Genomic DNA, 121,896 nt, shown 5'->3' on the forward strand with positions numbered 1-121,896 from the left:
CCCATCCAGCCTGGCTGCACAGAACCATTCCTGAGGAAAACACGGGGGTAACGCTCACTTCAAAAAGTACTGCACAAATCTGAAACTTCCATTAAGTAACCAACCATGATTAATGCACTTGGCTGTAGAAATCAATTATGTGTAAAAGCCAATCATGAAGGAGACTTCATCCTTGTTTTCTCTTACAACTGAAATGACAGATCAAAACGCTAACACTACAAATACTGCACTGACTGGGACCCAAGTATACTGAAATGCTGATTTATTTCACAAATGTAGGACATCCAAGTAGCAGACTATTGTTGTGTGGAGGCAATCCATGGCACTTGAGAACTTACAGCTCAGATCAACCCCAACCACTGCATAAACAGAATCAAGAGACATTTACTGTGCTGCAGAATAGAACTTGAAATGAAGTTGACCATAAAATGTGTGTAATCTAAACTGCAGAAATCCCTCCACTCTAATGATCTGTTCCCTAAAAGGAAAACGTAAAATGTTTAAAAGATTTAGCAAAATCTCTGCATAAATTGAATAAATCATTATGGTATCAGTTATATCTTTAAAATGGTGTTCAGCTCTTATAACATCAAGGGCTGGTTTTAATTATGGCTTCAGTGTAACTAATATTTTCTTAATTTAAATGACTGTTGTCCTATTATAGGATTAACTTGTGATGAAGCTGAAGAAGCCAGAATAATTTTCAGATAAAAGAATTGCAAAGACCTTTGACAGGTCCACCAACAACAGCAGATTGTTTTGAAGTACATTGGATTTTGGCCCAAATGCTGTTCCAGTTTCTGACTCAGAGGATCATCCCCTGGCAGTATGGCAGTGAGACTTGGCCTTTTTTCCAGGAGTGCAGAAAGCAAATATTGCAATGGGCCGCAAGGGCAAAGCTGTAGTAAATTCCTGCCTGTACGTGAGAGATCCGTGTAACTGAAATGATCCCAGTACACCACTGCAATTCTTACTGGGCAGGCACATCAGTGACTGCAGCCCTGCGGGTTCCTGAGCCCAGCTGTGGCTCCTGTTCAGTTTTATTTATATCCAGTGAATAAAACTTTGAGGGCACTGATGGAGCAGCAGAACTCCAGCAGCAAGGCAGGGTGTGCACTGGAATATTGTGTAAAGCCCAAAGAACCACCTGGGGGGCTCCTGAATCAAAAAGAAAACAAAAAACCTGACTTTGCACTTATCATAATTTCAAAGCATTTTAATGTTTTATTATTGAGGAGGGATGAACTTAGGGAGCTGCAGCCAGGGCAGAGAGCCAGGGGTGGAGCAGTGCCAAGAGCCCATTTGTGAGCACCCAGAGTGTCCCCTCGTTGCCTGGCACACCCAAGGGTGACCATGGCCTACCTGCTGTGCACGTCCAGGGTTGTTATGTGGGTCCCTCATTAGGCCACTGCCATGAATGAGCTCTAATGTGGGACATAAAGGAGCTGGAGTTTGTGATCCACACACGGCTTGTGGGCAGAGCTGGGGGTGTGCAAACACCTGAAGTGTCAGGGCAGAGATTAGCAGTCAGCACTGAGCCTGGAAAATGGGCTGGGAACACAGGGGAAGGAACTTCACCTTGCTTTTATACTGAGACTGCTACTGGGAAATTCAAGTAAGAATTCCAAACCGAAATATTCATGTTCCCAGAGAAATGAGCGCAGTTCTTGAGGCTACACTCACCTCAAGCCTCGTGATTTCTGCGTGCTACAGACAGAAACATTTGCATCTGGCATCTCATTTTTCTTCAGCAAATTCATTTCCTGTGACTCTTTCATTAGAGGAGCTGTAGTGTGTATCAAGAACATTATTTTGCTTATACAAAAGGAAAACTGGATAATAGGTGCTTTTTATGTCTCCTGCTGCTGGAGAGCCATAATATTTAAGTCATAAATGGGCAAATGTCAAAGCAGGTCTCCCTCTGGGCCTGACTCCCTCTAATAATTAGGTGCTGTTTTATTGTTGTGGGGCTGAGTTGTGAGTCCAGCTGTCAGCTGACACAACTGCTAATGGAAGGACCACATTCCTCACAACCAGACAACTCCCTCAAAATCCACGGCATATTTACAGCCCTCAGGTTTGCAGGGTCAGGATCCATGCCATAGCTGTGCACAGCAAAATAACATCTCAGCCTGTGTCACTGCACTCTTAAATGCATGAATCTGGCTGCAAGAATTTCTATTCACACAAAGTAAGGAGGAGCAGAGCTTCCACCCAGCTGTGAGGGGGCCTTGCCTTTTGCTCCCCCATCCATGGAATCAGAAGGAAGCCCCATGGGAAGAGGACCTCTGAGGTTCCCAGCCACCACAGTAGACATATGCAGCAGCAACCCACTAAAAAAATTCAGCAGCTTGCCAAAAAGCAAGAAAAATGGTAAAAGTCACCTGCAAAGGTTGTTGGGAGCATACCCAGGCTCTGATTTGTGTTTGCCAAAGGAAAACCCAGCAGGCATTTGTGCCTCACCTGTGTTGGAAAGGTGTTTCACCATCCTGCCCGTGTCAGGCACCTGGGAAGCTCCTGGGGTACCATAGGAATGAGGGGTTGGTGTCCCTGACATTGACACAGAAATTATATTAAAAATTTATCTGAAAAGAAAGGCAGTCACTAAATCAGTAAATTCTAGGGGTTTACTAACAGCCATGTATTGACCCTGGTGACGATGTTAATTCACTTTCATGTTGTACGAATAGGAAAAAAGCACAGTGAAAAAAAAGAGGGAAAAGAAAAGAGGAAACAACGTAAGATATTTTTCTGCTTTCTAAACACTAACTGATCAATCAGCCAAGTTTTTTCTAGATAAGAAAGTTCCAGTGGTGGTATTTGTAAGATACTTAATGCACAGAGACTTTTTTCTAAAATTATTTTTGCCCAGGAGACAAATGTGTAACCATATGATTTTTCCCCCTGCTATGTTAAAAATGCATTTATATTTTTTCAAGCACACCCCGATTAAAGAGGGCACATCTGTTTTAAGTCCTCCTTTATGAAAATTACTGAGCTTCCTCTGAAAGCTTATCTTTTAATTTCAAAATTCTTTGTAGCAATAACTTAGATAATAACCAACCATATTTCTGAGAGAGAGAAAGCAAGGAGCATTTTGAGCTTTGAGCTGCCCTGGCCGGGCTGGCCGGGTCTCCCTCGCAGCCCCCTCATTTGAGGCACCGAGGGTCGCCCCTGCCGCCCGCCCCTTCTCCTGCTCCCACCACGCCGCTTCTCTCTTTAGTTTGGTGTTTGTCCTCTCTCCCATGAAGGGGTTCCCAAGGCCGGGTCACTCCGCACAGCAGCGCTGCCCCTCCCGAGCACGGCCGGCCCTACTGACCATATGTCTGTCTGTCTGCCTGTCTGTCTGTCTGCTCCAGCCATTGTTCACGGCAAACATCATTGAAATACCTAAATCGGGACCTGGAGAGCTTTGTCATCATGGCCACACTATGGCACCTCCCGTGTTTCTGTTCCCTCCAGTCTGACTGAGGTGATGTTTACCCTTTATTCAGTCAGCAGAGCTGTAGAGGACGCTGGGCTGGGGCTGTATTAGCAGTATTTAATAACTTTTACCATGGTCAGCACTTGGAACACCAAGTCTGAGCCAGCTCTGAGCAGACTTTTACCAACCTGTTACCTGGCCTTAGCTACCTGTGCCTGTCTGTGGTATTTGGGTGCTGTTACTCATCATCCCTGCTGAGATGATGCCTCAGGACCAGTGAAAAGGGGTTGTCCTTCAGCAGAACAAAAATAAACAGCAGGCAATGTTGTGTGCCTGAGTTGTAGCCCAGTTTTGTGTCCTCTGAGCCCACCAAGGAGGAGTTCCTGCAAAGCTGGGCTCTCCCAGGCCCATTGTGGCACAGGAGCCCCAGTGCTCCATGAAGGGCTTTCCCAGACCTTGGTGAGTGACACATCTCCCTTTGCTCCTTTGCCTCCAGCTGCCAAGGGCAACCCTCCCTCCTGGAGCACGGGGACTCCACAGGAAATTATCACATCTACAGAAGGGCAGAACCACTGCCCAACTCTGCCCATCTAAAGCAGGCACGAGCTTGGATGATGGTTCTGGAGAATCTGTTGTGTATGGGAAGAACCCAGCACCTGCAGAACGTGGCCATCCACATCAGTGCTTACATTGAAAGGAATATCCTGTATTTGTGGGGTGTCCTACTCCCACTGACGGGCACACGGAGCTGAGCAAGGGAACCTCAGCACAGGAGGCACCAGGGAGAGCCCTCAGGGTCACTGAGCTGGGCCAGGCACGGGGCACTCCAGCCACTGGGGCCAGACTCCTCCAGGTGGGATCTGCCCATCCCAGTCCATGCCAGGGCAGCCAGGCACATCCTCTGCTTCAGGGCAGAAATGCATTCCAATAGCCAGTGTATCTGAAACACATTCCAATATATCTGAAATGCATTCCAATAGCCAGTGTATCTGAAACACATTCTAATATATCTGAAATGCATTCTAATATATCTGAAATACATTCTAATATTCGTGTATCTGAAATACGTTCTGATATATCTGAAATACATTCTAATATATCTGAAATACATTCCAATATTCAGTGTATCTGAAATACGTTCTGATATATCTGAAATACATTCCAATATTCAGTGCATCTGAAATGCATTCTAATATTCAGTGTATCTGGTATGTGCCAGGGTGGCAGCACGGCTCAGAATCCAGGCCAGAACAGGTTTTCAATAAAATGCAATTATTACACCCTAGATTGCTGTTCCTGACACCAGGATCTTCACCACCATAACCTCACCCTTTCCCAAAGGAGCCCATGTGCAAGCCCACTCAGCAGGACCGTTTGTAACGTGGGCCATCAGGCAACTGACATGTTAGAAGCTGAACAAAACAGAATTTTTAAAGTCAGTATCCACTGACAAATATTGCAAAGGAAGCAAGTGAAAAGGTGACAGATGTTCTGCATGTAAGCAAATACAAGCTTGAACACAACATAAAATGTGTGAGAATTATTTAAACCCTATTGCAAAGTTAATTATTGGAGGTTTAAAATTGTAAAGCACCATTTGGGCTTTAAAGAATGTTCAAAATAAAGAAAATAGCTCAGGTATTTATTGTTTTGCTTCAATTTACATTGATGCTATAAATAGCTGACAAGAAATGATGACAAATCAGCTATTGTAACCCTTTGGGAGTTTATTAGGTCATTTGTGAGAGGTCTGAATAGAGTCATTTGTTGCCCTCAGGTGTTTGAGAGTCTCTTTACCCTTGGGAAAGGAATTTAACAAAGGAGTGTATTTCAAAGCAGGCACTCTGTGTTTTCCACCCTTTTTCTGAAGTGTTTTCAAACACACTCCAAGCTCAAACTCCTCAGAAGTGAGAAAGGGAGGTGTGTATCAGATGACCCCTGAGGCAGCTGACAATCCCGGGAGCAGAGGTAGGCTCACATTTTAGATGCTTGAATCCCAAATGCATTTTCACTATAGGAGGCCCTGATTTATTTTTGCCCCACCCACTGGGTGCAAACTTTGAAATGCACAATCCAGGAGTGTTGGACTAATGCCCTGCTTGCATTTTTTTATTTGGCTGAAATGGGACATGTCTTATTCCTTGTGTGCTTCCAAAAACACAGGGCAGGCCCTTTGTGACAGACAGCCATTGCATCTGCCCTAATCTGTCCATCTCCTCAATCAGACACAGCATCAGCATTTGTCCAGGCTGGAGTGAAACAGGCAATGGCAACACAGCCATCAAGAGGAGCCTGGCAAAGAGCTCTGAGGAAACCAGGAGCTGCAGGCTGGATTGCCAGGGAAGCTCTGCCCCAAAGGCCACAGCACAGCCAGGCCCCTCACGGGACAAAGGAGAAAGGGAAAATGGAATTTCATCTGGCTCTGGGGTTTTTTTGGTCAGTGTGATTTTGTTCAGGGTCCCAGAGGTTCGGCAGGTTCAGCATCACCCATCCTCTGCAGCTCAGGGGGATTCCTGACCCACACTGGGAGCTGGGCACTGCCTCTGTGTGCACATAACTCATGGCAAAACTGTCCCTGCTCTCCCTCTCCCTGCTGGGGCAGGGATCTGTGCATTGCCAGCACCCTCCAGAGCTGCTTACAGAGCTTCCAATGGTCCCAGACATGGTCCTGGCTGCTGTGCAGCTCTTCTGTGCCCACTTCCAGCAGTTCAGAGCTGCTGAACCCACCGAGTGTCGCAAACTCTGCACCCAGTTCAGGGTCTGGGTGGAATGAAGATGGCTGGGTGCTGGGATGAGCTCCCCTGCACAGTGAATGAGACTCAGGAGGGGTCCCAGACTGGCCAGCCTCACACCTGGCAGGGCAGGAAGCCCTGGATGGACCCGGGCTGGCACCACCAGGGAGGCTCTGCAGAGCAGCACCTGGGGCTGCACGAGGCTCAGTGCGGTGCCACCACTCTCAGAAATGATTTCCTGCCCTTCTTCAGGCCTTCAAGAGCCGACTGTCATCCACTTGGACTCCACTTGAACCCCCTCTCAAGTGAATGCCCTGCAGCTCTTGTCTTCAAACAGTGCTGTCCATCCTTTTTGATCATCCCAGGCATGCAGATTTTTCAAAGGCAGAGCTGATGCTCACGGCCCCTCTCCTCTCCTGCTTGCTGATTTCTTGACTGGACTCACTGTGCATTCAGCTCACAAGCCATTCATGCAAATAAGGCACTGCATTCTCAAAAGATGTCCAGGATGAGCAATAGCTGAGATCAGACTGCCCCTATTGGAATAATTCTTGTAGCCCACATATCTTTAGCTTAGGCTAAATTTGAGAGCATACCAAACTTGCTTGTCAGTGGGCAAATATTTTAACTGTGACTACAGTTTATTCTGGCTGCCACTCATTCCTGGTTACTCTGAGTCTTTATGGGGCTTCCCACAGCTTGCCCATATTGTCCTGGATGTACCCACAACCCACATCCATCCAGCCTGGACAGACTTACTGACTCCTAAGCAACCTCTGATGCAAAGAACCTGAGGAGCTTTGTCAAGACAGTTTTTGTGCTGGAGAAGTGCAGAAGAGTAACTTGGAGTGCCTGAGGAAATCTATAACCAAAAAGTTCAGTGCATTTGAAGTGAGGCACCTTCAAGGATAGAGAGCACCTGAGCAGGAGATTCCAGCAGCAGCCTGGTTCTCACTTCAGATGACAAATGCTACTTCAAGTCTTGACAGACAAATACAGGAGGGAGAAATCAGGAACTTTGCAATGCCTTGGACACACTGCAGTGAAGTCTCTGAAGGCAATGAACCCTCAGAGGAAGTCAACAGCTGCTGGCCAGGATCTGAGAGCATCCATCAGTCTGGAATGGCACAGAACTGAGGGTGGGTCTGGAGGGAATGAAATGCTCACCCTGTGTGGGAATCTATAAAATCAGAGGGTTTTAGGAAAACTGCAGAAGACAGGCTTCAGATACAGCAGGATTGTGAACAGTGCTAAAGCAGCAGGGAATTCACAGGTGTCTGAGCTAAACCCAGCGCCCTCACAGGCGGCCCTGAGCACACAGGGGCCCTGCTTGTGCAGGCTGCAGGTGACAGCCCCTCTGCCTGCCCCTCTCTGCAGCTGCTCTGGGAGGTGTCACCTACACCTGCTGCAGGAGCAGTCCCCCAGAATGCCCCTTTTCAGGGGACAGCAGTGTATTTAGGCACCAAATTGTCTCTGCATCCCCTGGTGAGGGGAGCAGCAGGACAGGAGTCAGTTCAGCCACGGTGGAAGAGGAACAGACTGAAAGGCAAATTCCTCTGGAAAAGGTCAAGGAGCACCAAGTGCTGGGATCTTATTTTCCTCCTAAATACAAGAGCAGTTGCCTTGGTGCAATGAAACGCTCAGCTGAAATAATGGGAGCAGAGCAGAGGGAGTGTGGTTTGGCTGGAGCAGGAACCAGGTGCACAGGGCGTGCAGGAACGTGTCTGACTGAGCTGGGCTGAGCTGGGCTGAGCTCTCCCACCCTCCCCAGCCCCACAGCCCACACCTCAGCAGCCAAGGGCTTCTGCTCACACTTTACTGTCACCCTGAGGAGTCCCCTCAGCCTTTTGTAACTCAGGGTATCGCTCCTGACCCACGCCCTTGTCACGGGTGTGTGCCTGTCAGAACCCACCCACCTTCCAGAAGCTCTGGGAATACCAAAGCTGAGGATGCCCTGGCACAGGCAGTGCCCTGGCTGTGGCTCTGAGCACAGGCTGTGCCTGGCAGTGCCACCAGCCCGCCCTGTGCCATGCACAGCCTCAGTGCCACCAGCCTGCCCTGGCAGTGCCACCAGGCTGTGCCCTGGCAGTGCCACCAGGCTGTGCCCTGGCAGTGCCACCAGCCCGCCCTGTGCCATGCACAGCCTCAGTGCCACCAGCCTGCCCTGGCAGTGCCACCAGCCCGCCCTGTGCCATGCACAGCCTCAGTGCCACCAGGCTGTGCCTGGCAGTGCCACCAGGCTGTGCCTGGCAGTGCCACCAGCCTGCCCTGGCAGTGCCACCAGCCCGCCCTGTGCCATGCACAGCCTCACTGCCACCAGCCTGCCCTGGCAGTGCCACCAGCCTGCCCTGTGCCATGCACAGCCTCAGTGCCACCAGCCTGCCCTGGCAGTGCCACCAGGCTGTGCCTGGCAGTGCCACCAGCCCGCCCTGTGCCACGCACAGCCTCAGTGCCACCAGGCCACTCATTCTCATGCACGGCACTGGCAGAGTTTTCCATGAAAACATTTCAAAAATGATTTTGCAACTTAAGAAAACATACTTCAGCAATTACCATTTCCTTTACCATGAAACCAAACTCACTGTACATTACAGCTTTAAAGCTGAGATCTAAGGTTCAGATCAACTCTTTAATCCTGACTGTGGCTTCGGGTACTTCCTGATATTTATGAGAAATGCTCCAGGCCTGCAGCTGGGCTTTGAACAAAAAAATAATGAACTTCGTTGACTGTGAACAAAGTTCTGCACTATTTTAAAGGAAGTTAAGCTGTGACATTTTTTAATCCAACATTAAATCACATAACCCAAATTCTCTGCACAATTCAGGAATGTTCTCAGCAATAAAAAGACAATTAGATCAAACTGAGTTGCTAAATGAGCTGAAATCAATCTATCTAAACTTGAGAATTCTTGTTAGCCTCTCTCCTGGAACACTCCCATTTTGCTGTATAATATCTGAATCAAAACACTGCTCTATTCTAACACACTCCATACACTAACTCTCCATCTCCTCTTGCTAAAAATATAGGTAATAAAGGATATCTTACAGAATACACACCTTACAGAATTTAATATTATTTATTGAATACGGTTCACAAATCTAATTACAGCATTAACTTCTGGAGGCCTTGTTCCTGTCTGTGTAATGTGACCTCTCCATCTAATACAGTTGTTATTGAGAACATGCCAAATCACTTCTTGTTCACTTCATGCAGGATTTGCACACAAAATAAATGTCAGCTAGGCCTGATGTGAATTTTTAATATAGCAGGGAAATACAAAGTTGAAACCTTTATTTTCTCTCTTCTTGAGAGAGTGCTTCCATGATCTTTGCTATGCAGTGGTGCAATATCTCCTCAGTGGTAATTCTCCTTTCTGTCTCATGCCTTTTGCTCTCTGCTTTGGGATGCAAATGCTGCCAGTGCCCCACACCCCAGCCAGGGCAGGGCCATTGGCTCCTCTGTCCCAAGCTCCATTCCAGGAAAGGAAACGTGGCCCTCAAAACTTGCACTGGGAAGAAGCAAGGCTCTTGGCTCCTGATTCCTATTTCAATGCCACGCAGGCTTTAAACCTTGCCTCTCTCACTTCAGGAAAAACTAATGAAGAATGTAAAAGCACTGTGGTCCAGACTCACAACTAGTTAATACCTACCACAGGAACATGAATTCCAAGGCTTATTTTTGAGAAACTCCCCTTTGAAAATTTCTTAACAAATGCTTAATGAGATTCAGGTGCACCACGTTGGGCTCCTGAGAACCTGGCTATGCATGCAGGTTACTGAGTGCTGTTCTGAGGGGTTCCTCTGGCTCCAGCACAGCAAATAATGGGGTTTATTCTTCTGTCTGGAGATGGTGCCTTCTCTGGGGTTGGAACAGAAAGAGCTGGTGGTACCTGGTGCTGCAAGAAATGCAGGAAGGTAAGAGTGCAGCCTTCCTTGTGAGGCATTTTAATACACTTCAGCATTCCACTAAAGGCAGTGAAGTGTTTTCCTCCCTGTGTGCACTGGAGTTTCTCCTTCATTTGCCATTCAGGAGCCCAAAGTGCTGCTCACCACGCAGCTGTCTGCTGGTGCAGTTCCTGCCTCCTACCTCCTCAGGCATCTTTTTCCTGTTTATACTTGTACATCAAATGGGCCTCTGGAAAAATCCCTGATTTTCTTTTGTTCTGTGCTCTTTGTTGTGTTTCCATGCAGTCCTTTCCCCTTTGGAGATGACCTGGATGGGAAATGGCTCATTGTAGCAACAGGAGACAACAACAATTGCATCAGGGTAAAGCAAACATCAAAGCACAGTCCACGCCAAAGAGCTGGGGGAAAATTCATGTGTGATGCTCTGACGTGCTGAAGTCCAGCTTGGGAGGGTGTTGGCAAGGCAAAAATGACGTGCAAGCAGTTACCATTTTCCACACCTTGTTTGCCTTGGTGTTTCTGTGGAGCAGCCTGGGCTGAGGGCACCATGGACCTGCAGCCTCTCCTCATTCCCTCGGCCTGTGACAGTCCTCTGAGGCCACCTGCACAGCCAGGCTGAACTGGATGGAATTGTTCAAAAAAAGCAGGTCTGAAAGACTGAACCACACTGGAACCTGTCTTTCACTAAGCTCTAATTAACTGTCTGACAGCCCACGTATAAAAATTAGAGTGCTTATTGTTGATGTTTATTTTCACTTTAATAAGGAATTGCTGTAGGTAGCCAGCCTGATTAAGTATTTTAACAACTCCCTTCTGAAGGTAATTAAGTTCTGCAGAGAAATGCAAGGAATTTGGCATCAAAAAACCATTAAGCAGGCAGATATTTTAAATGAATAAACAAACATAACTCTTTCCAACACACACATTCTGCTTTCTCATGATTTACATAACGCAAATGACTTTGACAACATCTTCATATTCTGTTTATCTTAAAATACTGCTGAGCCAAAAAAATCTGCATATTGTGTTTCTGCAGCTCAACCTCTGCCCCACTGGAGAGTTCTGCAGGCTACAGAGCAATAAAAGTTACCACTGTGGGTGAAGAGCCCATGGCAAGGAGTAATCACTGCTCCTAAAGGCACTGAACATGCCACATCTAAGGGTATGCATTGAGTTTCTTAAATGTTTATCCAGATTTATATGTGAATAATGGAGATCACATGCTGAAAGTACTTAGGTTGTCTTTAAGCAGCAACATCCACGCTTCCATAGTTGGAAAGCTCTGCTTTTTAACTTCTGGAAGAGAACCGAGTGGGTTGCTGTGCTGACAGTAAGCACAAGAAAACTGGCTTTGAGGACAGACTGACAATACAAATGAAACAAAAAGAGATATTCCTGTTATTTAAGTATTGATGTCAACGGGGTCACCCACTTCTGCCTGCAATAGCAGAGAACAAGGAAAAGGAGCCTTGTTCACTGCAGGAACCTCAAAAACTGTAAATGACCTCACAAGGTCAGAGTGGTGTTTCACAAAGGTGAGTGTTTATTAGGGAATGTTCTCTCTGTCCCTGGAAGTCAGTGTCCCAAACACACCACGGCCATTTAATCTTTAAGCAAAGGCACACTGGCAAACAGAAATGGTGCACGTGAGCCCTGGTGCCATCTACACATCCTGCTGTTCATGGAAAGGCTTGCTGGGCAGTGAATTCCCACTTCAGACCGCTTCCCCCCAGCACTAAGGTCTTCTGGTTCTGTTGTGAAGCCCAAAATACAAGTTATGGTTCCCTGTCCCGGCAATTGGGTCAGCCCCAGTACTCAGCAAAAGGAGCTTTTCCCCTCTCTGTGATTGCCGAGTGTCCCTCGGGGCAGGAGGGTCACTCACAGTGAGCTGGGGTGCTGCAGCAGGCTGGGTCACATCCCTCCTGGTGGCAGCCTGCACCACGCTCAGCTCCACTGACACAGGCTCTGTACCTTCGTGGCAGCCAGGAACGGGTTACACTGATTTTTATTTAACATTTAATAAAGCCATTTAATATAGTCAAAGTAAAATCGTGTTTTAATAGTTCTTATGGTAAGGGTTGTGTTTTATTGTTTCATAGTTCCATGTCAGTTTTATTAGTCAGTTAAGAAGTCATAGTTTCTCAGGACTGATATTTATTTTATTGCTGTGGGATAGACAGCATTAAACACATGTGTGTTAAGTGCATTAATTGGAAGCACTTTAAGATACTTTAAATGTATCAACAGGTTTCCATGTATGGCATCTGATTGATTTGAAATTTCCCAAAAGATGTTAATTTGGTAAATGCAGATGCTACCAACATAAATAAAGTCAGGGCTGGTGGCAGGTCAGCGTGCGAGCCGCAGGCAGCGCAGCCCCGGCTCCCAGGGCGCCGAGCGAGCCTCCCTGCGCTGGGCAGCCAAGTTCCATTTCTTGTTGGACTGCTCCATCTCCTGGCGAGCTGAAATCCACCTTCCACCGCCGGGGCAGGGGGAAATCACTGCCAACGGGACCGTGCTCCGCCTGCCCGGGATTGCCCGGGACATCCGCGCCCGCCCGCAGCGGGGACAGCGCCCCGGGGCCGGGGGAGCCCCGCCGTGCCGAGGTGGATCCCCGCTATCCCGGGCTGGATATTTATTGGGATAAGGGTGGGAAGGAGAAGATAGAACACTAATGCTGCAGGTTTCTAGCGGATCCCCGCCATCCCGGGTCGGATCCCCGCCATTCCGGGTCGGATCCCCGCTATCCCGGGATGGATCCCCCGCCATCCCGGGTCAGATCCCCGCCATTCCGGGTCGGATCCCCGCTTTCCCGGTTATATCCCCGCCATCCCGGGTCGGATCCCCGCGGGCACGGCCGCAAGAGGCGGTGCCGTGAGGGCGGGGCAAGCGCCGTCCTTCGGCTCCCTTCGGCACTCTCCGGCCGCGCTCGGCAGCCAATCGGCGCCGCGGGCGCCTTCCCGCCTCACCCCGCTGTCGCGTGCCGTGCGGGCCCGGTGCTGAGGGCGCGGCGGGGCTGGCGCTGTCCCGGGCCTGTCCCGGGGCTGGCCTGCGGCGGCGGTTCCAGCGGGGACAGAACCGAGGGGGGGCTCGGGGAGGGCGGCTGGCTGGCTGCGGGCGGCTAGGAGCAGTGTCCCCGTGCGGCCCGAGGGCAGGCGGAGGTAAGGCCGCGGCCCGGTGCGGCTCTGGTGGGGTTTTGGCCCCACAGGCTGCGCGAGGCGGGCCGGGAAGGCGGGCCGGGCCCGGGCCGGGGCTGGGAGTGCAGGAGATGGGCCGGGCCGGGCCTGGCGGGACCGAGCAGGCCGCAGCGCCGGCACATGCTCTGGAGAAGGAGCTCTGCCCCTGGGGTAAGGGAACGAACCGGCCTGAGCCCAGCCTCCGGGGGAGCCTGGGGGGAACGTCCGAGGGCCGCGGGTTACCTCGGCTGAGGCCGCAGCTCTGACTGACTCACAGCTTCAGCCTTGAGGCGGCCTGTGCCCGTCCCTGCAAACCTGACTGAAGGAAGGGCCTTGCCCACGCTCCCCTGATGGCTCTGTCAGTGTGGAGATCCCCGAACAGAGAATTCGGCAGGGATGGGTGTGTGCTGCTGAGCCAGTTGAGATCAAAGCAGGGCAGATGGTCTAGTGCTGCTCATAGTATTTATTGGAATAAGGGTGGGAAGATAGAACACTAATGCTGTAGGTGGCTTGTTTTAGAAGATGACTGGAAGAGCTAGAGCCAGAGGAAGGCCTCCCAGACAGACACCTCCTCTTGCTGCGGTAGGAGATGCACCTGTGAGTTGGTTTTCTTTTTTCTTTCTTTACCAGGATTTGAGAGTCATACCTCACCTACTTCCTATTTCAATATCAGGCAGATGTGTTCTATGTTTTATGTGTGTATGCATATATTCTGCTGGGTGTACAGTTAATACAGCTCTGTTTTATTAAAGATATTTTATTAAGTTTCCAGTAACATGAAACTCGGAATTGTGGGATTGCTCGTGCTGTTCTTCCAGCCACGACACTTTTTAATGTAACTTATTCACTAGCCACTAAAATTACGTAAGACATTTTTATAGAATAACTAATCAGTTACTTGAGGTATCAGAGGGATTGTAGAAAATGAGAAGTCCATGAATTTTAGTTAGAGCTTGGAAAGAGGGGATTTGCATTAGCTATTAGTTAAATGAATAATAACTTTAAAGGTTTCCTCAGTCCAGTAATTTTGAGTTTCAGGTGTACAACAGTAACTGTGCTACTTAGTATAGGACAGAAAGGGTTTAAATGTACATAACATAAATGTACCTGGAAGGGTTAGAACGTGCATCCCTCGTGCCCTGGAGTGCGTGGGTTCTCTCCTCAGTGAGCGCCCTGTTTGTTCCCCAGAGGCAGGTCCAGCAGGGCATGCCCGGCCCGCTGCGCGGCCGGCGGCACCCACAGCAGCCCCAGCAGCAGCTGCAGCACCCACAGCAGCCCCAGCAGCAGCTCCATGTTCCTCCAGCACAGTCGGAAGAGCCCGGGGGCCACGGGCACCTGCGCGCCTGTGAGACCCCCCTGCAGGAGAGGAGGCCAGAAGGTGAGAAAGGCTGGGAAATCCAGTGTCTACAAGAGCACCTGTTCTGGAGAGAATGCAGGCATCCTTTAGAATGCCTGTATTTAGAAATGAGGCATCCTTTAGACTGTATTCATCTCTTTTATCTTTTCAAAATGAGTTTTGTTACTGAGATTTGGAAGATGTTTGCTACACAGCAAAAGCTGAAATTTAACATTTTGTGATTACTCTTAAATTTGTCTTAATGCCTTTCAAGATTTAATTGCATTATATATTTTTATTTGTTAATATGTGATAGTATGTGTGTTATTTATTACTTAGTTGTGATTCTTGAATTTTAAACAATAGGGTTACAGGTTTCCTCAGGACTCCAGGATTTGTCTTTAAGAGATAGGGGTGGACGTCGCAGAGATTTCCATGACCTTGGGGTAAACACTCGGCAAGCCATGGTGCACGTTCAAGAATCCAAAACTGGTATGTTTAAATTAGACTCTAGACATGTAAGCAGTTTGAAATGGAGGAGTTTCCTTTATTTCTGCTCTTAGTTTCCCCTAAAGAGCCAAGTAAAATAAATCTTCAGAGTGTATTAGAAAAAGAGAAGGAGTTGTTGCTGGTACCTGAAGAGGAGCACGGAGCGTTGTCCTGGCAGCTGAAGGCTGTACAGAAAGCTCCAGAGGGTGGATGAGTGTGTCTGATAACAGCGAGCCATAGCTCACGGGGTTAGAGCAGATGAGGAACTCCACTGGCCTCTAGTCTTTGTCTGCCTGCCACAGCTTAAAGAACTGTCTCAGGCTGTTGAATGGCTGTGAAATGGTAACATTCTGTAACTGTTACACGTTGGCTCTCATTTCAGGTTTTTCAGGAAAAATGATCAAGCTGACCACCAACCACTTCCGTCTGACGTCGCGCCCGCAGTGGGCGCTGTACCAGTACCACGTTGGCTACAGCCCCGAGATGGAGGCGCGGCGCCTGCGCTCCGCCCTGCTCTTCCAGCACGAGGAGACCATCGGCAAGACACACGCCTTCGATGGCTCCATACTGTTCCTGCCAAAGAAACTGGAGAACAAGGTACCGTACCAGAATGCCCTTTGGTTTTGTGTCATCGCTTGCAGTTTCTTCTTGGTTCTCACTAGCTAGGTGAGCTTAGGGAATTGATGTCCCACAAGCAGTGTATTGAATATATCAATATAAGCTAATTTCTTGTGTAGAGAAATTTGGTAATAAACTTCTGGTTCTAATGGTTAATTTCTAGAATCATTCTCTGCACAGAAGTGATAGTACAGACAGTATTTCTCCTTTTGTTTCCTTTGTACTTAGATCTTTTCATACCTTCTGTATTTTAACACCCCACGTAATTGAAAGGGTGGATGAGCTGGGTGTATGTGGCAAGGTTTTGGTAGCTGGAGGGGTCAGGGTGGCTCCTATGGGAAGGGGTCAAGGTCAGCCCTGTGTTGCACAGTCATTGCCAGCCAGATTCAGAATGGACCCATCACAGGCTAAAGCTGAGCCCATCTGCAAAGTTGTTGGCACCTCTGTGTATTTAAAAAGCAGGGAAAAATTGCAGAGCAAAGAAAGATCTGAGAAGAAAGGAGCACCAGAGGGAAAACACCTCTGTACTGATAGTAATCCCTGCCCTCTGTGCTGTGTGCCACTCCTTGCTTCACTGCAGGGACTGGGTGTAGCCAGTGCTGTTCACAGAGGGGCCAGAGGAGTCTGGAGTGAGGCTGAGTTTGGAAAAGGGAGAGGGGAAGAAGTTTTTTAGCACACTCTGTGTGCTAATCTTTGTCTTTTTGCTTCCCAGTATCTGAATCAGTAATTAAATATATATTAGTTGGCAATATGTTAGCTTATTTCCTCAAGCCGAGTCCTTTTCCTGTCTGGTGATGGGTAAGTGATGTCCCTGCCTTCATCTCGAGTTCAGCTGCTCTGGGAGAGCCCCATTCTACCCCCAGGTTGTTTTCACCCTCATGAGCAGAGTCTTGCAGGTTGTAGTTGACAGCCCTAGTGGGAGATGGAATCCACATTTCAGTTAGTCTTGAATTATTGCTTGGAATAAAAATGGCTGAGTCCAGTTTGATATTACTGGAGCAGAATGCAGAGACAGCGCTGTTCGCTCTGGTTTTGTTAACCTCATTTCCCTTTCTCAGGTTACTGAACTGTTCAGTAGGACTCGAAATGGGGAGGATGTGAAGATAACAGTCACACTCACTAATGAGTTGCCACCCACTTCACCTACTTGTCTGCAGTTTTACAACATCATTTTTAGAAGGTTTGCTGTACAAGTTACGTCTTTATAAGAAGTTACTCTAAAAATATCTGAAGTAAATTTTTCCACTCCGAGGAATAGGCTACAACAAATAAGTATTATAAATGTAAATTTTTAAGCCTTTCTGGCTATTGTTATTGTGGGGCCAGCCACATCTGGCAGTACTGTAAAATGCAGTTGTGTGTATTTCTGAGCCATGTTAGTGTGAAAGGAGTTCATGCTGTTGTAGGCAGTTACAACACCCCACCTTCCTTTTTGTGTGTGGGTTTGCCTCTTAAAGCAAATTACAGAGCAGGACATTGAACTGCAAATTTCCTCCTTTGTGGCTCTGGTCTTTCCTCTTAACCTTGGTATCTGGCCTGTGTGGTTCACCTGAGACGTAGCCTGTTGGGACTGCTGCTTTCAGCTGCTTGGTGAAGGGTGGAGTTGGACCTGAACTTCTCACCTGATTATTGTTAATAAGTGTCCATGACCTTTATAAATTGAGTGTAATGAGAAGTTCATATTTTACATAACCAGATGAGCATTGAGTTTGTGCATAGGGATTGGACCATGCATGATGTGATGATGATGATGATAATAATAGTAATAATGCTAAAGGACATCTATTTTTCTATTTTTAGGCTTTTGAAGATGCTGAATTTGCAGCAGATTGGACGTAATTATTACAACCCCAGTGATCCAGTCTGCATCCCTAACCACAGGTTAGGCAGACCCCCTTGGTTTTCAGAGGGCTGCAGGGGTTGCTGCTGTCAGGGCTGTCCTCATTCCTGCAGGATCCCTGCAGTGTGCCTGGTGCTCCTGCCTGCCCTGGGCCTGCTCTACGAGTTGGTGGGCCTGAGTTTGCCTGGGGGCCATCATGGGGCTGTGCTGCACTCCTTGCCTTTAATCTGACCTGTACAGCCTGGCTGCTGGGAGGAACTGGGCAGTGTCCAGCTGGATAAACTCCTGGTCTTTTTGTTCTGAAAGTCTCCTGAATACCTACACACTTCGTGAGGTACTTAACAGCATGAAATGGATTTCTTAGCTGACTAAAGATAGCTACCTGTAAAATATTTTTGATTTTGTTAACCTTCAAGAGCTTGTTATATTTGGATCATGGCTTCACTGTGCCATCACTGCTCTTGGGTGTCTGTGAAAGTGGGCAGGAATAAGGGGTCAGAATGAAGATGCTGTAAAGCACACTAAGATTCTGTGTGTTCTCCTTTGCCAGGCTGATGGTGTGGCTGGGCTTCACAAGCTCCATCCTGCAGTATGAGGAGAATATCATGCTGTGTGCTGACGTGAGCCACAAGGTTCTCCGTGGGGAGACAGTGCTGGATACTATGCACAGCCTTCACTCCCAGGTTGGAGAGGAGAGATTTAGAGATGCCTGTGCTAAAGAGCTGATTGGTTTAATTGTTCTCACAAAGTAAGTCTTCTTGGAGAGCTCTTGGTGCTCCATGTCCTGAAGTAGGCAATAAAGCGTCAGAAAGCCAGAAAATGCTGTCATTGTCAAACTAGCAAACTGATCAAGGTGACAGCATTTGCTAAAGCAGGAAGTACACACTGGTTTTCTCTGATTTTATTACAGTTTAGCTTGAGGTAGAATTGAGAGCCTATTACAGTTGAAAACTTGAAGTTATTACTTCTGAAAGGAGCAAAACTTCCAAGTTCCATGAGTACTGACAGTACCTTTGTCATCCCAGTGTATTTCTTTTCTATTTGAGTTAAGATTTAAACAAAGAGTGATGAAATGTTTATGTAGGTACAATAACAGAACATACAGAATTGATGACATCGACTGGGATAACAATCCAAAGAGTACCTTCAGAAAATCAGATGGTTCTGAGATGAGCTTTGTGGACTACTACAAAAAGGTAGGAAAATTTAACTGTGTGTTCTATGCTTTAACTTGGAATGCTCAGTCATTGTTACAGGTTTACTTAGGATGCATGGGTTTCTAATTCATAGTATTTTAATTTAACAGAATTTTGTTTAAAGGACACTGTGTAATCTGAGATCAGTAACTCACCTGCACAGCATGGTTTGCTGAGAGGAGTCCATCCCAGGGAGTAGTTGGTCAGGCAGGAGGGCTGCACGGATAAGCAAGGAGCTGTTGGGGAAACGCAGAAGGGAAGCTTTGGGAAGGTGGAAGCAGGGCCAGGTAATGTGGGAGGAACACAGGTACGTTGTCACAGCGTGCAGAACCGAGGTTGGAAAGCCAGAGCACCTCTGCATTGAGTGTCTGTCACAGCTGCACCCCTGGAATTGTCAGGTCTTCATGTGTACCAGCTTCAGCAGAAACAGGGCTATGGGAAGGCTCAATTTCAGAAACTTCACTTGGCAGTCTTGTTTGATTCTTGTGATTTCTTAAATCCAGTTGCTCTGTAGGTTGGGAACTTTGTCCATTGCTGAAGTGGAAGGAGCATCCCAGTGTTGAATTAGATACCCCAGATGATAATGCCTCAAGCAAAGCACAGGCTTTGTTTCTGTTGTCTCTTACACATCAGTAGTTTGATGGCATCAGTTGAGAGAACAGTGCTTCCCTGCTTTGCCTTTTCTGAGATGTGCTAATTGAAAAAGATTACTAGTGGATTTGGGGTTTGTTTTAGGAACAATACTTGTTTTCTAAAGTGAGCATTATTATTCAGAAATAATAATGTTTGTTATGAGTAACTTGTTTGTTGTGAGTAAATTAACATGCAGTCTATATTTCTGATACAGCAATATAACATAGAAATCAGTGATTGGATGCAGCCTGTCCTGATCAGTCAGATGAAGAGGAAGAGAGGGAACATACAAGGATCTGTGGCTCTGATTCCAGAGCTGTGCTCCTTAACAGGTACTATAGCATTTTTCCATATCAAAACATCTGTCAAACCATAATGCCTACTGAAAGAGGTATTCTGACAGGAGCTTTCTGCAGAGTTCAGGGAAACTGTTTTGTTTCTATAAATGTGAGTCTAGGAACACATTTTGTAGCTAAAAGATTGGGTATTTAAATGGGACCAGAAAGCTTGAGGGGGTTTGTTGTTGCATAGTGTTTAGCTATGGTGTTCAACATCAGCACTCTGAAAACTGGTAGAGTTTTGGTGGTGGAACTTCTGTTGAAAAAGAGCAATTCACTAGGAAGTGATGATAATTTTGTAAGATACATAAATACATGTTTTGCACTAGCAGTACCTGAGCATCTCAGCTATTTGTTTTGATTTGAAAACAGAGCTGAAGAGCTGCAATGCCTTGTGTGGTTTCCTCTCAAGTGCAAAAATCCAGGATTTCTTTTCATGCCTATGGGGATGTATGTACAGGAAGCAACTGAAAACGGGCTACTACTGCCACCACTTCCTCTGTCTGCAGGACATGTAGTACTAATCTGCACGAGCAGCAAGTTTAATTTTTACAGTCCTTCATCTTAACTCGGACTCAGAAAAGGCTTTGCTGTTGGCAGGACTGACTGACAAGATGCGCAACGATTTCAACATGATGAAGGACCTGGCCATCCACACACGGCTGCCGCCCGAGCAGAGGCAGCGCGAGCTTGGCAGGCTTCTGAACTACATCCAAAAGTATGGCACCTGCTGTCCTCTCTGCTTCTGTCTCATCAAAGATGCCTATAACAAACCTCTTGCAGTGAAACTTCTGAAATCTTACTAGATTTTAAAAAGCCAGCAGGAACAAATTTCTCACATTTTTCATTCATATCTTGTTTTTAAACAGAGATGACAATGTTCAGAAGGAGCTCCGAAACTGGGGTTTAAGCTTTGATAATAAATCAGTGTCCTTTACAGGAAGAATTGTTCAAGGAGAAAAGATCTTTCAATCAGGAGCCATGGTAAATAATAAATCAACTTCTAAAATCTTCTGGGTGTCTCACTGATGAAACAAGTTCTTAAGGAAGGAAATGGTACTTTTTGGTTTATAAGTGAAGGATAAAGAGTGAAAATGTTATACACAAGTCTTTGTCCAAGCAGGAGCTTTGCAGATTTCTTAAGCTGTTCCCAAGCTGTGGTCAGAAGCCCTTGAAGGCACTCCATCACAATGGGGCTGTCCTTGCAGAGCAGTCCTTCTGGCCAGGCACACAGTCCAGGAGAGCAGAGGTGTTTCCCATTAGTTTCCGTCTGTTAAAGAGGTGCCAAGGCTTTCTGCTGAAAAGCCACTAAGGATTTCAGCTGGCTGGCTAGAACACAGGCAGTGTGTGCTCAGCACAGGTAGGATGAGCCGTGTGAGCAGTGCAGATGTGCGTGCAGTCAGAGGCTGTTGTCAAACATGAGCTGTTTGCCCTGCAGTTCGATTACAACCCTCAGTTTGCCGACTGGACCAAGGAGACGCGCGGCGTGCCCCTGATCCGCTCCATGCCCATGGACAGCTGGCTGCTCATCTACACCCGCCGCAACTACGACGTGGCCAACACCCTGCTGCAGAGCCTCTTCAAGGTCACCCCCTCCATGGGCATCCACATGAACAGGCCAAGCATGTGAGTGTCCTCGCTGAGCTCAGGGAGAACCGTCACCGTGCTGGGCTGCTCTGTGAGGGGAGGGTGTAGTGTGTCCCACAGCCAGTGTCTGGGAGGTTTTTCATAAAGCACAGTGGCTTTCAGTATGCAGATTGTTCTGTTTTCTCTTGGGATTGACTTTCCTTACTCATACTTTCATTTCTGCGAGCTTTTTGTATGCCAAAACTAAGAAGTATCGGGCAGACAGTCATTGAACAAGCCCTTCTCTAAGGAGTATTTTCTGCTGACTTAGGATGTATTCTGATTCTGATCTGTTCTCCTTGCAAATATCCTCCCTTGAGTACCTGTACTTGCTTTTAATTTTGAATTTCATTGTGTTTGGAAACCTGAGTTTGGAGGTGATTCCTTTTAATCTTCAGATGTGTGAAAGTGGTTTGTTAATAGCTGTAAATGTGACATTTCATACACTATTGATGCGTAGTGAGCTTTTATGCTTTTGCTAAGTTTCAATAGCTGTTAGCTGTTCTTTTTCTGTAAGCATTTTCTCTCTTTCTTTTCAGGATTGAAGTAGATGATAGAACAGAAGCATATTTAAGGGTTTTACAGCAAAGGGTTACCTCTGACATAAACATAGTATGTATTTGAATCCATAATTTCAAATCCTGTTTATCTCTGTAACTGGTGTTTAGTGGGATTTGCTCTCAGAACCGCAGCTTTGGGCTCCTGAGAATCCACTATGTACCTGCCAATCCTCCTGTGCAAAGCTAACACTGACCATGGGTATCCTTCTGGGTAAGAGCCTTTGGTTCTGAAGTACAGACACTGACACTTTGCAGTTCTTTCTTTCACTGTGAACATTTGAATATTTCTCTTGTGCATAAGAACTTTTTCCTAAAGAACTGTTTAAGTGCTGTATAGCTCTGAGAATGCAGCTTCTTACAAAGATTCTTTTTCCTTCAAAGGTAGTTTGTATCTTGTCTAGCTCCCGAAAGGATAAATATGATGCCATCAAGAAATACCTGTGCACAGACTGCCCCATCCCCAGCCAGTGTGTGCTGGCTCGCACTTTGAGCAAACCGCAGACTATCATGACGGTAGCAACAAAAATTGCCTTGCAAATGAACTGTAAAATGGGTGGGGAGCTCTGGAGTGTGGAGATCCCCGTAAGTATTTTCTTAGGAATGGTAAGTGCTCTTTCTGAAGCTTTATTTCAGAAGCAAGGCCGGTATGCAGCAGGTGCTGTGTGTGATTGCCTTGCAGCTGAAGCAGGTGATGATTGTGGGCATTGATTGTTACCATGACACTGTCTCTGGCAAGCAGTCCATCGCGGGCTTCGTCGCCAGCCTCAACCAGTCTGTCACACGGTAAGAGCAGGCTGCCACAGGTAAAAAACCCTCAAAACAGTAAAAAAACCCTTTCCTTTGACTGGAAAACAGCTTCAATGGGATCGCCCATCAGGAAAATTCATAATTGGCTTGCTGTAATGGTTAATGTGAAATGTATTGTGAAGTTTACCCACTGCCTCCCTTGAAGGAGTGGCCTTGTCCCACATTGCTTGAGAGAGGGGTCAAGTGGTGGAGACAAGGCTGGGATGAATAGAGAGCATCAGGGTAACAGGGTCTTCCTCTTTTGTGTTGACTTGTGGGAAAGGCTCTTCTTGGTTGAGAAGAATTTTAAGTCACGCTATGGCACTTTTACCATGTTTTTATTTAGGGGGAATATTCTCATAGAACCCCAGCTCTTCCTTGGCTGCATTGACCCACGACACCCATAAAGACTAAGTGGTCATGGGCATTTTAAAAATAACTTCATTGCAGTAAGCCTGGGAAATGCTTTGAAGGTTTCTTTCATTTTGTTCTTCACAGGTGGTTCTCCCGCTGTGTTGTTCAAAGTCGTGGGCAAGAACTTGTGGATGGAATCAAAACCTGCTTGCAAAGTAAGGGAAGGAAAGGGAAGGAGTTCTGCTCTTGGAGTGCCAGATCTAAGAACTGACAATTCAGCTTCTCAAAATCCTCCTCTCCTGCTGGCCTGAGAGGAGGCTTTACCAGCCTGTACTTGGATAACCAGAGATTAAACATTCTATTATAAATACTGCTGAAAAAAATGAATAGCATCTTGTGTAAATCTTTCACTGATTCTCACATTCCTTTGCAATAATTAAAAACTACTGAGCAGTGCACTTCCAAGAATGCTTTAAGGGAGTCTGATTTCAAGGAGGGCAGCTCCTGCTGTGAGAGAGGCCAGCAGAGCAGGTGTGTCCTTGGGTCCTTTCTGTTTGTGGGTGCACAGGCAAACCAGAGCTCTTCCTTGCAGGTATGTTTGTGCAGCAGGACACTGAGGGATTGAGGACCTTACTTTTCCAACTTACTGCTGTTTTTCTAGGAATAAAAATCTATTTCTGTTTTGGAATGAATTGTCATCACAACTAATGGCTTTTACTCTTGTTTTTTTAAGCTGCTCTGAGGAACTGGTCTAAATGGAATAAGTCTTTGCCCTCTCGTATTTTTGTGTATCGTGATGGTGTTGGAGATGGACAACTCAATACTTTGGTTAATTATGAAGTGCCTCAATTTCTGGATTGCTTGAAGAGTATTGGTACTGACTACAGGTAAATCTTGTTTCTACCAACCCTCTTCTTTATACTGCCAGAGAAATAAACACTGGGCTACAAAACGAGCCTATGGATGAAGACTGTCTAAAGTTGTGAACAATGTCTTACTTACTCTGAGTCACTAAAGACTTACATGTGAAATTAATGCCCTGGAACTGCAGAGAATCTGCTCCTGAAATACTCCTTGTGCAGTTTTGTAGGAGAGTATTTTTTTTTTCCTTTTTCCTTTCTTTTAGCCCGAGACTCACTGTGATTGTGGTGAAGAAACGAGTGAATGCCAGGTTCTTTGCAGAGGTTGGGGGAGGACTCAAAAACCCACCCCCAGGGACTGTTGTTGATACAGTGGTGACCAGACCAGAGTGGTGAGTTCCTGCAGAGGTAACACACACACTGCTCCAGGCTGGGCAGAAAGGAGACAGATCCAACAGTAGGACTGTAGGATCAAGTGTAAAAACACTTCCCACACTTGTGTGGCTCAGGGGCTGGAGAAAATGAGCAGTGTAAGCTAAGGGCATGTGCAGGGTGGTTATCAGGAGGAAAAGGGGACAGAACAAAGAGTTGAGGTTGTTCTGGTCTCAAGACCTGGTCCATATAATAAGGTTATTCACGTTCCTCCAGGTCTCCTGGCCTTTCAGACACAGAGGAAGCTTTTGTGGCCACAGCCTTGGCATCCTTCTGGGGTGCACTCAATAAGCATGAAGTGACTCTTGAAAACCAGACAGATCCATGGGGACTGGCGTTTCCCAGGCACACAGCCCTCAGTAACAGGCTGGGGTGTTTCCCTGTGGCAGGTACGATTTCTTCGTGGTGAGCCAGACGGTGAAGAACGGCTGCGTGGCACCCACGCACTACAACGTGATCTACGACACCAGCCAGCTGAAACCCGACCACGTGCAGCGCCTCACCTACAAGCTGTGCCACATGTACTACAACTGGTCGGTGAGTGCTCCTGCCAGGGACAGCCTGCGGGCAGAACTGAAATCCTCCACCTGCAGAAGTGTCTGCTCCTTCATGGAGGTGGAGCTGTGCTGCTGCATTGCCTTGAGGCCTCTGCGGCACACACAGCTCAGCACGCGCTCAGCTCGGGCACTTCAGCAGCCACAGACAGCAGACACGTGTCCCACCTTCTGCAAGGCCCAGCACTGAATGTTAACCTGCCTAAGAGGTGGCAGGAGGGCACCACACTTGGGAAGTTTGGGGTTTTTTGCATCTGTTCTTTGTTAGGAGTATGTAAAGTTATTTTCACAAATCAGCATAAACAACAGGCAATACAAATTTTACAAGTATGCAGACTTCAGAGGTCCAGAGCTCTTTGTTGTAGCGACTGCATGCTTATTTAAAATTACCTGAAAATAATTGCCTTCCTTTTCTTTTTTCCCCTTTCTGCAGGGTATTATCAGAGTTCCTGCTCCTTGCCAGTACGCTCATAAATTGGCTTTCCTTGTGGGTCAGAGTATTCACAGAGAACCAAACCTGATGCTCTCAGACAGACTGTACTACCTTTGAAGCTGAGTTACCAGCCAAACAGAAGAGAGCAGTTCCTCTCTAGGGAAAGTAGAATTGTCTGGGCTTTTGGTTTCGTTTTGGTTTTTCATAAGAGATGTGCACAGGATATGTGCAGCTGTGGAAATTATTTTATTTTCATTGTACCAAGGAAAAGCTTGAGATTTGCATTTTGAACAGGTGTCTGCTTGCTAGAATAACTACAAAAATTTTTATGATATTTGATACTTACTTTCTAAAGTTTTTCTCAAATTCTTCCCAAAGTTTATTGGTTGTTCTTATTTACATTTTGATAAGTCTTACACAGAATTACTTCTTGCATGGGAGATAGTTATGCAGACCAGAATCCCAACTCTTCCAGCTGGTATTTACCCTTCTAATTTTCAAAATGCTTCAATATTGTTGACTCCTTGTTTTTCTTGGTTAAGATGAGGGCCAGCTTTGTCTCCTGAGCTGTTTCATACCTTAAGAGGAGGTGACCAGGTGCTCTTGGTTACCGAGGCTTTGTCTGCAGGCTGCACAGCGATGCAGAGCCGTGGCAGGATTTTGAGCAGTTGTTGTTGTTGTGAGGGATTTGCACACCAGCCCCAAACTCTGGTGCAGCCAAGGGCAGGGAGGGCAGCTCTGCCAGGCTGGGCAGGTGTGAGGGCAGTGCTGTGTGCTGCCAGGGGCAGTTCAACACAGGCTCCTTAACTGAGAAATACATTTCCATCAAGGAATATCAGTGCCCTGGCAGGCTTGGGGGTTTGGTTTTGTAGTTGCAAGCACTGGGAAGCAGCCCTGGTTTGTTCATGTCTGAGATTTTCATTGGTCACTGCTCTGCAGCCCATTTTGTGAAACTAACAGCAGCTGTGGCGATGGAGGTTGATTGCAGATTTTTGCAGTAGCAGAGTCAAACTACTGCACCTGGAGAAATTCAGATTAGTGCTGGTTTTCTTAACCACCTTGTTGTGAACCTTGTTGCTTTTCTTTGTGAGATTTAAATAAAGTTGTTGCTGTAATCCTTGCCCGTTTGAACCTGTTCTGGGTATTTTGTGCTTCAGCACTGGGCTTTGGGCACAGATGGGACAATTGCTGGAGTAACTTTGCAACCCTTTTTCACCTCTGGGAAGCTCTTGCAGATGGAGGAGCTTTTCTTTATTCTGCAGTGACAGTTCTGAAAAAAGGCTGACACAGGAAGGCAGCAGCTGACACAGGGGATTTATGAAACATACTGCACTCTACAAAATATCAAATTATTTATTTATATAAAATATAATACACAACAATTGTACACATGCACACACCCACACAGTACTTTACCACAAATGTAGGCCAGTTATTTTCTTTAATTAAATGTTATAATCTAGCACACAGTATTTTACAGTAATTTACATTGTTGTCTGAAGACACAATGGGGAAGCTTTGATCATTCATTTATAAACCTTCCATAAATTACAAAAAGAAAGGCAGTCTGAAAAGTATGTATAAACAGTAAAAACAATTTACAAATGGACAAGAATTACAAAATAGTAACAGCCAATGACTGCCATCAGGGTGGAGGGTTGGTTTTTGTGATATGCCAATGTTGCAGTTGGGTTTGATAGAGCCTGGTGTGGCTGTAACACTTTGTCCTTTCACTGCAGATGGACTTGCCTCAATCTGACAGCAGCAGAATGAAAATGCCTTTTAACCTAGCACTGAACCTCCACAGGAAAGAACTGGGGAGTAAAGGGGTTTTGGTGTGCAGTTGGTTTTTTCCCAGTAGCTTAGAAAGGGAACCAGGAACCCCAGAGCTGGAGGATGGAAAAAGGGGGTGAAGTTTGAGTAATTACACTGCCTGGTTCCCCTGCAGTGAGAATGGCAAACCAGTGCAGGGGTTTGGTTTTTACCGGGGCAGCAAAAACTGAAAAGGGTTTAGCACAGCACTTGCACACTGCCAGGAGTCCATCAGCCGGGGCTGGGGCAGTACCAGTGTTCATCTGGAGCTACTGGTGGAGGGAGGATGGACACAGCTGCATACACAGTACATACAAAGTATACGCTGCATATTTATTAGACAGTACAAATCATTGTGCATTAATAAGGCAAAACATCAAGGCTGATTCAACTAGGAGTTTCAAGACCATTTTTGTTAATGAGTGGATCCAATGGGGTGATCTCTCTGAACTAGCAATCAGTGAAGAGAGTTTCCTCCCCCCACTCATGGTTAAAGGAGAATAAAGGCTGAGATTTTTCCAATGGAGTTGTAGGTGTTGAGATGACTTCAAATAAAACCATGTTCTTCTGGTCTTAATCCCATAACTTTTTTTTTTTTTAACTTTTTAAAAAATATTTTTGCAACAACAAATCCATTTCCCTTTTTTCCTTGCTGTTTTGATTAAGCAATTGGCATGACTCTATTGATGTCAGGGTTAAAAATGCAACGGTCTGGTGAAGTACTGCATAGTCATGAAAGCCCTAGTTTTGACTTTAAAAACAAAGAAAAGTACACAGACTGGAAGCTTTACAAGTTGTCCAGGAGCACATGACTCATTTCACTGCACCAAGCCTTTTCAGCAGTTTCTTGCCTTTGGAAAGCAGCCCCTTTTTCTTTTTCGAGGCCATATCCCTGCCTCTCCCGGGGCTCCCCGAGCCCAGCACAGGTGACGGAGGAGACCCGGAATGGAGATGGACTGTGGGGGAAGGTGCTCTCCGGGAGGTACCTGTATTCTCAGGAGGAACCTAGTAGGTACATTGTTATCATTTATTCAATCTTTGAAAGCTTCAAAGCCATCAGCAGCAAGAAACTTGGTAACATCACTTGTCCCATTACCCACTTAAACAAAAGGGCTGGTTTCTTTCTTCTCTCTGGCTCAAAATACTGCGTGGGCTTATGGAAAATACATCAATTTAGAGGAAAAAAATATAGAAATTGAAAACCCACCAATAAAGCCCAGTTTTGGTTGTACCTTTGTAAAGGAAATGTTGGATACACTTGCTTTGCCAGAATTCTGGCCATAAAAGCCACAAAATTGGCTTTGGTTTTTCATTTCAGTACTTTGATAGTACTAAAATGGAGAGGGATACTTTCAGCTATAGATTTAAGAAAAAAAACATGTTAATTACTACAGATTAGCAATCTATAGAAGCCAAACTCTTTTCAGAAGAAAGTACTTAAAATGCTACATGATCACTTACTTTTTAATGTCCTTTAAATGCCTTTTCTTTAAAATTGGCTAGCAAACTTTATGTACAGATTAGAGAAGATGGCACACTGGCTTAAAAAAAAAAAAAAAGAAAAAGAAAAAGCTAAAATGAACCTTAATTGCAATCAAAGAAAGCTTAAAGGCCCTGAGTGCTTGATGTGTATGCTGCAGCTATGAGGTTGTTAGATGACAGCATTCCTAAATATTTTGAACAGCTTTTTTTTTTTTCAGTCATCAAAAGCACTTGGATGAAAATGCTAAAATTACATATACTCAGCCTATCCTAACTACAGTGCCCAGCTGGCAAAATGGTTGCTATCAATTAAGATGATATTTTCACAGTAGAATCCATGCTGTAGGGAGGCCTGCTAGCTTTAGTTCAAGTTAAAATGTCAGCAATTTACTGGCTCATTGTGCAACAGTGAGTTAAGCAAAGGGGCTTCAAGCCTACTTTGATTTTAAATCAAGGTTTAATTCTAATGAAAAAAAAACCAAAACAAACCAAAACAACTTGGTAAAGCACCCCAACGTACACCTGAAGATACCAGATATGGAGTCTAATGCATTCATTCAGTGAGCTGCATGTTTCAGGTCGAGACTTTATTGCATTGGTAAACCAAACAGTTGCTAATATTGCAAACGTACGCTGCTAGGAAAATCCGGTGAATTGTACCACAGGAGGGGATTCTTTTCAGAAGTGTTGAATAGTTGGTCTTAGGCAAACTGGGGTATAATAGATTGTGGAAAGCACATTTTAAGGCAGACAATTTAAGTGGCTGTGTTTGAGTGTAGTGAGTTTCAGAACCAACTATCCCCTTGTAAACTACCGTCCGTGCCAGCGGCACTGCTGCTTCTGCAGGGGCTGCAGCTTTGTGCTTTTCTCTTGACACATGAGCTTGGAATTTTTACATCCCAGCTTGGCTAGCAATGCAATATGCAGCTTTGTTTGTAGGGTAGTTAGACATCAAACTCTCCTCTCTATGTAAACATAAACATTGAGCTCGGGAAGAAATATGTTCCAAACGCTGACCTTCGTACAGGGAGGGCTGATGGATTTCAGAGGTTCCTGTTTTAAAGGATTTGTCTCCCAAGAAAGGAGTGGACTTGACTAGGTACAGCAAAGGCATGCAGCCTGGTCTTCTGTGGCCAAGGGGTTTGGAGACATATTTCTTTTCTTTTCCCCCACAATTAAGTTTCAAGACTTGCATTAGATAGCCAGGTAGCTTTAATTGAAATCTCTATTGGTATCTTCAGTTGCTCACTTACGTGAAGGCTACATTGCCTTATTAAGGTGTGAAATGAACACTCTTCTTCTGTTTCCAAGCAGATGAGCAAAGAAATAAAAATATATATAAAATATATAATATATAAAAGTATTGCAGTGATGAAACAAAACCAAAAATGAGATACTCTAAACATGATTAATTCTTTCATGAAAGAGAAGTCTCTGAGCAATTAATTATTGCCAGTTGGAACAGGAAGTTGTAAGGATTAAGAGAGGACCACTGTCAGTCCATCAGCTGCAGTTACAGTTTGTATTTAGAGGAACACTGGTACCAGGCTTTTGTGCATAAGAACCTTTTTGAAAAAGCAATTTAGAAGCTTTGGGAAATAGCTATCACCAGGAAAGAGCTGCTTAAATTCAGGTTATGAAGGGCGGTACTGCAATGACTGCCACCACACAGCCCACTCAGTTTCTCCATTTACAAACGTAACGAGCTGGCAAAGGCTAAAGCCACTTTCCCTCAGGTTTTATTTTATATATTTGAAAGGTAACTTTAAATGGGCAAATGAATTTAGATGTAATGTTAAAAGTAATGTCTAAATGGTACGAGAGACAGAGTGGAATGGCAGATGGGAGCTTAGGTGCTCCTGAGGGGGCTGCTTACCCTTTTGGCCTTGGCTCGCACGGGCGCGTCGTGGGCGTAGCGCGAGGGCGCCTCGGAGAGAAACACTTCCACATCGTCAGGCACTTCTTCGAGGAAGTTGGAAGGAACCAGCCCCTTCTGTCCATTGAGCTCCCCCTGCCAGCAAGGGAAGGAGCAGTGAGTGCTTTCATCCCACCACATCTGCTCCCAAGGAGGCAGGGACACATTTCTGCCTATTCCAAAGCTGGCGAGGAAGAGGAAATTCCCATCTACGGCCCCTGGGGAGGCTGAGAGCTCCCACAGTTCCACATCCCCTCCCCAGGCTGGGGTTTGCTGGAGCTGGGAGCAGTTTGGGCTGAGCCAGCAGACACAACTTACATAGTAAAATCCATCTTCATCGATCTCACCAAAGACAGTGATGATGTCCCCAGTGCAGAAGGTCAGCTCGGCCTGCAGGGGAGGAGCAGGGACAGGCAAAGATCAGCCTTTCTTTATTAATAGGGAATCCATTCAGATTTCCCCCCACTCCTTCATGTTAAGACACAGGTGAAACCGAATTGATCTTTGACAGCCAAACTTCTTGTTTTTTCCCTTGGGGTTTTTCCCTCAGCTTGCTAAGCCCAGCCCCTGTCCCAGTGTGTGTGGACACCCACAGGGCTCCCTGTGACCAACAGCCAAGACATTCAGGCCTTGAAGAACCTGCACAAGCTTTGAGGCTTTGAATTGCAGCTTCAAAGGGTCCCTAAATCCATCCTGGTGGAGGGGGAGCTGCTCAGGGCTGCGAGGGAGCTCAGGGCATCACCCAGCCCAGCCCCTGAGGCACAAGGCTCCTGCACTGCAGCTGTGCTGGATTCTCTTCAGCAAAACCTTCACAATGGGCAGCTCCTCTCTGATCAGCACCCAGTGCACTGGGCTCTTTTAATTGTCTGTGGCTTAAATGCAATTAGGGCGGGGCTTTTAAATTATGTTTAATTTCCTGTGACCATGGGAGAGAGAACAAACAAAATCTTTGCCATACATCAGCACAATTTATTTGATTTGTTGGCCAAACTACTTTGAAACACCATAATTTAGAAAAAGATTTGGTTCAATAAGAAACAGAAAACAACCCAGACTGTGTTTTAAAGCACCATGTCCCACATATTTCAAAATTCACTTTCTCCTTCTACAATTCCCCAATTAAAACCAAAACCAAAACAACATTTTAGAGGACGGCTGAGGAAGCTCACAGGCTCTGTGCCCCCAGCCCCACGGGCCCAGCTGTGTCCCTACCTCCACATCCACGTTGGGGGAGCTCTCCCTGGGGTCGTAGTCATAGAGGGCCACCATCCTCCTGGTGGTCAGCGGCTGCTGCCGGCCCCCGCGCCGGCCACGGGGCTCTGCTGGGAGGGCAGAGAGAGTCCCTGACACAGGTGCTGCAGGCACTGACACAGGTGCTGCAGGCGCTGCAAATGCACTCCAGTTACTGCCATGGCTACTGCAGGGGCTCATACAGGTGCTCAGGTACTGATAAAAGTACTGCAGGTACTGATACAGGTACTCAGGTATTGATACAGGTACTGCAGGTACTGATACAGGTACTCCAGGTGGTGATAAAGGTACTCAGTTATTGATAAAGGCACTGCAGTTACTGCCACAGGCACTGCAGGTACTGATACAGGTACTCAGATGGTGATAAAGGTACTCAGCTACTGATAAAAGTTCTGCAGTAGCTGCCTAAGGCACTGCAGGTGCTGATACAGGCACTGCAGGTATTGATACAGGTACTCAGGTATTGGTAGAGATACTCAATTATTGATAAAAGTACTGCAGCTACTGCCACAGGTACTCAGGTATTGATACAGGCACTGCAGGTATTGATACAGGTACTCGGGTATTGGTAGAGATACTCAATTATTGATAAAAGTACTGCAGTTACTGCCACAGGCACTGCAGGTGGTGATGCAGGCACTCAGGTATTGATACAGGCACTGCAGTTACTGCCACAGGTACTGCAGGTACTGATACAGGTGCTCAGGTATTGATACAGGTACTGCAGGTATTGATAAAGGCACTGCAGTAAATATTTCAGGACACAAAACCCACTCTTTTTTTTAAATCAGAAAAGAAAGCAACAAGTGGAGCCGTGAAGCTGCAGGTCCCCATTTGCAGCCAATGCTATCACCATTAAATATTAGTTATATAAAGTTGTCCAGACACTGACACAGAACGTATCCCCTGGGGCAGTAATGACTGCAAAATGTAGATGCATCTGCATAAAAACAAGAGGTAAATGCAGCCAAGCTAAGAGAGCCAAGAGTCTGGAGGGAAATGTCTGTATTTTCCCTTACCTATTTTCTCAATTGGAGTGTTCAAGGGAAGGAAACCTTGTTTAAGGAGCTGATCCATCATCTCTTCATCATCTGCCTGTATCTCAGAGACCATGTTACAGGGGATAAGGCCAACTCTTGCACAGGTTTCTCCACGGTAAAACCCATCAGCATCTTTGTCCCCATAAACCTGATATTCAAAGAAGGATAATATTGGTCAAAAAGGTTTTAGCATTTAGGAAGCACTTGGAAAATGCTGCAGCCCTGCTCTGGCACAACACCAGCACTTCTGGGGTTCCTCTGCCGCAAAGACCCTCTCTGCAGCAGCTCTTCCTGCAGGGTTTGTGCCAACGGAGCTTCAGAGCCACGGTCTTGGGCTTAACCTAAACTTTTAATAAAGACTGGCCCTCACTATCTACAGCAGCTTCGAGATTTTTGCCTGTTTTGTGATCATTTTTAAGCCCTTAGCACTAGATATTAATTGCCAGGTCCGGTGAGATTCACACCTGAGCCTCTGAAGGAAAAGCCCCAGGGCTGTGATCACACAGGCAAAGGAAACCTTCTCCTTCTCCTTCTCCCCCAAAGGAGAGCCTGTCTGTAAAAGTGCTGTGGTTTCTGTGGCCTCAGGTCTCACCTTAATGATCTGTCCCTCCTTGAAGGGCAGCTCCTCCTCTGCAGCATCGGGGTTCGGGGACATGGTCAGTGGGTCGTAGTCAAAAAGTGCAACAAATATTCGAGTGGAAAGGTCTTCTGTGCCAGGGTCTGTTTCAGACTCCTCATAAATGTCTGGGGAAAGGCGGTCATGGCCACCGTAGCCATCTGTGACAGCAAATTCAGGAAAGAACAATTCAGTAATACAAGCTGGCCTCATCATCCAACTCTCCCAGTTAATATTTGAAACATGTTTGGTATTTCAGTGAAAAAAACCCAAACCTCACTGCATGTCCTATAAAGCTTGGTGAGTTTTTTGAGGGGTTTTTTGTTGTTTTTTTTTTTTTTCATTAGCAAGTTGCTATTTTTTAAAAAAGCTCATAAAGCCTGCACTGGAAGCTGGGCTGATTTCCTGTACCAGACTGACATTTGCACAGCTCACGTAGGAAAGCCATTTTTGTTAGGTTTGCAAGAGTTTGCTGTGAATTAATGAAAAGTAGTCAAGAGAATGGCAGGTGAACACAAACGATGGCAGATGGATGGCAGGAAGCACGGCTGGGACAGGCCTGCATGGCCACGCTGATCTCACTGACCATGAGTAACCTGCAGCAGCTTTGCCCTGAGCTGAGATCCAGCTGTGCCTGAGCTGAAACCATCCCAGACCTCAGCAGGCACTGAGTGCAGTGCAGAGCTGCCAGCAGTGCCAGGGACTGCCCTCACAGCCGGGCAGCCCCAGCTCACCGGTCCAGCAGAGCTCAGTGTCTGCACCCATCTCACCCCCTCCACACCAGGAGCAGCCTGGCTCCACACTAGAGCCTGCTGCTGCCTTTGAAGGCTTGTGGTGCTTTCCTCCCCAAGCCTGAGGCTGCGAAGAACAGAAATGCACGGCTCTGTCCAACTAACCAATGGAGGGGACCAGCAGGGGCCGAGACCTTTGTGGCACTGCACTGCCATGGGAGGACCTTCGCCCTGCATGCTCCACCCTGTCAGGCCGTCCTGCAGAGGCTGGGTTACCTAAAAGCTAAAAAACAACAACAGAAAGAACAGGCTCGTCAGTTCCACGCATGGCAACATCGTGCTTACACAGCTGGACACGAATCAGGTCAGTCACAATTGGAAGCACAAGCTCTAAAGGCAACTAAACTTAGCTTTTAACTGAAAGGTTAGCTGAAAAGTGAGCACTGCTGCCTGGCAAACCTGCAAAAGAAAAAAAATGGTTCCCTGATTTATGGCAGAGCTTTGTAAACCAGCAGTCGCACGTCAGAACAAAAAGAAAAGAAAAGAATAATTTTTGAAATATTCTTTTGCCTTTGCTGTTGCGGCTAAGGTGGCGTTTGAGTGTCCTGAAGAGGGGCACGGGCAGGCTGAGGGCCGGGCAGCCTGTCACACCTGGAGTGCCAGCCCTGGAGCTGCAGCAGGGAGCCAGGATGGCTCCTGGTGGCCCTGGGCAAGGGCAGGAGGGCTGCAGACCCCCCTGGCACAGCTGCCCCGGCTGCCTGGGCACTGCAGGGGCTGTGGGAGCTCCCCAGAGCTCGTCCTGCTCTCACTGGCACCAGCACTGCCCGGTCACCCCTTCTGCTGGGAGCAACTGTGGGGTCACTCCAGCCTGGGCTGGGAGGCTCCAGGAGCAGCAGCTGGCCCTGCCCTGCTGTGGAACACGTCAGGATGGACTGTGCAGCCCAGGGCTGCAGGCACAGGGTGCAGAGCTGGCCCTGCCCTGCTGTGGAACACGTCAGGATGGACTGTGCAGCCCAGGGCTGCAGGCACAGGGTGCAGAGCTGGCCCTGCCCTGCTGTGGAACACGTCAGGATGCAGTGGGCACCCCAGGGCTGCAGGCACAGGGTGCAGAGCTGGCCCTGCCCTGCTGTGGAACACGTCAGGATGGACTGTGCACCCCAGGGCTGCAGGCACAGGGTGCAGAGCTGGCCCTGCCCTGCTGTGGAACACGTCAGGATGCAGTGGGCACCCCAGGGCTGCAGGCACAGGGTGCAGAGCTGGCTCTCCTCTCATGTGCAATGTGTCAGGATGCAGTGGGCACCCCAGGGCTGCAGGCAGAGCTGGCTCTGCTCTCGGGGATGTGTCCCTCCCTCACACCTGGAGGCTCCTCTGGACGTGACTGGGCAGAAATGCAAACAAGGTGGTGCAGAGCATCCCTGGCAGGTGTGCATGGCCCTGGGCTCCCCTTGGCAGCAGCTCTGTGCCTGCATTCTCTGCAGAGATGCAGTCTGCAACTTCAAAGGCAAGAAGAGATGGTCTGACAAGGACGGCAGCGTGGTGACAGCGCGGAGATAAGGCAGAAAATGAAAATGATGAAGCTGTGACTCCATAAATCTGGGTCACTGTCACACTGGGGGAGAGTCTTGGTTCTTGTCTTGAGATGTTCCATGATAAAGAGCATATCCTGAAAATTCTGGGAATGAGATGAATAAAAACAACATGATGAAATGAATTTCTTGACAATAATTAAAAAAAAATTAAAATATGGATGAAACATTTCTTCAGTTAAAAATGCAGCTTGTTTTTTGGTTTTGTTTTTTTTTTTTTAGAGCAACATTCAGATAGGCAAAATAAAGAAAAGCAATCTTTTGGAAAAATTATAGTTCAGCTAACCCTTAATTAAAATTTAGATTCAGTTGTCCTTTAATAAAAGCAGCCATTATTGTAATTTGTTTGGGGGGAAAATCATTGCAAAGCAAATTAATCTGATTTCAGCATGACTCAAAAGAGGACCATAAATGAAAATGCAGAGTAATAAACCAAAATGAATGGGGAAGAAAAAAAAAATGGGGAGAAAATGTAGCAGATGGGTCCAAAGGACGGACTGTAAAAATCAATTTGGGAAAAAAAAATGAAAAAAGAAAAAAAAAACAAACCAAGAAATAAAGAGAATAAAGAGACCAGACTGATTTGGCAAGCAGATGTTAGAAGGAAGATACTTCACACACCAGGGAGTCTTGTGCATCTCTGAGGGGTGGCTGTGCAAGGCCAGCAGCTGCCCTAGGCTCGGCTGCTCTGGGGAGGCTCCTCCAGCCCCGCTCCTGCTCGGCTCTGCGGGGAGCCCCGGGCTGCTCCAGCTCCCCGAAATCCTCCTCGATGCTGCTCTGCCGGGTCAGGGTCCTCCTGCGGGACAGCGGCGGCCGCGGGCCCCGGCGGCACGGACAGGGATCGGGGTGCTGGGGGGCTCGGGCAGAGGGCTGGGGCTGCTGCTCATCACCGCCCCTTTGGGCTCTGACACCGTGCCGGGGGTGCTCTTCCTCGCTGCCCCTTTGGGCTCTGACACCGAACCGGGGCTGCTCTTCCTCGCTGCCGCTCCTGTGTCTGACACCCAACCAGGGCCGCTCTTCATCTCTGCTCCTTTGGGCTCTGACACCACGCCGGGACTGCTCTTCCTCACTGCCACTCCTGTGTCTGACACCGTGCCGGGACCGCTCTTCATCACTGCCCCACTGGGGTCTGACACCGAACCGGGGCTCCTCTTCATCACTGCCCCTTTGGGCTCTGACAGTGCGCCGGGGCTCCTCTTCCTCACTGCCACTCCTGTGTCTGAAACTGGGCTGGGGCTCCTCTTCCTCACTGCCCCATTGGGGTCTGAAACTGTGCTGGGACCGCTCTTCATTGCTGCCCCTTTGGGCTCTGACACTGAACCGGGATCGCTCTTCATCGCTGCCCCATTGGGCTGTGCCACCAAACCGGGACCACTCTTCATCGCTGCTCCTTTGGCATCTGAAACTGTGCTGGGACCACTCTTCATCACTGCTCCTTTGGGCTCTGACACCGAACCGGGACCACTCTTCATCGCTGCCGCTCCTGCGTCTGCCACCACCCCAGGGCTGCTCTTCATCGCTGCCCCACTGTGCCCGGCCCAGCCGGGGCTCCTCCTCCTCGCTGCCGCAGTCCAGCCCGCTGTCGGGGCTGCGGGACAGGGCCTGGCTGCATTTCCCTCCTCTGTCCTCCAGCTCCTGCAGCCCCGGCACTGCCCTGGCCCTGCCCGGGTGCCTGGGGCTGTGCTGCTGCTCCTGACGGCAGGGCCTGCCAGCTCTGGGGCCTCTAGCTATTCTGGGGTTCTTTCTATAGGGCATACCTAAACCCTGCTTGTACAGCACTTCGGGGTATTCACCGTCCTCTTCAGCCACCTCTGGGATACTGAAAAGCCTTTTACTGTGGCGTGTCTGCTGGGGAAAGCCAGGCTGTTCCACAAAAGTGGCTTCAGTGGTCTTATTCTTATCGTACTCCTTAAGATTATGTAATGTCAAAAACCAGACAGGGAACAAAGAGTGTGTGACAAAAATAAAATGGGAGGGAAAAGGGAGAAAAGAAAAATAAAGACAGAATTAGTTTTAGAGCAATGGCAAACGTAAGACATGCAGCTTATATTATGAAAAGGATGTCATGCTTTGAATGAGGATCTGTGAAAAATAAAGATGTGGTTAAGAAGTTGCTGGGTGCCAGGTACAACATGAGAGATCAGTACAAACAACTGAGGGATGCTCTCAACAAGAATGAACTCATGCATTTGAAACGGGGTCATGGAAGCCACGCACAGGGTGCAGCATGGTGGATGAGAATGGCACTGAAACTCCTTCCTGCCCCGTGCCAAAATGCCATCTGACCTCCTCTGTAACCAGAACCCACAGCTGAGAATGACAGCTCTGCCCTGCAACCTTGCTTGCTTTGCATCTCCTAAAGCTTCTGTGTAAGGAGTAAATCTCTTCAGTCTCCTGTCAGAGGAGAGCTATTCCACAGCCATCATTAAAGGAGTTCTGGTTTCCTCTCTACAATTCTAAAAAACCCGCACCATTTTTAAAGCTTGGCTCCCAGGGAAAGCCCCAGGGACACAGGCTGACGTCTCTCTGATGTCACCTGCTCTGCACTGCCATCAAACCTCATCATGATCTGGTACCTGCCCCATAAAACCAGTGCTTGAACATCAGCTGTGAGCCCAAGTGTCTGTTTGTGCCAGAAGCAGATAAAAACGACCCCAGCTTGGGTAAAACCAGCATTCTGGACATGCAGATACATTCAGCAATTTTCCTGTTCCATTTCCACAAAGCACTGACCAAGAACCCTGGGAGAGGGAAGGGAGCACAGGGCAGGAGCTGCTGGCTCTGGCTGCCAGGATTACTGACCCTGCATCAGAGATCATCTCTCCTTGTGCCTAATGCCCGGATCAGGGGCACCTCTGGGCTCAGGAGCACCCAGAAATAACAACAGATCCTCCTGGAGATGTCACAGCATCTCCCTCTGAGCTCTCTGAACTTAGCTGCCGTTTGGACCTTGTCCCTTCCAGGCAGAGGGAACTTTCCAAGTCACTTTAGACTGTTTCACCTATTTTCCTTTGTTTTTAAAATGTGTGTAACACCTGTGAAACTTGAGATAAAGCACCACAGAAGTGAGAAAAAGATCAGTAAGCATGAACTACATCAAGAGAAGCCTGCAAACTTCAGCAGGTCAAAAACGATTTCCCACACCAGTTAAGGCTCTGGAACTTTCTCAGTATCAACACTGGCAATACTATTTTAAATCCAAGAAGTAAATACACCTTCTGATGCATAAAGAACAAGAACAGTCTGGGGATTATTCTTTTTGCCAGGGAAGGGGATACAATGGGCGTGCAGAAGGATTTTGGTTTCAGCCTTTCTGCTGGTGCAGCAATACAAACAATGGTAATTCCTTACTTTGAAAAGGTCCCTGTCTCACTGCAGACAGTGTCAGAATAAAAGGACTGAATTCACAGCACATGAAAGCAGTCATAGCAATGGTCAGAACTCTTGTATGCATGACAAAATAGTACTGATTTTAGTTAAATAATGATCTACTGAGGAAAAAGGTAACCTGTGGGTTTGTGCTTTCCAAGAAAACCCAGTTTGTGTAATTACTACACACATAAAGAAGCAAATACAATTCACATGTACAAATACAATATGGCAAATATATATTCAGTACTGGGTATGCTCAGTGCTCTGCATATGCTTTAGGTGCTGCACTGAAGTTTCCTTCATGATGAATATTCCTGTACTAAAGCAATATTTCTGGAACATATTTCCTGCTCTCTCTGGTGACTCCCTAAAATTCAGAGCACAAGGAGTTCTGATAAAGCATTGATCAAACAAAGCTGAAACAACTCCTTTCTCACAGGAAGGCTTTATGCCTGTGGAAGGGATAGGACCAGCACTGGGTACATGGACAAATCACTCACACAGGAAAAACAGAAGTTGCTTTGTAAGTCTTTACAAATCTCCTTGCTCAGAAACAACTCATTTTTCAGGGTGGCACATGCAGTATATCCTCACAGAGACAGGGGAAGGCCCCAGATGCAGAACAGAAATTGCAAGGGCAACAATCACAGACAGGAAGACACTCTGTTAAAGTTTATCTATCGAATAATGAAAAAACCATAAGTAATAAATACATTAAAGCAGCCCAGCTCTACCCTCTAGGCCAGAGTGAGCTTTAGTGTCTGCAGGCTCTGGGGTGGCTGCAGGGAGCACCCAGGGGTGCCCAGGCTCACTGGGGGTGCCTGCAGGAGCCCCAAGGCTGCACCCAGGGGTGCCCAGGCTCACCTTGAGCGCGCCGTGCGAGCCCAGGCTCAGGCGCCGCCGCCCTTCCTCCAGCTGCATCTCGGAGTAGAGCTCCTCCTCATCCTCCTCCAGGATGTCCGACAGGTCGGAGCCCCGGCTGCTCTCCGTGTGGTACTCGTCCCCCAGGCAGTAGTGAGCCTGAGAGGCACAGAGAGCTCTGCTGAAGCTGCCAATCCTGCTGAGCCCAGAGGAGCCGCCGCAGCCACAGCCGGGCGCGCTCTGCTCTGCTGCACACGTCCCGTGGAAATTCTGCTTGCCCTTTTATCACCCTAACTCCAGAAACACAGCCTCAATCCCATGGAAATTCTGTGGAAATTCTGCTTGCCCTTTTATCACCCTAACTCCAGAAACACAGCCTCAATCCCATGGAAATTCTGTGGAAATTCTGTTTGCCCTTTTATCACCCTAACTCCAGAAACACAGCCTCAATCCCATGGAAATTCTGTGGAAATTCTCTTTGCCCATTTATCATCCTAACTCCAGAAACACAGCCTCAATCCCATGGAAATTCTGTGGAAATTCTGCTTGCCCTTTTATCACCCTAACTCCAGAAACACAGCCTCAATCCCATGGAAATTCTGTGGAAATTCTGCTTGCCCTTTTATCACCCTAACTCCAGAAACACAGCCTCAATCCCATGGAAATTCTGTGGAAATTCTGCTTGCCCTTTTATCACCCTAACTCCAGAAACACAGCCTCAATCCCCTGGAAATTCTGTGGAAATTCTCTTTGCCCTTTTATCACCCTAACTCCAGAAACACAGCCTCAATCCCATGGAAATTCTGTGGAAATTCTGCTTGCCCTTTTATCACCCTAACTCCAGAAATCCAGCCTCAATCCCATGGAAATTCTGTGGAAATTCTGTTTTACCCATTTATCACCCTAATTCCAGAAATCCAGTCTCAATCCGAGGGGATACAATAAAGGACATCTTCATTCACAGCACCAAATCTAGTTTTAGTCTTGATTAAATTCCTCTTATTAAAGAGGTCCTTCATACATCAATGGCCTTGCTGACCAAACTGTGAGAGCCTGAGGATAATTCACATATCATCTGTTCTTTGCAGCTGTTTGTTACATCACATTATCATTTCAAAGTGGTCAGCATTTAATTCTTGCAGCATATTGCCACCATTGTGGACCCTCCACACAGGAGCTCAGGTCTTTGACTAAAGTTTTTTAAACTATGCCAAGACATAAAAAACCCATCTCTTTTCTAGACTTTATATCTCCCTTGAAATTAATGTAATAAGTTATTTAATAGTTGTTTTCAGTTGGATCAGACTAAAAGCTGTGCAGTTGTGCAAAACACAAGGAACAGGAGCATCCCTGCCCACGGCTCAGCCTCACCTGTGTCCCCGCCTGTGTCCCAGTGTCACCTGTGTCCCCGCCTGTGTCCCCGCCTGTGTCCCCACCTTTGTCACTGTGTCACCTGTGTCCCCACCTGTGTCCCCGCCTGTGTCCCCACCTGTGTCCCCGCCTGTGTCCCCGCCTGTGTCCCCACCTGTGTCCCCGCCTGTGTCCCCGCCTGTGTCCCCACCTGTGTCCCCGCCTGTGTCCCCAGCCCGGCCGCGGCCCTGGCAGTGCCCTGCCCGAGCTGCCCTCCAGGGATCCCTCTGCTCCTGCTGAGCCCTGGCACAGCCAGGCCAGCTCCTCACCTGCTTCCCCAGCTCGGACTCCTTCAGGAACTCGTCCACCGAGGCTCCCCTGCGCTTCACCCTGGGCGAGTCGTAGCCATCCTCCTCCTCCTCGTCCGAGTACGGGGCTGCGCTGCTCCTCTCGCTGAAAACGCTCCTCCTCTCCATCTGGGGGACAGCAAGGGACACTGGGGACACTGGGGACACTGCCCTGCACCCACAAACACAAACACAAACGCTCCTCCTCTCCATCTGGGGGACAGCACAGGGACATTGGGGACACTGGGGACACTGGGGACACTGCCCTGCACCCAGGGACAGAAATGCACACATAAGCACTCCTCCTCTCCATCTAACAGAGCAACAAAGCCAGGAGCAGTGAGGGACACTGCCCTGCACCCAGGACACAAAGACTCAAGCACCCAGTTTTTAAAAGCTCCCACAGTTTAAAGCACTTTAGTTCCCCCTGTCTGGAACCTTTGAGGAGTTTCCAAGACGTTTCTGTTTTATTACCCTCACTCTTAAACAATTACCTGACTGCATGTGCTTATCAGCTGAGCTGCCAGCTCTCCTCGCTGTTCCACTTCCCAAAATTCCCAGTGCTCTGCACTCAGAGGCTGCCAGCAGACACACTCCTTTCCCTGGCAGAGCAGTGCATGCTCAAACCACAACAGCATTTGCGGCCCCAGGACTAAAAAGCCCCAGATGAGGCTGTGGCTCCTGCTGTGCTCTGAGGAGGCTCCTGGGCTCAGCAGCTCCTGCTGGCTCTGGGACAGAGCCCATCAGCCCCCAGCAGGCAGGGCAGGCCCACAGCTCCTTCTGCAGCACTTACCACGAGTGAAGAGTTTGTACCACAGGGGACCAAACGTGACAAATATCCCTGGCAGGATTTGATTTAATTTAGAATCGATTTGTCTGTAAGCTTCTGTCCAGATTCCTGAATAAATCATTTCAGGCATCACTTAAACTAACGTAACCAAACGTGGTCCAGAGCACATGTTATGTCAGCAACTTTCCAAACCAGAAAAAGGATTTCTGTTCTCTTTCCCAGTGTGGTTCCTAAATCAACTTTCACCTCATAGGGCCAAAGAAACCAATTGCCCTTTTTCCCTCTATTCCATTCCAGTCTTATTTATAAACAAAAGGGAGATACATCCAGATGCATACACATATATTTATCAGACCTATTATCATTGATCCAGAATTATTCAGGTTCTCAAAAGCTTGCTCGATTTACCCACTGGATCAAATGCATCCCAAAACAGGAACAGTCAATTAGCTGGGGCTGTTAAGGCATGTGTGAACTGTCCAAATTAGTGGAGCTATTTTGGAGATACAACGGGAGACTAAAACCTGGACATAACTGATGACTGCCAGATGAAGCACCAAGAAAATCTGTGGAATATGTGACACTTGCAAGAAGTAACAGACAGTTTTGAGCAGCTTGTGATGAGAAAGTAACTGCCCAGGGCACTGGGAGTATTTAAATATTGCATATTTGTGTGGAACACACACAGCACGTTGTCAGGATGCATCCACATCAGCTGCACTGACCCCAGAGCCCCAAGTGTGGGATTGAAATCAACTGGCAAAGATCTGAGCCAGTGCACAGCCTTGGGTCAAGGTGGTCCCAAACCAGGGGTGTCCTTGGGCAGTGACACTGCTGGAGGGAGAAGCAGCTGCAAACCTGTGTGAAAGGGCAGCACTGAGAAGGGCAAAAGTGTAAAATTCCCTGTGGATCCACCACAGCAGACACAGGAGGGCTCCATCAGCCCAGAATTCCAGCACTCTGCTTCTCAAGCTGCGCAGCTTCAGAACTTAGGAACGATCACCCACCCCTTGAAGCACATGATGAGCAATCTTTGGTGGCAGGTGCCACAGTGGACAGACCAGCCAAGAAACGCCCCAATGGAGGCACAGAGCCCAGCCCAGCCCAGCCCAGCCCAGCAGGAGTTTGCCTTTACCCTGTTGCTCTCTGCCACCCTCTGTGCAGCTTCTCTCGCCATGGCTTTTGCGACGGTGTTGGGGACCGGAGTGCCTTGAGGCTGGGGCAGGATCCTGTTGGGGGATGGAGACCTCCTGCCCTGGAGGGGGCCGTGGAAGGTGGGTGGCTCCAGCATGTGTCCGTGCCCGGGGGACACCGAGCGAGTCTGCTCCCAGGACTCATCCCGTTTGAAATGCGGCCCGAAATGTTCTTCTTTGGTTTCTGGGGCTCCGGCACTTGCTAATGGCTTGGATTTGGGAGCAGTCCTGGGGTGGGGGGGTGGAGGCACCAGGAGGTCGGGGGGAATGGCAGCAGGGGCAGAGTCCAGGGACTCGCCCTGCGCGGAGAGCGTCCGCACGGTGAGCTCGCGGGCGTCCAGGGCGCGCAGCCGCGGCAGCTCCAGCGCCGTGCCCTCTGCGGCTGGGAGCGCCACCTCGCACACCTGCGGACAGACACACAGACAGACCGGGGTTACACACCAGTGCCGTGCCCTCTGCGGCTGGGAGCGCCACCTCGCACACCTGCGGACAGACACACAGACAGACCGGGGTTACACACCAGTGCTGTGCCCTCTGCGGCTGGGAGCGCCACCTCGCACACCTGCAGACAGACACACAGACAGACCGGGGTTACACACCAGTGCCGTGCCCTCTGCGGCTGGGAGCGCCACCTCGCACACCTGCGGACAGACACACAGACACCTGTGAGCACAGACACCTGTGGACAGACACACAGACACCTGTGAGCCAGACACACAGACACCTGTGAGCACAGACACACATCAGTGCCGTGCCCTCTGCGGCTGGGAGCGCCACCTCGGACATGTGGGGACAGACACACAGACAGACCGGGGTTACACATCAGAACTGTGCCCTCTGCAGCTGGGAGCGCCACCTCAGACACCTGCGGACAGACACACAGATCTCAGCACCCAGCTGGGACAGACAGACACCCGTGAGCCCCCAGAGTGGGGTTACATGTCAGTGCCGTCATTTTGCTTCTCCTGTGTTTTGCTGCTTTGGAATGTGGTTGGAGATTGTTTATCCAACAGGTGATTGTTCATTAGTTTCATGTGAATTGTTTTGACTTAATTATGATTAATTATTAATTATTGTTTTGATTAATCCTTAATTATTGTTTTGACTTAATTGACTTAAAAATGACCAATCACGGTCAGGCTGTGTCAGGACTCTGGAAGGAGTCATGAGTTTTTCATTAGTATCTTCCAGCCTCCTGTCTGTATCCTTTCTCTATTCCTTAGTATAGTTTAGAGTTTATGCTTTATAGTTTTATATAGTATAGTTTATAGTTTTTATAGCAATCTTTAATATAACATAGATCATAAAACAATAAATTAGCCTTCTAAGAACATGGAGTCAGACTCATCATTCCTCCCTACATGGGGGGACCCAGGAAACCCCACGTCCCTGGCAGCAGGATGCCAGCAGCGGTGACAGAGATGGCAGAGGTGACAGAGATGGCAGATGTGGCAGAGGTGGCAGAGGTGGCAGAGATGGCAGAGATGGCAGAGATGACAGAGGTGGCAGAGGTGGCAGAGGTGACAGAGGTGGCAGAGATGGCAGAGGTGACAGAGGTGGCAGAGGTGGCAGAGGTGGCAGAGGTGGCAGAGGTGACAGAGGTGGCAGAGGTGGCAGAGGTGACAGAGGTGGCAGAGGTGGCAGAGGTGGCAGAGATGACAAAGGTGGCAGAGGTGGCAGAGGTGGCAGAGGTGACAGAGGTGGCAGAGGTGACAGAGATGACAAAGGTGGCAGAGGTGGCAGAGGTGGCAGAGGTGGCAGAGATGACAGAGGTGGCAGAGGTGGCAGAGGTGACAGAGGTGGCAGAGGTGACAGAGATGACAAAGGTGGCAGAGGTGGCAGAGGTGGCAGAGGTGGCAGAGATGACAAAGGTGGCAGAGGTGGCAGAGGTGGCAGAGGTGACAGAGGTGGCAGAGGTGGCAGAGGTGGCAGAGGTGGCAGAGATGACAAAGGTGGCAGAGGTGGCAGAGGTGGCAGAGGTGACAGAGGTGGCAGAGGTGGCAGAGGTGACAGAGGTGGCAGAGGTGGCAGGGACTCACCCGCTGCCCTTTGGCATAGACCCCGTAGCCCGTGACGCTGGCACCGTGGGACGTCCCCGTGGCTGACAGAGCTGGCGGCTTCCAGCACACCTGCAGCGTGCCTGGGGCGCTGCCTGCCCGCACACACACCTCCTGAGGCGGGGCTGGGGGACCTAGGAGAGAGGGCACCGGTCAGGTGGAGCTCAGGGCAGAGCAGCTGGGCTGCAGCTGGGGCAGCAGCACGTTCCACAGCTGGATACAGGAGAGCTGGGCCCAGCCCTGCCTCTGCACCGAGTCAAAAACACACCCAGAACCTCTGAAGGCATTTAGTGTGTGTCAGTGTGACAGCACACCAGATACCTCCTTAATTAACAGGCATTACCCTGCTATAAATAGCTCTACTTTGGCCAGAAAGCCAAAGTAAAAATATCACAGGGATGATTAGTTCATGAATTTTTCAAGCATCCCGTTGTGTTAGTTGAAGCACCCAGCCCTGAGCAGAGGCTGCTGCTGCAGCAGGGCTGGGCTGCAGCCACCTCTGCAGAGCAGGACACAGCCTGGCTGCTGTGGGATTGCTTCTCCCAGCAAACCAAACACCAACAGATCTGTTCATCCACCAAAAAGGCTGCAAATACTTCAAATGAGCTTGACACGTGTGCAAATATCACACAAGACCCCTAGCAACTGCCAGGGCATTTCACTGCTTTGCTGCCACTGAATTTCATCCTCTGGTGGACATGGAAATGAAATCATGATCATGTTCAGGACAGAGGCACAACAGGAAGGCCTGGCTCATACCACCCCTGCATCTATAAAGTATTTTTATCTTGCAAGTTGAGAGTATGCAAATTGACCTAATACTATTCTTGGCCAAGAGAGATTTTGGTTCAGGATTGAATTTCAGCTTTCCTGGCCATCCTGTTTTACTGCCAGCCAGCACTCCCAATTCAGCAAGGCTGCTCAGCTTACAGAAGCATGCACCTGATCTAACCCAGCATCCTGCCAGTGACAATGACATTAATGTGCTCCTGCAGGAGAAGTCACCTTCCTTCCACCCTCCCACAAGGAAACAGTCCCCAGGGTGTCTGTCTCGGCCTTCCCAGGCTGTGCAGAGATAGGTTTAATAAACTGCAGTGCCCGAGGCTCAGCATGGCTCCTATTTCCTCCCATCATTACATGGGAAATGATTCCTGGTGATTTTCTATGGCCTTGGTCATCAACATAAATGTTTGTTTTGGAATTCTGCTACACTTTGGTCCTCATAGGATTTTTTACATAAATGAGCTCCAAAAGCTGCAGCAGCCACACTGGTCCCAATCCTGTGCTTATATTTGTTTTTAGATCTGAGTGCCCAAGAGAGAGACACTTGTACTTTTGTGTGAGCAATTCCATTGCTTTGATGAGTCGAGATGAGTTCAACTGCATGGCACTCTGTGATGGCAACTCCCATCACTGGCTCCAAATTCATCTTTTCCTCTGCTCCAGTGACTCTGCAATCAGGCATCAGCCTCTAACCACTTCACCAGCTGCTGTTTTGTTTTCTCGACACAGCAGTGAAGAGCTGGCCTGTTTCTCTGGAAGTGCTCCCAGTGGAATGAAGCAGTGGGGAAGGTTCTGGGAGCTCCACTGCTCCTCAGCTGTCAGCAGAGAGCAGCTCTGTGCTGCTCAGCAGGCTTCACAGCTAGAGGGAGGTACAGCAAGGCAAGCGCTTGGCCTGGAAAAGCCTCACTCAGAAGGCCCTTCCTAAATAGCAAAGTTGAAATAAGTTCAGGCCAGCGCCCAGGCAGTGCCTCCCAGCTCCCCAGGACAATCCCAGGTGTGAAATGGCCTCTCCTCCCTGCTCCCTGCACTGCCACCAGTGCTGAGTGGCCCCAGGCTGAAGAGGAGCGTGGGAGCAGAGGAAATCCCCCAGGATCTGTGCTGCACCCAAACAGGAGGCACAGAGCTTCACTCCCCCTGCCCACAGCCCTGCTGCCCTCTCCTCTCCTCACCCAGGCCAGGAGGGAGCAGGGTGGATGAATTCCTGCCCCTTGCTGGATCACGCCCTGCAGGCAGGGAGCAAACCCAGCTCAGGACGCTGCTGAGGCTTCACCTGCCAGGGCCACTCGTGCCCGAGTGTCCCTCCAGAGGCACCCAGGGTCTCAAAGACTGAATATCTGAGGGCTCTCCTACTTGGCCATGGTTAGATGACCCTGGGTAGGTGAATCTATACGAAAGACACTCAGATTATTTCACATGCTGCCACACACCCCCAAAATGATGAGATTATCCTTCCAATCCACTGTTTATTTCTGCTCTAGTTTTCAACACTGCTTCAATGTTCTTGAATAATGGCAAATGACTGACAACACTTACCAACACTCCTAATGCAAAAGCCAGGTGGGAAAAGACCTCAGACTCTCCAAAACACAATGAATCTGTTGGCTTTACAAATTCAAACTGTAAAATGAAGTTAATTACACCTTCACAACCAAAATGCACTTGCATCCCCTAAATGCTGTGTAGGTTAAAGTATTTTATCTAGTATTTTCAGAGAATTTCAACTGAACAATTTTGGGGCAGGGAGGAAAATATCAAACCTGCTGGCAATGTAGAAAATTCCACAAAGGCTTCCTTTTTCTCTCGTTGCTCCAAGGGAAGCTGCCAGGGCATCTGGTGGGGCTTTGCCATGACCTTCACCTTGTAGGCCATATTGGGCTTCAAATTAAAAAAATGGTACTTGTAGCTAGCAGCCTTGACAATGTCAAACTCCTCCTCGTTGAGGAAGATTATGTGACTGTAGTTGCTGTTTGTGGGGAGCCAGGAGAGCTCAGCAGAGATCTGGGTGATGTTGTCCACGCGGAGGTTGGAGGGGGCCACGATGACGTCCTTGCCCACCAGCAAGGTGCACTGCAGCTCGTCGGAGCTGCCCTTGCTGGTGATGCTCTGGATGGATATCCTGTAGGTGCAGGTGGAGGTGTTGAGCTTCTCTATCAGGGCTTTGGTCCTGCTGCCCAGGGCGATGTTCATCCTGACCTCCTTGTCCACCAGCACGTTGTAGCTGCTGACGGTGCCCCAGCCGGGCGGCACCAGGGGCGGCTCCCAGCCCACGATGACGCTCTTGGCCAGCTGCTTGATGAGGGTGATTCTCCTGGGGTAAGGCACAATGTCTTCTCCGATCTCGTCGATGTTGACGTCCAGGGTGCCCGCGCCGTTGCTGAGCCCGCTGCTGGGCTCCAGGAGCCCGGGGGGGCTGAGCTCCAGCTCTGCCTCCAGCGCGGCCCCCGCGCGGTTCAGCGCGTTCTGCTCCTCCACGCTCGACAGCCGCGCCTCGCTGTCCTGCACAAAATCCACAAAGTTCGAGGGCACCAGTCCTCTCTGCCCGTCCAGAAGCTCTCCTGGAGAGAAAGAGCAGCGCCATTAGAACCCCTGAAGGAGAATCTCGGGGTCTCTGCTGCTCACAGTGACCCCCAGATGTGTTGGAAAGTCTCTTTTCCCAGCCTGGTGCTCAAAGGGGTCAGAGCTCTTCATTTCTCGGTCTCAAGGTTGTTTATTGTATCTTATCTATAAAATTCTTTCTCCTGTCCAGCCAAGGTCCACTCAGCAGGACAGACAGAGGCACTCTGCCTGCCCCCGGGGCTGTGTTATCTTTTTATAATAAAATCTGCGTGTACAATATTTACAATTACTTTCAATACTCGTCACCTACATTAGACACTGAGCTTCTACTCTAAACCAATCTAAAAGTGCCAACATCACAGCAGAAGATGGAGGCCAAGAAGAAGAAGGAGAAAGGATGGACACGCCCAGATCCCACCATCTTTCCCCCTAAACCCCCATTCTAAAAACCCCAAAAATCCATTTTTCACCCCATGATAAATTCACTATCATTCCACTTAAACTGTCGTGGCCTGCAGATCTTCATCTAAGGTTGGTAACTTGCTCCATGGGTCATAATCAAAACCACAGGGGCATTCTGGGCTCTGTGCCAGGGTCCCTGAGCCCCCTGGCAGGGGTCTTGGCAGTCCAGGACAGCCAGAGGGATGTGCTGGGTTCCAACAGGAGAGCAGCTCATCCATGGCAGTGCCCTGAGAGTGGGCAGGGTAAGGGGCAGGGGATGAGTGACAGTGCATAAACAACATCCCGACCTGGGAGCAGAAAGGCTTATTAAGGGAAATACCAGAACTGCCAGTAAGCTTTTTTGTCAACTTCAATCTTGCCAGTAGGAAAAGCTGACACTATAAAATATTTTATAATTAGCTCTGCCTGCAAGGAGCAGCTTTGCTGGTGCAGAAACTCTTTTAATTAACACCACGACGATAAAGCCAAATTTAGCAACCGATTTCGGAGCAGACAAAGGAGAGAATTTGGAGCGTGCTTGACAGGGGAGCTGATTCCAATCTGCATGAGCTAGCAGGAAGTCAGGGGCTCAGTAGGAAGTACCTTCATAGAAGCCATCCTCGTCCATGTCCCCGTACACATAGAGGTACTTCCCAGCCGTGAGGGGCAGCTCCGCCTCGGGGTTCTCGTTGGGTCCATCGAAGGGGTTGTAGCTGTGGGGACAGACACAGTGATGCTCAGCAAGGGCTGCAGCTCCCCGCGGGCCCTGCCCCAGGCAGAGCCTTTGCATCCCTCCCGAGGCTCCTCCTGGGCGGCTCTGGGGCACTCTGTGCCTGCGGGGTCCCCTCTGCCCCTAAACCCACGTCCCTTCCTGCAGGATGCCCTTAGACACTTCTCACTCGGGGCTCTTGATAAACACTGGCCAAATTCCCTTGATTTTCTGGAGTGAATCAAAGCAAACTCAGTTGTGGGGGTCTTTCCCAGTCACTGCATTCAATTTTATGTTCCTTTTACACCAGTTCCTGCAGGATGCACTTAGACACTTCTCACTTAGGGCTCTTGGAAAACACTGGCCACAATTATCTTCATTTTCTAGAGTGAATTAAAGCAAACTCAGTTGTGGGGGTCTTTTCCAGTCACTGTATCCAATTTTATGTTCCTTTCACACCACTTCATTAAGCTTCTACAGAGGCAAGGTAAAAGAAGACAAAAAACAGTGAGCTACATCTAAGAGAAGCTACTGAGAGAAAAAAAGTACTTGTGAAGTACTTAAATCTCTATCCATCCTGAAAGAAACTGCTAGCCACTGAAATTTTTATCATGACAGTCCCTAACGCCTGAAATTTTAATGTGCAAAGCAGTGATGGACTTCAAATCTCCTCTTGCCTGAAGAAGTAATTGAAAAGAAGAGACTGAGACTCCTCTGTAGAGCAGGAGGAACACATTCATTTAATCTGATTTAGACACTGGAGGACAGGGATGCAGGGGGTGGGAGAGCTCAGCTCCCTCTGCCAGCTGGGGCACAGGGACAGGCTCTGCTCTGCAGCAGTGCAAACTGCACAGGCTCCCCAGAACATCCATTCCATGCCATAATTCAGTGTATGAATGAGGGGGAGCCATACCTGGGACAGGCTCTGCTCTGCAGCAGTGCAAACTGCACAGGCTCCCCAGAACATCCATTCCATGCAATAATTCAGTGTATGAATGAGGGGGAGCCATACCTGGGACAGGCTCTGCTCTGCAGCAGTGCAAACTGCACAGGCTCCCCAGAACATCCATTCCATGTAATAGTTCAGTGTATGAATGAGGGGGAGCCAAACCTGGGACAGGCTCTGCAGGCAGTGCAAACTGCACAGGCTCCCCAGAACATCCATTCCATGTAATAGTTCAGTGTATGAATGAGGGGGAGGCAAAGCTGGGACAGGCTCTTCTCTGAGCACAGGCTCCCCAGAACACCCTTTCCATGCCATAATTCAGTGTATGAATGAGGGAGAGCCATACCTGGGACAGGCTCTGCTCTGAGCACAGGCTCCCCAGAACACCCTTTCCATGCCATAATTCAGTGTATGAATGAGGGGGAGCCAGAGCTGCTGTTGAGTGTTCAGCTGAGTGTGGTGTCTGTGAGGAGATGGGGCTTTACCTGTAACGGGCAATGCAAAGATGGACTTTCCCAGAATATCTCTGCTTTGAGGTATTGGAATTCTGATCATTATCCATCTGTGGGGAGGGGGGGAGAAAAAGGATAATGTGGTTACAAAACAAGAAGAATGAACAGTTTTCCTGACAGGTGATATCAATCAGTGAACACACAATATCAAGGAAAGAAAATTAAATTCTAACATGGAGCACAGCTGGTTAATTTTACTTAGAAGGGCAGATTCCAGTGACTGAGTACCTAAAACAAATGCTGAGTTTAGCACTGGTGCAAGTGTCAACCTCCAAACACATGGAAACCATGAGGATCACACAAAATACAGCACTTGCAACCCAACCCAACCCAACCCAACCCAACCCAACCCAACCTAAGTTCATCCAGTCCAATCCCACCCAACCCAGCCCACAGCATCAGCATCTCTTGAACACCACCCTTTCCACTAACTGAGGGAAAGAACATATTTTCTATATTTTCTTCTGAATTTCACATCCCATTGAATTCAATCCTGCAAAGCCACAGGTTTATTCTATTACAAATCTGGCCTACAAAACCTGGAGATTTGATTGTGGTGTTGGATCAACACAGACTCTGCCTGTTTCAGCTCTGCACGAGGTCTCTCACTGCTGAAACAATAATTTCAGCTGTGCTTTGAGCTAGCAGAGGTTTTAAAGAGGGGCATGAACTTCCCTCCACTTACTGTACAGTTTGCTGTGAGCCATTTCAGACAAAATGACCAACGTTTTGCCTGAGCTTGAGAGAGCTTTGATTAAGGTAGAAATACTGGGTTGACAGTGGGACCAAATGAAATAAGCTGTCCAAAAACAGAGCAGAATTTTACAACCCAGCCAGAGTGGACCCTGAGCTGCAGCTTCCAGGTCTGAGCTGGTCCGGGCCAGGAGCACCCCAGGAAAACTCCCAGTGCAGAGGATTTTCCCCTGAGCTGTCTCCTGAGGGTGCTTTAGCCCAGAAGGCAGCTCCAGCAGCTCCTAGGGGGGATCCCCCCATGCAGCACGGGGGGATCCAGGAAAAGCTGCCAGGATTTTCCCCCTGGGACCTTGACATGGGCTCCTCAGGGAGCACAGAGCCAGGAATGGTTATTCCAGAAGGCTTTTTAGCAGGAACAGCCAGGGCCATTGCAGAGTAGCACTGGTTTATTGATTTATTTATTGACTGATTGATTTAGTTCAGACTTCCCAGCATTATGTTTCATTTTTTAGATTTTATTCACACGCCCTCCCTTGGGTCTGGGTATCTCTAAAGGGAATGGAGCTTAATTTCTGTGAGCTTGCATAAAGTGAGAGTGGATCACATAATTACACTCCAGAAGGCACAAAGCGTTCAGCTCTGCAAAAGAGGGCTTGGCATTCTCAGCCAGAGATAACTCAAAAATAATAGAAAAGGGGAATTAAATTTGACGTTTGCTTCTCCTGTTCCTTGCTGTTAGTTCTGCTTCCCTAAGTCTCCTTGCTAAGCTGCTTTTTCTGTGGCCTCTTCAAAAAGCAGTGAATGTTTCCACTTTTCAATAATGCTGCTACACAAATATACACAAATATTTCCCCTGGATAATCCTCAGATATGCCCATGGAACTCCCACTATACAAGAATCCAGTATTTTGTTGAATACCCTCAGGCTTGTGAGCCATTTAGAAACATTTTGATTCCATCAACTATTTCATATCAATTAATATAACACAGATAGAAAATATGCACATGGTTGCAACTTATTTACTCCTGTAAGGATGAGGAAAGGGATTTCCTGAAATGAGGGGTAAAATCTGAGGATCATTTCCTTGTGGCTATCTGCCCATCTAAACCAGGGTATTTAATAGAGAATAATACCCTTCTACAGACTTTCCAAGATTTGTTCTATGCAGTTTTTATATTTAATATTTGTCCCAAACCTTAAAAATCCACTTGTTATGGCACCTTTGAACAGCTCTTCTGAGCTTCCCATTGGATTTCTGCTGGAAATCCACTGAAAAGCAGAAAAGCTTCCTAAGGAAGGAGGAGCAGCCCCCTTCCAAAGCACGTCTGAATACAGAACATGGAGTGCATGGCTTTAGTGACAGCACGCTGCAATCTCAGTGCCCCTTTCCAGGCTCAGAACCCTCTGGGGAGGCTGTGAGCAGGAGGTGCCTGCCCTGCTGCAGGGAGGCTCTCACAGCACAGCAGCAGGCACAGGAGGAGCCCTGCAGAATGAAGGAGCCCTGCAGAATGAACCAGCCTTGAACCAGCCTTGAACCAGCCCTGCAGGATGAACCAGCCTTGAACCAGCCTTGAACCAGCCCTGCAGAATGGACCAACCCTGGAGAATGAACCAGCCCTGCAGGACGAACCAGCCTTGAACCAGCCTTGCACAATGAACAGGCCTTGAACCAGCCTTGAACCAGCCCTGCAGTGAACCAGCCCTGGAGAATGAAGGAGCCCTGCAGAGTGAACCAGCCTTGAACCAGCCCTGCAGAGTGAACCAGCCTTGAACCAGCCCTGCAGAATGAACCAACCTTTCCTGCCCAGCAGCCCTGGGGCAGGGCAGGAGCTGCTGATCTGTTCCTGTGCCCAGTTTCCCCTTCTGGAGGCAGAGCCAAGCCCTGCCAGAGCCCTGCCCAGAGCAGGGATGCTGCTGTGCCCCTGACCCAGAAATGCTCTGTGGGCAGCACTGAGAGCTTCAGAGGGGTCCTCACACTCCTCATCTTCATCCCATTAATCACATTTATTGTATTAATTACAACCAGCCCCCCTTAGAGCAATCCCCAGGCTGGAAAAGGGTACATTTTTTATTCTTCCTCACATCTATAACAGAAGTCCTCCCTGGTCAGGAACCTTTGGCCAATTTACCTCCTTCTGGGACATCAGCTGCAGCTTCTTAGAAAACACCACTCAAATTCCCACTGCTCCCAAGCTGCCTCCCAAAATGAGAACCTTTGTGTCATGACTTCTCACAAGCACGTGGATCTACCTGCAGCAGCCTGCTGGAGCAGAGGAGCCTCAGCCCCAGGTCACTTTCCCAGTAAAAAATTCAAAAGGACTCACGTCTGAATCAAATCTGCATCTTGGGGTGTCAGATCTTGACTTGGACAGGAAGGTGGGTTTGACAGACAGCTGCTCTGGCTTGTCCCCAGAGATCTGCAGGGGTCTGATGAACTCCGAGATCACACAGCGACTCCCAGAGGGGCTCTCATGGCCTGCCAGGGACAGAGCACACACATCAGCATGGTCACTGTGCCCTCGGGTCAGAAACCACCCAGGCAGGCTGTGCTGGGCAGGCTGCAGAGCAAGGCAGCCCCTCGGCCTGCCTGCTCCCAGACTGGGGCACAACCAACAGCAACCTGCTGAAATCAGCAACATGGAACAAAACAGCACACAGAGTGCAGGCACCTTCATCCAAAGAACCCAGAGGTGAAGGTTCCCCAGTGAAATCATCCACCTGTGTGCCCTGGTGTGCCTGGGGAAGGTGGGACCTGCTGTGCCACACACCCGGCACTGCTGCTGCTGGAGCCTGCGCTGCCTGGGGACCCTGTCCTAACCTGGAAGTCAGGAGGGAGCCATGCATCTCTCTCCTGAGAAAGAGAGGGAATGCTAAGGATGCAGTTGGCAGGATGCTCATTTGCAATGGAGCTGTTTGGCTTCTGGCAGTCAGGGAGTGCCAGGAGCCCCTGCCTGGTGTTTCCTGGGAGCTCCCCACTGCCACCAGCACCAAATTGATGGATTTGGCCCTGATTGGATCCCAGGGCCACCCCTCCAGCTCCTAAAACACAGAAACGCAGACTGTGCAGAAGGAAACATCCCCAAAAACCCTTCTGGAATATTTTACTGTGCTTTGTAAAAAGACTTTAGAGGGAAGGAAAGGGAAATAGAGATTATACTGCACATTGAGAACCTCACAAGACACTGAACTCTCTTCTCTCCTCCTGACTCAGGTGGAAACCAGAGGTGAGACAAGCCAAAGGAACGAGGTGGTCCAGGCTGCCAGAGGCCAGTAAAGCTGAGTAAAAGCCACTTGCACATTTTCCCTTGACTGCTGGTTTAGTCCCCAGAGCAGGAATTGCAACCTGAGCTGGATTTGAGCAGGAGCTGCAGCAGGGCACAGGGAGCTGCTGCTGACAGCTCAGACTGCCTCTCATTAACATAATGAGCCTCTGCTCTAATTACGCAGCCCCTGAGCATGTGTAGGTTCAGCATTTCCTCTCCTGTTCTGCCAGAAGTCTGGGCAGCAACGTTTTGCTACTGAATTTCAAGATTCCCAGTCCAGGTCACCAGGAATTATCAGAGGAACCTCTTTGTTCTCACTGCAGAGGAGAAACAGCTCCAGGAATACCATCAGAGGGTTTTCTGCTGTGCTCATTAGCCCAATATGATTAATTTTCTCTGCATCACTGTAATTTACAGCAGGCCAGCTTCAGCACATTGACAGCAGGGAAATGTACAACTCACCACACAAAAGATTAATTACAACCAGCCCCCCTTGGAGCAATCCCCAGGCTGGAAAAGGGCACATTTTTTATTCTTGGAACCTTCCTCACATCTATAACAGAGAAGTCCTCCCTGTTCAGGAGCCTTTAGCCAATTTAGCTCCTTCTGTTTGCTGTTAATGTGTTTGCCATCTCAGCCTGCCGGTGCCAAGCCATAAATAATTGGGCCAACTGTGATTATTCACTCACAGGAAGCCTCGGGTTGGTCTCAGACCTCCTGCACCCTCCAGGCCTTGTTTTCAAACTGCTGGCACTGGGTACCCAATGTGGAGGAAGGTTCCAGGAAGGCTCCAGGAAGGTCCTAGGGCAGTGCAGCCCCTGCTCTGCAGCCACACAGGACAACAACCAGCACAGGAACAGACGTTATCAGGAACCCCAGGAATATCAGGGGCTGGGAGATGTGGGTCTGGTTCTTTCACCTGGGAAATAAGGTACAGAACATCTACCCTGGGTCCTTTAAGGAGAGAAAGGAGTGTGGGGGCTCTGAGGGCACATCCCTGGCCCCAGGGAATTCACCTCTGCCTTGAAGAGCCTGCTGTACCCTGCATCATTACTGACAAAGGCCTGATCTCAATGGTTGGTGCTGAAGTCATGAGAACGACCTGACCATGGTTTCTCTGCAAGAGAAATGGACCTGATCCAGCCTGGGTGATGCTGATCACACCCCTCACATGGGATAGCACCCAATTTAACCTGTGATTGACATGGGATAGCACCCAATTTAACCTGTGATTGACATGGGATAGCACACAGTTTAACCTGTGATTGACATGGGATAGCACACAGTTTAACCTGTGATTGACATGGGATAGCACACAGTTTAACCTGTGACTTACATGGGATAGCACCCAATTTAACCTGTGATTGACATGGGATAGCACACAGTTTAACCTGTGATTGACATGGGATAGCACCCAATTTAACCTGTGATTGACATGGGATAGCACCCAATTTAACCTGTGACTTACATGGGATAGCACACAGTTTAACCTGTGATTGACATGGAATAGCACACAGTTTAACCTGTGACTTACATGGGATAGCACACAAGTTAACCTGTGATTGACATGGAATAGCACACAGTTTAACCTGTGATTGACATGGGATAGCACACAAGTTAACCTGTGATTCACATGGAATAGCACACAATTTAACCTGTGACTGACATGGGATAGCACACAAGTTAACCTGTGACTTACATGGAATAGCACACAGTTTAACCTGTGATTGACATGGGATAGCACACAAGTTAACCTGTGATTCACATGGAATAGCACACAATTTAACCTGTGATTGACATGGAATAACACACAATTTAACCTGTGACTGACATGGAATAGCACACAAGTTAACCTGTGACTGACATGGAATAACACAATCTAACGTGACTGACATGGAATAGCACACAGTTTAACCTGTGACTGACATGGAATAACACACAATTTAACCTGTGATTGACATGGAATAACACACAATTTAACCTGTGATTGACATGGAATAACACACAATTTAACCTGTGACTTACATGGAATAGCACACAAGTTAACCTGTGACTGACATGGAATAACACAATCTAACGTGACTGACATGGAATAGCACACAGTTTAACCTGTGATTGACATGGAATAACACAATTTAACCTGTGATTGACATGGAATAGCACACAGTTTAACCTGTGATTGACATGGAATAGCACACAATTTAACCTGTGACTTACATGGAATAACACACAATTTAACCTGTGACTGACATGGAATAGCACACAGTTTAACCTGTGATTGACATGGAATAGCACACAAGTTAACCTGTGACTTACATGGAATAGCACACAATTTAACCTGTGATTGACATGGAATAGCACACAAGTTAACTTGTGATTGACATGGAATAACACAATATAAAGTGTGATTCACAGGGAATAACACACACAGGGAATAACCACAACTAAACTTGTGATTCACATGGAATGACACACAGTTAAACTTGTGACTGACAGGGAATAACACAACCTGTGATTCACATGGAATGACACACAATGCAATGTGGGATTCACATGAATAACTGCACACAGACCCCTCCCTGCCCAGCAGAGGCACTGAATATCCAACAGCAAGAGGGAAGAGCAGATCTCTGTGCCCTTTGAATACTAGAGAAGAACCCTATAAAGCCACAGGAATTTGTCCATTAAGTCTTTAAATCTATATGTGCTTAAAATGGCCTTTATTTTCCTGACTGACAACTGTTTGTTAAGGAAGTCTGAAGAACACCCTATCAAGGAAAAGAAAGAGCACCAGATCTAATTTAAATGTTTCAGGAGAATGAAATCTGTCCATGCTTGCATTACAATTAGACTCTCCATTTTATTTATTGCAATTGCAGATTCCATATGGACTACCTAAATTATCTAGAAAGACCATTTAAATGAGCCTCTTAACTGATGAATAATAAATCTTAAGGCTTCTATATCTGATTGTGACATTATTGTAGATTTAAAGTGAACTTTTTATGCTCTAATCCATCCTGGCTGGGTTTATTTCATTTCCTGATACATTCAGACATCACCAATTAAGGCAAAGCAGCTGGTCATAAACTGATCTCATTTCCATCCTTTGCTTTGCTTTAAAGCTCTCCCTGTGTTCCCTCTTGTGTTCTTTCTTCCTCAGACATAATAAAAATAATTTCACTTCTGGTTTGAGGAACTTGCTGTACTCTGCCGCCATTCCTGAGGAAGGGCTGATTTCAGCAATTAGAAATCCTGCCCCTGGCTCAAACATGGCTTTATTGTCACCAATAAAGTGCATTCACAGGGAGGATCGGTGCTGTCCAAGCAGTTCTGATGGTCAGGCACAAGAGCTGCAGGCCCTGAATTCCAAATCCCACAGAAACCAATGGGTTGGGAGAGAGGGTTCAGGGAGGAAGGCCCTGGAATGCCCTGGGTGCAGACCTGGCTGTGCTTTTACTCAAGGGTACAGGGAGAGCTCAGTTTGGCACCTTTGGAAGGTTTTAAAAAGGTTTTCCATTAGCATAAGAATAAATCAGCTTGGAGAGTTTGACTGAGCACCTAAAAGATGCTCAGCTGATTTCCATTTTTCATTAAATCAACCTCAGTGATGCAGGCTGGACCTCCACTCCTGCCTCAAGGATAGCTCAATACCTATTACCTCTCCTTTTAAATTAATTGTTGTGTGATTCACATGGAATAGCACACAGCTAAACCTGTGATTTACATGGAATAACACACAAATAAACGTGTGATTCACATGGAATAACACACAAATAAACCTGTGACTGACATGGAATAACACACAATTTAACCTGTGACTGACATGGAATAAAACACAGTTAAACCTGAGATTTACATGGAATAACACACAATTAAACCTGTTGTGATTGACATGGAATAGCACACAATTTAACCTGTGATTGACATGGAATAACACACAATCACATGTGTGATTGACATGGAATAACACACAATCACACGTGTGATTGACATGGAATAGCACACAATTTAACCTGTGACTGACATGGAATAGCACACAATTTAACCTGTGACTGACATGGAATAACACACAATTTAACCTGCAATTTACATGGAATAACACACAATCACACGTGTGATTGACATGGAATAGCACACAATCACACATGCGATTGACATGGAATAACACACAATTTAACCTGTGATTGACATGGAATAACACACAATCACACGTGTGATTGACATGGAATAGCACACAGTTTAACCTGTGATTGACATGGAATAGCACACAATTTAACCTGTGATTGACATGGAATAGCACACAGTTTAACCTGTGATTGACATGGAATAGCACACAATTTAACCTGTGATTGACATGGAATAGCACACAGTTTAACCTGTGATTGACATGGAATAACACACAATTTAACCTGTGATTGACATGGAATAGCACACAATTTAACCTGTGATTGACATGGAATAACACACAATCACACGTGTGATTGATTCACATGGAGTAACACAGCATTTAACCAGTGATTCACATGGAATAACACAATGTAACGTGTGATTGACATGGAAGCTGTTTTTAGGTGTCCTCAGGTAACTGCTGCCTGCTCTTTGTCCCTTTCCTATGAATAATGGATGGTTTACAGAGCTCTGCACCTGGAGCTGTTGCCTCTGGCAACAGGAGATGGCCTGGTGAAAGTTCAGCACAGATCTGGGTAAACACTCACTGCTGGCTCTGCTGGGGACTGCAAGTCTAAGAACATCAATACAGATATGATTTTTTTTTTATTGCGTTATGTTCTCCATTTCTCTCCAGACTATTTTCTGCTTTTTCGAAAGTTTTACTTTCAAATTTTTATGGAGAAGTGCATCGTTTCTGTTGCACAGATGAAACTGAGCCCAAGCCATTTTCAAGTCTGTCAAAATACTGCATTTTCTGCCCAGCTCTATTTAAATGGTATTTTAATGTAATGGCCAATGCAGCGTGTGGGGTCTCTGTGCTTTCTTTCCCCATTAACTCCTCCTGAAGCAGAAGAGCACAGCTGCTCCTGTGCCTGGGACAGGGAAGGGCTCCCAGCAAAGCCTGGACATGCACACAGGTGCATTTTTACCTGGAGAACAGGCAATTTTAACTCTGAACAGGTGTCCTGTCACTACACTCAACAACAATTAGAGAGAACTTTGCTCGCAGTGAAGTCTGGAGAGGCTGAGCTGGGGCAGAGGCTGGACAGAGATAAAGGAATAAAGGAATAAAGCAGGGATTTATTAAAGGGCCTTCAAAGGATGCACCTTGGGCAGTGCAAGAATCCAGCCAGGGCTACACCCAGGATGGAGCCAGGATGGAGCCAGGATGGAGCCAGGATGGAGCCAGGATGGACAATGCTCACGAGTTTTCACACTTTCATCAGTTTTGGTCCATTTCCATACTGGGTTCATTGTCCAATTCCAGCTCCAGGTTGTGCAGTCCCACCCTCCCAGGTTGCTCCCCTCCATTCCCTGCTGATTGCACTTTTTGGGGCTGGAGAAGGACAGAACCAAGCTGTCCTTGGTTCTGGGGCTGGAAGAGGATTGTTCTGTGTGCCTGAGGAGAGTAAAGGATTGTTCTGTGTGCCTGAGCAGTGAGGAGAGCTGCTGACACTTTGTATGGAGTTCAGAGTTCTAAACCAAGGCAGTGCAGAATCTGGAAATGTGAGAGCTCAAAGTGCAGGCATCAACAGCAGCGCCCAGCTGAGACTGGAACAGGCTCAGTGGAGGCAGAGACGCTGGGAAAGGTGAAGGTGTCACCCAAGAGAACTCTGAAAGGTGAAGGTGTCACCAGGGCTCTGTGCTCTGTCTGTCCGTCTGTCCTGGGGCTCTGTGCTCTGTCTGTCCGTCCCAGGGCCCAGTGCTCTGTCTGTCCGTCCCAGGGCTCTGTCTGTCTGTCCGTCCATCCCAGGGCTCTGTCTGTCTGTCTGTCTGTCCCAGGGCTCTGTCTGTCTGTCTGTCCGTCCATCCCAGGCCTCTGTCTGTATGTCTGTCCATCCCAGTGCTCTGTCTCTCTGTCTGTCCGTCCGTCCCAGGGCTCTGTCTGTCTGTCCGTCTGTCCCAGGCCTCTGTCTGTCTGTCTGTCTGTCCGTCCCAGGCCTCTGTCTGTCTGTCTGTCTGTCTGTCCGTCCGTCCCAGGCCTCTGTCTGTCTGTCCGTCCGTCCCAGGCCTCTGTCTGTCTGTCTGTCCGTCCCAGGCCTCTGTCTGTCTGTCCGTCCATCCCAGGCCCCCCTGCCCTGCTCCTTACCTTTGCCAATGGAGGTGGCGATGCCGTTCATCAGCTGGGCCAAGGATTTCCCGGGGGGCCCCGGGGGGGCCAGCGAGGAGGAGGAGGAGGAGGAGGAGGTGCCCAGGAGCTCGATGGTGCCCGCCTGCTGCCGGAACCGCTCCAGCTCCCGCGACAGCAGCTTAAACTGCTCGCTCTGCGTCCGGCATTTCTGCTCCAGCTCCCGCACCTTGGCCTGGGACAGCAGGCACGGCTCAGACAGGCTGGGCAGAACTGGGACACGGCCAGGGAGAGACAGGACTGGGGACACACAGCCCCCAGGGTGGGGATGGGGACTGGGGACACACAGCCCCCCAGGATGGGGATTGGGGATACAGAGTCCCTCAGGGTGGGGATTTTGGGCACAGAGCACCCCAGGATGGGGATTTGGGATGAACAGCCCCCCAGGATGGGGATTCAGGACACACAGCCCCCCAGGATGGGGATTGGGGATGGGGATTTGGGACACACAGCCCCCCAGGATGGGGATTTGGGACACACAGCCCCCAGCTCCGGGATTTTGGGACACACAGCCCCCAGCTCTGGGATTTTGGGACACACAGCCCCCAGCTCTGGGATTTTGGGACACACAGCCCCCCAGCTCTGGGGGTCCCTCCCTGGCTGAAGGCAGGGACCAAGGACATGGGGAGCTCTGGGGCTTTCTCCAGGTCTGACTCCAAACACACCAAAAGCAGTGAAGCCACTACAGCATGGAAGCCCCTTTATCCAGACCTGCACACTCACACAGCAGCTAAATTAAAGCTATAATAATGTATCCATCCCAGGCTGGTGCTCTGTGCTGAGCAAACATCACCTTCCTGCATTAAACCCCTCTGGTGCTTAGCTCAGCAGCTGTACTAACAAAGCAAGTCTGGATAGCAATTAAACTCCTTCAGCTGAACTAAGAGCTTTGGCTTTCTAAAGGAAAAAACATTCCCTGTTCGTGCAAAAAACCTGAACATTTTATAGATCAAGAAAACAACCTGTATTACACAGCACCTATAAAGAGATCCTAGCTGAAGGAAAATGCTGACAGCACCCAGAAGAACCCAAAAATCCAAATGTTCTACTATACAAGGTGGCACTGTTTGTTCTTTTTCTTCTAACAAATATTTTTTTAAAGTTAGAGTCAATTTTAAAGATATAATTTCCTTGCGTTCATAACACACAAATTAATTTATTTCTGCAAAAGAAATCTCAGGGTGTCCATCTGATTGATTATGAAACCAAGAACAGCAAGGATCACTCCCAAATTGTGGGAGTTTTACACAAACATGAAATGCTTGGGGTTTTTGTCTTTCATTTTTTCGCTGTGGTTTTGAGCAAAGAAAAGTCTGAATTCACATCAGCCTCAGGAAGCAAATATCACCCAAAACAGTCCCTGCATTAGCAAAGAACAATCTGAATTCAGACAAAATGCACAAGGTCACAGCCTTGAGGAAAGCACCAAACCCTTCCTGCTGGTGAGGAACTGCCTGCAAACCAGGATGAGCTCTGGCTAAAGCACGCCCAGGTCCATTCCTTGCACAAAAAGGGCCCTGATTTGGATGATCTGGAGCCAGGCAATAATGCAAAGCATGCTTGCATAGCAGTGGTTCCAGCACACGTCCATGCAGGGCCAGGCAGGGCTCTGGTTCCCATCCAAGGGAGAAGTGCAGGGTTCAGGACAGGGAAAGGAGAATCGGTGCCCTGAAATACCTGCATGCTGTCCAGGGTGTTCTGGGTGAGGGCAAAGCAATGAATCCCAAACAAGACACAGGGAACAAAGAGATGAGAAATAAGCAAAGAAATAAAAACAGTTCTGGGCAATTTCTTTCTATTTCAAAGCAGTCTCTCAGAACAGCTACACGTGTAAAAACATGCATCAACACAAACAGCACTCCAGAAATCAACACTGCTGCTGATCTGAAACTGCAACAGGCACACAAAATAAAATGATCTGAAACTGCAACAGGCACACAAAACAAAATGATCTGAAACTGCAACAGGCACACAAAATAAAATGATCTGAAACTGCAACAGGCACACAAAATAAAATGATCTGAAACTGCAACAGGCACACAAAACAAAATGATCTGAAACTGCAACAGGCACACAAAATAAAATGATCTGAAACTGCAACAGGCACACAAAACAAAATGCTAACAAATAACGTGCTGGTGGCAATAAAAAGCAAAAGCTTTGGAAATCTGGTTGGGGTTATGCAAATCAGAGGTTGCAGACAAATCAGCTAAATCAGAACTGTGCTCAGCTTGAGGGGTTAAATAATCTCCTGCTTTCTTGTTTCTGCTTTCCTGTATCAAACACTTTGCACCAGGCATTAAATAAAAACTTCAGCTTATAGTCTGGGAGCCAAAACAAACTGAATCTAAATGATGCTAATGAAAGCCTACGAGTAAAACACACCCTGTGGGAATATTAACTTTTATAGGTAATAATGAACAATTGCTTTAATTTAGTTTTTTAAAGTTGATCAATGCACCAGGAATAATCCACCTTTCACTGAGGCACAGCCAGCAAGTACATACAGAAATTCTGTAGGAAGGTAAAAAGACTGGAAATTGCTTTAGATAAAATTTCTAAATGAAATATTGCCAATGCACGTGCTATTATCTATCATATTTTGCACGTTCTTTAGGATATGTACATTAACACTTGGAACCATGCAATGCCCTTTCCTCAGGCAGAAAATGAAGTGTTTTCTTTCCAGCACACCCTTTGAAGGTTTCTGAAGTACCTCAGTTCTTTCATTAGGTTCACAGTTTCTGCTTCTTTGACACGTTGCTTTATGTTTATTAGACAGTATTTAATTAGGAACCCTAGGTAACTGATTGGTATTTGCTGCTGTATTTCCAGCCTAATAAATCAAAGTTCTCATCATTAATCACTCCCTTTAATAGTATTTTACAAAAAATGGTACCAAAAGAGAAACATACATCACTTCCAACAGCTCAGCCTAATGCTCTCCTAACTGAATTATAAATCTTATAATTATAAGGATGCAATTATAGCAGAAGAGGAAAAAAAAAAAACCCTCTTTGCCTACATATTCCTTGAAATGCTCACAAGTGATGATTCTGTAAATCACCCCGTTCAGAAGGGAGCCCAGGGGATCTTACCTCTAGCAACTGAACTGCTCCTTCATGTTCCTTCTTAGCTTCAACCTGAGCCTGGGGTTGTGGGAGAGGAAACAGGACAAGAGAGGGAAAGGGAGGAAGAGGGAGAATGAATGAGTCACGCCACACACTCTGCTGTGAGCACAGCAGCAGCAGCAGCTCAGCCTGAGCCAGCTGCCAGCAGCAGGGCCAGCTCTGCTGGGCACTGCCGGGCTCCCAGGGTGTTCATTGTGGGGGCCTGGCTCTCAGGGCAGGGGATCTGCAGTGCTGGAGCAGCACCACATGCTCTCCAGGCTCCCAGGGTGTTCATTGTGGGGGCCTGGCTCTCAGGGCAGGGGATCTGCAGTGCTGGAGCAGCACCAGACGCTCCCCAGGGTGCCACATCCACCCCCAGCCCTCCCTGAGCCCCCCAAGTCCAGCTGGAATGCAGAGTGAGCCCAGCTGGAATGCAGAGTGAGCCCAGCTGGAATGCAGCTTGAGCCCAGCTGAAATGCAGCTTGAGCCCAGCTGAAATGCAGCTTGAGCCCAGCTGAAATGCAGCTTGAGCCCAGCTGGAATGCAGAGTGAGCCCAGCTGGAATGCAGAGTGAGCCCAGCTGAAATGCAGAGTGAGCCCAGCTGGAATGCAGCTTGAGCCCAGCTGGAATGCAGAGTGAGCCCAGCTGAAATGCAGCTTGAGCCCAGCTGGAATGCAGAGTGAGCCCAGCTGGAATGCAGAGTGAGCCCAGCTGGAATGCAGAGTGAGCCCAGCTGGAATGCAGCTTGAGCCCAGCTGGAATGCAGAGTGAGCCCAGCTGGAATGCAGCTTGAGCCCAGCTGAAATGCAGCTTGAGCCCAGCTGGAATGCAGAGTGAGCCCAGCTGGAATGCAGAGTGAGCCCAGCTGAAATGCAGAGTGAGCCCAGCTGGAATGCAGCTTGAGCCCAGCTGAAATGCAGAGTGAGCCCAGCTGAAATGCAGCTTGAGCCCAGCTGGAATGCAGAGTGAGCCCAGCTGGAATGCAGAGTGAGCCCAGCTGGAATGCAGAGTGAGCCCAGCTGGAATGCAGCTTGAGCCCAGCTGGAATGCAGCTTGAGCCCAGCTGGAATGCAGCTTGAGCCCAGCTGGAATGCAGAGTGAGCCCAGCTGGAATGCAGCTTGAGCCCAGCTGAAATGCAGAGTGAGCCCAGCTGGAATGCAGCTTGAGCCCAGCTGAAATGCAGATTTGCTGTGCACACTGCAGGGCTCAACCCTCCCAGGGCAGCTGGGAGAGGGCAGCACAAAAATGAAACTCATTCTTTCAATGGAGCAACAGATTTTTCACCAGAGTAAGCAGCTCACAAAAAAAGGCAACCACCAGCCAGGCTGTTTAAAGAGGAGAGCAACACTTCAGGGCCAATCAACTGGGTCAAAGACAAAAAGAGGGAATAAATAAGGGCAGAAAGGGAATTTTGTTCAGTTATCAAATTTTGGTTGGCAAAAGTCTAAACCTTAAAACCAGAGGAATAGCACTCAGTAACTTGGGTTATCTTAATTTTATTTCTATTTGAGTTTTCCCTGTCTCCTTCATTGAAGCTGGCCCAAGATGAGCACAGATTTGTTACCCACAGTGTCATTCATTCTGCACATTCCTCACCAGAGAAAAGCCATAAACCCTCCTGTTGAGAGGAGGATAAACCCCACGGGCTGTGCGATTCCATGGACATGGACACAGCTCTGTTTAACTGCAGGCTCAGGGCTCCCAAATCCTTCAGGGGGACCGGGGTCAGGCCATAAAGTCACCACCAAACCATGGACCCAGTCCCAGAAACACAAACCCACAAACCCAGATCCACACAGCAAACCACAAACACAAACCCACAAACACAAACCCACAAACCCAAATCCACAAACACAAACCCACAAACACAAACCCACAAACCCAGATCCACACACCAAACCACAAACCCAGATCCACAAACCCAAACCCACAAACCCAGATCCACACACCAAACCACAAACACAAACCCACAAACACAAATCCAGAAACCCAAACCCACAAACCCAAATCCACAAACCCAAACCCACAAACACAAACCCACAAACCCAAATGCTCAAACCCAAATCCACACACCAAACCACAAACACAAACCCACAAACACAAACCCACAAACACAAACCCAAATCCTCAATCTCAAATCCAGAAACCCAAACCCTCAAACCCAAACCCACAAACACAAACCCACAAACACAAATCCACAGATCAAACCACAAACCCAAATCCAGAAACCCAAACCCACAGACAAAAAACACGGACCCAAATCCACAAACCCAAACCCACAGACCAAAACCACAGACCAAACCCACAACTCCACATCCACAAACCCAAACCCACAGAGCGAAACTACAGACCAAAGCCACAACCCCAAACCCTCAACCCCAAACCCTCAACCCCAAACCCTCAACCCCAAGCACAGCCCAACCCCAGGCGCCCCTGCCCTGCCCTGCAGTGCCTCTGCTGACAAGGGACGAGGTGCCAGCGGTGCCAGCGGTGCCAGCGGTGCCAGCGCGCCTGGAGCACCCCTCGGGACACATTCAATAAAGCTGAGCTGAGCTCTGGTAGATGATGACACAGCCTGCACCAACACTTCTCTCTCCTCACCATCACACTGCCCTGCGTTAAGGTTTGCTTCAAGAGAAAGGCCGAGTCCCCATCAGCACAAACAACCTTGTGTTCTTCCCTCTGGGCTGAGAATCTGATCAGCCTGTGCAGGTGTTAAACACAGAATGGAGTTTTATTTCCATTCAGAATGTGGCAGCAGAGGCAGGGGCTGTAGCAGGAGTGGCTCTGCTCTGAGGTGCAGTTTGGTGCCTCATCAGCCTCTAAAAGGTGCCCAGGTGTGCTGAGAAATGCCACCCTCACTGCCCAGACTCCCCAGTGCCCTCTGGAAACAATTCTTACAGTAAAGACCCCTCCAAACAAACAAACCAAAAGGGACGGAAGAATTTAGCACATCCTGGGTCCATTGGGAGGCCAGCCCTGGGTGAAATGGGAGCAGCAGCCCCTGTTGAAGCTGGCAGTGATGTGTTTCAGCTCCTTAGATAACAGATTCATTTGAAATATTTATCTTGAGCTTGTTGCACTGGGTGGAACAGCAGATCCAGCTCAGCCTGGGCTGTGCCTGGTGCCTGTCAGTGCAGCTCAAAGAGGAGCACACAGATTTGTGCTGCCAGTCCAAAGCAGGATTTATTAGAAGAATGTAACAAAAATTAGCAAGAAATGCTGTATCTTCCTTTGATTTCTTTCCTTTGCCAGGAAATTTTAAGTCCAAAATGTATGAGGCAGTTCTAATAATAACAGCTGAATATAACTAGAAATGGCATTTTGCAGTGTGCCTAAGTACACTTATTGAGAAAGACTAAAAGAAAATTAACTGGAAGATTTCATTTGGTCAACTACAGCATTCTATTTCAAGCATCTATGTTAGATGCATCTTTTATTCTGCTGAGAAGGTCCCTCCTTGCCAATTCTCTACCAAATTATCATTAGCAGCATTATTTGTGTTTTAATCTAGTCCAGCAATTGGAAAAATCAACATTAGCACTGATACAAATGGATCTTTAAGTGACTTTGGCAAAACTGAAAATCAGCATCATGGTTTTTGTATTATAATGAATACTGAGAAATTGCAGTGTGAAAAAAAGAAGTCTTGAAGTGATTTGTGAATTAGAGAATGCCCTTGAAGTGAGGTGTTTAAGGAACTGTTCACTTTCTGAGCAGGGCTGGTGCTGGCTGCACACCAAACCCCTGCCACACAAATGTGACACATTCTTGAAAAGGAAAATAACGGTGATGTGCCAGGACCTTGACAAGACTTCCTTTTTCCTGATTTACTGGGGAAAGGCAGCAAGAATTGCATGTCTGGGGGAGGAGGCCAAAGAAATCCCACCGACCATGGATGTGTCAGTGAGAGCACCACCAGCACACTGGAAACGGCACAGACCTCGGGTTGGGAGTGTCAGGAGATGAGAACTGGGCTCCTTTGTGACTGTTAAGGAATGCACAAGTGCTACCAAGCCAAACACGGAGGGGAGCAATGGAAATGCAAAGGAAGCCCATGGGATCGTGCCACTGCTGTCCCCGTGGGAACAGAAAAGCTCAGCCCCAGTGGGCTCCAGGAGCAGCCCAGGAGCACAGGGCACCCTCTTGTTCCAGGGCCTGGAACACCCCAGGGCAGGGAGCAGCTGCCTGGGAGTGCCTTCAGTGCAGGGGATCCCACCAGGGACCCCTGTCCCTGCAGCTCCTGCTCCCACCTGCCTGTCCCAGTCCCATCCCCAGGTACCTTCTGCAGGAGCTCCATTCCCACCTGTCCCTGTTCCACCCCTGCCCCAGTCCCATCCCCATCCCTGTCCCATCCTGGTACCTTCTGCAGCAGCTCAATCTCCAGCCTGTCCTGTCCCAGTCCCATCCTTGTCCCATCCCATCCCATCCCATCCCATCCCATCCCATCCCATCCCATCCCATCCCATCCCATCCCATCCCATCCCATCCCATCCCTGTACCTTCTGCAGCAGCTCAATCTCCTGCTGTTTGGCGTTGAGGACAGCCAGTGCTTGCTCATGCTCCAGCTCCAGCTGTTGCCGCCGCTCCGCAGCCTCTCGCATGTGCTGTGAGGAGGAGGAGGAGGAGGAGGAGGGGACAGTCCCCAGGGACAGCCCTTGGGGACAGCCCCCAGGGGACAGCCCACAGGAACAGCCCTCGGGGACAGCCCCCGGGGACAGCCCCAGCTGCAGCCACACGGGCTGCCAGGCCAGGGGTGCACTGCTGCCCACACACACCTGCCTGGCACCTGAGAGGCAGCAGGAAACCTGGAGGGGCTGGGGTTTGGTCAGGGAACTCAGGCACGTGGACATCAGCCCTGCCAGGACCCAAATCCATGACGCTGCCATGCTCTGACACTGCCAGGACCCAGGCAGTGACACTGACAGGGGTGCCCAGGTGAGCAGGACCCAGGCTGTGCCCCTGCCAAGGTGCCCAGTGAGCAGGAGCCATCCCACCCAGCAGGCACACATTTTAGGGAGCATTGTGCTGACAAACTGGAGCCTGGACCAACATTCCCTCCCCAATTCCCCTTTATCTGCTTATCCCCTTATGCTGCTGTGCCTGCTTTGCCAATGCTGACCCAAAGGAGCAGCTTGGCTGATCTCTGCCTCTGGTCTGCAGAAAGTGAGACAGAACAGAGCTGACCAGGTGGGCTTGGGCAAAAGGGACCACACTGTAAGAGCCAAAATGAGGGATGTGGGGCTCCAGGCAGCTCTCCAAATGCAGTTTATTGTATCCAAGACATTCCAGCAGTCCAGGGCTGTGGGTGACAGAGCTGTGCCCACAGCTGTCAGCTCCAGCTGCAGCCAGGCCTGGACACCCTTTGGTTTTGGTTACATTGCATGATATATTTTACTTTTGGTTACATTGCATGATATATTTTACTTTTGGTTACAATGCATTCTAGACTTTTCTTTGCTGAGCATCTTCATACAGTAGAACCAATCTATACCTTAACTATTACCTATAGCCTATCATAAATACTATATTCATGTTACTGTTCTCCAATCACTAACAGTCAGTACATTACTGTTTGAGCTAGAAGTTGTTTTTCAGTTTTCTTGCAGTGGAAAATTCTGAGCCCTTTTTTCTACTTGCAGCTTTGCTGCCTTGTTTGCCTGTGCTCTCTTCCTGCTTGGTAAAAACATCTTCTTGTTTGGGGTGGGTTTATCCTTTGCTCTAAGCCATAAAAACCCCTTCTAACTCACACACCCTTTGCCTCCTTGGTTATCCAGTGAGACTGGCTCAGCAATTCTTTTCTTCTATATCAAAACGTGCTTCCATCCCTATAAGCACCCATATCTGTGAGACTTTCTTGTCAAACTTTCCTCCTTCCCAGCAGCCCAAACTCCCAGAAGTTGTGGGGGGTGTTGGATGCTAATGACTCTCAGCAATGTGGGCAAGGCTCCTGGGGGCAGCACAGGCTGCACAGTGCCAGGACACCCTCTGCAGATAGAAATCTTTCTCATTACAGGTTCATATTACTCCCCAGCGTCCCTGTAGCTTTCAAACAGCCTCATATTAAATGGGAGTTAAGAAAGATCTCTTTCTAGATTCTGATCTCCTCCCTGGTGAACCTGGTATTAAAGATTTTTATTTTCCAAATTACATACTATTCCCACAATAGTGTCTGAGCAGAGGCACAATGCCTTATCTGCAGCACTGAGTTATTGCACACAAACCTGTGAGAAATCAGCACTTGGGAAAACAAATGCACGGAGAAAATGGGAGAGAACAGCCCAAAATATCTCTTATTGTCTGCAGGAGAGAGCTGTATCAAGCTCATTTCTAGGCTGCAGTGAGCTGCTGTTCCCTGCACACTGCCCACAGCCAGGGGGCTGAACCCTCAGCCTGCACATGTCTGCAAAAGAAGCAGAATTTGGCCTCTGCTTGGGATTTATTCACTTTTTGTTTGATTATAAACAACAACAACATTTCCCACGGTGTAAGTTTTCACCCTCAGCCATGGTTTGTTTCCTGGGAGTTTTGGGAGGATTTGATGTTTGCCTGTGGCCATTTCTGCACTGCATACTGTGCAGAAGTGCACAGGGAATGTCTGCTCTCAGTGGTTTATACCAACCAAGGAGAACTCTTGGCTCTGATTCTCATCTCACCCGAATGAACATCACCCATTTTACCAACGGTTCTTCCTCATGATTTAAATTATCAGGAAGAAACTCGCATTTCACTCCATCGAGATCAGTCTCAGATTGGTACAGCGATTTTGGCACTGCTGAGCTCTCGCTGTTTCACACAAGCTACCACAGAACATTTCTGCTGAGCACTGATTCCTGAGGACACTCCTGAAACACCAGGGGCTGCACCTCTGGGCATGGCTCAGGGCTCAAGGGAGCTCTGGGGCTCTGCAGCTCCCTGGGGCTCTGCAGCTCCCTGGGGCTCTGCAGCTCCCTGGGGCTCTGCTCGGGGAGAACAGCTCTGAGCTCTGGCCACGAGCAGCCAGGATCTCTGCACCCACCAGAGGATTCCCCCTCAGCAAAGGAGAGCTCCTGAAGAGGTGCAGAATGCAGAGGCCACAGGAATGTTTGCAGCCAGCTGGAGTGGCAGACACAGCTCTCTGGAGTGAAACATCTGGGCAGGTTTTCATGCTCTCATCCTCCCTTGCTCATTTTGACTGAAGTAACTGCGGTGCAGTGTTGATGCAAGTGCTGATAAATGGCAGATAAAGGGCTCTGGGTGCCCCTGTGCTGAGACCCTGCCAGTGCCTGGGATCCTCATTTCCCACCCTGACCCAAACTGAGAGGGGCATCCAGTGCTGGGTGTGCAGTGCTGAGCACCAGGGACCATGGGGAGCAGGGGAAGGATGCACTGATGGGATTTGGGGTTACACCCACCTTTAGGACCTGCTCTAGGTTCTCCAGCTTGGCTTGGAGCTGGTGTTCTCCCCCCACAGCCAAATCTCGTCCTTTGGTCACTCTGAGCAGGGTTTCCCAAAGGTGGTCATAGTCTGATTGTACCTGGGAAAACAAACAGGCCATGGCCAAGCTGCAGGGAATTATTGCAAACACAAACAGGCCATGGCCAAGCTGCAAGGAATTATTGCCAAACTGCAGGGAATTATTGCCAGAACAAACAGGTCACTGCCAAACTGCAGGGAATTATTGCAAACACAAACAGGTCATGGCCAAGCTGCAGGGAATTACTGCAAATACAAACAGGGTCACTGCCAAAATGCAGGGAATTATTGCAAACACAAACAGGCCATGGCCAAGCTGCAAGGAATTATTGCAAACACAAACAGGTCATGGCCAAACTGCAGGGAATTATTGCCAAACTGCAGGGAATTACTGCAAACACGAACAGGCCATGGCCAAGCTGCAAGGAATTACTGCAAACACAAACAGGCCATGGCCAAACTGCAGGGAATTATTGCCAAACTGCAGGGAATTACTGCAAATACAAACAGGTCATTGCCAAACTGCAGGGAATTACTGCAAACACAAAAAGGGTCATGGCCAAACTGTAGGGAATTATTGCAAACACAAACAGGTCATGGCCAAACTGCAGGGGCACACCTGGGCACACCTGGGCCGTGCTGCAGCGCTCGGGGCACAGCTGGGCACACCTGGGCACAGCTGTGTGTTACCTGGCCGTGCTGCAGTGCTCAGGGGCACACCTGGGCACAGCTGGGCACAGCTGTGTGTTACCTGGCCATGCTGCAGTGCTCAGGGGCACAGCTGGGCACACCTGGGCACAGCTGTGTGTTACCTGGCCATGCTGCAGTGCTCAGGGGCACACCTGGGCACAGCTGGGCACAGCTGTGTGTTACCTGGTCATGCTGCAGTGCTCAGGGGCACAGCTGGGCACAGCTGGGCACAGCTGTGTGTTACCTGGCCGTGCTGCAGCGCCCGGGGGCACAGCTGGGCACAGCTGTGTGTTACCTGGCCGTGCTGCAGTGCTCAGGGGCACAGCTGGGCACAGCTGTGTGTTACCTGGCCGTGCTGCAGTGCTCAGGGGCACACCTGGGCACAGCTGTGTGTTACCTGGCCGTGCTGCAGTGCTCAGGGGCACAGCTGGGCACAGCTGTGTGTTACCTGGCCGTGCTGCAGCGCCCGGGGGCACACGCTGGCATGCTGCAGGCTCAGGCAGTTCTCCTCCCGCCCAGCATCCTTCAGCTCCTGCTCCTGGAACAGAAACAAAGCGTGTCACCTCAGCTCCGTGTCACCTCAGCTCCATGTCACACCCTCGTGTCAGACCCTCGTGTCAGACCCTCGTGTCAGACCCTCGTGTCACACCCTCGTGTCACACCCTCCTGTCACACCCTCCTGTCACAGCCCCAGGATTCCCACTTGAAACCCTTGCAGTAAGGAGAGGATGTATTTGTGTATCCTCAGTGTGTTTGGAAGTGACAGATAAATGTCAACTTGAAATATTTGTATTGCTTGCTCAGAAAAAAAGCATTAAAGGACAAAGAATGAGTGACTCAAAGGTTCTGGAGCAATAACAGGTGGCAAAAGCCAGAAACTGAGGCAAAGTCTTGAAACTGCAGCCAAGTTCCCTCCCTGGGCTGTGTCTTCTGGAGGTGATCCAGGTCATAATTACTGTCAGGCAGGAATCCCAGCAGTGTGGGTTCCAGGGTGTTCCTGGAGGGGGGTGTGGGCAGCAGGGAGCCCTGAGCCCAGGAGGGGCTGGGGATCAGCCCTGGGCACCTGTGCCCAAGGAAGGCACAACCTGCCCAGGGGAGCCCCCAGAAACAGCCCCTGGGAAACAGCCCCTGAGAAACAGCCCCTGAGAAACACCCAGTGAAACACCCAGTGAAACACCCCTGAGAAACACCCCTGAGAAACAACCCTGAAACACCCAGTGAAACACCCCTGAGAAACACCCCCTGGGAAACAGCCCCTGAGAAACAACCCTGTGAAACAACCCTGAAACACCCAGTGAAACAGCCCTGTGAGATACCCCCTGTGAAACAGCCCCTGAGAAACAGCCCCTGAGAAACAGCCCTGTGAAACAGCCCTGAAACAGCCATGTGAGATACCCCCTGTGAAACAGCCCCTGAGAAACACCCCTGAGAAACAACCCTGAAACAGCCAGTGAAACACCCAGTGAAACAGCCCTGTGAAACAACCCTGAAACAGCCATGTGAGATACCCCTGTGAAACAGCCCTGAAACAGCCCTGAAACACCCAGTGAAACAGCCCTGAAACAGCCAGTGAAACAGCCCTGTGAAACAGCCCTGAAACAGCCCTGAAACAGCCAGTGAAACAACCCTGAAACAGCCATGTGAGATACCCCTGTGAAACAGCCCTGAAACAGCCCTGAAACAGCCAGTGAAACAGCCAGTGAAACAGCCCTGAAACAGCCAGTGAAACAGCCCTGTGAAACAGCCCTGAAACAGCCCTGAAACAGCCAGTGAAACAGCCCTGAAACAGCCCTGTGAGATACCTCTGTGAAACAGCCCTGAAACAGCCCTGAAACAGCCAGTGAAACAGCCCTGAAACAGCCAGTGAAACAGCCCTGAAACAGCCAGTGAAACAGCCAGTGAAACAGCCCTGAAACAGCCAGTGAAACAGCCCTGAAACAGCCAGTGAAACAGCCAGTGAAACAGCCCTGAAACAGCCAGTGAAACAGCCCTGAAACACCCAGTGAAACAGCCAGTGAAACAGCCCTGTGAAACAGCCCCTGTGAAACAGCCCCTGATTTCAGGCTGTGAGACAGCCCCAAAACAGCCCCTGTGAATCTCCCCTGCATTTTGCCCAGGATGTTTTCCCATCATTGCAGTCGGTGACTTTCTGTCCAAGCCAGTGACTCCTCCCTGAACAAAACCTGCCTCAGTGCTTCCCAGATCAGTCCAATATAAATCTTCAATGAAAAAAGACAGAAGTTAATCCCAGCTGCCCCAGAGCCACCCTGCACTCAACAAGCAATTTGCACATGGGACAGAGAGGTGAAGTCGGGCAATGTCCTGTGAGAGACTCTGCTTCCCAGCAGGTGGGACAGCCTGTGCTTGGGTTCAGGATGAGCACAGAGACCAGGACACACCATGGCTGAGCTGTTACTGAGCAGTGCTTTCTCCAAACCAAGGAATTTCCACTTGCCCAAGCCCTGCAGCCAGGAGGTGCCCAGGAATGGCCACGCCAGCTGAGCCAGGGTGGGCACAGGGATGTTCCACAGCACAGAGCATCACTGGCAGTGGGAGCTGGGGGTGCTGGAGAACTCCCAGCCCGTTCCCAGAGGGACAGGTGCCTCCTGACAGCCCCATCTCCCCGCTCCCTCCTGGATTTCAACAAATGAAGCATTTCTCCATCTCCTGTGCCTGGCAGCAGCACCGAGCCCACCAACAGCAGGGCAGCACAGGGCTGGTCTTTGGGGTCTTTGGGGTGCCAGAGCCTGCACAGATTTAAAGACTCACACATCAGCACAAACTTCACAGAGCATGAGACAATTCATAAACAAACAGCTGTGGAAAATTAAATGTGAGACATCAAAAATGAACGGCGTTATTACCTCAGATGTAAGCTGCACCTTTGAAAGTGCAGAAATGAGGGCACAAATGTGTGCTCATAACAGAGCAAAAGTAAAAATCCTCCTCTGGATGTGAGGACTGGCTAAAGAATTCCCAGCAGGAGGATGCTTTGGTAGATTTAATGCAGTCTGACACCACTGACTGGGTAACAAGGCTCTGCACTGCCTGCAGAAAGGCATCTGTTGCCCTGTGTGCTAGTTTGCTCATCCATCAATTATTTTTGTTTAAAACCCCCTGTAGCCTGTTCATTTATCTGCAGCTCCTTTTCTGAGGGTCTCTGCTGCCCGCAGCCCGGCAGGGCTGCACTGAGCTCAGTGGCTCTGATCCCTGGGACGGCTCTGGGCTGGGCGATGCAGGACAGAATCCAGCCAGGAGAAACGGGAAAACCTGCAGGCACCCAGAGAGGAAAGGAAGAACCTTCTGATCTTTTCCCACGCATCTTGGCCCTGTAAATGACTCACTTCAAAGGTCAGGCTCACCACCTCCAGCTCATTTTCTGTTTCTTCCAAGGGCTGCATTTGAAAAGCAAAGCAAAGCTGTACCTCAGCTGCAGCCCCTGCCACGGCCCCACGGCCCGGCTGGGGCACAAAATCCTGCTCCTAAACCCCTGTGAGCTCAGCTGTGCACGGGGGGACCCCGGCTCTGCACAGTGCAGTAACTGCAGCCTGCCCTGCACAGCTGCGCCCACAGGGCACTGGGCAGGGAGGAACCTGGGCAGGCAGGCAGCAAAGGCACAAAAGGGAAAAAAGGAGAGGAGAAAGGGAGAAAAGGCAGAGAAAAAGAGGGAGAAAAGGGAGAAAAAAGGGAGAAAAAGCAGAGGGAAAAAAAAGGAGAAAAAGCAGAGAAAAAAGGAGAAAAACCAGAGAAAAAAGGAGAAAAAGCAGAGCTGCTGCTGCTGCCCAGGCTGTGCCACCCTCCTGTCTGTCTGTCTGTCCCTGCCCAGCTGTGCCACCCTCCTGTCCGTCCGTCTGTCCCTGCCCAGGCTGTGCCACCCTCCTGTCTGTCTGTCCCTGCCCAGGCTGTGCCACCCTCCTGTCCGTCTGTCTGTCTGTCCCTGCCCAGACTGTGCCACCCTCCTGTCCGTCCGTCTGTCCCTGCCCAGCTGTGCCACCCTCCTGTCTGTCCGTCTGTCCCTGCCCAGCTGTGCCACCCTCCTGTCCGTCCGTCTGTCCCTGCCCAGCTGTGCCACCCTCCTGTCTGTCTGTCTGTCCCTGCCCAGCTGTGCCACCCTCCTGTCCGTCTGTCTGTCTGACACCCGTCTGTCCCCTCCTGTCCCAGCGCAGGGACAGGGCTGTGCAGCCCTGCCTGCCACAGCCAGCCAGTTCACTTACAATAAATGACATTTCCTGGAAAGCTACGCATACAGTGAGAAATAAACAAGACAGTCTTACTGGTTTCAGGTGTTTTACTATTTCCATTTGATGCTCCCTCTCAACTGCCATGGTGAAGCACATGTTAGCAAGCAGCACAGGAAAGCAGCTGGACATTTCCTGAGGTTAGCACTTAAAAACTAATGAATTCCTGCAGAGAAACTAACAACGTGAGTGTTTTCCACTGCCACTCTGAAGGTAAGGGAAGAGCTGCTCAGAAACACTCGCATTTTACATAAAATCACTTCACAATTGGATTTGCTCAGTTTTAAAAATAGGAACTTTTCCGTGCAAATGATACTGTTCTAACAAAGGAAAACAAATGCAGCTTTACCCCTCTAATCAGCAGGCTGAATTTAGCACAAGAAACACCACACAGAAATAGCACTTCTTAAAAAGCACTGCTAAAAAAGGGACTCAGGAACTGAGCAGATTCTTGGCATTGGGAAGTCCTGCAGCACAGCAGATCCTGGGGAGGAAACACAACAATTCCACCCTGCTGCATTTTTATTGCAGAAAACCCTGCAGGTGACCAGCCGTGCACACCAGCTCATTCCATTGTGAAAAATGAGTATTTCATGATTGGCTTTTTGCAAATATTCAAATGAATCTTATATGTGTTGTGTTAGAAGGTGATGCTGTATTAATTCTCTTAAGTAGTGTGTTAAATATTAGTTTTAGGGTATAACACAATGTTAAAATAGAAACTATGCTGTGTAGGATGCTTTTTCTAAAGAAAGGACTCGCAGTGAGACAGCAGCCACAGGACACCTGAATCTTTCAGAGAAAGAGAATTCATTGCTCTCTTATCAAGCTCTTCCCATCTCCTCAGCCATGACAACACCATTAGCATTCAGAGGAAGCAGCTGACACTGCCCAGCCAGAATCCTGTGTTTGAGTGGAATTTATGCATCATGGATGAGGTGTGTGAATATGCAACAGGCTGTTGATTTTAAGGGTTAATCCTCTGTCAACGTGGGTCCTTTTTCGGGCTTATTTTGCCCAGAAAAGGTACCAGGACTGTCTGTAACTCTTTGTTTCTATTGTCTCATATTGTCCTAATCCCAATTGTCCACATTATTATTACTCTAATTGTATTACTATTTCTATAATAACTTTATTACTATCAAACTTTTAACATTTTAAAGACAAGTGATTGGCGTTTTTCACACCATTGACAACAATTCCTTCCTGCTGCTTTTCACTCCCACCAAGCTCTGCAGCGAGCAGCCTTGCACACCAGCTCATTGCACTGACACTGCACAACAATTCCTGCCTGTGCTTTTCTGTTCCAACAGACCCTGCAGTGAGCAGCCTTGCACACCAGCTCTGCTCCATTGACAAGAATTCCTCCCTGCTGCTGCTCTTCCACTCTGCAGTGAGCAGCCTTGCACACCAGCTCATTTCCCTGCACAACAATTCCCTCCTGTGCTTTTCTGTTCCAACAGACCCTGCAGTGAGCAGCCTTGCTCACACACCAGCTCACTCCATTTGCAGTGCTCTGCCTGTTGCTCTGAAGCTCAGGTGAAACCCCAGGCTCACCTGAGCCTCTGGCAGGTTCCCCTCTTGCAGGACCACGTGGAGCCACCTCTGATTTGCTGCTGCTCAGGGCACAGCCGTCACTCAGAGCTGCCCATCACAGCCTCCCCCTTATCCTCCTCACCTTTTCTCACTTCACTTTTTCCTCCTCACCTGGTTTTCACCTCTCTGCCTTGTTTTCAGTCTCTTCACTTCTCCACCTGACGTTGGCTCACCTCTGGCACACAGTATAACCATGACAGGATCCTCTCAACTCTTTTAAAAACGAAAATGGGTGAAGAGATAACTGAGGCATTTCCCTAACACAGGCAGGGCATGGATGAGCAGCCCCGGGAGCCGGGATGTCCCCAGAGGTGCCCCCAGCCCGGGTCCCTCTCTGCTGCCCCAGCCCAGCCTGTCCAGCCTCTCCATCTCCCATTTACCAGTGCCCATGCGGCTGCTGCTCCCCACAGCACACATTTATTGATTGATTGATTGATTGACTGGTTCCCCTCTGGAAACGGAGGGAGCCCTGTCTGGATCTGCTTTACTGATCCCTGCAATGCAATTAGCCAGACTGGCTCCCACGAACGCTTCTCAAAAAGCTTTTCCTTCTCGTCATGCACAGAGAGCAGAGAGCAGCAAACAAGATCAGCTGTTGCCATGGGAACACCGTGCCCCAGCAGGTGAAAAATTCACTCGTGGCGCTGGAAAAGGATGAAATGTACTGAACCTGAGCATAACATCAACCACAGCTCAAAAGGCTTCGTGTTTTCCCCAAAGATTGGCAGATCTTGTAGTGAGAAATGCAGAGATGCAAATGCTAAAGACCCTCCTGTGAACTCTGGTGACATCAGTAATTCTTCAGCTGTCTCAGAGTAATTTTATTAGGCAGGAACTTCTATCAATATATTGCGTAAGTTTGGAAATCTCTATGAAAAGTTAAGCCAAATTTTTAGAAGTTATGAGTGACTTGAAAACAGAAGATAATTTTTCATTTCAAGACAGACAGGAGAAAAATATGCTGAATAATTTGAAGAATTAGGTGCCAGAAGCATCATTCAAAAACAGCTCTTCATGCTCCAGAAACTCTGTTTTCAGAACAGATCATATTACAGCCTTCAAGTCAGACTGCACAATCCATTCTTCACTTTCTGCTGAGCTAAGGGGGTACAGGGAAACACTGAACAAATCTAGGAGAAAAGCAAAGTATTGTGAACCAGTGCTTTCCCTGCATGTTCTCTAAGGAAAGATAAACATTGCCCCTGCTATTTACCCAGAGTTTCCTGTTTCAGATACAAACAAAGCCAGAGCAGCTCCTGAAGCCCTTCAGGGCAAGCAGGGATGGGAGCACAGGGCCCATTTCTGCACAAACAGGCGACTGTGCCAGAGGAGGGAGATGGAGAGGGAGGAATCGTGGTGCAGAACACCCCTGATCCGTGAACTGACTGGAAAACAAACAAAGGATAAACCACCCAAAGCCACCCACAGCTGGGCAGGGACAAGGAGCCCAGCAGGGAGAGGCCGGAGACCCTGGGCACGACCAAAACCACTCCCAGAACACAGCACTCCACAGTGCTGAACGCTGGACACTCCTGCTGCTGAACCGGGGCTCCAGAAATTCACCCCAGTGCTAATGGCAGTTGGCCTTGGGCCTCGTCATTTTAATTCTTTCATTTCATAAAAACCAACTGTGGAGGCAGCTGTGAATGAAAAGCTCTGGAAGTTCTCAGGAAAGGCTGTGGGGAGAGGAGAAAAGAAAAAGAAAGGAATTCTGAAAAACACCAAGCACAAAGAATCTCCTCTATTCTCTATTTGAAATTGCTGCTTATCAGAACTGAACAAGAACCAGTGTACCTGACTGAAAGAAGCCTCAGGTGTCACCTTTGTACAGCAACCTCCTGAGCCATCCCAGACGCCTCCAGCACCACTTCTGGGCTCTCCCAGCCATCAGGTAAACCCAAACCCACAGCAGAAAATCTGCTCATGAAGAAAGAATGGATCTCTCACAAGGTAATTGCAATTCTCTGTGCAAAGCAAAACCTTGGAGAAGGTTTGAAAACTACACAAAAAACTTCCAGCACTTCAGACACTTGAGTCCAGACACTGTCAACTGTATTTCTACTAATTATGAATTCCATTAACTTAGATCTTCTATTCCTATTGAACGAATTTTTCCATTGCTGCTTATGTTTTCTCATGATATATTTATTTGTTCCAAGGAATGCTGAGAGATCTTCAGTCCTCAAGCAAACTAATTAGTTTTAATAAAGCCAGAAGAAATTAGTTTGGGTTAAAAATTACCAGATAACAAATTTAAGAGATGCTTCTGGTTCTCAGTGGGCTGAGACAGAGGGGTAATCAAAGGGGATGATCAGTTTATCTCCCATTATGAACAAAGATTTTGCAATTAGGCAACATTTCCAGGCCCACGAAGAAATCACTGAGTTATGTGCTCATATGATGCTATCAGGGAAGCTCAGGAAAAATAACCTGACAATAGGTCTGTGTGCATCTGGAAGGTCTGGGAGCGGAGGGTGGCAAAGAAATTATTCCAAACCCTTCTCTCTCCTCAGGAGAGGGAGATGAAATCTCCCAGCCTGACACTGAAATGAAACTGAGCCTCCCCCAATTTCCCCAACGCAGCTATCAGCAAAAGGAGGGATGAGAGTGGAAATTAAAGATAGCCCCAGATGGCTGCACATTTATGAAGTTTTCTAGAACATAAATTTCACCCCATTGATTCTTTTTTCCGGCTCTCTGCTGAAGAATGACCCCTGCCTGCAGAGGAGATTCCAGCAATAGGGAAATAGGGAAAACAGCCCAGGAGGGACTGGAATTCCTCCTGAATATCCCAGTGCAGAACATTACCAGCGCCAGGAGTGCAGCTCCAACATCCCCACTGCCCGCCCAGCACACCCAGCTGAGAGCTCCAAACCCACCCTGCAGGAGCCCCCAGCCCTGAGGGCATTTCCCAGCCCTGCCTGGGCCAAACCTCCTGAAAACGTGCTAAACCTGCTGTAAATGTGCAAAACCTGCTGAAAACGTGCTAAACCTGCTGTAAATGTGCAAAACCTCCTGAAAACGTGCCAAACCTGCTATAAGTGTGCAAAACCTCCTGAAAACGTGCTAAACCTGCTATAAGTGTGCAAAACCTCCTGAAAACGTGCTAAACCTGCTGTAAGTGTGCAAAACCTCCTGAAAACGTGCCAAACCTGCTATAAGTGTGCAAAACCTCCTGAAAACGTGCTAAACCTGCTGTAAATGTGCAAAACCTCCTGAAAACGTGCTAAACCTGCTGTAAGTGTGCAAAACCTCCTGAAAACCTGCCAAACCTGCTATAAGTGTGCAAAACCTCCTGAAAACGTGCTAAACCTGCTGTAAATGTGCAAAACCTGCTGCAAACGTGCCAAACCTGCTGTAAATGTGCAAAACCTCCTGAAAACGTGCTAAACCTGCTATAAGTGTGCAAAACCTCCTGAAAACGTGCTAAACCTGCTATAAGTGTGCAAAACCTCCTGAAAACGTGCTAAACCTGCTATAAGTGTGCAAAACCTCCTGAAAACGTGCTAAACCTGCTATAAGTGTGCAAAACCTCCTGAAAACGTGCTAAACCTGCTGTAAATGTGCAAAACCTGCTGCAAGTGTGCTAAACCTGCTGTAAGTGTGCAAAACCTCCTGAAAACGTGCTAAACCTGCTATAAGTGTGCAAAACCTCCTGAAAACGTGCTAAACCTGCTGTAAATGTGCAAAACCTGCTGAAAACGTGCTAAACCTGCTGTAAGTGTGCAAAACCTCCTGAAAACCTGCCAAACCTGCTATAAGTGTGCAAAACCTCCTGAAAACGTGCTAAACCTGCTGTAAATGTGCAAAACCTGCTGCAAACGTGCCAAACCTGCTGTAAATGTGCAAAACCTCCTGAAAACGTGCCAAACCTGCTGTAAGTGTGCAAAACCTGCTGAAAACGTGCCAAACCTGCTGTAAATGTGCAAAACCACCTGAAAACGTGCCAAACCTGCTGTAAATGTGCAAAACCTCCTGAAAACGTGCCAAACCTGCTGTAAATGTGCAAAACCACCTGAAAACGTGCTAAACCTGCTGTAAATGTGCAAAACCTCCTGAAAACGTGCTAAACCTGCTGTAAGTGTGCAAAACCTCCTGAAAACGTGCTAAACCTGCTATAAGTGTGCAAAACCTCCTGAAAACGTGCCAAACCTGCTATAAGTGTGCAAAACCTCCTGAAAACGTGCTAAACCTGCTATAAGTGTGCAAAACCTCCTGAAAACGTGCTAAACCTGCTGTAAGTGTGCAAAACCTGCTGCAAGTGTGCCAGACCTGCTGTAAATGTGCCAGACCAGCTGCAAGTGTGCAAAACCTGCTGTAAATGTGCCAGACCTGCTGTAACTGTGCCAGACCTGCTGTAACTGTGCCAAACCAGCTGCAAGTGTGCAAAACCTGCTGCAAGTGTGCCAGACCTGCTGTAACTGTGCCAGACCTGCTGTAACTGTGCCAGACCTGCTGGCACCTGCCCTTGCAGCCCCCGAGCACAGCGGGCAGCAATCCTGCAGTGCAACACAATCCCAGCAAACCCAAACCCTGTCTGTGCCTCCCTGGGATGCTCTGAGAGCTCCCAGTGCAGGATCCAGCCCTGAGTTTGCCCTCCAGCACAGCAGCAATGAGAGGGGTTTGACTCTCTCCTCAGTCTGTGTATCCCTCATTAGCCACCCTCTCCCTCCATTAGTGCCTTGCTGTTGTTCTATTTTCTGAGCTCCCAGCAAATTAACACTAAATTGAATTCCACAAAAAAGTTGTTGCAGGCTTTCTCCCCCATGCCTGATTTAATCCCATTTTCTTCTCCCTCAATTTACGCTACATTTAATGGTGGAAATTATTTCTAAGATTGATTTCTGATGATAATACTTATCACAGCTCAGAGGATTATTCTTCCTGTCTATTTTTAGCCAATTCTCAAAGAAAAGATTTGCTCTGGAACAACTTGTGAAGGCCAAAAGTGATATTTAAACAAAAAATCATTTCTTTTCCCTTCTGCCTCCCCTTTACAGCAGCACACCCAGCCTGTGGCAGGAGACACAGAGGCCTCACAAATTTCCTCCTGTCATAAATAATGCCAGCAAATGGGGGAGAATGGACAGAAGAATTAGAAATAATCAGTATTATTCATTTGAATTAGATGTATAATAAATTATTTCCTTTATGGACAAACCTACAAGAAAAGACATTCTTCTACAGTTTTCAACAGCTCTGAAATTCTTTTAAGAAAATAAAATTATCAATTATTGGTGCTATGTCATGAATATAAGCTGTTTTTTAAAAAATATTCTCCATATAAAATTATCTCTTTTTAAAGCCCTATGCTTCAAATTGTTTGAAGTCTGATGGGAGAGTATCTGCCTAATCCATTTCTTTCACTTGGGCATTCCAGATTTCATGCAGCTGTGCAAAGCCAGTTCTGATAACAGACCTGTGAGGCTCCTCACAAGCAGAAAAGGAGTCAGGAGGAAAAAATGTACAGGCAGAAGGTGGTGGAAAAGGGCAAAGGGCAGAGAAATGGGGCTGCAGGGGAGAAATGCAGAGTTACAGCCCTCACTGCTGCTGCCACGCTGCAGGACCCTGCTCCAGCCTGCACCTTCTGCTGGGCAGGCAGCAGCCCCTTGGGAGCTGCATTTCCTGCAGCCCAGGGAGGCTTGGGAGCTGCATTTCCTGCAGAGGGCACCTTGTTACCTGCATTTCCTGCAGAAGGAACCTCCTGAGCTGCATTTCCTGCAGAGGGAACCTCTTGGGCTGCATTTCCTGCAGGGGCTGCATTTCCTGCAGCCCAGGGAACCTTGTTACCTGCATTTCCTGCAGAGGGCACCTTGTTACCTGCATTTCCTGCAGAGGGCACCTTGTTACCTGCATTTCCTGCAGAAGGAACCTTGTTACCTGCATTTCCTGCAGAGGGCACCTTGTTACCTGCATTTCCTGCAGAAGGAACCTTGTTACCTGCATTTCCTGCAGAGGGCACCTTGTTACCTGCATTTCCTGCAGAGGGAACCTCCTGGGCTGCATTTCCTGCAGAGGGCACCTTGTTACCTGCATTTCCTGCAGAGGGCACCTTGTTACCTGCATTGCCTGCAGAGGGCAGCCTGTTACCTGCAGGCAATGCAGAGGGCACCTTGTTACCTGCATTTCCTGCAGAGGGAACCTCCTGGGCTGCATTTCCTGCAGAGGGCAGCCTGTTACCTGCATTTCCTGCAGAGGGAACCTCCTGAGCTGCATTTCCTGCAGAGGGCAGCCTGTTACCTGCATTTCCTGCAGAGGGCACCTTGTTACCTGCATTTCCTGCAGAGGGAACCTTGTTACCTGCATTTCCTGCAGAGGGCAGCCTGTTACCTGCATTTCCTGCAGAGGGCACCTTGTTACCTGCATTTCCTGCAGAAGGAACCTCCTGAGCTGCATTTCCTGCAGAGGGCAGCCTGTTACCTGCATTTCCTGCAGAGGGCACCTTGTTACCTGCATTTCCTGCAGAGGGCAGCCTGTTACCTGCATTTCCTGCAGAGGGCAGCCTGTTACCTGCATCTGTTACCTGCATTTCCTGCAGCTCAGGTCCTGCTCCATCCCTGCCCAGCCGGAGCTGCCCTGGCTGAGGAGCCTCAGGCCCTGCACCCCAGCATCCAAGGGTGCCCAGACATGGAACTCCTGCCAGCCCCTGCTGGGCTCGTGCCTGGCTCAGCAGTTCAGTCTGAGCCTTTCCTTCTGCTTTCAGCACGGCTCAGCGTGACTCAGGGCTGGTGCTGCCCTGACTGGGCTTCGAGCCCATAATTAACCAAATGAGTTCCTTCCCTTGATTATTGCTCTGGGTGACTGTGGTTTCCTGTCCCCTCAGCTCGGGCAGGGCAGGGCAGGGCAGCTGCCCCAAACTGGCCCAGCCAGGGATCTGCAGGGCAGGGCTGGACCCTCAGCTCTGCCCTGGAAATCCCATCCTGCTCCCCAAGAGCCTGGAAGGAAATCCAAGTCCTGAACGCTTTCTCTCTGCCAGATTGTCAAATGGCATCATCTCTTCTTATGTGCAAAATGTGTGCTGGAAGTTGCTCAAATGCCAAAACTTGTCTGATCCTGCTACAATGTAGTAGAGGATAATTTCTAAATTTAGGAAGTAATTGCTCTGCTGCCCAGTGAAACGTACACTAAAAAAATAATTCCTCTAGGCAAGTCCTCATTTTAAACAGCAATTCAGACTGCAGTGACACAACAAGCACTAAAGCTCTGGAAAGGGAAGCTGTGCAATTCCATTGTTGCTGTTTTCTGTTCCCTTGCTGTTTCACAACACAGTCCAAACAACAGCAGCAGTGCTCAGATGTCATCCAGCACACCCTTACAAAGTGCTTGGCAAATAAAACCACGCCGTTCTCCTGGGTAATATTTCTTTTTGTGGAGCATTCTGACTCCCCCAGCTGTGTTTCATTGGAATTCTGAACAAAAAGCTGACATTTCCAGCTCCTTTGTGCAGATGAAAGGAAGGGAAGGTTCTGGTTTCAGACACAGCCTGCCTGGCACTGCTGCCCTGGAGCTGCCCTTGCCAGCCTGGACCTTGGGGGCACCAAGACTTGGATTCCAGGAATTTCAGAGCCTGAAATCCCAGCTCCTAAAACCTGAAAGAGGCTGGAGAGAACAGCTGTCACAGACATCTTTTATGAAAAATCCTTTCCTGAGAAGCTGAGAGGCCTCAGGAACAAAATGTAACCAATGGTTATCTGCTGCTGTGGAATGCAACAGGTGCAGCTGGGATTGGGCTCATGTGGTTGTTTCTAATTAATGGCCAATCACAGCCCAGCTGGCTCGGGCTCTCTGTCTGAGACAGAAGCTTTGTTATCATTCTTTGTTTTTCTATTCTTAGCCAGTCTTCTGATGAAACTTTTTCTTCTGTTCTTTTAGTATAGTTTTAATGCAATACATATATAATAAAATAATAAATCAAGCCTAAAACATGGAGTCGGATCCTCGTCTCTTCCCTCACCCTCAGACCCCAGTGAGCACGGTCACAGCCAAGCAAACGAGCTGACAACAGAGCAGTTTGCTGCCAGCTGGAACTGCTCCTGTGACAGCCCACAGGGGGTTTGAGCCCCAGACCTGCAGGCAGGCAATGCCACCAGCCCTGCTCTGCAGGCACCCCCCAAGAACAGCTCTGAGCCTCTCACAGCTCTGACACCCCGTGAGTTCCTGCTGGATTAAACATTCAGTGCCAGACACTGTTAAATTGGGATTTCACAGTTCTCCCAACTCAGCCCAACCCTGACAGGGGAGGGAAGGGCAAACCAAAGTTCCCAACTCGCCGTAAGTTTTTGTCAGCGCTCAGAAAGGATCAAGGGGAGCCCAGGGTGCAGCTGCACGGAGCAGTCAGTGCATGGGCATCACAGAGCAAATGCAGAGAGCCCAAAGGCTGCCCCAGGTCCCAGAGAGTCCCACCATCCCCTAGAACTTCAGGCAGAATCTCTAAATTAGCAGACCCAGCAGAAAGCCCAGGTGCTCAGCTATCAAACCTGCCCCAAGACAGACCTCACAGTGCCTCCTGCCCATCCTCCCCAGGTCACTAACCATGGGGCTGCCTTCCCCACAGGCAGACATTTCCCACTCACACTCCAGGGGCTGCCTTGGTTTTAAAGTTAATTACATGGAAATGTGCTAAAAGTGCTGCTGCTGCATGGGAGGAGTGCAGCCCTCTTCGTTTTATAGGTAAGGACACAGTCCTGTTTCAGGGGAATTATTCCCAGAATCTGAATAGCTGAGATCTTGCACCGGGCATGGCCCAGCTCGTCTGCCAGTCTAAATTGGTTCATGTGGCAAGAAAATGCTCTCAACAGGGCTGGAATCCGAGAAATAGAACTTGAAAATAGAAATTAAAATCCAAAATCAAAGTAAAAAAGCCCAAAAAGCCTCCCAACCCCTCCTACTGATACAGCAGTCAGTCAGCCTATCAAAATTACATGACTTTTACCACACTTTTAAATTGCTTTTAATTATTACCATTTACGCTGCCCTGGAAATGACAAAGTGTCTCAGCTGGAGTCAGGGATAAATTTTCAATAATGTTGGAAAGCAAAGCAACACTCTCAGAATGTGGACTTCAAACCTGCCCCAAATCAGCTGTGAGTGTGCTCAGAGCACGTGGAAGCAGGGCCAGGCTCCCTGTGAAGGCTCAGAGCACTCTGCAGAGCTGGGAATGGCCCCGAGGGCGCCAGGAACTATTCTGCACACAAATAACACAGAGACGCTTGCTTCTGTCTGTAATGAGAATTAGCAGCATTTAGCCTCAAAAAGGAGCCAGACTCACCCCTGCCAAATGCTCTGGTCTTCAAGGAAACAGACAAAATGTGGAAGGAAGATGGGAAAACTGAATTTGGTTCACAACTATGGCTGGAGAACAAGCAAACCAGGTTCCAGTCTCCTTGTGGCCCTTTGGAAGCAAAGCTGCACCCAGCAGCTCCTGCTCCAGATGCAAATAATGCAACCTCAGGTGACAACAAATGCACAGCAACAGTGCAGTGCAGCACAACACAGCTCCATCCCCACAGGACATGGCCTGCCAAAACTCACTGCTGAGCTGCAGAGCTGGGTCATGAGGAGTAATTACATGAATGAAAAATGCCCAGAATACATCTTCTCATTATTGTTACTTTTCTTATATTTAGGGCTTTTAACAATTTTTCTACATTGACTTCAGATCAAACTACTGCTAAATTTGCAAACTACACAGCTTCAAATTTGCAAACTACACAGCATTCTATGGAAAAAATAGGAGCAGATTCCCTTATGAATACATTTTGGTCAGTCTTTGACTTACTCCCAGCTTCACAACCTTGGTTTACAGCTCAGAGACTGACAGGAGCAGGGCTGATTCCAACTAAACCAAATTACAGGTATTAATTAATGGCTGATGCTTGTTTGCCAGCTCCTGCAAGCAGAAGGGTGGATAGAAATGTATTTACAGCAGAATTTAATTACCCATTTTCAAGCCACTGGCCTCCTGGCAAAAGCCTCCCGACGTAGTGCAGAATAGGACTTGGATTAAGAATTAATTTACTGTCAGGAGTGATCTGCAATTTAACAGCTTAATCGAGTTTGCTGTGAAATTGGTCAGGAGCTGTGGAGCCTGAGCTGCCCCAGAGCTGCTGCAGCCAGGCAGGGTCAGGATCCATGAATCAGCTCAGCCACAAAACCAGGCCTGGCTCAGGATCTAGAGCTAAAGCAGCAAACCTGAGCCAGGTTCAGGATCTAGAGCTAAACCAGCAAACCAGGCCTGGCTCAGGATCCATGAATCAGCTCAGCCACTAAACCAGACCTGGCCCAGGATCTATAGCTAAACCAGCAAACCTGAGCCTGGCTCAGGATCCATAAATCAGCCAGGAACCAGAGCCTGGCTCAGGATGTGCTCAGGATCCACAGCTCAGCCCTAAACCAGAGCCTGGCTCAGGATCCACAGCTCAGCCCTAAAGCAGGGCCTGGCTCAGGATCTGCTCAGGATCCACAGCTCAGCCCTAAAGCAGGGCCTGGCTCAGGATCCACAGCTCAGCCCTAAAGCAGGGCCTGGCTCAGGATGTGCTCAGGATCCACAGCTCAGCCCTAAAGCAGGGCCTGGCTCAGGATCTGCTCAGGATCCACAGCTCAGCCCTAAAGCAGGGCCTGGCTCAGGATCCACAGCTCAGCCCTAAAGCAGGGCCTGGCTCAGGATCCACAGCTCAGCCCTAAAGCAGGGCCTGGCTCAGGATCCACAGCTCAGCCCTAAAGCAGGGCCTGGCTCAGGATGTGCTCAGGATCCACAGCCAAACCAGCAAGCCCTGACCGTCTCTGTGACAGGAGCTGCTCAGGACACCTCTCTCACTTGGATTTGCCCTGTGCTGGACTCCTGTCAGCAGCAGACAGTGCCAGGCTCAGTTCTGTGCACCCAGAGCAGGCTCTCCTCCCGTGCAATGCCCCTGGCATCCCCTGGATCCCTGCCCAGGGTGGGCTGTGGGGAGCAGGCAGCAGCAGAGCCGCCCCCAGCTCGAGTGGGAAGCCAGGCTGCAGCCCTGGAAATGCCAAGGCACAGAAAAAGCACGCCTGTCCCAATTTCCTCGTGTTATTTTGGTACACTTCAGGAAAAAGCCCAACAACACATAACTCATTAATTATAACCTTTCAAAAGTGTTTTCCTTCCCCCCCAAACTGCTAAAATTTAGCAGAGCTGCAGCCAAAGTTCTAATAGAACTAATTTTAGCCTTTGTCATGCACAGAACATCATGAAGTAGGTCTCATCCTTCTATTAATGCAGATGTATGGAAGCAGTCGGTGCAGGAAGCTTTCAGAGGGGCTGGTGAGTGTTCTGTGGGCCTGGTGTGTGTGCTGGTGAGAGCACAGCCCTGACAGGCCAGGAGAATGAGCAGGGCCCAGCTCCATTCACTGACAGCCACATGCAGATTTTACTGCCATGTTCATCTATCTCACTGATTTCAGCAGCCTTGTCACACGTGCTGGCCTCACTCTCTGCTGTCTGAGCCCAATTGCCACAGTGCTTTAAAAATGGAAATGCTTCTGGTGGTCGCATGCGCTGGCTTTCTTGGGAGAGTGGCTCAGTGCTGATGAGAGGGACCAGACTGGAGTTCCCTGATAATCCACAGGAAAACAAGGCACAGGCAGGGCAGCGGCTCAGCCAGATCTCCACTAAAATCCCTGGGAGGAAAACCAAAAACCAAAACCAGCCCCACGCACCCCTCACACCTCTGAGCCACACTCGGCTCTGCCCGCTCACATCCTTGGCCCTGTTTGTGATTTTCAGAGGCAGGGAAGGAGCCAGAGAGAGCAGTGCCCTGCTGGGGCTGGGCTGTGCCAGGACACAAACAGAACCCTGGCATTTCCATTGCAATGTCAGCTTAATTTACCGTGAGGATTAAAAACTCTGGCACAGGAGTGTGTAGCTGTGTGGTTAGTGCTGATCTAAACACCAGCATTCTGCATGACTTACCCTGTCAGCTTCAAACCCTTCACAAAAGGACTTGGTTCATTTTTGCTTTTAGCCCAACATTTGTCAGTGAAGCACCTCCTGCATTTGGAATCTGTGCTGGGATCCCCAGACAGAGATGCAAATATAAAACATGCATGAGTGCTAAGCAAGGATGGGGCAGCAATTTGTGAACATCAGCACGCTCCAGTGTTCACACTCCCAGATTTGCTGGCTGTATCTGATCAGAAGGGACAGCTCACAAATGCAGGTTTAAACATCTCTTTGACACCCAATATGCTTTTCCCCAGCACACCTTTTATCCCTATGTGCATCACCATGGGCTCACCACAGCCCCCAAAATCCATTTCAGAGAGGGATTTAAACAGGACTCAAGCTGTCCCCTCAATAATTTCCAAATTAACTCTCAGGCCAAAACAGAAACCTGTCACACACACCTCTGAGTTCAGCAGCAACCCCTGAAGGTTTTTGTATGGGGTTTCAGATTTACATTTCTCAGTTTCATCTGAATACTTTGCCTCCAACCACTGTACTGGACAAGAAGCCTTGCAAGATTCTGCAGTCTGAATCATTAGGACAAAAGTTAATTAAATCACATTACATTCTCTCCTCAGACATGCTATTTTGTCTTAAAGATGATTAAACAAGAGACAAATGTAATTAGGGCAGGAAAAAGTATAAGCCAAACGTTAATCTTATGGTGTGCTTTAGGAAAATGGAGCAATAAATCACCTTGCTGCCTTTGTTTGGCAGTAACTGATAACACAGAGAGCCCTCAGCCTCCCTGCCTGATACCAGCATCACTGATGGGGCAGTGTGGAGGGAGCTGGGGCTGTGGCAGCAGAAATTCCAGTTAGACAGAGAGGGAACATCTGAGCCTGGCTCATGGAGATGGAGCCCTCCAGAGAGGAATCGGTGGCAGCAGATATTCCAGTTAGAGAGAGAGGGAACATCTGAGCCTGGCTCAGGGAGATGGAGCCCTCCAGAGAGGAATCGGTGGCAGCAGATATTCCAGTTAGAGAGAGAGGGAACATCTGAGCCTGGCTCAGGGAGATGGAGCCCTCCAGAGAGGAATCAATGGCAGCAGATATTCCAGTTAGGACAGAGACCATCCAAGCCTGGCTGGTGCAGGTGGAGCCCTCCAAGGAGCATCAATGGCAGCAGATATTCCAGTTAGGACAGAGACCATCCAAGCCTGGCTGGTGCAGGTGGAGCCTTGCCGAGAGCCCTCAGCACAGCCCCGGGTGGTGGAACCCAGGCTGCACCAGGCTGTGCAAACCCCTCAGCTGCCCCTGAGGGAGCCCAGCTCTGCCCCAGGAGGGCTCCAGGGAAGGGGCAGAGCCCTGGACGTGCCCCTGCTCCTGCTGGGCAGGTGTGCCCAAAGGAGATGGTGGCTGTGACCCCCAGGATGCCCCAGGGTGGGTGGGATGCCCCCTCCCCATGCTGGGATTGCACAGAAAAGCTGGGATTTCAGGGAAACACTTTTTGCCTCCTGAAGGCACAAGTTCTTGGTGTGAAGGAATAACCAGTGAGTCCCCAGTGACTCCAGGGGTGCCCAGGTGGGTTTTTGTGGGCCTGGGTCTGCAGAGAGCCCCTCCCTCCCTTCTCCTGCTCAGGGAATCTGACCCTGCAGGCAAACACTGACTCCCCCTTTGCCACCAGACCCCAGCATTCTGCTCACATCACTGCTGTGTAATTATTCTTTTCAGGAGCAGAAATGCAAAGGAGGCATTAACAGCCGTTCCAAATATCACATTTGTGCACTTTTCCCTTGTCATATTAAATATAATTACTTCTGATGCAATCAAACTCATACCCTTCACATGGATAAATCCAGCACCAAATTTAGAACCCCAAGCTTCAAACATCAGGCTCTTAAAGCAAAGCTTTAAGCCTTTACTTTCAGTTCACTGAGGTACAAAGAACAGTGAGAACATAAGGTTTGAAAATGGTATTTTTAAAATGAAATTTCTTGAAATTATTCTGTTAGTTACTGGTGGCAAAGAGCTTTGAAGATCAAAGGTGAGACATGAACTCCATCTGATGGCTCAGCAGCAGGAGATGGGAACCAGCTAACTGACCAAGCTTTCCAGAAGGTTCCTCTCTAAACTGAGAATCAGAGCATGTGAAATGCAAGCAGAACTCCTCTGCTGCTCTTGAGAGCCAGGATGGGTGCCCCAAAGCAGACTGAGATGTGCTGGTATGTCACAGAGATATTTTATGAAAAATCCTTTCCTTAGGATCTTTTCTCCTGAGAAGCTGAGAGGCCTCAGAAATGAAATGTCACCAATGGTTATCTGCTGCTGTGGGATGCAACAGGTGCATCTGGGATTGGGCTCATGTGGTTGTTTCTAATCAATGGCCAATCACAGCCCAGCTGGCTCAGAGTCTCTGGTCAGTCAAAAGATTTTATTATCATTCCTTTCCTTTCTATTCCTTTCAAGCCTTCTGATGAAATCCTTTCCTCTATTCTTTTAGTATAGTTTTAATATATAATTTTCTTTTAATATAATATATATCATAAAATAATAAATCAGCCTTCTGACACATGGAGTCAGGATTCTCATCTCTGCCCTCGTCCTGGGACCCCTGTGAACACCAGGACACTGATCAGAGCCACAGGCTGTGCCCAGGCTCCTGCACCTGCCATTCCTGCAGCCAGAGCTCAGCACTGGAGTTATTTATGTCCCATTGTTGGCCTTGACACCCCCATTTCAGGCTGGGGCTGCCCCACAAGCAGAGCTGGGTGTGCTCAGTGTGAGTGCAGGATTCAGCAATCAGGGCAGAGCAAACTGCAGCCAAACCCTCCCAAACCTCCCCCAAAACGCCCAAACCCTGGAGCTGTGCACACACAACCAAAGCCAGAAGCAGCCCAGAGCAGCCCCTGGGCTGCAGAACAAAACTCTGCAGGTGCAGCAGCTGCACAGGCTGGGGAACAGAGCCAGACTTACTGAGAGCTGCCAGGGATGACACTGGCGTCAAGGTGCTGACATGGGACTGGAGGCCTCTGTCTCTCCTATAAAGCAGCTCTGATCAGAGGTTTCCTGTGGAGCTGCAGGCTGCAGGCATGAGGGAGCATCTCCAAACTGTGCAGGACAAAAGGAAAGCAGTCAGTTTGGTACAGCTGCATTTACACTCCTCTATCAGTGCCCCGTGGGTTCCACTGCCTGTGCCCCCAGAGCTGCAGCAAAGTCGGGGTTCATTACCACTACATAGCCAAGCTGAATTAATTAATTCGGCCTTGCTGAATAAACATTTCTGTCGTGGCAAGTAACAAGGCTGAAGTCCGACAAAAGCTCCAAAATCAGCCTTAAATTTGTGCTCAAACCCAGAGTGGAACGGAGGAGGGGAGAGGATGAGAAGCATGAATCAGTTCTTCCCAAGACTTTATTTTTTTCCCCGGCATGGAATTCTAAAAATACCTTTGGATGGTGTCCCTCCACACCCAGAACGGCAAGGCACAGGAATTGCATCCTGCATGCACCAGGAGCTAAATACCAGAGGCTGACAGATTGCACAGGGGTAATCAATGACAGATCTGCCACCCATCCCCACACACCGCCAGCTATGTTAAATGCCTTTACTTACATCACTGGTGTCTTCATCAGCACAAACCTAATTCACATGGGGGCTGTGCCCTGGGACAGGGAATCACTCAGGAGGGGATGCACCCCAGATCTGCTGAGGTGCAGTCACACCTTTCATTATTCATGAGCTCCCTGAGCAGATCCAGGGCTGCAGGCATCGTAATTCAATGCCCTGGAACTGCCTGGTGACTCACTGAGGTGCCTGCTGGAGAGCCCTGGGCACGGCCTTTGGCTGTTTTGGGAGGTCCCTCCATGCAGTGCGAGTTACCCGGCTTGGTCTGAGCCTGGCATCGTTTCCTAAAGCCACAAACAAAGGCAGAGGAGCAGAGCCACACACGGGAGGGGTTGCTGCAGGCAGCGTGCCAGTGGCACGGGGATGCTCCATGGGCTAAAGATGCAGCTTCACAGCTCCAACCCAGCACAGGAGCTGCAAATGCAGCTTCACAGCTGCAGCCTGTGCTCAAACCAGGCACAGGATCTCAATGAAATGCAGCTTCACAGCTGCAGCCTGTGCTCCAACCCAGCACAGGAGCTGCAAATGCAGCTTCACAGCTGCAGCTTGCATTCAAGCCCAGGATCTGCAATCAAATGCAAGTTCTCAGCTGGTGTTCAAACCAAGCCCAGGATCTCAATGAAATGCAGGTTCACGGCTGCAGCCTGTGTTCAAGCCCAGGATCTGCAATCCAAGCGCTGTTTTGCAGAGTCATTACCACTCCTGTGGAGTTCCAGCTTTCCCCTGGGGCTCTCTGAGTGTAAAAGAGCAAGAATTCCCTGCAGCTCCACAAATGCCCAGCTGCGGTGCCTGCAGGGGCTCTGTAAATGCAGGTACAAGTCCCCATCCTCATCCTCATCATTGTCACCCTCCCAGAGCTCCCACTGGGCAGGGCTCGGGTGACGGGGCACAGGAGGAGCTGACCTTGCGAGCCCGAGCAGCACACAGGCAGCAGAGCTTGCTGGAGAACTGCAAAGTCTTTCTAGGAAATGCCCGCAGAGCCAGGCTCTGCTGGGCTCAGCTCTGCGGGACGAGCTGCAGAGCCCAGCCTAAGGAGCCACATCCCTGGCGGGCACTCTCAGCTTGTGTTTAACATCCAGGGATTGGAATGATGCTGTTGCTGCCTTAGCTTCTATGATCTCTAGCTATACATCAGGAATAACTCGGCAATTGAATCTTGCATGGTCTCTACACATCAGGAATAACTCAGCAATTCAATCTTGTATGGTCTCTAACAATATATCAGGAATAACTCAGCAATTGAATCTTGTATGATCTCTAACAATACATCAGGAATAACTCAGCAATTGAATCTTGTATGGTCTCTAACAATATATCAGGAATAACTCAGCAATTGAATCTTGCATGGTCTCTATACATCAGGAATAACTCAGCAATTGAATCTTGTATGGTCTCTAACAATATATCAGGAATAACTCAGCAATTGAATCTTGCATGGTCTCTATACATCAGGAATAACTCAGCAATTGAATCTCGTATGGTCTCTAACAATATATCAGGAATAACTCAGCAATTGAATCTTGCATGGTCTCTATACATCAGGAATAACTCAGCATTGACTTTGCTGTAAGTGAGGAGTGCCTGGTGATCACAGCGAGCAGCCAGGTTACAGAGCACAAAAACATCCAACATTCCAAGTGCCAACAGCTGCAAGTTCTCCCTCTGCTGAAGCAATGCTTGAACATTGAGCTGGCCATGCTTCAATAAATCCTGCACAAAACACATTTCAATCTTTCCTCTTAAACTGAAGGGATTTTCCTGCCCTGCCTCTGCTCTAACATGTCTTTTTCTTTTTGCCTCTATCAGAGTATAAATGTTCAGTATTAGTGAAATGATCAGCAATATTACAATGTGCAGTTGTGCAGCTCTGCACTGTGTGGGTGTGTGCAGACACTTATTCAATACAGACACTAACCTGGTATATTCTATTTACTGTCTATAACAATTTATTACAATTTATTACTGTCCTAGTAAGTCTAAGTAGGTACCAATAAGATAAGCCTTGGGTTAGGGGCACTGTTAATTTTTAGGGTAAAGATCCCACAGACTCATCACCCGCACTGTGGCAGGGCAGGACAGTGGGCAGAGATTCAGGGGAGGGAAATGCCCCCAGGCAGTGCCCGGGGCACAGAAATTCTGCAGATCCCAGCCCTCCCCAGGCTGATCTGGCCCAGCAGCTCTCGTGGAGCTCATGGGAAGAGGAAAAGCCTCTTTGGCTGTCCTGGAAGGTCTCCATGCAGGATGAGGGGTTGATGGCTCAGGGTGAAGTCAAATATCATCCTGTACAGCTGAGAACAGGGAAATACTTTGATGATATTTGTCTTCCAATTGGAGAGCTTCTTGGTGAGTGGAACAAGCCCCAGTTGTGCCCCATTCCATCACATTTCAAAGTCACAAACCAAATTAATTAGCGAGATCGTGGCACCTCCTCCTTAATCTCATTAGCAAAGACTAATGGCTACAGAATCAATTATTCCATACAGATTACTGCCTCAACACCACCAGCCTCTGCATCACACAGGCTCATTCTGAATTTAAATTCTGTTGTAATTTACTCCACTAGTTTAATTACAACCCTTAATTAAGTCCCTTCTTTAATCAACTGTATAGCTGTGTCCATTCATGTATGGCAGCATATAAAATAAAAAACAAAGAACAAAGAACAAAGCCATGGGTGCAGCACCAGAGCTGTGCCAGGACTTGGTTGGCCCCAACCTCTGCTCCAGGAACTGCAACCATTCCTTCCTCTGAAATGCCCACAGTGAGCTCCTAACAAACACAAAGAAACACACACTTTTACCTAAGGTTTACAAAACCATGATTCAATGTTCATTTTGCAGTTCCTGAAAATCCAGTGGATTTGTGATTACACTGACACCCTTCATTGTTTACTCTTCTGTCAGCTCAGTGTCTGGGGGTCTGCAGGTGCTGTATTTTCCAAAATAGAGAATTTCATTTCCAAAGCAATAATTGAGGTTTTCCAGCTTCACTCTCCTCTATTACCACAAACAGTTTGCATTTCCTTCCAATGCAGTATGGGAGTAACAAGTTTCTCCATTGGTCTCCACACATTCCTACTTTTGCTTTTTTTGCTGATTTTTTTTCCAGAATGGTAAAAAAAAAAAATCTTATCATTTCCTGATAAAGAACCCAAGTGGGTTTTTTCTTCAGTTCTACCTTTCATAGTCTCATGCATAACTGATAAAACTATCCAGTGACTTTTCTTTAAGATCTACTAGAACAAATGCACCAAAAGGGAATTAGCCACAAAAATGAGAAAAGCCAACACCCTCTCTGTATGCAAATTTCTTCTCTTAAATACAAAAAATGAGACCATGGGAATCCTATTTCAGTGAGCAAATTAACAAAAGGTCAGAAAGCTTGATCTTTGTCACTGGTGTACTCTGTCTGAAAGCTGAACTGCCATTTAAATATTCATAAGGGAGAGCTGTAATTGCAGGTTGAGAGCTCTGTGTGCGCAGGAGAGGAAACTGAAAATATTCATGACATGGGAGATATTCCACCAAAGGAAAATTCAGGTGAAGGAAAGGAGCCCTAACCTGGAATTTCAGTAATTTATGAATCCAGACACATGAGGAAGTGTCCTAAAGCCTTTCACTTTTGGGGTCTGCAATGGGACACAGGCAGAGGAGGGAAATTCAGCCTTCACCAGCCACTGGAAACAGAGGGAAAAAGTGGTTCCAAATGATGGCAGGAGCACAGGCCGTACACAGAGCCATGTTCCATTTATGAATATTTTTTATGAAATAAAAAGGAACAAAGGAGGAGCAGCAGCTGCAGAGACGTGCGGGTGGAGAAGCAGACAGAGATGTGCAGCCCCTGCTGCAGCTGTGAGCTGGGCTTGCCCCCAGCAGCAGCACCAGAGCCCCCTCCCAGCAGATTGAGGGTTCCCCCACATAATCTTCCTGCCTGGTTTTAGTGCCTCCAACTAAACTAAATTTACACTTCTCCCTGTAGTGTGATACCCAGTTCAGTGAAGTTTCTGTTCAAGTTATTCTGTTTGGCAGTGCAGGAAGCTCAGAGATTTCCCAGCCAATTCTTCCTGCACAAAGCCCAGACAATACCAATGGTCCTCTCTGCATCCTCCACCTGCGCTCCCTTCAGGCCCAAAAGTGCTTTTCACACCCGGGAAATGTTCCCCTTTTGGCCACAAGGAAATTCCCTCCAGGCACGGGAAGCCCCAGCCCAGAGCTGCTCAAAACGCACAGCAAAGGGCAGCACAGCAAATCCCACAGGTGAGATCACATTCTGAGAGGAAAATGCTCCAAGAGCTGCCTTGCCATAGCCTGGAGGCTTCAAGGGAAGTAACTACAGGATAAATAAAACCTGAACTCTGTCACCAATACACACAGTGAGCTCGATAGGAATTCTTCTGAGCCATCAGAAAAGAAAGAGTGTTTGGCTTTCCAGAAAGGAAACCCCTCCTCCAAAAGGGACCCCTCCACCTGCAGGGTCCCTGCCCAGTGATCCTGTGATACTGAGGTTCTGAGAGCAAGCTGCCCCTGGAAAATGCAAAGCGGGCTCCAAAAGAAAGAGTCTCAGCTCCTTTTTGGAAGCATGTAACAAAAGATGCTCATTGGTTAGACAAGGCAACATCCCAAAATACTCCACTGATGACACCTGGTGGAGTTGCACAGGGCTTTCTGTCAGCTCCTGAACACATTTCAGACTGCAGGTAGCAAACTGTGGGAAGTGGTCATGGCAGTGGAGTTCAACTCTGAATTAATTGGATGTTTTCAAAACGATATCATGTTCCTCCCATCCCAACAGCCACCTCTGCCAGCTGTGCCCAACCCCAGCTGCTCTGAACATCCATTATCCATTATCCAGCATTTCAGATGGGGCTGTGGAGCAGTAAAGGATTGCCCTGGCAGGTTCCTGGCTGGAGCATCCATTCAGAGCACGTCCACTCTGAGCCTTCAGCTGCACAGGGCACCCCAAAATCGGGGCTCCAGGCTCACAGAAACTCACAGAACTCGGGGTTCCAGGCTCACAGAACTCACAGAACTCGGGGTTCCAGGCTCACAGAACTCGGGGTTCCAGGCTCACATAAACTCACAGAACTCGGGGTTCCAGGCTCACAGAACTCACAGAACTCGGGGTTCCAGAGTCACAGAGCTTGGGGTGCCACACTCACAAAACTCTGGGGTCCCAGACCTCAGCAGCTCTGCCCTGCTGAAGGGAACTCTCAGGGCTCATTGGGCAGAGCCCATGGAAGGGAGAGGTGTCCTGGAGGGGGACAGACAGACAGACAGACAGACAGACAGAGGCCTGTGCTCCCTGAGGCTCTGGGCTAGCAGAACCTGCCACCCACACCCCTGATGCTCCGTCCAAGGTGGCATTCCTGAATTTCATCTGAATTTCAGTCCTGAATTCCATCCCAGAGCCCGCCCCGCAGTGCAGGCGGGCAGGACAGAGCTCAGGCCCAGCTGGGGCAGAAAGTGACCCGGACCTGGAGCTCCAAGCTGCAGATTCCCTTTCTCCTGCTGAGCCCCAGCTCTGGGCATGGACAGCATCTCTGCTCTGAAATGTCCTGACACATTTCCTGGGACAGTGGAAGGTTGCTGCCTTTAATAATCTTGTTTTCCCCCAGCTTGGGCTGCCAGTGAAACCACCCTGGTGGCTGTCAGCTCTTTCACAGCATCCAGAATAAATGAGTAAGATGTGTTTGTCACCAGACAAAAACATCCTTGTGTCTCTGTTCCAGCATCCTCCCAGTATCAGCCAGACTGAACAATTCCCACCACGACAGCAAAGAGGAAACACTGCTGAAAATGCAAAGCTTAGCCTGTGGCTAATTATACAGAGCCAGCTTTGGTGAATGTTGGTCTTGATTGCGAATGGGAAGATTGTTGATTTGATTTTTTAATAAATAAATTTAAAAATTAGAGCTCACTTGTCACTTGCAGCTCAAAGTAAGAAAGAACAATAGGCAGCACTGGAGGCTGTCCAGGCATGCAATCCCAGCCCTGGAACAGAAACATCCAGAGCCTGCATCACCAGAATGATAAAATGAATGCAGAATGAATTGACAAGAAAAAAGCCCTGATAAGCAATAAAATGCTCACACCAACCAATGGAAAACACTGCAGAAAAAGTATGATTTACTTTGATTTGATAAGTGAATTATGTGGCAAAGTGAGGTGTTTCCTTCAAAAATCAGCTAAGGACTGGGCTTTTGGTTTTTTTCCTTTGTCTTTCTTTCTTTCTTTTTTTTCTTTTTCTTTCTTTCTTTTTTTTTTTTTTTACTTTTTTAATTGGAACAATAAAATCTTCACCAACTATATTAACTATATATAGAGATATCTATATATATATATATATATATATAACAAATTATATTAAAATCTATATTTTCCAGAGTTTTCCACCCTTTTTTCCATTAAGGTCCCCATGGCTCTGTGCTCCCTCTCTGTGAAGCAGACACTGGAACCTCCTTGGCACACAGACTCCAGCACTGAAACTCCACAGAACCCAGCCCTGCTGGGAGCTGCACTGAGCCAGCTCCTGCCTGCAAAAGCCTCTTCTCCCTCCTCCATGCTGCCCTGAATTCCCCTCCTCTGCAGCCAGTATCACACTGGCCTGCCCTGGCAGTTTAAGAGCTTCTCCACCGCTCTGATTCTCACAGTGGCTCTGGCTGGAGCTGACACCAATTCTGCAAATCACTGCAGTCTGGAGGGCTCCCATATTTTTAGCTACTGTGCCAAATTGCTCTGAATCTAATTAGTCAAACACCTATCTGCAGAAATCTATCCCAAATTCAGAGTGAGAGTCTGCTGTCAAAGTTTTAATGATAAATTCAAAGCTGCTTTGGTACCTTCTGGGCAGGAAGCTCTGATGCAAGTGACTCATGTTGCTGTGTCAATCTGAAACCACTTCTGGCTGAAAGCCTCAGAAAGCAGAGTGTGGCAGAAGGTGCCAATAGATCCTGTGGCCAGAGCAAGAAATGGGATTCTTGGGCAAAACACAAATCTGGCTATTAGAGGGAATAATTGCTTTATTTAGTGCTCTTTAACACTGATATCAAACTTACAAGGATAAGCTAAGATAAAGAGGCAAGAGACACGTCCATACTACTGAGATTTCTTCCATAAAGTATCAAATAATTTACCACATTTACAAATTTAAAGAAGGTTATTGAGCATTTCTGGCTGGTTTCTGCATTTTATTCATGCTGCAAATATTGGCACCCTCTGTGTCCTGGGAAAGGGGGCAAGAGATCCCTCCTGTGCTCAGACCCATCCTGCACAGGCTGAAGGAAGCTTTGCACTGACCCTCAGCTCAAATCTGGATAAACCTCCTGGCTAAGGGAAGAAATCTTAATGAACACCAGATACCCATTAACGCTGAATCTCCTAGAATGTTCTTTCTAAATAGTAAGATTTATATCTTAAAATCTCATCTATTACCCCAGACTTCACCTTCAGGTTCCTCAAAAGCACGCAGGATGAGACAAAGCTGCCACAGCTGCAGCCCCATCAGCAAAGCTTTTACACCCCAATTTTCAGCCACATGTGTGAAAAGCCACGTGTCACTCTGCAGGAGCTCCATATAGTACATAGAATTAACACATAAATACAATACCTGCCTTTTCCATGGGGCTGCTGATTTTTGTGCAAATGAATTATCTATTGGCCAGACCAGTTTTTCTTTCACTTCACACATGTGACCAATATATTTCTTACTGGAATTATCCCACAGTGATACTACCACAAGTCTGAGGAGAATCAGGCCTTTAAGCCCTAAGTATTATCAACATAAAATGCAAATCCTTTAAAAAGGATTTGAGATGACTTTTTATGAGAAAATGACAGTCAGGAAAATGTCTGACTGCCTCTGACATAAAAAACAGGACAAGAGCTGAAGATTCATCTCTGTGAAGAAATCTGAAACCCAAATGAAGCCAGAACTCATCTGATAGCAGCTGCTGTCTCTCAATAGCCAAACCATCCTGCACTGAAATCCTCCTTCTGGCAGCACAGAAGCCTCATTTTGGCAAAAACAGAGCCTCCCCTGGCGAGGGCATCAAGCAGCATCTTGAGCCTGTCTTGCACAGCCCAGGGTCTGTGCACCCTGCCCAAGAGCAGCCCTGGGAGCAATTCTGGGCAAAAAGGAACCATTCTGGGCAAAAAGGAACCATTCTGGGCAAAAAGGAACCATTCTGGCAAAAAGGAACCATTCTGGGCAGAGAGCAGAACCATTCTGGGCAGAGAGCAGAACCATTCTGGGCAAAAAGGAACCATTCTGGGCAAAAAGGAACCATTCTGGGCAAAAAGGAACCATTCTGGGCAAAGAGCAGAACCATTCTGGGCAGAGAGCAGAACCATTCTGGGCAAAGAGCAGAACCATTCTGGCAAAAAGGAACAATTCTGGGCAGAGAGCAGAACCATTCTGGGCAAAAAGGAACCATTCTGGCAAAAAGGAACCATTCTGGGCAAAAAGGAACCATTCTGGGCAAAGAGCAGAACCATTCTGGGCAAAAAGGAACCATTCTGGCAAAAAGGAACCATTCTGGGCAAAAAGGAACCATTCTGGGCAAAGAGCAGAACCATTCTGGGCAGAGAGCAGAACCATTCTGGGCAAAAAGGAACCATTCTGGGCAGAGAGCAGAACCATTCTGGGCAGAGAGCAGAACCATTCTGGGCAAAAAGGAACAATTCTGGCAAAAAGGAACAATTCTGGTCAGAGAGCAGAACAATTCTGGGCAGAGAGCAGAACCATTCTGGGCAGAGAGCAGAACCATTCTGGGCAAAAAGGAACAATTCTGGCAAAAAGGAACAATTCTGGTCAGAGAGCAGAACAATTCTGGGCAGAGAGCAGAACAATTCTGGGCAGAGAGCAGAACCATTCTGGGCAAAAAGGAACAATTCTGGCAAAAAGGAACAATTCTGGTCAGAGAGCAGAACAATTCTGGGCAGAGAGCAGAACAATTCTGGGCAGAGAGCAGAACAATTCTGGGCAAAAAGGAGCCATTCTGGGCAAAAAGGAGCCATTCTGTTCCTCTGCCTCCCTCAGCAGCCAGCACCAGGGCTGCACTGATCACTGTAAGTGATGTCAGCACCAGGACTGAAGGGAGCTGCCAAGGCAGAGTGGATCCTGCAGGGAGGGAGCGTTCCCTGCCAGGCCCGGCTGTGCCAGGCCCTGCCCAGCTCCGCAGGCTCTGCTCCGTGCCAGGTGAGCAGCCCTGCAGGCACTAATGGCCCATCACAGCTCAGCTCAGCCCGTGGACAGGAGCCAGGCCCTGATGTGCCCACACCGAGCTCCTCTCTCCTGGCCCAGCCCTCTGCAGAACCACAGCTCCCTTCAGGCAGTGAGACTCTGGGATCAGCTACATGGAAATTGTCAATGATGCATCAACATTTTCTTAGCATCAACCATTTTTCAACATGTGCTGCAGTCACTGAGATTAAAGATGCTCATAATTAAAAATGAATCCTTTTGTTATACAAAATCGACAATATAAATCTTCATGGGATTATTTTGGTTCTCATTAGAGGTGTATAAACTCGAGTTGTCTGGGCCCTCTGACACTCAGTGAAGAAACGGGCACTGCAGGGTGTAATTTATATCCCCTCTAAGACAGGTACCAAAACCAGAAAGCTTTCTTTCTCCATCTGACTTTTGTAAGTTATTACTGCCCGAGCATTGGTCATGGCCCCTGTGATGGTGCTAAAGCTGCCCCTTTCTGGCCAGCCAACAGCACATTTACCTTGGCCTCCCACCTGCTCTTCTCATGTACAGAAGAGTCATTTAGAGCTCACCTGGACTGCACACACCTGTGTGGGACTGTGCCTGGAACTGCTGCTGCCTCCTGCCCTTCTCCAGGGCAGCTCTTTGAATAAGGGCAGGTTAAATAACTGAATCACCACAGGCCCAGAACCAAGCCCAGGAAGTGAGAATCAATTTACTCTGACTTTCCTATGAAGTTGTATGAAGATTGGTTAAAGGATTTTCTGTGTTCTCCATCTGCACCCTGCATCAGCAGAAGGGTGGAATTGCTGATATGCAAGTCACATCCACCTTCCTCTTTGGTCCACTAATCAAAGTGAGATTCCTTGCAATTTCCTGCCTTCCATCTTTGAAGGCATGTGGTCACTTTGAAGATTCCTTGAAGCTTGCAGTATTTTTCCTTGTCACTAAATTCTGTTTCTCCTGGATATCTTACTCCCTTATCAGTGCCAGTGTAAGTTGTCAATACACACCTGCATGCAAACATTGGAGATGTACACAAACATTGGAATTCATCCTTCCAACTGAAAATAAAGCCCCAAACCCCGCACCAGCACAGCTCCTGCAGGTGTGTACCTTGCATGTTCCGCTGGCAGCTCAGATAAGCACTGAGGGAAGCCAAGGGAGCTCCAGACAGGGAAGGTCAATGGTGCTGTGCTGGGGCTGGGCTCTGCACACCCACTGGGCCCCTGCCAGCCTGACTCCTGCCATGCTCTAATATCTGCAGCTGACTGATGACATTAATAAACTCCCAGAGCAGACAGCATGCTAAATTCCAGCCACTGTTCATGGAGGAAGGGAATGGATGTCTTTAATGTCTTTACATACACTTTCTCTTCTAAACCCCAGGAATGAAAAAGGCAAACCCTGGCCTGATTTTCCCCAAAAGAACTCTTCCTTAGGAACCTCCAGCAACCTCCTGATTCTCAGCAGGGTTTTTAGGACCAGGAGAATTCCCTCTCAGCTGAACAAAGAATTTTCTCTTTATTTTTAAGGTGGTTGCTGAAGCCCAGCCAGACAGATGCTGGGCAAAGGCCACACTAAAGCTTTTGGCATTTCTGAGCACTTCCCTCATCCTGGCAACCTCTGGGTGCTTGAACCAGAGCACTCAGCACTCAGCCTGTGCCTGAGTCAGCATTACTGATGAAATCAGACCTACCTTGTCATTTTGTCACTGTTAGACAACAAAGGAAAAGCTCTTTTAGTGTTTCATAAGATAAGCTCCCCAAATTCCTGGTTTATTCATACAGCCCTTTCTTCTCCTTGTTCCAGTTCCAGCTCATCCTTCCTGAACATAAATCCTACACTGACACAAAAAGCCAAAGCTTTAAGGTGTGTTTTGAGAATTCCACTCTCTTTGTAAAGGGTTTTAATTATTGATGATGGAAATAATGGAGCTTGTTTGTCACACCTCTCAGAGTGGGATATTGTGATATTTCCCCTGAAGTATTTACTTGCTGGTTTTATTATTTATGTAGTAGTGGTCTATTATCAATCCAACAATGATGGATAGTGATAGTGAACATTCCTGTGGGGCTTCATCCCTAAAGCAGGTTTGATGGAAGTAGGAAAATCCAAAAGCATTTTCCCATGCACACTTGTGCTGGATTGCAGCAGTGGGACTTGGTGCACATGAGGAGATTTACCACAGATCTGAGCAAGACACTCTGCACCAACCCGTCATGAAAGAAACCCATTGCAGCCTTGAAGTTATTCCAATAAATTATAAATTCTGATAATAGGAGTGCCATGGGCCTTGAAAGCACTGCACCTCACAGGCATGCATTATTCTGCCTAGTTAATGCCAGCAATTATACTTTTAATGAATGTTGCAGGGAACAAAAACTAAATAGTGCTACATGCCTCAAATCTGCATTCCCTAACAGCCATGACTGCTATGAAAATTCTGTTCTCGTGGCAATTGTTACACAGCACAAAGCAAATCTCATTTTTACCCTGAGGCAATGTGGTGCAAGGACAGTCCCGTTCTGCTTACTCGTGAGTTCAGCTTGGAAGGGGAGCACTCCACAAATGACAAGCTTGTGAAAAGCGAAACTGTGATGCATTGCTGAGGACAAAGCCAGTACCAAAGACAAGCAATTAATAAATGAGTAAAACTCACCAGGGTTTAACAAAGAGCACTTCTGAACTCACATTTACCAAACGATTTTAAGAAGCAAGTCCAGACAGACAACATCAACCTTTTAATCTTTGTTTTGCACTCCACCTTCTCACTGGGTGTTTCTCAAACCTCTCCATCTCTTCCTTCCTTTTCCAGTGGCCTGGGAAATCCTGCAGGATCTGACCTCACTTCCAAGGAAGCACTCAGAGCTGAAGGGGCAAACCAGGCTGGTAAAACCCCGAAGAGAACACCAGGGCAGGTGGATGCTTAGCCCAGACACCTTTCCTGGTCCTGCCTGTCACTCTTTCAAACACCAGTTTCCAATTCACTGCCGCCAGTTCATCTTCACATCGCAGTGCACAACCCAGGGAAACTCCTGTTTCTTAGTTACAGCAAATCAGAGTGAGGAAACATCCTTCCCAACAGCAGCACGGGCCCTTGATGCTATTTAATAGAGGGACACTAAAAATCAACGCTCTGACTGAATGTTCTGGTAGCTTTTATGTGCCAGACTAAATTTTGGTTACGGGAAGCACAAGGGGTGAGAGGGGGAAGGCAGCACAGCTGAGAGGGCTCAGGCCTGGGGCAGGGAGGGAGGAGAAGGATTTGTTCTGTTCTCTAAATCCTTCTGTCTTATTTTAGACAAGAAAAAAATGTGTATTTACACCACTTTTATCATTATGTTATAAAAATATCAGCAGCTTTAAGCTTCATACACTTCATTTCCTTGTAAGAGTATTTGCAGAAATCAAACAGACATTTTTCAAAAGGGAAGATAGGCTGCAAGCTGAGCACAGGGTTTGGGGGTTATGATAATTAATAACTATCCAAGGTGGCCAAACTCTCCCTTGCCTGGAAGAGCACAGGGTTTGGGGGTTATGATAATGAATTTATTTATGAAATAAACTACCAATATCCAAGGTGGCCAAACTCTCCCTTGCCTGGAAGAGCACAGGGTTTGGGGGTTATGATAATGAATTTATTTATGAAATAAACTACCAATATCCAAGGTGGCCAAACTCTCCCTTGCCTGGAAGAGCACAGGGTTTGGGGTTTATGATAATGAATTTATTTATGAAATAAACTACCAATATCCAAGGTGGCCAAACTCTCCCTTGCCTGGAAGAGCACAGGGTTTGGGGGTTATGATAATTAATAACTACCCAAGGTGGCCAAGCTCTCCCTTGCCTGGAGCAGCTGGGATCAATACCCAGAGCCACTGGGCAGGGCTGCTCCACTGTGGCTGCACCAGAAACGTCAGCCTGGGAGCTCTGGAAAGGCTGGAGGGAGGCCGGGGCTCACTGGGGCCACCAGAGCTGGGACACTGCTGTGACACCAGCTGCCCTAAAGGCAGGTTTCCCTTTCAAACACAGAAACATCAGCTGTACCCACCTGCCCTACCAAAACCCCATAAAGCTGCTTTACAGCTGCCCCTTTGTTGTGATTCCAGCTCATCCAGGAGCCCTCAACGAAGGTGACACAGCAGCAGGAACTGTGCTCCACCTTCACACAAACCAGAGCTACCAAAATCACATTTGGGAAGTACATTTATACAGAAGGTTTAAGGCTGTTGAACAGAGACCCCTCCAGAGAGACATTTATAGTTCTGTACACACAGCAGGTGAACAGGCAGCCCTTGAAGTGCACAAATCAGGCTCGAGCCACCCTGATTTATGATAGTAGTAATTTTTTTAAAGATTAATTCATTTGTAGGCTCATTACCATGAGTAGCACATGGCCAGTTAATTTAAAATGAAACAAAAAAAGGCTGGTTTTAGAAGATCAATACTTCCCCCTCCTCCTTTCTTATACAACGTTTAATTAAGAGAAGCAATACAATGGACAAATGTTAGAGCAGGTTCTGCAAACAATACCCATGGATTTCCATTGGCCCTGCTGAGTGACCCTGGGCAAATAAACCCGAGGCACACTGAAAATTTCCCACCTGCAAGCCAGACAGAATGATAGCAAACCATCATTGTTAAGCACTCAGTGAAGAGTTTTCTCACTGAAAAGTGCTATTGCAGACTAAGGGCTTCTCTAGACAAAATGTATTTCAATACTGGATTATAAGGCCTGATATTCTCAAAAAAAAAACAAAAACAAAACCCCAACACACAAAATTTCGTCCAGGTCTTCCTCATTCCCAACCACAACTCTCACTCCAGCCCGCAGCAGCTCAGTGAGCCCTGAGCCCTGGCAGCAGGCGAGGAGAGTGAGGCAGAGACGCCCTGGGGGTGATCAGAGAGCACGGTCAGAGCCACAGACGGACAGACACACAGACAGACAGACAAACGCACAGACAGGACAGACGCGCAGACGGACAAACGCACAGACAGGACAAATGGACAGATGGACAAATGCACAGACGGACAGGCGCACAGACAGGACAAACGGACAGACGCGCAGATGGACAGACGGACAAACAGAAAAACGCACAGACAGACAAACGGACAGACACACAGACAAGCGCACAGACGGACAGACGCGCAGACGGACAGACAGGACAGACGCGCGGACGAATGGACCGACTCACAGACGGACAGATGCACAGACAGGACCGACGCACAGACAGGACCGACGCACAGACAGACAGACGGACAGACGCACAGACACACAGACAGGACAGACGGACAGACGCACAGACGGACAGACACGCAGACAGGACCAACGCGCAGACAGGACCAACGCGCAGACAGGACCAATGCGCAGACAGGACAGACGCGCAGACAGGACTCAGCCTGCAAGGCCATGCCCTGGCCAGGAAGCCAAAATGGGATTTGTTTCCTCCAGGGCCCAGGCTGGTCCCTCCATGGAGGGCTCAAACTGCACTGCAGAGGGGATAAGGATGGATAAGGGTCTATAAAAGTGTATTTAGGGTGTATTGAAGATGTATAAAGGTGTACAAGGGTGTATTAAAGATATATAAGGGTGTATTAAGGATGTATTAAAGGAGTATTAAGGGTGTGTAAGGATGTACAAGGGCATATAAAGGTGCGTAAAGGTGTACAAGGGTGTATTAAATGTATATAAGGGTGGATTAAGAGTATATAAAGAGTGTACAAGGGTGTACAAGGGTGCACAAAGGGTGTTTGGGGCACCAGGAGTGTGGAACTGTGTGTGCAGCGTGCCCAGGAGGTGGCCCTGGCCTGCAGGAGGGAGGCAGAGCTCTCACCCTGTGAGTGGACACGCTGCTGCCATTTACAAAAGGCTCCTTTAGCAAACCAGAGCCTAATGAATTAGCAAGCATTAAAAATTGATGGTCCCTACACAGCATTTCTGAAAGCTGTATTGATTCATGTTTTCATTCTGCAGAAAGCACCAGGGCCCAACTGGGATCTGGGGGGACACACGGGGAGGTTTCCTGTGCTCGGGTCCCTTCAGAGCTGGATGGGCAGAGCTCTCAGCAGGGCGCAGGGGCTCCTGAATGCTGCATTTCACGTGGATTCCATCATCACCGGGCAGGGCAGGGAGGTTACAGCCAGCCCTGCCTGCACAGCATCCCTGCCAGGGAACACAGCTGACCTGGCAGCCCAGGGCACAAAGCTTGTGCCAGAACAAACCCTGCACAAGATTTCTGCAGTCAGCCCACATAAAAAACCTGCTCAGGCTCCAGACAGAGCCTTATGTCAGGCCCAGTATGACACAAGCACATTTTCCCCAACTACTTAAAGGTTATGTAATGGAGATCTGCAGAGCATTAGCTGTCACATGACAGCCCCACTAAGATTCCAAACTGCCACCTACCAAATTTAATTAGCAAGCCGTAAAGAAGGGAGAAGGGAAGGAAGGCACTCCTGCAGCTGGCAGGGAACGTTCCTGAGGCTCTGAACTCCAGTTCTGGGGGCAGGCAGGTGGGGAGAGCAGCGAGTCAGGCTTTGCCAGGAGGGGGAACTGGGAGTGCCACAGAGCAGGGAAATGCAGGGCACAGGGGGCCAGAGCCTGCAGTGCTGTGACAGGCACAGCTGAGAGCTCCTTGCCCTGAATTCTGAGCACCAGCAGGCCCTGACCCTGACCCAGCTCCATCCCTCTCCCCCAGCCCACGCCCAGGGCCCCTGTGCTGTGTTTGTTTCCCCCTGGCACAGACCTGTAGAAATCCTGCCTGATGAACACCAGAGACCCCTCACAGTGAGAGGGGCAGGGCTCTCACTGCATTTCCCATGGTTTTCCATACAGGAGTAACCGTGGTGTTCCATACAGGCCAAAAGGCACCTCGGTATCCCATACAGGACTAACAAAGAGCATTTTCAGCTCTGTGAGAAGGAGGTACAGAAATATTCAGCAGGAGCTGAATAGGTAAAGTCACAGAATAAATGCCCTGTTCTGGAGGAATTTAGCCTTGATGTAGGATTTTTCTAAGCCAATCCTAAACAGACTTACCTGCCTCAAGAAAGGCTTGTTTTCCTTTCGAAGCTGGCAAGAGTTGGGGGTATAATTGTAATTTTTTCCATCACACATTCAAAGTAAAAACTTGATGAGACTGTCTATAAAAATGATTGATGCTCCTCAGTGAAAGAAAATCAATCAGCCCAGTTCTGGGGAGGTGGAGCATGGAAGGCAAGGGGGGCATTGATGGCTGCCCAGCAGCTCCCTGTGCTCACACCAAACCCCGAGGAGGAGAGGCTGCTGCAGGGTGGTCCCCAAAGGAAAACTGGAGAAGGTTTCTGATGGCTGTGGGATGGGAGCAGGGAATCTGCCAGGCTGTGATTCTCTCAGGAACAGCTGCCCTGCTGCTGATCCGCCACCCTGGGCACAGCAGTGCCTGCTGCTCTACAAACCAAGCCTGCGTGGAACAGAAAGCTTTATGACAATTATATATCTTTTAAAAAAGCAAAAATCAACCCTCCTGTCCCATTCCCTGTGTCCTGACACTGCCCTGTAAATGCTTCCACCAAACCACTGCCACCAGCAGGGGAATGAGACTCTTCACTCCAGCCTGGACAGACCCACCAGCACCACAGGGAATCCAGCTGACCAATGCTATTCCAGAAACCCCAGAACAAATTCAAACTCTTCTGGCACTCAGCAGTATTCTTCTATAGATCAACAACACACTATGCAGGCTGTCAAGTGATTTATAAGTAGCATCTAGAAGCCTCTGCTGGGATTCAGCATCCTGATGGAGAAAACAGTATTTGGTCTGAAAATCTCATTTCCTGAGCAGATAAAATAAATAGAATATAGTGGAAAGAGAGTTCATCATTATTCCCACTTACAGAAGGAGAACAGAGCCCAGGAGATGCTGAATGCTTTGCTCAGGGCCATTCACAGAACCTGTGGCAGAGCTGGAAGCCCCACTCTGATTTCCTATCAAGCACCAGAGCAGGAAACAAAGTGTGGAGCCAGGAGCCTTTGGAGCACTCATTTCCTCACGAGATCCCAGCCACAGGGGGTTTACAGTCCCCATTTACAGGATGGACACAGCTGCACACATCATTCACCAGCATGGCTGCAGTGAGGGAGAAGCCTCAGTGCCCACTCAGGCTGCAGCCCCCAGCAGCTGCAGGGCCAGGGCACCCCTGCCCAGAGCCCCTGGCTGGGGCCTTTTCTCCATCCTGAGCCCCCTGCCCCTGCCCTGAGCCCCTGGCTGGGGCCTTTTCTCCATCTGAGCCCCCCTGCCCCTGCCCAGAGCCCCTGGCTGGGGCCTTTTCTCCATCTGAGCCCCCTGCCCAGAGCCCCTGGCTGGGGCCTTTTCTCCATCTGAGCCCCCTGCCCCTGCCCCGAGCCCCTGGCTGGGGCCTTTTCTCCATCTGAGCCCCCTGCCCCTGCCCCGAGCCCCTGGCTGGGGCCTTTTCTCCATCCTGAGCCCCCTGCCCCTGCCCCGAGCCCCTGGCTGGGGCCTTTTCTCCATCTGAGCCCCCTGCCCCTGCCCTGAGCCCCCTGCCCCGAGCCCCTGGCTGGGGCCTTTTCTCCATCTGAGCCCCCTGCCCCTGCCCTGAGCCCCCTGCCCCGAGCCCCTGGCTGGGGCCTTTTCTCCATCCTGAGCCCCCTGCCCCTGCCCAGAGCCCCTGGCTGGGGCCTTTTCTCCATCTGAGCCCCCTGCCCCGAGCCCCTGGCTGGGGCCTTTTCTCCATCCTGAGCCCCCCTGCCCCTGCCCAGAGCCCCCCACAGCCCAGCTCGAGCCCTTTTCTCACCACTGAGTGTGCCCGTGCTCACAGGGGTCTGAGGATGAGGGAAGAGACGAGGAGCTGACTCCATGTTTCACAAGGCTGATTTATTATTTTATGATGTATATTACATTAAAACTATACTAAAAGAATAGAAGAAAAGGATTTCATCAGAAGGCTGGCTAAGAATAGAATAGGAAAGAATGCTAACAAAGGCTTGTGTGTTGGACAGTGTCCAAGCCAGCTGGGCTGTGATTGGCCATTAATTAGAAACAACCACATGAGCCCAATCCCAGCTGCACCTGTTGCATTCCACAGCAGCAGATAACCATTGTTTGCGTTGTGTTCCTGAGGCCTCTCAGCTTCTCAGGAGGAAAAATGCTAAGGAAAGATTTTCCATAAAAGATGCCTGTGACAACTGAGCACCCCTGCCCTGCCCAGAGCCCTCTTCCCCATCACTGAGCACCCCTGCCCTGCCCAGAGCCCATTGCTGGAGCCCTTTTCCCCAGCACAGAGCCCAGAATGGGTCCATGGCACCCTGCTTGGGAGCAGCTGCATTCCCCAGCGCTGTGGCTACACTCCAGTTCTATTTTTATTCCTGATATTGGGATATATTTTTCAATTCTAACAGCAAGTGCTGCTCTAACACAGGAAATGCTGCTGTCAGCAGCACTCTGTGACAATCCTCATCTGTGCTGGGCAGGCATCTTACACAGAACATCAACAGTCACAGTGATCACCAGGTGCTGTCCAGAAAACCTGAACAGATTTCAGTTCCTTGGTCCTGTGCAGAGACTCTCCAAACACCAGAGAGGAGCTCATGTCTGCACAGCTTGACACGCTATCAGAATGGGATGTACAGGCTGCGAAAGGGGGAAACAAAGGATCTACACAAAATTCCAGTTAGTCAGAACCTTTTGCTGAATAATAACCCAAAAATAAGTCCCAGGAAGAAGTCGTGACTAACAGACATTTCAGCTGCTGTGACTTATCTCCTAGCAGTGAGGAGGGCCCGAAACAGTTTCAGTGAAATGACAAACAGCCCTGACTGTCAAACCACGCTGCATTCAACATGGATATTGAAAGGAAGGACATGCCCAGACAGCTTCTCTGTGCAGAGCAAAGTCAGCCCGATTTTGGGTATTTAACTCTGATCTGTGCTGGGGTGTTTGACACACAGAAAGGAAACCCCCCAACCCCGAGGATGTTAATTACCCGCTGATCACAGGCTCCTCACTTCTCTTGTGGCAGCCAGAAAGGCTCAGGGTTTGTGACAAGAGCACCGTTGTGCTGGATGTTGATTTAAGGCTCAGTGTCCCACAGCTGCCAAAGGGCAGAGCTCACACACTCAGGTGTGTGCACACCTAACGCTTCACATCTGAACCAGAGACACATCTGTAAAGTTTGGGCAGAGGCAAAAGTGCATCCACAGCTTGTACAGGTATGGATGGACAGGTAAGGATGCACAGATTTATTTATGCAGATGCCAAGAACATCCACAGCTTGCACAGGCATGGGACTGGTCACATCTACAGAGAGATGCTTCAGGTCTCTGAGCTTGCAGTTGTCAGTTAACTAAAGCAGCACTTAGCAGCTATTCAGACCATTTCCATGCAGAAATCTGTGCCAGGCCCTGCCCCCTATTTTGTTCCACCTCACTCTTCCTACCCCTAAAACCCAGGTGCTGTTTTAGAGCTGTAACTTGGTTCTAATTCTAGAAACTTCAACACGCTGCCTGTCTCAAAAAGGTGCTCCAGGGAGAGACAAGTCCATCAGGCTGGATGTAATAGCAGAGCCCCTCTGTTCTGTGCCTCTAGCATGCAGCCATGCTGTATTTTAGCAGGCTGGAGCTCATTCAGGTACCTGAGCAGGGAAAACCAGGGCTGCTCTCCAGCCTGCAGACAGCAGGGCCTCTTCACTGGTTTCATTTAGAACCGGTCTTTCCCCTTCTAAAAAGAAAACAGTCTGCACAGAACCACTGACCAGGACCATCAGATCAGAAAGGAACAACAGAGGCACCTAAAGAAACCCCAACCTCCTTGAAGGTACTAGAATAGCACAAATGTGTTTCAAAGGCTGTCTACAGTGCTGAGTCTTGGCTGACATCTCTAACATCTGATCTGAATTCCCTTCTTCTTTGTCAGCTGGGCAGACTTGAAAGCCCTCCTCTAATAAAAATGTAACGCCTCCCCATCAAAAACACCAAAATACGAAGTGACTACAGCAACTTTCCTATCAGTGCCATATCCTGCTATTTTTTATCCTATTGGCTTTATGGGGATGCTGTATCTTCCCCTCTGCTGCTCAGTCTGTGTTTCAGTATTTCTGAAATACAGTACTGGTCTGTATTTCAGTATTTCCTGCTGTTTTCTTAAGGCCCTCTTCTATCTTGCCAAGCAATAGTCCTTGTTTTTATTTGGATGATATCAATCATGGTATTCTTCCCCTGTCACAGAATACTTGGTGCAATTCCTAACGCTACAACCAGTGGCTTTGAATGTAGGTATTTCTTCAAAATATATCCAATCCCTTAAGGAGCAGACTCTGTATTTACCAAGTGCAGTGCCAAGGCTCACTAGTAAGTGATTCTGCTGAGTTATTTTGTGTACAAACCCAGCATCGCTACCTGCACTGGACAGAACGGCCCAGGCAGTGTTTTACACTAAAAACCAGGCAGCGGTAGCTTCAAGAAGAAAAAGCAAAGCTGAAAGGTGCCCTGAGGGTCTCCTCAGGCACTAAGGCCGTGCACAGCTGTAATGTCGACCATCACATCACTGTGGCAAAGACACACCCCCGAGCCCAGCAGGAGCCAGTGTGGGGAGAGTTCATAAAACCCCGCAGTGCCCCGGAACGCTGAGCACAGCCCGCACGCTAATTCACCGGTATTTACGGAAATGTGCAATAATACACGGCATTATTCTGTCCTACGTGTTGGTCTGCAGGGCAGACATCCCCCAGTCCTGTTATCTCTAGTGTCCATGCAGCTGTCCGTATCTATGTGCAGATCTCGCCGTTCGGAGGGAAAAGGATGAGGTATTTAGTCGCAATTGGTCCGGTTTAGCCTCAGATGCCAGACAAATGGCACGTATTCGCAGGGGCTGTGCGGAGGAGCGGCCGCGATGACTTTGCCATGACACGACAATCCACATTTGCAAAGCAAACACATTCTGGGAGCAGCACCGTGCCTGGGGCCGGGGGCAGGGACAGCCACCACCAACTGCCCACAGACACCAACGGAGCAGAAACACAGCCACAGACCTGCCAAAATGGCTTTTGTTTCATCGGAAACCCTACAAGCGACTGGGAAATGACATCAGATTAAACATCAGTCGCAGGGAGGATGGAATAATCTAGCAAGAGTTTAATCCCTTTACCTAGTGCTCGTGCACGATGCACATTTTATTATTCAGAGCAGCACCTAGGAGGGAGGATGCAGTGAAGGGCATCGCCGAAAATGCTGCAGAATAATAAAGTTTGCCTGCCTGCGATACGAGTTACCGATGCCGGAAGGGGACTGTCCCCCCGCACACGCATCCCCATCCCCGTTACCGTCCCCATCCCGTCCCCATGGGCCCCAGAGCAGCCGCGGCCGTTCCCGGGAGCGATCCCCGCGTACCTGCGCTCAGGCGGTGCCGAGGGCGAGCGGGATCCTGCGGGAGCGGAGCGGGGCCGGGCAGGAGCTCCGGGTACGGGAGCGGAGCGGGGCCGGCAGCGGCTCCGGTATCGGAGGGAGCGGAGCGGGGCCGCGCAGGAGCTCCGGTGTCCGCAGCAGCAGCAGCAGCTCCGGTGTCGGAGCGGAGCGGGGCCGGCAGCAGCAGATCCGGGTGTCGGAGCAGCTCCGGGGCCGAGAAGGAGCTCAGGCTGTCGGCGGCAGCCGCAGCTCCGCTGTCGGAGCGGCTCCGGGCCGGGCAGGAGCTCCGGTGTCGGCAGCCGCAGCTCGGGTGTCGGCAGCAGCAGATCCGGGTGTCGGAGGGAGCGGAGCGGGGCCGGGCCGGCGGCGGCTCCGGTGTCGGTGACAGCGGCTCCGGTGTCGGAGGAGCTCCGGTGTCCGCAGCAGCCGCAGCAGCTCCCGGTGTCGGAGCAGCTCCAGGCCGGGCAGGAGCTCAGGCTGTCGGTAGCAGCCGCAGCTCCGGGCTCGGAGCCGCTCCGGTCCAGCAGCAGCAGCCGCAGCTCCGGCGGCGCTCGGCGCTCGGGGCCGGCGCTTCACGGGCGCGCCGCGGGCGGGCAGGCGCGGAGCCGAGCGAGCATCATCGCCGTGCCGGCCGCCCGGAGCCTATGAGGCTCTCGCAGCCGCCCAAGATGGCTCTGACGGCTCTGCCGGTGCCCGCGGCGCTCACATGGCCCGGGCCGGGCCGGGCCGGCGCGCCCGGGAGCGGCTGCGGGCAGAGCCCGGGGCTGCGCTAGCGCAGGAGCCGCCGCTGCTGCCTCGGCTCTGGCCTGCTGGCACGGACCAATGAACTGAGCACGCCAGCCCAGCCGTGGGGCTTTTCCGCCGCCCCGCCTGCCCAATGGAGGCGCAGGAGCGCCGGTGCAGAAGGGAATTAAGGCGGATTACCTGGAGCATCCCCAGCGTTCTGCCGCTCCTCTTGCCGGGAAAACGGGGGGCGCCGCATTCCCACAGAGCTCCCGAGGTGCGACAACGTCTCCAGAGGCAGAGGGAGATGCTCTAAGGGGATACGGGGAAAGATTGTCAATAAATGAAATTTTAGAAACCCAGCTTCAGTTGTTTTTCTCATTGTTTCTTGCTCCTAGTTTCTCCTGAGCACAGGTGATCCGAGTGACAGAATCTGATCACTTTGGGAGTGCATTCACTACAACACAGCAGGCTGGTGAAGGTTAAATAATCAAGAAAACATCTGAATTATATTGAGTGGTATTTCTGTATTTTCCTTTTAGTATTTTACAGAGGAAGGGAATATTGCACTCTCAAGGCACTATTTTATTGAATTCTGCTAAAGTATCTAGAGAAATAAATCCCCCAATTCCATACTGCCTTTCCTACAGACACCAGCCTCCCTCCCATGGTTTTACCCACAGACAAAATGAGGAAGAGCAGGAGAATTTTCAGGCAAGTTTGGCATTAACCAAAGAAGGCAGAGTTCCCCCCAAGCCAATGGTTCTCTCTGAAGTTGAAGTGCATGGGGAGTGCCCTGCTCTCCAGAGCTGCAGCACCTGATGCTTCTCTGGAAGGAATGAGGAGCCCCGGAAGAGGGAATTCTCAGGTTCTGTGCCAGCTGCGTTTCCAGCTCGGTGTGAACCCCTGACGGTCTCTGAGCAGCTGGGGAGCCTCTCCCACCCGGCCTTGTCAGGATTCATGGAGCAGCAGCTCCCACCCACGGGCATGGAGCACATTTCTCCTCAGAGGTTTGGGGTTCGCTGGTGGCCACAGTGTGACCTGCAGGGCAAGGCTGCTGCTGCAAATCCTGTCCCTCCTTGTGTGAATGCAGCGTCCAGAGCTGAGCTCTGAGCTCTGAGCCTGGTGCCGCTGCAGGAGGAACAGATGAGGAGAAGGTTCACAGGCAACCTGTGCTGCCTTCCCTGCAGATCTGTGCTGGCACCATCCGGAAACACCAGAACCTTCTGAATGGAAGCCCAAAATCTCAAAACAAGGCTCCCAGAGCCCTCTGTTGTGCAGATCTCAGCCCCAAACGACCTTCCCTGAGATCCCTCGTGACTGCAGCAGAACAACAAAACTCTGGCATTTTCTGAGGGCAGAGCTGCTCCCAGCCAGGCTCCTGTGCTCATTCCCAGATTGGATTATGGCTCTGATCATCAGGCAAGGCACTCTTACTTTTATAACCACTTCATGCCATAAATGGCTTGCTTTTTTTTCTTTTTTGAGTCTAATTTTGGCTAGTCAGATTTCTCCCCTCAGCTGAGCTACATTTCAAACTCAAATGTTCCTTCTGACAGTACCAGCACTGAGCACATTGTGCTCCAGCCCCAGCTCAGATCTGCAGCTCCAGATCTCAGCTGTACCAGAATATTCTGGCACATTCTACAGGTCTGGCTTGCCCAGGCTGGAGGAACGAGGCTGTTCCTCTGTGTGCATTTGTACAAGCACAACAAAAACTCACCAGGCCAAGCTGATCCCTGAAAGTCTGTCAGGCCACTGTGAAATGGTGTTGTGGACATGTCAAACTGAGCCAAACCAGCTCTGCTCCTTCCCTGTCGTGGTGGGTTTCAAACATGAATATCTGTACAGGGGGTGTGGGTACATACAGAGATAAAGTGTGTAAATTATCATAAACTGTCTGAAAGCCTTCTTTTAAAAATATGCAAAATTATAGCAGTAAATTTGATTAAGTCACTCTGAAAGTAAAATAGCAAGTAGTTTTGTAAACTACCAGTACAGACTCACTGCTAAGAAGGTTTTAAAACATATTCTTTATCTCAAGAACATGTTTAGCAATTTGAGTCATAAACATTTGACATATGCAACTTGTTATGCCACAGCAGACGAGAACTGACATTTTACTGGAACTGAAAGATGTTAGGATTTATTATCATAAACATTTTATTCTTATTTTGGTAGTTTGTGTGCATTTTTACCTACCCTCAGGTCTCCCAGCTGATTTAGGAGCTCTTCACAGTCGCTTTGCAGCAGTTGGATCTCCAGATCCTTCATGCTTTTGGATTGTTTGTTGATGTTTTGATGCTGTTGAGAGTTAGCACTGACAAGGTGCATTTTCTGCTGTGGAGGCAGCGTTCTGGAGATTGTTTTGTGATGGCAGCTCTGTTATTGGATGACAGTGTCAAAGGAGATGAAGGGTTGACAGCCTGGTAAGGAGAAAATACATTCCTCATTTTTCATGTCATTCTTGCTAAAGCTTTGTCTGAGGGGAAGAATTTAATTCAAATTCTTTCAAAAATCACAGCGTAAGTGCTTTATTTGAAAGTTTTCTTCCTCAGCCATTTCATTCAAGCTGTAAGTGAATAAGAGACAACCTTGCCTGATCAATCACCGCTGAAGAGATGGGGCTAACACAAGGAAAGGAAAAGCAGACAATTCTTTTCTTTTTCCTTTCCTTTCCTTTCCTTTCCTTTCCTTTCCTTTCCTTTCCTTTCCTTTCCTTTCCTTTCCTTTCCTTTCCTTTCCTTTCCTTTCCTTTCCTTTCCTTTCCTTTCCTTTCCTTTCCTTTCCTTTCCTTTCCTTTCCTTTCCTTTCCCCTTTCCCCTTTCCCCTTTCCCCTTTCCCCCGGCCAGCCACGCTGGGTGGCTCCGGGGACACCGATGGATTTGCCACTGGATGGCAACAGAGCTCTGCTGCTGCTGCTGCGCCTCCGCCAGCCCGCGCCGGGCCGATCCGTGCTGAACTGATCCGTGCTGAACCGATCCGTGCCGGGCCGATCCGTGCTGAACTGATCCGTGCTGAACCGATCCGTGCTGAACCGATCCGTGCTGAACCGATCCGTGCTGAACCGATCCGTGCTGAACCGATCCGTGCTGAACTGATCCGTGCTGAACTGATCCGTGCTGAACCGATCCGTGCCGAGCTCACAGCCCATTCAGAGCCGATCCGTTCCGGACCGATCCGTGCTGAACTGATCCGTGCTGAACCGATCCGTGCCGGGCCGATCCGTGCTGGGCCGATCCGTGCTGAACCGATCCGTGCCGAGCTCACAGCCCATTCAGAGCCAATCCGTGCGGAACTGATCCGTGCTGAACCGATCCGTGCTGAGCTCACAGCCCATTCAGAGCCGATCCGTGCTGAACTGATCCGTGCCGGGCCGATCCGTGCCGGGCCGATCCGTGCTGAACCGATCCGTGCTGAGCTCACAGCCCATTCAGAGCCGATCCGTGCCGGGCTGATCCGTGCTGAGCTCACAGCCCATTCAGAGCCGATCCGTTCCGGACCGATCCGTGCTGAGCTCACAGCCCATTCAGAGCCGATCCGTTCCGGACCGATTCGTGCTGAGCTCACAGCCCATTCAGAGCCGATCCGTTCCGGACCGATTCGTGCTGAGCTCACAGCCCATTCAGAGCCGATCCGTTCCAGACCGATTCGTGCCTGCCCGCGGCTCCCCGGGCCTGCCCTCCCCAGGGCGCTGGGGCACCAAGCCCAGCCCAGCTCAGTTCAGTTCAGCCCAGCCCAGCCCAGTTCAGTTCAGCCCAGCTCAGTTCAGTTCAGCTCATCCCAGCCCAGCTCAGCTCAGCTCAGTTCAGTTCAGTTCAGCTCATCCCAGCCCAGCTCAGTTCAGCCCAGCCCAGCTCAGCCCAGTTCAGTCCAGCCCAGCCCAGCTCATCCCATCCCATCCCAGCCCAGCCCAGCCCAGTTCAGTCCAGCCCAGCCCAGCTCATCCCATCTCATCTCATCCCATCCCATCCCATCCCATCCCAGCCCAGCCCATCCCAGCCCAGCCCAGCCCAGTTCAGTCCAGTCCAGCCAAGCCCAGCCCAGCCCAGCCGTGGGCAGGGGTCCCTGAGGTGACCGAGTTTCAGCTGTGCCCGCTGCCCCAGCTCACACTGACTCCATCTTTAAAGCCACAAACCTCTAAATTTTCAGTTATGGAAATCCCAGTTCTGCCCCAAACTGGGATTTGGGCACCAACTGCTCCTGCCTCAGGCAGCTCCGCCAGCACAGCTCTGTGCAAGGGAAACGCTGACTTTGTTGTGAATGAAGAGTCAGAAAAGCAGAACCAGCCTGAGGTGTGTTATAGCTGCTAACTCTGCAGATGAACATTTAACTGGTGCCTTTCTTCTATCAGGCATTAAACTGTTGAGTAAAGGATCCAGTAAAATCCTGAGAGCTGCCAAACACTTAAGTGTTTATTGATTTATTTTAAAGCATTTTTATCGTGTTTGTATCCACCGAAGGGAGAAGCACTGCAAGCTCTGGAGAGGGGATCCATTAGTGAGCAGAAAAGATGAATCACAGCAGACATCAGGTACAGCTGGCTCTCACTGAGGCACCCAAAGCCACGGGAAAAGCAATTTCTCTGATGTCTCTGCAGGCAGATGGGGCCGTGCCTCCGTCTCCAGGCCTCCTGGGCTTGTCCTCACTGCTGCCTTCCTCCCTGCCAGCCTCAGGCTCAAGGAAAGAAGCTGATCCCCCCTCACACAAGCCACACGTGCAGACAAATGTTCCAGAATTGTCACAAAAGGCAAAAAGGCATTTAACATCAGCATCTCATTATTTTTGGGGGTTTTTTTGTTTTTGTTTGTTTGTTTGTTTTTTGTTTTTTGTTTTTTGTTGTTGTTGTTGGGGGATCACTTCAAACCGGCCAATATTTTAAATTTAATGTCTTACAATACGAGCAGTAAATAACTCCAATTAGAAGAGTCAAGAAGAAAAGTCATAGTGGGGTAGTTACTGGCTAACTCTCACAACATAACTCCCAAAACTGCAAAGAGTTACTGGTGTAATTGGTGTCTCTCTCCTGGGTTCAGGG

At 48.9% G+C, this 121,896-nt stretch overlaps 2 protein-coding genes across 8 annotated transcripts; one reads left to right on the plus strand and one right to left on the minus strand.

Moving 5' to 3' along the window:
* Window positions 1-13,757: 13,757 nt before the first annotated feature.
* On the plus strand, window positions 13,758-26,413 carry PIWIL1 (piwi like RNA-mediated gene silencing 1). Its single transcript, XM_066562209.1, has 20 exons — window positions 13,758-13,835; window positions 14,433-14,616; window positions 14,941-15,066; window positions 15,446-15,660; window positions 16,740-16,861; window positions 17,482-17,562; window positions 18,072-18,269; window positions 18,606-18,717; window positions 19,565-19,682; window positions 20,289-20,406; window positions 20,558-20,672; window positions 21,127-21,314; window positions 21,854-21,926; window positions 22,256-22,456; window positions 22,554-22,657; window positions 23,159-23,229; window positions 23,748-23,901; window positions 24,141-24,266; window positions 24,696-24,843; window positions 25,294-26,413. The coding sequence occupies exons 1-20, from the start codon at window positions 13,761-13,763 to the stop codon at window positions 25,408-25,410; spliced, it is 2,646 nt and encodes an 881-aa protein (XP_066418306.1). The 5' UTR covers window positions 13,758-13,760; the 3' UTR covers window positions 25,411-26,413.
* A 215-nt stretch (window positions 26,414-26,628) lies between these two features.
* On the minus strand, window positions 26,629-116,631 carry RIMBP2 (RIMS binding protein 2). 7 transcript variants are annotated; one of them, XM_066562247.1, is made up of 23 exons: window positions 116,121-116,630; window positions 93,877-94,011; window positions 73,608-73,697; window positions 72,408-72,530; window positions 69,516-69,620; window positions 65,000-65,050; window positions 61,863-62,076; window positions 54,662-54,813; window positions 51,617-51,693; window positions 50,080-50,189; window positions 48,237-49,034; window positions 45,679-45,830; window positions 43,582-44,043; window positions 41,639-41,785; window positions 39,963-40,118; window positions 36,348-37,634; window positions 34,306-34,423; window positions 33,386-33,570; window positions 32,773-32,941; window positions 31,715-31,887; window positions 30,821-30,892; window positions 30,464-30,598; window positions 26,629-28,110 (listed from the first exon to the last, which is right to left on the minus strand). In XM_066562247.1, exons 5-23 carry the CDS (start codon window positions 69,615-69,617, stop codon window positions 27,919-27,921), a joined length of 4,752 nt encoding a protein of 1,583 aa, XP_066418344.1. In that variant the 5' UTR covers window positions 69,618-69,620; window positions 72,408-72,530; window positions 73,608-73,697; window positions 93,877-94,011; window positions 116,121-116,630; the 3' UTR covers window positions 26,629-27,918. The 7 variants fall into 7 exon arrangements, with proteins under 7 accessions (XP_066418344.1, XP_066418346.1, XP_066418348.1 ...); XM_066562252.1 differs by having other exon boundaries at window positions 27,993-29,887; window positions 31,715-31,821; window positions 116,121-116,631; XM_066562249.1 differs by lacking the exon at window positions 36,348-37,634 and having other exon boundaries at window positions 31,715-31,821; window positions 116,121-116,613.
* Between the last annotated feature and the right edge of the window lie 5,265 nt (window positions 116,632-121,896).

Source organism: Molothrus aeneus, chromosome 18 (genome assembly GCF_037042795.1).
Source record: "Molothrus aeneus isolate 106 chromosome 18, BPBGC_Maene_1.0, whole genome shotgun sequence".
NCBI lineage: Eukaryota > Metazoa > Chordata > Aves > Passeriformes > Icteridae > Molothrus > Molothrus aeneus.

Excerpts from the sequence above, each read along its gene's own strand:
- PIWIL1 (XM_066562209.1), top strand. The coding sequence starts at position 13,761 with ATGACTGGAAGAGCTAGAGCCAGAGGAAGGCCTCCCAGACAGACACCT. Across the intron at positions 14,617-14,940 it reads GCAGGAGAGGAGGCCAGAAG|GGTTACAGGTTTCCTCAGGA; the intron begins GTGAGAAAGGCT and ends TTTAAACAATAG. Across the intron at positions 15,661-16,739 it reads CAAAGAAACTGGAGAACAAG|GTTACTGAACTGTTCAGTAG; the intron begins GTACCGTACCAG and ends TCCCTTTCTCAG.
- RIMBP2 (XM_066562246.1), bottom strand. The coding sequence starts at position 69,617 with ATGCGAGAGGCTGCGGAGCGGCGGCAACAGCTGGAGCTGGAGCATGAG. Across the intron at positions 65,051-69,515 it reads AGATTGAGCTGCTGCAGAAG|GCTCAGGTTGAAGCTAAGAA; the intron begins GTACAGGGATGG and ends CCACAACCCCAG. Across the intron at positions 33,571-34,305 it reads CCTGCTGGTCCCCTCCATTG|ATGGCTACGGTGGCCATGAC; the intron begins GTTAGTTGGACA and ends TTGCTGTCACAG.